The sequence below is a fragment of the Impatiens glandulifera genome, chromosome 5 (genome assembly GCF_907164915.1).
Source record: "Impatiens glandulifera chromosome 5, dImpGla2.1, whole genome shotgun sequence".
Taxonomy (NCBI): domain Eukaryota; kingdom Viridiplantae; phylum Streptophyta; class Magnoliopsida; order Ericales; family Balsaminaceae; genus Impatiens; species Impatiens glandulifera.
In genome coordinates this window covers 38,687,954-38,832,132 of record NC_061866.1, presented here as the reverse complement: position 1 = coordinate 38,832,132, position 144,179 = coordinate 38,687,954, and the positions used below count along the sequence as shown (strand labels likewise).

The following is a 144,179-nucleotide window of genomic DNA, read 5'->3' as shown; positions in this document are numbered from 1 at the left end:
GGATGTTGAATGAACAACTCACTTACTTTCACATTGTCGAGAGGTGACTAGTATCTGGAGTTTTTTGTGAAATATTAATGAGATTCATGGGTGATGCTCGAGTCTTTGGGTAGTTGTTAGAAAGTTTGGATTGATGCGGCTGATATGGTAGATCTACATATTTAGATTATCATCTTAATTATTTTTTGGTGGACTATCTGGTTGGAGAGACGTAGTCGTCCGATTCATATAATTCATAATGTTATTATTATGACACTTTTTGAGATTCGTTCTAGAAAGTTGGTCCGTCAGAAAATTAATCATTCCTTTTAGGACTTACGACCTAAATTTTTTTTATATTTTTTCATAGCATGCTTTGTTGTTGTGCTTAAACGATTTCTATCATTTTAATATACATGGACCTTTTAAAAAATATATATATAATTAATTGGCTAAAAAGTCTTATAGAATACTCGCAACGCGGTACCAAAAATGAGTTTTTCCGATTTAACCTCTGACGTCATCATGATAATCGTAAGACATTGATAATAATCCTAAATAATTTTTATATTTTATTATCATTAATTTTCACCCATCGTCAATTTATTGAAAAATATTTATCAAAGTATTCCTTCTCATCTTGAAGTGAAGATAATGATTGCGAAATTATGCTAACTTCGAACATCAATTTTACATGTGTTTCACGTACTCGTACCAACGAGAAGATGCTTATGTCACTCATCATGATAGATACAGACAATTAATATGTTCATCATATGCTTGATATTATTGTAATATTTTAATTATATAGATTCCAAATAAACTAAATATTATAATATTTATTATTGGTTATCGACTTGCGCATTTTCATTCATTTAGATATAGTTATATAAGTGTAAATAAGTATGAATAACTCGTTAGTCAACATAATGGTTAAAATTTGCAAGGATGTCGTATAAAAGTTGCATGTTCATCTATTTTCTCTCTTTAGAAAAAATCTAGAGAAGTTGAAAAAACATTCGTTATTGGCATCTCCGATGGTTTTTCTAGCATCGGAGGGTGTCATATCACCACTCAAATTTGAATAGGTGTTGTATTTTTGTTGATGCGACATCTTATTTAGCCAGATCGAATTTGTTATCCCAGATTTTTGTGATTCGAATAAATCTCCCAATCTTTGGTGGATCGTTTGTTGCTCAAATATATTTGTGATGCTTTATTGAGTCTGAGTCTGTGTCCCTCTCTTTTAGTAGAAAATGAAATTTGTTACCGAATCTAAAGTTGTTTTTTATTTTTCCAATAAAGAGTCACTTAATAAGATCTTTCTAACATATTAGAACCGAGCTCATTAAAAGAGTCATCTTTGGAATTATTGGCTACTGGGCACAACAGATAGTCATCCTAAAGAAAGTAATGACTGAACTCGATAGAATAATGATAGACTACATCTGAGGAACACAAGACAAAGGAGGAAAAAAAGTCAAATGGGAGGATGTTTGCACTCCCATAGAAGAAGGCGGACTATGAATAAAAGGTTGTGTTGAATGGAACAAAGCCCTCACCATCAAGAGCTTATGGGAGTTGGAGCAAAAAGCAGACTCCCTATGGGTTAAATGGGTGCATACAAGATTTATGAAAGAAGAGCAGAGTATCTAGACACGAAACATCAATGAAAGAATGACATGGTCATTGAAGAAAATTCTAAAAACAAGAAAAGATGCCTTTCAAATGGTGAAAACCACATTTCCAGCAGCACTTAGCTCCTTCCTCCTCAAATTCATAGGCTGTCACTGTTCTAGACTCAGCTGTGGCACTTTCTTTCTCCATTAGGTAATAAGGTGAGAAATGTAAAGCTCAAATAGTATAGGTCGGATGTTTCCGTGAGCAGTAAGCAGCAGATCTCCCCTTATTTTTAGAAAGCTGGTGGCCACGTTTGAATTCTTTTAAGGCAAGGTGCGGCCTGATTTGACATTGTTGTTTACTTTGATCCGGTCGAGGTGGTTTTCGTTTACCAGCACGTAGGTGGTATAAGTTCCTATGATCGAGTCTTTCTGGCCCCTCTTTTCTTAATGTATTAAAGAGGGCTTCTCTAACCGGTGAAAAGTTGGCTTGGTTCACCGTCTATCTTTGCTCTTAGGGCAATGGGATAGCAGTGCAGATGAATTGAATCAAGAGTCAACCACCACTTGTAATTTAATCAGTAAGCGCATATACTCTTGCTAGAGATTGGGATATTGTTCAATTATCCGGTGCTCTCTTTCCTCTTCTTTCCATATCCGTTGTTCGTCAATAAAAGACTGACAGAGAAATAAGCCAATTCATTTGGGACCCTGCAGATCCACTCTTTTTCCTATTCAAAGATCAGCCCTTTGTCTCTGTGTTTTCACATCGAGAATTATTTATAGATGAAGAGATGTCAAAGCGGCTTCTTACTTCCCAAACAGGTCCTCCTCCATCTCTATATAACCGCTGGTTTCTCAAGAATACGCAAGTAAAGCGCTTCAAATTGTTGATTAATCGCCAGAGATGGCTTAGAACCAATAGTTCATTATCTAATGGATCTTTCCGTTCTAATACTCTATCCGAGAATTCTCAGTATTTATCAAATCTCTTCCTATCTAACGGAAGGGAATTTGTGGGTTCAATGCTCAAATTTTTATGGAAATAATTATAAGAAATTTTAAAATGAGTAGTTCAGATAGAATCAAACTTTTGATTGATCCAGGCACTTGGGATCCTATGGATGAGGACATGGTCTCTTCCCATTTAATTTCATTCAGAGCGGAGGAGGAGCCTTATAAAGATCGTATCGATTCTTATCAAAAAAAGATGAGGTTGTTCAAAGAAGCATAGTATCGGCAATAGGTCTGAAAAAGTATCTAAAAATCTCAAATTTAGATATTTGTACCCTGTCGAAGTAAGGAACCCTGGCATATATGTTTGGAATAGATTCCATTTTGAGAGAGTTGAAAAAGCATTATCTCGTTGAAAGGTTCTATACATCTGCCCTTTCTCAACGCATTTCTTTAGACAAAGACTCCGTTTTTTCCTCTTTTCGGATGGTAAATATTTCTCAGAACATGGAGTGTGAATCAAATCCATGTTTGAATTGAAATTGAGATACTGATGCAAGTTCTTCCCTTCTGAATCAGATAGATTCATATCTGAAAGAGGTTGACAATAAGTTCTTTCAAAATTGACTATTTGTCCCTCTGTTAGGGGTGTTCCAGAAATGTCTGCGATCGAGTAAATAGCTCTACGAGGGGTATAAGATAAGTAGACCAAACAAGAATTTTAGGAAAAATATATTTTATATCTCTTTTCCCGTTTTCTAATTTGGAATAATGTAATCGTCTTTGTTATTACTCTAGATCATATAAAACATATTTGTATATTTTATTTATATTCGCTAAATAGATTATCTTGAAAGAGGAATGAATCCGTCCACTTACTCTCTTTCTAGAATGGTTTAAAAGAAAAGAAATATCCTCTCCGGGATTTTTTCTTCTTAAGAACCCGAAGGCTCGATATAATTGAGTCTTGGTGCAGCTCCTCGATTGACTACCGGGTGTTCACTAAAACTCAAAAAGAATGGAATCTGGATCCTCATCTCCTTCACTCTGTCTCTGCTTCATTGGAAGTAGACGACTTGTAGCTTGGGAATTATACAACCACCTCACCTCTCTTTCTTACCCGCCCTTATTAGTAGTAGGCAACCTTTCTTTCTCGCCCTTCTTCCAGCTTTTTTCAGAAAATAAAAAGGCTAATAGAGTTGCGCTTTCTTAGTACATTGCTTTTTATTAGAAACCTGTCGCAGTTACCGCCCCTATGTGAGAGAAGGGGGGTTCGCTACTACTAAAAAGGGCTAAAGGGCAAAGGCCTCCTATTCCTTGTACAAAAACCGATTTCATTGCCTTCCCCAAAAGGCTCGATAAGGCGGATCTGTGGGAAGACGTCGAAGCGGGTTTAAAACCAAGAAATCCCATCACATCAGCCCGGCAATAATAGGTCAATCAGGTTAATCCCTCTCGCCAAGACTAGTTGTTTTCATTATATTCAAAGAAGAAATACAATGAAACAGAGTTAGAAGAGAATACATCAATTCGATAAAATTATACATATATAAAAGGGTTAATATATGTCATTTACATCACTCAATAAAAAGAATATATAAAGGTTAAATAAAATTATAAATATAAATTAATAATTGTAAGTAATCTAATAATTAAAATCTTTATAAAGATGTTAAAAGATCAGTAAAATACAAATTTAAAGAAAATCTAAAATTTTACATGGAATAAAAATATTAAATATGTGAAATTTGAAGAGGTCAATAAAGAACGATGAATTTATACACGACTAACGTGTTATAAAATATTTAAACTGAATATCCTTAATTCTATAACAAATTTTATGTTTTATTAAAAAAAATATACCATATTATTTTATTTAAACGATATTAATTGAATGACAATTATAGTGATACATTTTATGCTTAATTTATTTTATTATTATAACTCAATTATAAGTTATAATATATAACATTTGTTAATTTACACATTATTCATATATTATTAATATTTTTTGTTATTATTTATTCAAAAACTTTATTTTCAAATAATTGATAAGTTAATTACATAATATTATAAAATAAAATGACATCTTAAATCAATATAAATTTAATCATAAATGTTTTTTATTTAAAAGTTTGAAGTGTCAATTTTGATCTTTAATTCATTATACTAAAACAGAATATATTGTGGGATTCACGCCCCAAGTATAATTTTTCAGCTTTCATGTCTACCAGCTGGAAACAGCTTTATCCGTTCCCTTAGGACTTGTTTGATGTTAGTTTTAATATATTTTTATTTTTTAAATAAATATTATTTTTTGAAAAATAAATTATTTAATTGTTGTTTGTTGATTTAACTATTATAATTTGTTTATTTTTTTTTCATTTAAAGTATAAGTAATTATTTTTTAATGGTTTAAAGATATTATGATTAATTTAATTTAAATAAAAGATTAGTTGTTATTTAAAGTTCGAATTTAGGTTATTTTCATTAAATATTGTTCGATTTATCAAAAAATTGTAACTATTTGAGACTTTTCCTAAATGGATAAAAAGTGTTATCTTATTTTAACGTTTAATTTTTAAATTAATTTGTCATATTTTTAATAAAATGATATTTAGAGATATTTTCAACCTACTTTTTTAAAATTGAGTATTGTCTTCTAGATCTATACATTATAATTTTTTTAAGTTGGTTTGTGTGGCTATAAAATATGTAATTTAAGGAAATATTTGAGAAATTTTGAATAAAGATAAATTTTGTATTTGTTTTTCAAATAATTTCACATAACAGTGTATACAATTTACCAATTTGAACATATTTATGTTTTAAATCGACAACTTTTTCGAGATATACACGTTAAAAATTGTCGAATACAGTTTGAATGTCTTAAAAAAAATATGTGATAATATATTGAAAAAATAACTATTATTTTATTTATACAAAGTAAATTAATTAAAAGAAATTAAAATTGTTATGATGAATATTTATTCGTCCGTGAAAAAATCTTAAATGACTAAATTAACCCTATAGACTCAAAATTCATATATTGCCTTTGTACCACTAGCTCCTCTTATTTTAATTTTATAAATTTAAATTTTAAATAAAAAACATTTTAATAATTCATCATAGACAAATCCAAAACAATTATGAAAAACCCAATATCAAACAAGCTCTTATTCTCTCTCTCTCTCATCACAAGTATTCATCTCTTGTCTTTATACCACTCAGCTCCTCTTATTTCCATTTTTTCATTTAAAAAAAAACAATTTATTATAATGACATGTTTGAATTGAAAAACTCAACATCTCTAAGTCTATATAAACCTCACTCATCTCTTTCTTCCAATCCACAATCTTTCTTACTATTATATAAGTTTGTCACTAATGGCCCAATTATGTTCATGGGTGGTGGCGGCGGCGGCGATAACAGTTGGGTTGTTGTTGATCGTTCCGGCCTTCGCCGGGAATTTCTCGGAAGATTTTGACATAACTTGGGGAGGAAAGAGAGCAAATATATTTGAAAGAGGTCAGCTTTTGTCTCTATCTCTAGACAAGATTTCTGGTTCTGGTTTCCGATCCAAAAAAGACTATTTGTTCGGAAGAGTCGACATGCAGCTAAAGCTTGTCGCCGGAAACTCCGCCGGAACTGTTACCACATACTATGTAAGTACTAAGTTCATGTTTGGTTTGCTTTTTTTTTATTCATAATAAAGAATTTAATTAGACTAGTAATGGTTTGGTTTGGTTTGGTTTGGTTTGGTTTGGTTTGGTTTGGTTTGGTTTGGTTTGGTTTGGGTTGGGTTGGGTTGGGTTGGGTTGGGTTGGGTTAGTATCTTACTTAGGGCCTGTTTGATTTTGCATTTATTTTTTAGGTAATAAATTAACGCAAAAAATTATAATCAAATATATTTTATGCTTAAACACAATTTTCTCTCTACCTCTCTACCTCTTTCTTTATAACGAATAAATTCATCAAACTTACCTTAGAAATGGATAGGGACATGGAATATTTTGAAAGTAACTTTAAAGTAGATTATAAGTCTTTCCATTGTCATATATATGTAGGTTAGTTTGATTCTACTTATTGTTTAGTTTTGTTTGATATTGTTTAATTAGTTATTTAAAAAAAAACTGTAAGACCTTGTTCTCGATAATAATTTAAAATAAAAGATATTTTTATATTTTGATTAATTAATTCAGTGATTGATAAACGAGAAAAGAATTAAGGAAGTAAAATAATATTTGATTATATTAAAATTGTTTAATAATTCAAACCAAATAAGACTCATGAAATTATTACCATTTAATTTAACTATATTATGCATGTGATCATTTTTAAAAATTTACATTAAATTCTATTTTGTTTTTTAGTTAATTATTCTTATCATGCTTACTTTTTTGCCTTTTTGTGCACATCTTTCTCGTGACAAATTTATAGTAAATAAAGATGAAATAACAAGTCATTGAACTTTTAAAAGTGGTCCACATAGGCTAGTGATTTATTTGATGAGACTTGTATCATTTAATTTAATTAATGTTTTGAAGAGTATATATAAGTGAATATTATTTGATCTTTAGATATAATTTATGAGTTAATAGTTTTCATCTTATTTTCTTTATGTTATACATGACTTTGGGAACCCGAAAAGAATATCAATTCTTAATTCAAATAAAACTCCAAAGTCACTACTCATATTTACTCTTATTGTGAAACTATAAGTTGAATTCGAATTCATTTATTTAAACAGTTATCATCGGAAGGGACGGCTCATGATGAGATAGACTTCGAGTTTTTAGGGAATTTGAGCGGACAACCATACATAGTCCACACTAACGTCTACACTCAAGGAAAAGGAAATCGAGAACAACAATTCTACTTATGGTTCGATCCCACGAAGAACTTTCACACCTACTCCATTGCATGGACACCAACCCAAATCATGTAAACTCAAACTTTCTTTTTTCTTTACTTTTTTTTCAAATGAAACTAAAATATAACAAAAATTATTCTATAGTTTTCTAGTGGACAACACTCCCATAAGAGTTTTCAGAAATGCGGAGTCAATTGGAGTCCCATTTCCGAAAAGCCAGCCAATGAAAGTGTACTCAAGTCTATGGAACGCCGACGATTGGGCTACTCAAGGTGGGTTGGTGAAGACTGATTGGACTAAATCGCCTTTCACAGCATACTACCGAAACTTCAACATCCAAACATGTTCCGGGTCGTGCTCTTCATTCTCGGGCGGGTCGGTCTCGAAAGGGGGATTATGGAAGAGCCAAGATTTGGATGCTTATGGGAGGAGAAGATTGAGATGGGTTCAAAAGAATTTCATGATATATGATTATTGTGCTGATTTCAAACGATTTCCTCAAGGATTTCCACTAGAGTGTAAGAGGAGTGGAAGGTTTTAGATCACAAATCAATCTATAATAAGTTAAAACTAATGTATGTTGTAATTAAATGTGTAAAATGATGCATAAGTGGGTAGTTATTTTCTTCATGTGGTTGTATTGTCATATGCATGTTGATAATAATAATTATTATTTTCTTTATCTTGTTTTATTAGTTCTATTATAAATGGTTTGATATAGATATTTTTTGAAATTTTTATTCAAAACTCAACCATTACACCATATATTTTCAATCTATATCAAAATTACTTAATTTATTATTCAAAATAAAAATATGGAATTGTAAAATTGAGGCTACTTATTGAGGTCAATTGAGATTTCAGATCTCTTCTTTTAAAACTTCACAATTTAACTTCTTATTAAAGTTATACTAAACAAGAAACGCACGTTGCTAACGTAACGTTGCTAACCTAACGGGTTGAAATTTTCAAAACCCTAAATTTACTAAAATTAATTAGTTAAATTAGTGACAAAAATCTTTTATTTATTAATAAATGATACATAGATAATAAATTAACGACATTTGAAATCATTAAAACAAAATCTCGTTTTGTATAATTTTAACAATAAAAAACTCTATAAGGTTGAAAAAGAAAAATCGAAAATTCCATTTAGCAACTATTGAGCCTCAATTTAACAATTTGATCAAAATCAATGTTCTAAATGGTAGTCGATAAGTATCCTACACCGCCCCGCCTATACATGAGACGGTCGGTTAATTATTTATAATTAATTAATTTATAATATATATATATATATATATATATATATATATATATATATATATATATATATATATTAATATTTGAAGCAAGAAGTTGAAAAAATTAAGTAATTTTCAATTCCAATTTAACCCCCACTATAAAACTTAAGTCAATAAGTTCTAAAAAGCCACTACTTTTGAACTAAGAAGTTGAGAATACTAAGTTATTTCTAAAAATACAAGAAAAAAAAGTGGTTGAAAATTTATTTATACTTATATAGTGAATATTTCAACCGCTTAGATACCCGAGGCGATAGTACCGCCTCGCCATCGCCTACCGCCATTTAAAACATTGGTCAAAATACATTTATTTATTTTTATAAATTTTAAATAAAAAAAACATTATGATAATTCAAAAAATTAAAAATTCAAATAACCTACAATTTCATTAAATAAGATTTTAAATATAAAAAAATCACTAAAAACCATTCAAACAAACCAACATCAAACTAGCTCTTAACTATATAAATATTGTTCAATAACATTATAAACTTGGCCAATGTATTATCATTTTTCAAGATCATAAAATGGTAAACTACGATTGTTACAATCGTACTAACATCTTAAACTAAAAATAAATAAATAATAATATTATAATCTTGGCCTCATACCAACATTTTTCTATGCTAAAACCGTTCAATTGACAAGAATGGTATATAATAAAAAATGTCATGCTCAATTCCCCAGAATCATATGTAACCAAAAATGCCCAATTTAATTCCCACTAAAAATGTCAGATTTAATCAGATTTATAAGGGTACATAGCAACTATAAAAGAAAGTAATAAGAAAAAAGAAAAAGAAAAACTTACTAAAACATATGATGCTAATGAAGTTTTATTAGGTATACAGGTTGAACTGCATGTGGCATATTTATTTTATTCCTTGTACACTTACAAAATTTATTCATCTTTATTTATCATCTAAACACTTTTTACATTTTATTTCTCATGTTTTTTTGCATGATAGGGAAAGTGGATGGATTCACTAGTAGTTAAGTTTCTGGTGCCGAAAAACCTGTTTCTTATTTACTCGTCATTCGGAAAAGCATCGAGAGCCTGCCTTATCTGAAGGCGTTCATCCTCGGTTAGATCCACATCATCATCGCTCGACAATCTTTTACGAAGCAATGCAGAAGTGCTGTTTGGCTCACTAACAGATACCTGTAGTACACAACAAATTAAACTAATTGAAAGGTTTGGGATGACTTATTTCGGTAAAAGACAGTTTTAACTTTTAACCACCCCACAGCAATTTATCAAATTAAGTCTCTATAAGGGTAAAACAACCTTAAAATTCCACATTTGATCAAATTCAGCATTTATTTTTCACACTTAACCAGTTTAACATTTAACATTCACTATTAACACTTAATTTTATGTTTTATCAAATGCCTAAAGAAACATGTATGAAGTAGATATTTGTTTTTAGATGAGAGTTTTTTTTTCACTGAGAAGACTAGCACTGTCCACCGCCATGACTCTCACTTCAATAAAGATGTTTTCGATGAAGAATGGAAAACCTTAAAATGTATTATCTTGAAACATTGAAGAACCTTACTTGGAGATAGTTGTTGACATTGCCATCTTTGTCCGCATTTGTTACAAGTTCAGATAAGTTGCACACCCATTCACCATCAATGATGTACTTGTATTCATACCTCCCTTCCTGAGAAGAATAAGAATAAGAATGAACAAAGATAGTTATATATTTAGCTTCATATGGGAGTGAGTCAGATGGGAGGAACTTACTAGCATGTATGAATGATAAGTTTAGTCAAGTTCAAGCTTCATCAAAGTAAAATTCCACTATTAAACATATAATGAAGAACACATTTTGCTGATAAAGGTTGTCACAGATGCTCAAATGTGACATTAAATTTTAAAATATGTAACATTGCACTAATTTTGTCATAAATTCTCTCATAGCAAGGAAGTATTTATATATATTTTGAATTTTGGAAGCTAACATGACCCACACAGTAATAACCCTTACTTCAACTTAAGGCGTTCTAAGTGAGAATCGAACTCGTGACATTTGCCACTTGAGCTAACCTAAGTGAGAATCCAACCTGTGATCTTTGGTCTCTTCTTAAGCATCGACTCTTGCCACTTAAGTTACCCTAGTGGGTATTCTCTCATAGTAAAGAACATTAATGTTTTTTTTTATAGCTTCTTCAATTAATTTTCCATCACCAATTTGGACACAAATATTGATCCTATCAGTTATCACGTTTTATCACCCGAAAAATCTACATTTGTTATGTTTGTCAAAAATCACAAACTAGAGAATAATCTGGACTTCTATACAAAAATAAAACAAAAGATCACACTATAATTTATATCAGAAAATATATGGATCCCAACCTCTTATACTACAAAACGAAAAAAAAAAGTTTCAGTTTTCACTTTGACGTTTTTCCATCGCAATCGTGAATGTGTCACGAATTGTACAAAAATATAATACCAGTATCCAAATAGGCTCTTGTGTTCTTCAAGACAGGAATCATGTACATATAGATGTCAAATACACCATATTGAGTTATATGGTTAGATCAATCAGATGGTTCAGACCAAGGAAGAGTACATACCGCTAACTCTCTCTTAAGAACCCATGATTTCTGTTTCTCATCAAATCTCAAAGGAATTCTCTGCAACGTGAAAGAACAAATTAATTGTTGGAAAATGCAATACCAGACAATCATAAATCACAAAGCATCAAAAGAAAATCGAAAACAAATTCTATATATTAGATTATAAAATGGAAAGTTTGTCTAAAAGATTTACCATTTTAGACTGTGCAAGAGAATATTAACTTATTATTATTTATTTAATTTTAGACCGAGTTTCTTTCTATGGAGGAGGCTCGCACAACAAATTAAAAACAAGACTTAATAAATTAGATTTCAAGTCTTGAGTTCCGATATTGTGACTCAAGTTTACTTACTTTGATTTACACTAGTTTTTTAGCTTTACCAAAAGGTCCTGAGTTTGATTTCAACTGGAAGCTTTGAGATGAAACGGGGTGTCATGGCGGTGGGGTGTCATGCTAGTTCTCCTTAATTAAAAAAAAAAACTAGTTTTTTAGCTTCACCCTAATGTTGGATCTATCCGTTAATAGGTCAAGCTATCAGTTGTTGGAAACTCAACACCTATTTGGCAGCATCTTCCTAATCAACTAGTAAGAGCATATGTTCCATAGATTATGATGTAACTATTGACAGTGACACATTTTATTGCTTTTCAGTAAGTTTTACACTTGTATTTGTTATATTTGCATAATTGTATAGGCATGCTTTGAAAAGTCATTGGAGATTTTCTATTGTAGAAAATATGGAACAATGTAATGAATCTCCTCAAAGGGAAGGTTTTGGATTACAGGAAATTTGATTACAGATTTGGTGTTAATTATGAGATATGACTTTATTTAAATTGATATGATTTGATTGTATTCATTATCTGAAATTTATGTAAAAAATGTAGAACCAAGAGTACCTGACCCCAGCCGATATCAAGTCCAGCAATTTCCACTGTTGAACAACCTTTACCTTGCCATGTTAAAGTGACAACTTGTTTTTTTAGCCCTGTAAGCTTTAAACAAGGAACAACTTAGTCCATCAGCTTGAAAGAAAAGAAGAAAGGTAAACAATCCAGTAGTGAAAGGATGTAATGTTGAATACTTTCTTTTTATGCTGGCTCTTGTATCAATATACTTTAGATAAAGTTCTACTACATTATTTGAGTTCTATTTACCCAGCTTCATGTATCAGATAACAATGAACAAAGAAAATTAATAGGACTTCCCAACTCAAAGATTGAATAATTCCTCCATTTAAGGGATTGAATCTGTTACTTTAGCCCTAAAAGTCAATCACACAATTTTAGCTTATTTACAGTTTAGTCACACTGAATTTTAACCTATTTAAAAGTCATTCACATTTGACACTAACTAATCAGAAGTTCCGTACTTTAAATAAATGGCATTCAAGGAGAAGGTAACTCACAATGTCAGCAGTGGCACTTTTAATAGAATCCAACTTTGGGAAGCATGATCGCTTGCTCTGCCAAGGAAAAGATGACAAACAATTTATAACACATTTGAACTACTTATCTTTATTACTCTTGTGATGAAATAGAAAAAGAGGTTCCTTCACAATCCATAAAATAAGAGGACAAGAACAACACAAAGGAATAAAATTACAAAAACTACTCCAATTTATGCATAGATAGTTATAAGAAGATCACTAAAATACAAAATTGAAATACCAGGAATTGGCTTAATTTTAGACTCAACGCCACAACGATTTCGTATATACATCATTCAATAGATATCAAGAATGGAAAAGAGAATAAATGTACCAGCAGCAAGCTGTGTGCCTCACTCAGCTTATATCCTTGGATCCAGAACATGTAAGCCAGCTATCATTTAGAAAAACGTTCACAAGAGCAAAATCAATAAATTTCCAAAATGATTAAACCAAGAGAAAGGAAAAACAGAAAAAAATGTACTAACTCTCTAGTCCAAAATTTTAATAGCATATACCATACTTTATGTGTTTCTGTTTAGTTTTATTTCTATATGTGATCAACATTCTTAATATACCTACAATGAAACGTAGATCTAACTATTTCATTTTTAATACGCAACAATGTTTTTTAGTAAAAAAATTATCCAGTACAAATTTAAAAAGTATATACCATAACTACTTTAAAACTGAAATGTATATAACTTATTTAGCATCTCTATCATATGGTCCTAGAACAGAGTTGAAAATGAAGCAAGCTAATCATACAATAACAAATGATATCTTTTTGTATTTTGAGTAGTTTTCACATTAGCTCATATCATCTACACAATCAAACATCAAAGTATTGTGGAAAATAATAAGTTTTCCAACACCAAATTGAACAAATATTACATTTTCAAATTATAATAGACATTAGACAGTGTGTGAGTGTTGTTGAATGAAAATATCATTAAAGAAATGCAGGAAACAATCCCCATAATGAATCCATAATCATTATTTCCTGGAACAGAGAAACAAAAAGAACATAAAAGACAGTTGTCAAGACTTGATTTTACTCATCAATTTGTTAACTCCTATAAACAAGGTGTCAAATGTGCAAATTATTTAGAGCAGTAGGAATCATCCAAAAGGGTATGGTTCAACTTCTTGTTTAAAGACCTAAACCAATTAAAGCTGAACAAATCATGATATTCCATCCTCTGCAAATTCTACATTAACTAAAGAATAAAAGACAATAGAATAATTATGTGACTTAATATGTACCGCAACTGCAGGAGCTCTTCCTAGACCAGCTGTGCAATGTATGTAAGCTATACCTCCATTTCGGTTGATGGCTTTATGTAACTTACTAACCACAGCTGGAAGCCGCATACGCAGATCAAAACCATCAAAGTCCCTGTAATATTAAGTCTATGTTACTACTAGATTTCTAGACATATGACTTGAATAATATATTTAGATAGATTCCTTCGAACAGAAGAAATAATAAAATAAGCCAATAGGAGGAATTTTCTGTTTGCTCCATCCTTAGTTTTCCAGTAAATATGTACTGAAGAGTAGATGTTATTATTGATAAACAAGATAGCTTCAGCTAGACTTACAAATAGTCATTTCCATTAGTTAACTGGTTGCTATATAAGGAATGAGAACTGAACTATAGTTTTATCCTGGCTAGGTATTAGGTTGGGCATTCTCTGTTTCACAAAAACTGGAAAGTGTTACTGTTCATTGTCAAAATTCTATGTCTCTGACCTTTTTGAAGAATTTTCTTTTGGTTGTCCAGTGTATTGTTTTTGTATGCACTTGCTTTTTGCATTGCATCTTTGCTTTTTTAATTGAGGGAGATCCATGTGGAAAATCACATGGAAATTTTTAATTTATTGAAGTTGTTCACAAAAAGATAATTATCATCCAAGACAATCAATGGAGAATATTAAGCAAGAGGATGGTTAGCAGATAATATAGGGAATATTCATTGGACTAAGGCATTTGTCAGACAATTCAAGAACTATAGGTAAAGAAATAAAAGTTCAACAACTTATAAAGGAATAATTGTGTGACGGACCTTATTTCAGCACGCAAGTGTTCAATGTCATCACATGATTTAGCATATTCACGTATAGCACCAATGTCAACACTAAAATATCTGAACCATCAGTGAAGGATTTAAACTAGAAAAAAAATTCTTGAAAAAGGTCATCTTGTATTAAAAGCATTTAAAAAGAGTTATGGATGCGAGATGCAAGCATTTTTACATGAATGGAAATAAATGATAAGTTGTTGGATACTCAAGATCTGAATCTTGTTGCAAGCAAAAGATAGTTTTCACTCCAATACTCCGAAGCTTATCAACATCTTCAGGTGTCTACAGATAAACAAACAATATTAATGTGTTTCAAAGGGAATAATTGACTAATTAACTCAAACTACACAATGAAAACAATCACCTGTAAGCATGAACCTACTATAAGGTCTGGTCGTATAAAGTTGTAATTCATGCCCAGCTCATGCCTATAGGTCAAGACTGCGTTCACCCAACATAAGCATTAAGCAAAGTCCAGCCAATAATTGGTTTGTAAACACTATATACCAAGCATCAAACTATATATGCATACAAAAGAGTGAGACTTTTCTTCTTCACACAAAGAAAAAAAATAGTAAGAAAATCACACACTTGCTTCAAGAAGATATTCTGTCAAAATTAGTAAGATGACAAACAAGCAGGTTTGCACACTTGAAGCACATGAATGCAGTAGTTTATCTTCTATGAGCTGAAATAAAGATATATATCCAAAGCAAAAGAGAGCTCAAGCCCTAAGAATATTGGCTCATTCTTCATTGAATCGTATAGACAATCTAGCAATAATGAAATTTGTATTCTACTTACTTTACTGAATCACATGAAATTTCCCCAACTCCTTATATGAAATGTATGAGTGGAGGAACAAAGAGAATTTTCTACTTAAATTGAATTAGAATTTTCAATAGATACAAATAGAAAAGAATTGAAAACATTCCTAGAAACAGAATTCTTCCACTTAAACAAACTTAGCATGTTAGGGGATTCTATCATGTATAGAATATCAAAACAAAAATCATTGAATTTCTACAATTATTATGATATCATACATTCTAACTTGCTTGGATCCCGTACATAAAAATACTTCAACGAGTAAACGACATACAATCAGAAACTACACACTCTGAAATATAATCAAACAATGAGAGTATAATAGGATAGGAAGATCAAAGCCAACCAGTTTACTCATTTTTTCCATGAATAAATACATAATATTCTTCAACATTACAAAAAGTCCTAGCCTATCCTGATAGCTAAAAGAACTTACCAGCTCCCATAGCTTCAGTCATGTTATTACTGTATACATCAGATTTTTCCTCCTCTACATCATTTTCATCTACATCTTTACTGGATGTAGAACTCGACAATGCCTAAATTAGGAAAGTAAGGATAAGTATTTAACTAAATTTCGAATCATATGCAGCAAATGTCATAAAAAAAATGATGAATAAACCTTGGTGCGAACGGTTTGATGGAAATCCATAGTACTCGTTCGAATCTTCTGCAAAAGAGAATGATTCTGAATCTCAAAAACATACAAATGTTCGATATGAAATGAGATAACTGGTAATTAATTAGTTTCGTAAAGACGCACCGAGAGAGGAAATGGCTGTAGTTTGGGATTACATAGTGACCTTTTCTTGGAGTCTTTGAAACTGGTGTGAACTGGTAGTGCAGGGGATCTGAAAATAAACAGGAATTGGAATATCAATAATGGTGCTGAACACAATAATTGATCGGATTGAATGCTTACGCGGGAAGATAACGAAGACAATTCATCTGGCGGAAAGAATTGAAAGTGTGAAATCAGCAAAGCGGAAGTGAGTGACGATTGAGAGAAATGGAGTGGTTGATATTACTTCTTGTTCTTGCTAAGATAGGTGCATTGGAAGCGGTGTTCATGTGATCTTCTTTAATGATTGAATGATTTTATTCATCTTATTTGAAAATAATATACTTCAACTTTGGATGGTCACATTTAAGGGTTTGGTTTCAAATTTTTTGAAATTGATTTTGGGTGAGTAAAGAATGTGTAATCTAAAAAGATATTTGTGAAATTTCAAAAGAAATATAATTGATATATTTTTTTTAGATAACTTTGGAATGACATAATTTTGTATATTATTTATCAATTTAAATGTATTTATACTTTAAACTAAATTTAATTTTTAAATTTGGTGCCCTCGAAGCTTAATATTCATACATATATTTTTATCGATTTAAATATAATAGTATTTGTAACATGAATTCTAGAAATAAAATATCATCAAAACAATATGTCATAAGTAAATACTAAAAATACAAAGAAGATTCAAACAAAATATAAAATTCATGTTCTGAACGAGTACATAGTCACTTGAATATTACTCGTCTCGCATTTTTTGAAGCGAAAGTATTGATCAAGTTTGCATAATCAACTTTCTTAATAATTTTTTTCTCGATAGATAACATAGCTAACTCATTTAGTCTTTTCTTGCGACATAGTTGATCGAAGATAAATTTTAATCAACTTCAATTTGGAAAAACTCATTTCCGCAGATGCAACAATAACGGATATAGTTAGCAAAACTCGATATGCGATATAAGAATTTGGATAACAACCGTCCACTGTTTTCAAATAATTCAGCACATCAATCGTTTTTTTTGCTTCTCCGGGTAATGAATGTCTTAACAACTTTAGTTTTAGAAATAAATCTGATCCATCAACATCGGAGTGTCCATCATGTGTTAAAGAATTTTGAAAATTGACACATGAGCTCAAGAGACCATCATCATCAATAGAATTCAACTTTTCCAAACTAAATAAAATCCAAAGGTTTCTTTGTACTTTTGAAATTGCTCAAAACGAGTTTGAAGTGAATAAAGAACTTGATCAATTATAAATAAGAAGTAATTAACTCGAAAAGATTCTTTATGAGATTGAGTTACCTCTTCACTGTTGATATCATCAAATTGTCTCTTTCTCTGAATGATACGTTTTTCTCGAAAAATATGTTCAATTCCCATTTCACTTGCAATATGTTCGGCTTCAACCAAGGCTTGATCAAATCCAGATTCTCTAAACTCTTGGAGAAAAGAAATAAGCCCCTTTAACTGTCCGATAGCAACATCAATATCCATTTTTTCTGATTGGAGAAACTTACTGACAATGTTAATCTCATATAATAACTTGTACCAAATTATCATTCCGGTTAGAAATTCAAAATTCTCAAGTTCAAATGATGTCAAGCCCTCAGCTTCACTCTTTATTTTTGAGTCATAAGAAGTGTTTGTCAAATCAATTAAAGCATCTCGTATTTTGAAGTCTGGTCTTTTATGGGCTTCACACTTTCAACATGGTTTTCTCATCGTGTTTGTGATAATGGCTTGACCGTAAGACCTTGTACATGATCTTTGAAGATTTTCCACCGCTTGGTAAAAGAAGAGAATAATGAATATATGCGTTGTATAACACCAAAAAAAGGACATCGCTTTAGGACAACAATTTACCATATCACATAGTGTGAGATTAAGACTGTGGCATCCACATAGAGTGTAAAAAGCTCTGGGATTAATTTCAAGTAATCTATTTTGTACACCCTTGTGCTTGCCTTTCATATTAGATCCATTGTCATATCCTTGACCTCTTATATCGTCAATCGCAAGTTCGAGATTGCTCAAAATATTTTTAAGCTCTATAAAAAGCCCAAGCCCAGAAGTTTCATTAACTTTCAAAAATCCAATCCAAAATTCTTCAACCACTATTGCATTTTTTGAATCATCCACACATCTAATTACAAGGGACATCTGTTCCTCGTGACTTGCATCTGGAGTGCAATCAAGTATCACAGTGAAATACTTTGTATGCTTATTTTTTTGCAACAATTAAACTTCTTACTTCAGCTGCCAACATCTGTATCAATTCATTTTGGATTTTGGGTCCAAGATAAGTGTAATGAATCTGTCGTTCTTGAACACGCCGAAGATGTTCCTCCATTATTGGATCAAATTCGGCAATCATTTCAATTAACTGCAAAAAGATTCCATTATTCTCAACATAAAGCTTTTCACAATCTCCTCGAAGTGCCAAGTTATTTTTCGCAATTCTTTGCACAACTGCAATTATTCTCTTCAATATTTGTTTCCAATGTTCTCTCTCTTTGTTAATTGCTACTTGCACACTTTCATCAATTGTCTTTTTCTTTTGAAGTATTATTTCTAATTCAATCCAACTAGTCATGCAATCAATATGATCTTTACTAGTTTCATGAAGATTGAGGCATCGGCTGATATTCTTACAATATTTGTATCATTCGTCAGCCAGATAACCAAGTTTCGCCATGGTTCTCTGAGTTTTGAATAACTTGCAACAAAAACAGAAGATCTTGTCCATAGAAATAGAGTACGCTAACCATCTTCTGTCACTTTTCTCACCATTTGTCAATTGTCTCTTATAATGTGATGGATTGAAATGTCTTCCAATGTTATCAAGAGGAAACAAAATATCATCATATCTTTTAGGACCTCTTTCAACCAAAAAGTCCCTAATATTTTGCATTTTGTCCCAATTTCCTGGATCATCAACATTTAAAGGAAACAAAATCTTTTGATTTATATCTCCATCAGTGTCACTTTTAGGCATACTTACATCGTTCTCATTTTCAGACTATTTTGGGTCTTAATTGCGAAGTTCATTCAATTCACCATGTTCCCGATCATTCAACTTATCATCGATGTCATTCTGGTTCACTTGCTCTACTATTTTATCGCTTGTGAAATACTTATTAAGGCTTCCTACTTGACTTTGAATTAAAGCATCTTCCTTTTGTTTTTTCTTTCTTTTTTCTGCCCCAGACAATTGTTTTCTTATAGGAGGCATGCTTGATAAAACTCTAAATGCTAATCTGTATTAAAAATTTATAGATTAACCAGCATTCTATGAATCTATGATTAACCACAATGTTGCACTTCCGCTATGCAATAATGCAAGATACAGATTGTGAATCCACCATTCCACCAGACAAGTCCTCAACAACAAAAAATAATCAAGTAAATCGAACTAAAATCTCACCGAAATCGGAGGAAGAACTCTAGTGGGCAGTGACGCAGTGCCGAGAAACAAGGCTGGAACGAGCGAAAAAGGCCCAAGAGCTTGGGGAAGGAGACGACCGAGTTTTCTGCTCCGATTCTAGCAAGCTAGAGGGTCGACGACGGGCTTGGGAGAAGTGTTTCCTTTTCTTTTTCCATAATGCTTGTTCTTATTTTATTTTTTTCCTTGATTTTGTTGATAAATGGGAAACGTGTGATTCTTTTCTCCAAATAATATAGTGTTTTTTATTTTTATTTTTTTGGATACAAATTAAGTTAGAGTTTATCATTGATAGGTTATCAATTATTATTTATGGGCTTTTTAAAAATAAGCCCATTAAGATATCATTATAATTTTATTTTTTTGAAGATTTTGGTATCCCAAAAATATTTGGGCATCCCAAAAATATTTGGGCATGAGGTAATTGTCTCACTTATTACACATCAGGTCCGGGCCTAATTTAAGAAGTAAGAGAATAATTGAAAATTTTAATTATTATTTTGTTTTCAAAAGTGTAATAATTAATTAACTTATCAAGATAGTCTAATGATAAGAGTTGGTTTAAGAGACCAACAGATCACATATTCGATTCCATCTGTAAATGTAAGCGTTTGAGTTGAAACGGGGTTATGGCTCAGGCATCAAATGTCATGTTCGTTCTCCTTAATTAAAAAAAAAGAAGTGCTTTAATTAGTTAAGAAAATAAAATAATATTTTAAAATAAAACATAAGTATTTATTTGTTTGTAAAAAACCCTTTTTGAATTATTAAAATTGTGAAATAGTGAACAAAATTGAAAAATTATTTTTTTTGAAAAAAATGTATGTACTTGTAAAATTAGCTTAGTTAGACGTATAAACTAATAAAAGTTCAATTAAACGTAAATACTATTAAAAATTGGCTAATCTAGCATCGATTAGTAACAATAATTAATTTTTTTTTTAAAAATTAATATTTATTAATTTAATATTCATTTTTTTTTCTCTTTTTTTATTAATTAATTCATTTATCTCTTTTTATTATTTTTTTTTCTATATATATATTTTTTATTAATTAATTAATTTATTTATCTCTGTTTACTATTTCTTTTTTTGTTATTTTATTATTTATTTTTTACTATTTTGCTTCCTACTATAAAAACATATATTATTTAATATCTTTTAAGGACTAATATCTTATTCATATCCAAGAAAACACAACAGAGTTTCTCTCAATGTGACTATTCTATGTTTTTTCAATCTAAAACGCTACCAAATCACTCTTTTACATTTGAATCTTGGTCCAACTTTCACGAAACGAAGAAAAGTCTCACTGGTCGTCAGAAAATAGTATATTCTTAAGGACGATTAGTATTATATTTTGTTTATTTTATAGTATTTAATTAATTATATAAATAAGAAATTAATAACAAGTATGAAAATATTAAAATAAAGTATCTTAATTCATTAAGAAAATAAAATAATATATTAAAAGTCAAACATAAGCATTTTTTAAAAAACTTGTTGAATTATTAAAATGGTGAAATAGTGAACAATATTTAAAGTTTTTTTTAAGTAATTCTCAAAATTGAATTATTTTTTATTTGAAAATGATTTAGGCAACGAATCCAACATGTCGTATCACTTACATTCCACATCGGATAGAAATAGAAATAGAAGATAAAATATAAAAAAATGCTGAAAAAAGATTTCCGCTGCAATTCATCTTTGTCCCCGTATTCCTCTTTCTCAACCCAAAAGAATTTCTCTCAAGGGTGACTCTTCTTTTTTATTTTTTCGATCAAAAACGCTATGAAATCACTCTCTTACCTTCGAGTCCTGGTCCAAATTTCGTGAAGCGAAGCAAAGCTCTTGTTGTCGTCGAAAAATAATATATTCTTATGGACGGAATCCTAATTTGTTCATAGTATTGTATTTTGCTTATTAGTAATAATAGGGAGAACAAAAATTTTGTAATTAAATATTATAACGAAAGTGTAGAAATTGTGTAAATGTGTATTTATCTCTCCTCACTTCATTAAAAATTTTTCGCTTTTCTCTTCATTTATATTGTTTTTCTTTTTATATCTATTAGTTTATAATTATATATTTATATATTTGAATTAATTAATTTATATATTTTTAAAAGTAATAATTGGAAAAATTAATATATATATATATATATATAAAAAGAATAAGAAGTTAAATATGAATATGATTAATTTTTTAATCTAATTAATTATTTTTTTTCATCTATTAATTAATTTTAATATGAATAATAATAAAGAGAATGAATAAATTAAATTAATAAAAATATATAAATGTACGTATATTTTTAAAATATATTAAATTATAAATATATATATATAATTTATTATATTATTATTTTTCTTCTTTAAATTTATATTCTTATTTCTTTTTTATTTTTTTTTATTTTTTTTCTTATAAGATATATATTAAAATTTTAATTTGTACATAATATTATAACTTTTTCTTTTATATTATAATATTTTACTAATTTGAATTTTATTTATTATTAATATTATTAGTTTGTATTTTGAGTTTAAAATAAAGAATTTATCTCTTTCAATTTCAAATTAAATGAATATTTATAATAATTCTATAATAAAAGTTAAAGAGACGAAATTATTAAATAATTTTTTTAAATAATAAAAAATTAAGAGAGAAATTATTAAATTTAGTGGGTGACATATACAATTTAAAATCAAAGAGAAAATTGATACGGTGACATGTGTAATGTCACGTCTCATTTTATGTCCCATGTGCTATCAATTTTCTAATCCCCTATCATTATTCATTACTCTTTGTTTATTCCATAGTATTTAAATAATTATATAAATAAAGAAATTAATAACAAGTATGAAAATAATTAAAAATAGAACAGAAAAGAAATGTCTTAATTAATTAAGAAAATAAAATAATATGTTAAAAGTAAAACATAAACATTTAATTGTTTGTAAAAATACCTTTTGAATTACTAAAATTGTGAAATAGTCAACAAAATTGTAAGTTTATTTTTTCTAAAGTAAATCTCACAATTGGATATTTTTTATATGAAAAATAATTTAGACAGTGAAGACAACGAATCCGAAGTGTCATCCGACTTGACATTCCACGTCGGATGGAAATAGAAAAAAATAAAAATGTTTTGCTTAAAAAGATTTATCGCTGCAATTCATCTCTGTCCCTGTATTCGGATGTGGCTCGAATTCATTGTCTCCGCTGCTTGTGTCGGTCGCTACCCCGTCATTATATATTATTGTACTATATCATATTGTATTCTAGCGATGAAAAAAAATATACTTTGGGGTAGGAAAATTGCAAGTATGCTAGCTAGCTATTAGCTAATACATACATACACACACAAAAAAAAGCTAATTTGTTTACCTAGTTTGTTTTGGCACTACATAATAACTTTAGGAGTCAACAAATGCTTGGTTGCTAACTTAACTTATGTCCTCCAAAGGTCAAGTCATTAACATTTTCTCCCCAATAAGTTTTTCATCTTAACTTTAATTTGCCACCCATATTTCATGTTAATTAAAAATTGAAATTGCTCTCCATAAGCAAATTAATTAATTAATTAATGAGACGCGCTCCAAGATATTACTTCATTACTAAACCTCTTTAATCCACTTCCCATATTAAGTTGTAATTATGCAACCAATCATTTTTCTGATCGGAATTATTTATATTTATATATTTAGTAATTATTTATTGTTGTTGACCGTGTCATAATTATTATTATTAGGAAACAATTCAAAAATAAAAATTCAAAATTCAAAATTCAAAACTATTAAACTTTACACCGAACATATCTATTAAACAAAATCTCCTTCCCCTGTTTGACCTTAAAAATTAACCTCCTAATTCATGTCCAAAAACTAATTAATTAACATTATATTTCTCAAATCAATATTAATAAATTATCTAGAATTATATTAATACTTACTAAGTATTAAAATGGAATGAAAGTATTTTATTTCTTAAAAGTCAAATCAATAAAAACCCATGATCTTAGCCCTTATTCGGATTTCAGGTTATTTAAATAATTGATTATGACTTTGAAATGAGTATTTTTTTTTAAAAGAAAATACTTAAAATGTATTAATATATAATAATAAATAAAAAATAATAATATAAAGTAAATAGTATTTTAATATTTTAGTTAATAATTAAGTAACGTGAAAAAAAAAAAGATAATATGATATATTTTAGTTATAATTATTCAAATAATCAAACCAGCCTTAATTAAAAAAAGAAAATAAGTAAAAGAGAAGAAAAAATCGATGATGGTAGCAATTTGCATGTTGAATTCATGATTGATTGATTCCATAATAAATAAATAAATAAAATGATGGATGATTACATTACACAATGTGACCTTATTTATGACTATGAGAATTAAATAAAAAGAGAAGAGATTTTAGAAGGTAATTTGAGGTGGGAGGAGAAAATTCAACTGGTTCTCTTTGATCAAAACCCTAATAGCCTTTTCACCAAGACCTTTGCCACATAAAATGGGAGTAGGCTCTTATTCCTTAATTGTATCCAACATTGGCCGAGTTGATCTACCACATTTGAACTTGTTCTCCAAACCATATACTCCTCCTCCACCGTCCAAGCTCAACCTTCTCCTCCTTTGCCGCTCCTCGCCGGACTCTATCGACCGAAAAGCACGATCAACTCCTCCATCCAAGCTCAACCTTCTCCTCCTCCCTCCTTCATCTCCATCACTAGATATCATGATCCTCCGCCTCCTCTGATCAGCAGCAGCAGCACCCACAAATAAGATGGTCAAATCCGCCGCCGTGACCCTAGACCGTCTTCTCTTCATGGGGTACATAGCGTAAATGTTTCCCAACTCTAATTCCTCGTCGGCACCCAGCGGTTCGAACCTCCCACCGATGGTTAACGAACGACCATTCACCAAGAAGAAATTGGGAGATTCAACCATTAGCTCCGCTGCAGTTACCACATCTACGAAATTTCTTATTTCTCCGCTGGGGAGAATTACCTTTGCCATCTTCATTCTCGGTCCCGACATGTAATTACTGCATGAAATATAGTTTCCCATGTTTTACTCTGTTGTTCTGCAGAGTAGAGAGATCGATCGATGATCCTTATTATTATTATAAGCTTTGCTTGAGCATATGAATATATTTATAAATAAATAAATGTACACTACAGACTACAACAGAGATCATCTAATCAAGGGTACGCGTCTTTAGACTACGAATTGGGCTGGACGGAACGTCCTTTCAATTTTTTTTTTTCAAATAACTACAATTCCTAAAATGGTTGTATTTTTTTCCTTTTCCTAGCAACATCTATTGTAATGTTTATGCTAATAAATATATAATTCTTATTCTTATCTACCTAGTTATATATATTTATATTCCTAAATAGGGAAGTGGTAAGTAGTGTCGCATCCCTAGTCATTGGGTCAAGGAGTGTCGCAAGATGAAGTGAGACCGTGAGCAGCAAATGCAAGTGAATCTCCTAGAAGTAAATTTCGAGGAAGATGAAGATCCGATGCTATTGATGGCACATATCTGTACCACAACATCAACCGACGACGACGTACAAGAGATATTTTTAAATGAAAAAAATGTTGTACCCAGGGATACCACTAATGGAATGTGGTACCTGAACACCGGAGCTAACTAGTAATCACATGACGAGTAACAAGAATGTGTTTACAATGCTTGACGAAACTGCAAAGGGTAAAGTACAGTTCAACTAGGGACGGATCTATGTAGTTTAGCCTACCCTGAAAAAAAAGAATTTTTTTTTACGGTTAAAATGTGACATTACCCCCTAATTTTTAAAAAAAATTCAATCGAATTTAATATTTTGTTTATTTAATTATTAAAAAAAATAATAAAACTTACCTTTATTTACTCGTTTTATCCAATTTTTATTTATTTATTTAAGCCCACCCCACCGTCCAATTTTGGGTTTGTCCTTAGGTTCAACGACGATTCAATGGTAAATATATGTGGAAAGGCATGGTGATGATTGAATGTGTCACTAGAGACCTTCAGATTCTATATCCCAAGTCTAAAGAGTAATCTCCTCTCACTTGGTCAACTTCACAAAAATGGCGGCAAGATCGTCATTGAAAATGGGATACTTTGCATCTTTCATCACTCACGCAAAATACTAGCTCGAGTTTAGCGAACACATAATCAACTTTACACGTTGAAACTGAATCTCGCAGCACTGGTAAGTCTATTGGCTCAAAAGGATGATATCAGGTGGTTGTTAATGTTGTTTTTGGCACAATTAGAATCTCACATTGAAAGATGATGGGAGTGAAAGAAGTTTCTTAGTATATAAAAGAAACTATATTCATAATTAGAATAAATCCCACATCGAAAGATGATGGGAGTTGGGGAAGTTTCTTAGTATATAAAAGAAACTCTCCCCTCTTTGGTTTATTGCACAAAATACTTGTATATCTTCTTCTTATTAATTGATAGCCTTAGTGCTCGGAGACATAGACAACATTTTGGCCGAACTCCGTTATCAAATTATGTTAGTGTGTTCTTTCGTTTGTTTTCTTCTTTTGTGTTTCTGTCAGGGTTTTCCCAACAAGTAGTATCAGAACTGAAGGTTCGTCCTTGGCATGAAGGCTGAGTCTTAAAAATGGGCATCAACTCCTTCATCATCCCAGACGAGGACTCTGATGTCGAATTTGAAGTTTGCGGTGAAAATCTTTGATGGAATTGGGCATTTTGGCATGTGGCAAAGTGAAGTTCTATATTGTCTTTTTCAGTAGGGTCTAGATGTTGCTATTGAGGTCGGAAAGACATATGGTATAGAAGAAAAAGAGTGGGTATCATTAATCAGTTGGCGTGCGGAACAATTCGATCATGCTTGTCTAGAGAGTAGAAGTATGCACATAAACTATGGCAAGCATTGAAAGATAAATTTCTGAAGAAGAGTGGTCAGAATAAGCTCCTTATGAAGAAACGGTTGTTCCGGTTTGATTACCAATCACGTACTACTATGATTGAACATATTACTAAGTTTAATCAATTAGTAGCAGATCTGTGAAACCTTGATGTTAAGTTTGAGGATGAAGATCTAGCTTTGATGTTGTTATCGCCCCTTCTTGATGAATTTGAACACTTAGAAACAACGTTACTTCATGGGAAGGGAAATGTTTCTTTTGATGTTGTAAGTTCTGCTTTATATAGTCATGAATTGAGAATGCATGACAAAAGAAAAAGAAAATAGGTACAGCAGATGAAGCATTGATGGTCAGAGGCGTCAGCAAAGCAAAGCAAATCAAAAGGATAAGAGGAAGATTCGAAAATAGAGTTGACAATGATGAATGTGTTTTCTGTCGTGAGAAAAGACATTGGAAGATTAACTGTCCAAAGTTGAAGAAGAAAAGGAAAGATTCTGAAGATGCAAATGTTGCAGAAAACAAAGGTGATGCATATTCAGAATACTCTTTATCAATGTCACACACAACATCACATCCCGACACGTGGATATTGAACTCAGCATGCACTTATCATATGACACCAGTTCGAAAGTGGTTATTTGACTTTAAAGAACTAGATGGTGGAGTTGTTTACATGGGAGATGCTAATACATGTAAAATAAAAGGGCTAGGTTCAATCAAGCTGAGAAATGATGACAGATCCACCAGAATTATCAGAGATGTTCAGTACATACCGAATATGAAAAAGAATATCATTTCTTTGAGGGTCTTGGAGTCAAAAGACCTAAATGTGAAATTGGAAAATGAAATTTTAAGATAATCTTTAGAGCGCTAATGATGTTGAAAGATACCAGGAAAAGTAATAATTTGTATTACTATCAAATAGTACAGTTAATGAGACAACATTTGTATCAACTTTCGGGAGCAATAACGAATTAGAGGCAACAAAGCTATGGCATATGCGATTGGGGCATGCTAGTGAGAAATTTATGCAAACTCTTGTCAAGCAAAGATTGTTGAAAGGTACAAAGTTTATAAATTAGATTTTTGTGAACATTGTATTCTGAGAAAACAAAGTCGTGTAAAATTTGTCACTACTATCCATAACACCAAGGGTATTTTGGACTATGTGCACTCAGATTTCTGGGGACCTACTAAGACCTCATTTCTTGGAGGTAGATATTATTTTGTTACTTTTGTTGATGATTTTTCCAGAAAAGTGTGGGTGTTTACTATGAAGAATAATGTGAAGTGTTTGAGATTTTTCTTAAATGGAAAACTCAAGTTGAAGACGAGACAAGAAGAAAGATCAAAGTTCTCTGGACTGATAATAGTGGAGAATACAAGAATGATCCATTCCAGAAGTTATGTCAAGAGTGTAGCATAGTTCGACACTTCACATTCAAAAAAACACCACAATAGAATAGAGTATCGGAACGTATAAACAAAACATTGGTGGAGAAAGTTCGATGTATGTTGTCTAATGCTGGGTTAGACAGGAAATTTTGGGAAAAAGTTGTGTCATACGCTCAACATTTAGTAAATTGTCTACCATCATCTGCACTTGGTGGCAAGACTCCATTAGAGGTATGGTCTGAGAAGCTTGCAACTGATTATGATTTTTTTGTATATTTTTGGTTCTACTGCATATTATCATGTAGTTGAATCAAAGTTAGATACACGAGAAAAGAAGACTATTTTTATGGGATTTAATACGGGAGTTGAAGAATATCGCCTTTAGTGTTTGGATGCAAAGAAAACCATTATCAGTAGAGATGTTACTTTTGACGATTATTCAATGTTGAATAAGGTAACACCAAACAAGATTGATTGTACTCCGCAACAGGTGGAGTTTGAGCAAATAAGGATAAACCCAACTATAAATGACTCTCCGACGACAGACGAAGAGTCAAATGAGGAAGATGTTCCGACCCAAGAACTTCCCAACAACGTGAATAAATTGCGGTGAACAGAACAAGACGAATTATTCAAAAACCAGGTCGATTTATTGACATGGAGGCCTATGAATTTCTAGTCGTAGATGATGTTCCATCCACTTTTTCAGATGTTAGTCGAAGTACTGAAAATGAAAAAAGGAGAGGTGTAATAGAAGATGAGATGCAATCTCTTCAGAAAATGAGACATGCAAGTTGACGCATCTACAAAAAGGGAAGAAGGCTATTGGTTGTAATTGGATCTTTTATAATAAAGAATAATTTCTCAAAAAATTTGATATTCACTACAAGGCAAAATTGGTAGCTAAAGACTACGCTTAGAAGAAAAGAGTTGATTATAATGAGGTATTTTTTCTATTGTTAAACACTCTTCCATTAGAATTTTGTTGGTCTTGGTAGCGCAAATGAATTTGGAGCTAGCTCAACCAGATGTGAAGACCGTAGTCCAACACGGTCATTTGAACGAGGAAATCTACATTTATCAACCAGATGGATTCAAAGTTACTGGTAAAGAAAATTGGGTTTGTAAGTTGAACAAATCATTTTACATGTTGAAGCAATCGCCGAGATAATGGTACAAGCGAATTGACAAGTTTATGATAGAGCAGAAATACACATGAATTAGATTCAATTCCTGTGTGTATTTGCACAAACTGCAAGATGAGTCTTATATCTATATACTCTTATACGTTAATGATATATTTATAACATTAAAGAGCCAATATGAAGTTGACAAATTGAAGGCTCAATTGGGTAAAGAGTTTGAGATGAAAGACATAGGAAAAACAAAATTTAAACATTGTTTAGATTTGATAAACACCTTCCGCGTTTGAGTCGGCGCTGAAGATATAGTCTTAGTGTTTGGAGATGTAGGCAACATTTTATCTGAACTCCATTATCAAATTCTATTAGTGTGTTTTTTCGTTTATTTATTGTTTTTGTGTTTCTATCAGGGTTTTTCCTAACAGTTGTGGCATGCACGCTTTGGTCATTTGCATTTTAGTTCTCATCGAAATCTCTCGCTCAAGGGGTTAGTACGCGATATTCCAAAAATTGAGCACGTAAAGTTTTGTGATGGTATTGCACTCGGAAAATAACACAGGACTCAATTTCCATAAATCACTACATATCGAGCACAACGCCCGCTAGAGTTAGTTCACATCGATCGGTGGCCCAATCACACCAGCAACCTGAGGTGGGAAATGATATTTTTTTCTTGTAGTCGATGACTTTAGTCGATATATGTGGTTTGAGGTGCTCAAAACGAAGGATGAAGCGTTGTGCTACTTAAAGAAGATCAAAGTGGCAAAAAAGGCAGAACGTGAGTGCAAATTGCTCATATTTCAACTCGACTAAGGAGGCGAGTTCAATTATGATGCATTCGTAGAATTTTGCGAGGAGAACAACATTAAGCACAACATTACGTCTTCTTACTCACCACAACAAAATGACGGCGTAGAGAGGCGTTTGCAGACAGTAGTAGAGATGGGACATTGTCTTATGAAGTAAATGAAATTACAGGGTATGTTCTGGGGAGAGGCGGTAAAGACAGCTATATATCTCCTAAATCACGCACCAACAAAGAGTGTTGAAGGCATGACACCTTACGAGGCTTGACACAAGAGGAAGCCTAACGTACACCATTTAAGGACTTTCACCTGCGTAGCACATGTGAAGAATCTCGATCCAACAATTCACAATCTCGCGGATCGCTCGACGTCAGGGGACTAGAGGACTATAAAGAGTGAGTGAAAGCCTATCGGGTGTATGTTCTAGTAGAGAAGTAGTTATACGTAACTAGAGATGTTGTTTTCGAGGAACATTGTGTTTGGAATTGGGAGATAGTTGATAGCACGTAGATAGAAACAACACCAACTATATTTATTGTGGTCTATCCCATAGAGACCCGTGTTTTTACGCCTGAATCTAGTGCACATGATCTAGATCCACAAATGTTTGTGCCTAGTCCGAGGCAAAACCAGTGGCCACACCGCCAACGCATGATGACACCCGCAACACTAACTCAGAACCTCGACGTTATCGACGGGTTTAAGACATCTACAATCCTATTAATGAGGTCATTAATATTGAAGTAAGTGGACTTTATTTTTTGGCAGTTGAGGAGCCTAAAAGCGTGGATGAGGCACCTGTCTATGTGTCTTGGAAGGATGCCATGGAGAAAGAGATAAAGTCAATTCTTGAGAACAAGACGTTAGATCTTGTGTCACTTCCAACTGGTCATCGAGCCATCGGGCTCAAATGGGTGTTCAAAGTTAAAAATGACTTTGACGACAACATCGTGAAGCACAAGGCGAGACTCGTCGCAAAAAGGATATGTGCAGCGCCATTGGGTGGATTTCGAGGAATTTTTTTACTCTAGTAGCAAGAATGGAAACAATACGTCTATTACTCGCACTTGTTGCACAAAGTAAGTGGCAAGTACACCACATAGACATGAAGTCAACATTCTTGAATGGTGATCTCATAGAGGAGGTTTATGTAGAACAACCAAACCCAAGAATGAACGTAAAGTTCTTAAACTGTAAAAGGCATTATACGAGCTCCGACAAGCACCACGAGCATGGTACTCAAAATTGGACGCCTCCCTTACTTCACTTACTTTTACAAGAAACCCGCTCAAGCATGCAGTCTATAGAAGAGGAGATGCTCAATCTTTCTTGTTGGTGAGTGTCTATGTGGATGACTTGATTATGATTGGCACAAGTGTATAAGACATCATCAAGTTCAAGACACATATGTAGAAAATGTTTAAAATGAGTGACCTCGGTCTTCTAAGTTACTATTTGGGGATTGAAGTATGTCAAAACGATGGTAAAATTACATTATGTCAAAAGGCATATGCTGCGAAGATTTTGGAGAAAGCCGACATGTGTGATTGTAACCCGTGTCACAATCCAATGGAGCATCGACTCTGTCTTAGCAAGTATAACGGGAGTACGGTTGTGGATGCAATAAGGTATCAGAGCGTAACCGAAAATATTCGCTACCTAGTAAACACGCGGCCTAATATTGCTCACGATGTGGGAATAGATAATCGATACATGGAGGCGTCAAGTTCTCAACATTAAGCTGCGATCAAGCAGACATTTTGATATGTACGAGGTACCCTGGGTTATGGGTGTTGTTGTAAGTCGGGAGGAGGTGAAACTATACATTAGTAAGCTACATCGATAGTGATCTCACTAGCGATGTTGACGACCTCAAAAGCACCTTCGGTATAGTTTTCTTTATTGGAAGCAGTATTTTGACTTGGATTTCGCATAAGTAGAAGATTGTTGTTTTATCTTCATACGAGGCTAAATACATCGCAGCGGCGACAGCGGCATGTCAATGTGTCTGGCTTAGTCGTCTTATTGACGAGCTAGAATTGGGTGTAAAGAATTGAAATTCAAATTATTGATTGATAACAAGTCGTCGCCCCTATCATTCATCGTATCGTATATATTATTGTACTATATCGTATCGCATTGTAGCGATGTAAACAAATAAAAATAATGTTCTTCGGGAAAGAAAGTTGCAAGTAATGCTACCGAGCTAGCTATTAGCTAATACATATACACACAATTAATTTATTATACCTAGTTTGTTTTGGCACTGTACAGTAACTTGAGGAGTCAAACAAATAGTTGGTTGCTAACTAACGTATGAGAAAATATTGTCTTGTATTTTTATCCAGATATATTTTTTCTTTTTTGAAAAAAATAAATAAAAACAAAAAACAAATAAGTGATGTATATATCCTTTATATCCTCCAAAGGTCAAGTCATTAACTTTAATTTATCACTCATATTTCATGTTTAATTAAAAATAGAATTGCTCTCCATAAGTAAATTAATTAATGAGACGCGCTGCAAGATATTACTTCATGACTAAACCTCTTTAATCCACTTCCCATATTAGGTTGTAATTATGCAACCAATCAATTTTTTGATTGGAATTATTTATATTTATATATTTAGTAATTATTTATTGTTGGTTGACTGTGTCATAATTATTATTATTAGGAAACAATTCAAAATACAAAACTATTAAACATCACACCAAACATATCTCCTTCCCCAAACAAGACCTTAAAAATTAACCTCCTAATTAAGGTCCAAAAACTAATTAATTAACATTCTGTTTTTCCAAAATCAATATTAATAAATTAGAATTATACTTACTAACAATAAAAAAAGTAATGAAAATATCTTATTTCTTAAAAGTCACATCAATCAAAACTCTATTATCTTAGGAACTTTGAATTTGAGATAACTCGGTTATTTAAATGATGAGGGATGATTTTAAGATAGGTATTTTTTTTTTTAAATGTTAAATGGTATTAATATATAATGATAAATATAAAATAATAAGTTAAAAAATAAGTTATTTTAATATTCTGATTAATAAATTAAATAATGAAATGGAAAAAAAAATAATGATATATATTTGGGTTATAATTATTCAAATAAACTCAATCATAAGAGCTTAATTAAAAGAAAATAAATGAAAGAGAAGATAAAATCAATGATGGTAACAATTTGCATGTTGAATTGTTGATTCCATATAATAAATAAATAAAATGATGGATGATTACATTACACAATGTGACCTTATTTATGATGATGAGAATTAAATAAAAAGAGAAGAGATTTTAGAAGGTAATTTGAGGTGGGAGGAGAAAATTCAACTGGTCCTCTATGACCAAAACCCTAATAGCCCTTTCACTAGGACTTTTGCCAGATAAAATGGGAGTAGGCTCTTATTCCTTAATTGTATCCAACATTGGCCTGGTTGATCTACCACATTTGAACTTGTTCTCCAAACCATATACTCCTCCTCCACTGTCCAAGCTTAACCTTCTCCTCCTTTGCCCCTCGTCGCCGGACTCCATCAACCGAAAAGCACGATCAACTCCTCCATCCAAGCTCAACCTCCTTCTCCTCCCTCCTTCATCTCCATCACTAGATATCATGGTCCTCCGCCTCCTCTGATCAGCAGCAGCACCCATAAATAAGATGGTCAAATCCGCCGCCGTGACTCTAGACCGTCTTCTCTTCATGGGGTACATGACATAAATGTTTCCCAACTCTAATTCCTCGTCTGCGCCCAACGGTTCGAACCTCCCACCGATTGTCAACGACCGACCATTCACCAAGAAGAAATTGGGAGATTCAACCATTAGCTCCGCTGCAGTTACCACATCTACGAAATTTCTCATTTCTCCGCTGGGGAGAATTACCTTTGCCATCTTCGTTCTCGGTCCCGACATGTAATTGCTGCATGAAATATAGTTTCCCATCTGAGTAGACAGATCGATCGATATGATCCTTATTATTATTATATGCTTTGCCTGAGCATATGAATCTATTTATAATTAACTAAAGAGAGATCATCTAATCACGGATACGCGTCTTTAGACTACGAATTGGGCGGGGCGGCCTTTCAATTTTTTTTAATTTATTTTTTCAAATGAATTATATTTCCTAAAAATGGTTGTATTTTTTTTCTTCTTTTGCTAGCAACATTTATTGTAAATATATAATTCTTATTCCTATTTACCTAGGTATATATATATATATATATTTATTTATATATAGATCAAGTTTTGTTTTCTTCTTTGTAATAGATCGGTAGACTACTAGTTGGCTATACAAATATCTAACCGTCACTCCCTTTTATTATTATTATTATTATTATTATTATTATTATTATTTTCAGTTCAACTAATTTTTTTTTTTCATATTAAAAATTGAAGTATCAAAATCTTAGTGAGTTCAGGACTCTTAATTATTACTAGAATTAGATATTATATATATATATATATATATATATATATATATATATATATATATATATATTATAAAATGATTTAGCAGACAAACACAATGATCGCATGCAACGAATCTGACGTGTTATGCCACATCGGATGGACAGAGAAAAAAAGTTTATTTCTCTAAAAAGTGTGTGTTTTCGAAAGATTTTTAAAAAATTATCGTCCTAAGAGCATCTTCAGCGCATGACCTGTGCCCGCATCGGACAGCGTGGAAAAGGGCAGGTCATTGTTTTTTTTTCATTTTTTGCATTGTAGATAAAAGGAAGAAGAGGGCAGTGCCCTCTATGTCGGTCATGCTCAACTCTAACATTTCATAATTATATAATATAATATACTCTATAATATAGAAATATTAATTATATATTTAATTATAATATTTTTTCTTATTATTTTTAAGTAACATTATAATAACATTAAATAAATATATATTCTAAAATTTTACTATATTATATAATATAGGAATATTAATTATATATTTAATTATAATAATATTATAATATATTTTAAATTATAATAATATTATAGTATATTATAATATTTTTTATTAATTATATTAACGCGTTTTATGGGTTTAAATTCTCAAATTTTCCTATAGAAATATTAATTATAATAGTATAAATTAGTTATTTATTTAAAATAGTATAAATAAAATTTACCTTTAAATTATTTAGATAAGAGGGCGGGCGGGCGGAAGCATTGGAGTTTTTTGCCCAAGTACAATATGTGCCCGCTTTCTGCTGAGGTGGAATATAGATTTAACAAAATAAGAGGGCAGAGGTCTTGTGCGCTGCTGATGCTCTAACTAGATCTTTTGAACGTATTTTTCTCTCTAAACGTGAAAGAGGTTCTCTCAATGTGATTATTCTTGCTAAATGTTTAATTTGTACTAGAACGCTAAATCAATCCCTAGTTTTCACCTTCAAGTCCCGATCTAACTTTCGCTAAAAGAAACAAAAGCTCTCGTTGTCGTCAGAAAAATGTATATTCTTATAATGAATCCCTAGTTTGTTCTTATTATTGTAGTTTTTTTTTATAGTATTAATTATATGAACAAGGAAATCGATAACATGTAAAAAATCAATGTTTTGTTTTTAATATGATCATGTTCACAAAAGTGGGAGATAACATGTCAACTACATGTTTTTAATATTGTAGTTCGTTTATATGAACAATTTGATTCTAGTTCATTTAGATAATTATTTAGAATACTTATTTAGTTGCTATAATTATTTAGAATGTTTAAATACGATTTAAAATGTTCCAATACGATATAATGCTTGAAATCTTAAATATATACAAGAAATACTACTTGAAATGACTGAAAACTGAAATAAATACAGAAAATACTATTTGTAATGCTTGAAAACTAAAATAGATGCAGTTAATTGTCATATAAAAACATTTACACATTTATATAAAATTATTTACACCTTAATGCTAAATCACTCCCTAGTTTTCACCTTTGAGCTCCGATCCAACTTTCGCTAAGAGAAACAATATTCTCGCAATCGTCGGAAAAATGTATGTTCTTAAGGATGAATCCCTAGCTTGTTTTTAGTATTGTAGTTTGTTGTTTCATAGTATTCATTATATGAATAAGGAAATCGATAAAATATATAAATTAATGTTTTTTTTTAATATAAACATGTTTTCAAAAGTGGGAGATAACAGTCAACTACATGTTTTAATATTGCAGTTTGTTTATATGAACATCACTAGTAGAAAAATAGGTATCAGTAAGGGTCAAAACCATTACTGAAAGTAAAAAAGACGGTTATGAATTTCAATAATGGCCCTATAAGTCGTTCCCATTCGTTACTAAAACGGTCGTTATCTATATATATAATGATGCTTAATTTTTAAAGTGTTCGGATTGCTCGGTCGAGAACTGTGGTTAATTTGGATATATATGTGAGAGTAAATAGATACTTGGGTCGGATTGTGGGTTGACCCGCCTATAAACTTAAAACGGTTAAAAATAATATTCAAAATGCTATAAGTATGGTTCGAACTTGCAACCTAACAAAATAAGTACAACTTTTTAACCGACTAGGATAATAAGACTTTATATTTTAATTTTAACACCAAATTTAATGAACGCGGTGGTTCATCAATAGTTTTTAATCAACCATAATTCTCTTTTGACTCTGCGCTATAGATTTCACTATTATTAGTGAGCAATAATTAAATAATTTTGTCGTATTTATAGATATAGGGGACATAATTCATATGGATATAGTAAGTCTCGCATTGACTACTTTAATGGTAGTCTTTACATTTTCCCTTTCACTCGTAGCATGAAGAAGAAGTGGACTTAAAGGTCAAACTAATTTAGTTGAGGAATCAAACTCTATCAATTGTTTTAGAGATCGTTCTGCAATATGAGAGTAAATGGATACTTGAATCGAATTGTGGGTTGACCCGTCCATAAATTTAAAACGTTTATAAATAAAATTAAAAATGCTATCATATTTTTACCGTAATATTTTTTTCACAATTTTTTATATTATTAATAGTGCAAATGCACGTAATACATGCTAGTTGATATAAAAATATCAGTAGTATTAGAGAATGCGTAAATAATTTTACATTAACGTATAAATAGTTTTACATTACAATTAGGTGAATATACTTCATTTCTCAAGCATTTCAAATAATATTTCCTATATATATATCAATTCTCAAGTATTTCAATTATTATTTATTAATTTATTTTAATTATACAATATTTCATTCAACATATAGTATACATCTGTCTCATCCCTCAACCATTATTTCTCACATATCAGTTCTTTATTTATTTTTAATCTTTCACTCAACATTATTTAACTTTCATTATCTCTCTTATCTTCAACATTTCATTTTCCTCTACTATTTTAAAAAAAAAAAAATCCATATTTTTCTTTTCTTTTCAGCTATGTTTTAGTGAATTGATTTTTTTTTTAAGAATTAGGCTATGTAGTAATGAATTGATTTATTTTATTTTTAAGAATCAGACTAAGGATTAGAATTAGTAGAGCTGTCATTAACCTGTGATATTATTTTTTACTTAATTCTGAATAAAATTAAGAAATACTTGGTGCTAATATGATCAATTAAATTTGAAATTTGAGGATATGAAATATATGATGATAATATAAAATGCATTAAAAGATGAATTCCCCTAAAATAATCAATTTAATTGTGTAATACATTTTTTAGAAAATATATTGTATATTATAAGTGATTTTTATTTTCATATATATAATATAACTGATTTTTATTTTCATATATATAATATAATTGATTTATATATATATATATATATTATTGTTAATAATTTTTTATTCTCATATAGTAATTATTATTTATATATTTTTTTAGTTAGAGAAAATACAAAAACAAATAAAGTAGTGGTAGAGGAATTTCATATGGGCAAACGAAAATATATTAAGGAAGGGGTACAATAAAAATAAAATAAGAATAAAGCTTCTGTTGTGCGACTTTTAAGACCCTTTGAAAGATTTTCACATATAGTTTTAACTGGCTGGGAATAGAAGAAATAGATGAAAAGAAGAAAATTAAAAATAATAAAGGAAAGTGAAATTTTAATAATCAAGAGTTAATAAAAAGTTAAATATGATGTTGAGTGTAAGGGTGGAAAAGATTAAAGATTGATGAGGGATGAGAGAAAATGTTAACGTAGGTTTGCATGAAATATGATATAATTAAAATAAATTAATAAATAATATTGTCATGTAAGTCAAGTGGCATGCCCCTGGGCTTAATTTTTATCGCAGTTATAGACTTCGATTAATTTAAATAAATTTAATACATTTAAAGTTCGTAAATATAAATAAAATATTTTCGATACATGTATATTTTGTTAGATTTTATAAATAAAATATAATAATACTTTATATAAACTTTAAATAACTATCAAACAAGGAATTTGAGATGAGAGACCAATTTAATTACTAGAAGCGAAAAATACATTTATCTTTCATTGTTCTTGATTGTCTTTGGGATGAATTTCGGTTGATGGATCTTCCAATCTATAGCACAACCCTTGACTTTACTTTGGGATTTCTCACTCTGTGAATCCTCTCTGTCGACGGGAAGACAAGAGAGATTTCTTTTCTACTAAATGCGGTAGCCATACTAATATCAATCGACAATTATTAAGTCCAATGAGCCTGATCCAGTGTAAATTGGGGACCATAATCATCTTTTTTAGATTTCAGTTATTTATAAATCAGTCCCTCATATATATTTAAATAACTCTTTGGTCTCTACGCATTTATTTCATAAACCTCCTTAATAGCGTATTTGATCACTTTAGCTTAGGTTTATTACATAATAGCTCAACACTATAAATATTGCATTAAAGGCCCAATAATTATTGAATTAATTATAAATTAATCCAACAATCTCCCACTGGGTCGAATATGCAAATCCACAATAGTGTAAGCTTATTGCTAGCTTGGATGGTTATTATAAACTTTAGGGTATCCCTTACAATCTGGTCCATTAACTATATTAATAAAGGATCATAACGGCTTTCGTTAGCATGATCGTAACTAAACCTTACATGGTCACATTACCAACGTAGCTAAATGACATAGATCAATTATGAATGCATAGCATGAAAATACATGAATGTGATCACCACGTGTCTATTTTCAACTGGTCCTCTTTATGAGATTAAAAAAAACTTTAAAATTTATTTGAGAGAATAAAATGAATATTTTAAAAGGGATAAATCTGATCAGTAAAATATCCAAAACTTTATTGATTGAAAAATGTAAAACTATACGTCTAGAACAAACAATAGAGTATAAAAATAAAATAAATACAAACTCCCACTAAACTGATATATCATTGAATAACTTAACACCCATGTGAGCAGTGTGCTCATGAAACGCTTTAGGTGTTAATGTCTTAGTTAGTGGGTCTGGTAACATGGAATTTGTACCTATGTGCTCTATTGAAAGTTGACCATTTTGAATTCTCTCCTTCACAACTAGAAACTTAATGTCAATATGCTTTGACTTGTACGAGCTTATGTTGTTATTGGAATACATACCTGTTGATTTATTGTCATAGTATAACTTTAGTGGTCGTTCAATACCCTTTATAACGCGCAGACCAATGACAAAATTTTGCAACCATGCTCTGTGATTTGATGTCTCGTAACATACAACGAACTTTGCCGCCATAGTGGATGACGCAACAAGTGTCTGTTTGACAATTTTTCATGAAATCAATCCACTGGCCAACATATATACATATCCAGATGTAGATTTCCTACTATTTGCGCATCCCACAAAATTAGAGTCGGAATATCCGATAATCTTCAAATCATCTGTTCTCTTATACGTGAGCATATAATCTTTTGTTCTATTTAGATATCTCATAACCCTTTTGGTTGCGCGCCAATGGTCCATCCTAAGGTTACTTAAATATCTACCTGATACTTCGACTATGAATGCAATATTCGGACACGTACATACTTGAGCATACATTAAACTCCCTACAGCCGAAGAGTAGGGAATTAACTCTATTTCCTTAATTTCTGAATTGTTCTTAGGGAATTGACTAAGACTGAATTTATAACCTTTAGCGACAGGGGTGTCGATCAACTTACTTTTAAGCATGAAAAATCTTTCAAATACTTTATCGATGTAGCTTCTTTGTGATAATCCAAGAACACCACGAGACCGATCTCGATGGATTTGGATCCCTAATACAAAAGAAGATTCACTTAGATCTGTCATTTGAAAATTCCTAGGTAGAAATTTCTTAGTGTCATGCAAAAATTCCTTATCATTTGTGGTTAACAAAATGTCATCGACATAAAGTATCAAAAAGATGAATTTACTCCCATTAAACTTATGATACACACAATCCTCGACAATGTTCATCTTAAAACCTAACGAGATAACCACTTCATGGAATTTATGGTAACATTGAAGAGAAGCCTGTTTAAGCCCATAAATGGATTTTGTCAATTTGCTAACCATTTTTTTAGAGTAATCCGACATGAAATTTTGTGCTTGCGTCATATAAATCGTTTCATCAATGTTGCCATTAAGAAACGATGTTTTGTTATCCATTTGATGTATCTTGTGTTACAAGTGTCATTATTTACACATTACCCTTCGAATTCCTTTTGGTTTTAAAAATTTATTTACAACTAATGGATTTCTTACCTTCAGGTAATGGGACAAGTTCTCAAATTGTATTGTCCTGCATTGACTTATACTCCTCATTCATTGTTTTTGATCCACTTTTGAGAATTGAAACAAATTATAGCTTGAGTGAAGGTGAGTGGATCATTCTCACTCATACCATAATTTTCCTCATGCTCTTGAAAAATACGATGAAATAATCCGATATTTCACTTTTTCTCTCTCTAGTGGACCTTCACAAATGCACGTGTTCTTGAACTTGAGGTTGTTGAGTTTCAACTATAGGAAGAATTACCTCTTCCTAAATAAGGGGGAGTTCGACATTGTTCATATGAGGATTCAGAATTGCTTCTTGAACAATGACATGTATGGAAACATGAACATCTCCAAGAGAAGTTAACTCGTTCGAAGACTGAGTCAAAGATTCGTCCTCCTCTAAACCAATGTCCCTTACATTATTTCTCTCCTTAAACTCTACAACCTCAAAAAATACCGCATTTCCCGTTTCAAAAAATTTCTTAAGTGTGGGATCGTAAAACTTATAGTCCCTTGATCGCTCAGATAACCAATAAAGTAGTTACTTATTGTCTTGGGGTCCAATTTATTTTCTAAAGGCCTATAAGACCTTGCCTCAGTTGAACAACCCCAAACATGTAAATGCTTTAAACTAGGCTTTCGCCTAATCCAAAGTTCATAATGTATTTTATTAGCTGCTTTAGTAGGTAACCTATTAAGAATATATGATGATGTTTTTAATATTTCTCCCTAGAGTAACTCTGGTTAGATTGACTAATTATACTCCTTACCATATCCTTAAGAGTTATATTTCATCTTTCAGATACATCGTTCATGCTAGGTGACCTAGGCGTGTACTGTGGGACGATACCGGATTTCTCTAGAAATTTAGCAAATGATCATGGACGCTGTTCACTTGAACCATCATATTTATCGTAGTATTCACCACCATTATTAGATCTGACGCATTTAATGCTTCGGTTGAGTTGTTTCTCAACTTCAGCCTTAAACAACTTAAAAACGTCCACTAATTGTGACTTTTCATGAATAAGATATATGTATCCAAATCTGGAATAGTCATCAATAAATGATATAAAATATTATTGTCCATTCCTAGAAGCCGAAGGAAATGTACCGAAAATATATGTATGAATCAATTCTAAAACTTCCGATGACCTATTGGCACCTAACCTTTTTGATTTAGTTTGTTTTCCCTTTACTAATTCAATACAGACATCAAAGTCTGTAAAATCAAGGAATTCAAAATTCTATTAGACACAAGTCTTTCAACTCTATTTCTAGAGATGTGACCTAACCTTATGTGTCATAATATTGCCGAATTTTCTTTATTAATTTTTCTTTTAATACCGCGTGATTCCACGTGTAGGGTTTCATTATAAGAAAAAATAGTTTCAAGTAAGTATAAGTAAGTATTTAACAAACTTGTACCAACAATATTTGAATTTAAAGATAAACTGAAATTTGAATTTCCAAATGAACAAAAATAACCTGATTTGTCCAAAACTGAAACAAAAATCAAATTGCGTCTAAAAGACGATATAACAAATGTATTTTTTTAATCCAAATAAAAATAAGTTTTTAACAATAATTTAAAATGCCCTATTGCCTCCTCGGGCACCGTTTTCTCGTCGCCCACATAGATTAATCTTTCAGCATCACTTGACAACCGATGGCTTAAGCAACCCTGCATAGAAACACTTATATGAATAGTAACCACAAAATCTACCCACAAAGTATTTCTAGGTACTGAAGGTAAATTAATCTCTGTACATACTACATTAAGAAATGTACCTTTAGTATCTTTCTTGGCAACCCAAACATGATACTTGTTACATTCTTTCTTCATGTGTCCCGCATTACCGCAAAAGTAACACTTTTTATCATGTACCTTGGATATGACTTGTTTCTTTTACTCGGGACCCTTAACAACTTCCTTATTCTTTCTCTTTAGGTATTAACCTTATTAACCTTCGGGGCAGTAACGATATGAGCACTTTTAGTCCTGTCTAGTTTTAACATTTCCTCCTCTTGTCTGTAATAAGAAATGAACTCGTTAAGAGACCATTTCTCCTTTTGACAATTATAGCTCACTTTAAACTGGTTATAGTGAGCTGGTAGCGAGAGGAGTATCAGATGCACAAGAAGATCTTCAGAAAGATCAAGCTTAAGTGCCTTTAGCCTTGAAACAATATGGGACATTTCCAAGATGTGATCTATTTTATTACCATTGTCTTTATACTTTAAGGAAATAAGGCGCGCTAAAATTGTGTCTGTTTCCACCTTATCATTCCTTACAAATCGTTTTTCGATTTCCGTAAGGAACACATTTGCATTGGTAATATCCTCATATACTGCACCCCTGAATGTCTCTGGAATATCGCGTTTTATGATCATATGACACATGCGATTTGACATTTCCCACTTCACATATGACACTAAAATATTGCATTAAAGCCCAATATGAATTAATTATAAATTAATCCAACACATTTGACACATCAAGCCAAGTTCATAAGCAAATATGGTATTATTCCCAAATAAAATTTTAAATGAGTTACTTCCTAGTTTTATCTGTCGTTGCCAATTTCTTCGTCAATTCAGTAAATTGAACAATTTATTTATGTGATTTCTAATTATCAAATAAGAGATAAACGTAAAGATTTAAAACAAATAAGAAATAAAATGTAAAGTTTGAAAAACTGAAATGAGAAATAAAATTGGGCTTCAGTAACATTTTCTTACTATTTTGACTTCACAAAACCAAAGTTTTGTAAACCATTTTCAAATATATTTGAAATTGAGCAAACGGAGAGCAACTAGAAGAGAAGAAATAAAAAGACGAGCAACGGAAGCGTCGAGAGCAAACGAAAAGACGCAGAATAGTAGAGAGAGAAAAAACATTTTCAATGAGCGGGAACACTTTTTTATTTCATTTTTTTCACCACCGTGGCATTGCATATGATTCTCTTTTTGTGCATCACCCTATTGGTTTTTTCGGCCAATCATATTACACCACGTTATTTCCTCTCTCAATCATTTCTCTCACAGTATTTAAGGAAACAACTTATTTCCTTTTGAATTTATGTACTATCAAATATTTGTTATTTAAATCAATATTTAAAAAAATTGAAAATAATTTTATAATTTACATAAAATAAATTAATAACAAATTTGAAAAAAAAAATTATTGGAGAAAATGAATAGATTCCAAATAGTATGGTCAATTTAGAATCATTTATCAAAATTCAAAATAACAAAATTGAACTTTATGATAGGAACCTGTTACAACTTAATTTGTAACTCAGGTTAGAGTTCTTGATCCCAAGGACCGAATGGGAAATCTTTGATCAAAGTACAACGGAAGAGTTATGAAAATGAGATTTCAAAATTATATGAGAAAAAGAATCAAATATGAGAAAAGAATATTGTTGGTATATACCTAACCGTCCAAGATAAATAGTCAAATTGGAGAATAACCTTTGTTGTTGCAATATCGTCAGGACCTGGTGTAGATATAAAAAAAAACTTCTTCCAGCTCCGATTATACACAAGGGTGTCATAAAAAATGCAGGACAAGTCCTTCCAAACCAGAACCACAGGGGTAACAAAAGAGTCATGGACAATCCAATTTATTTTGTAATTACTCTCCTGACTGGTGGTAAGCCTTCGGGTTTCTAGAATAGAGTGTTGAAGACTTCGAGCAGACACTAGAATTCCTCGAGAATCTCTTCTAATATCATGTAGTAAGTGAAACAATTTGGCATTCATGCTTACTCCTTATTTTCACCATGACAGCAACACTACATTTTTCTAATGGCTTCTCTAGTTGGTTGTCTTGTATCATGTTGATTTGTGCCTGAGGTATTCCATGGAAGACTGTGGTTCTCCCTTGCTTCTCATAAGAATGGTCAGTTTTTTGAAATTCCATGATGAAGGTCCTAAAGTAATCAGTTACTTGATGCCAAGCACACAATATCGTATTCGTCCATGGTAATCACCTTCATTTATGTTTCATAATCATTTTCATCCATTGACCATTTCAGGTCTTGGCAAATGGTAGAGCATAATATGTTGGAGTCATCTGCCACTCAAACCGACTGCACCTTGGTGGGCATACTATTGTGGCTAATTTTATTCATAATCCTGCTATTGATAAAGTTATGGGTGTTGCCTATATCAATCAGGATCACCACCGACAAGTTCCCGATCTTACCAATGATCTAAAGTGTTTGAAAATTTTTTAGAACCAGTCAATGCATGTAAAAAAATGACAGGTTCATCCCCTTCCCTAAGCTGCAAAGGAGGATCATCAAAAACTAGCTTTGGAGTGAGTTTTTGGGCATATGGTAAGATTTCTTGATGATTAGCCGAGACCATGAATAATTTTGATTTACACCTATGGTTGGGCTCCAACTTTTCTTTACAAGTGTAACATAGGCATTTCTTCCTCTAATTACAGCTGGATCTAATTGCTTCATGTAGCCCTAGTTTATGCTGGAAGAAGACGCATGAGAAGAATTCTTGAGGTCGGTAGTTCGATTGGTGCTTGGCCATACCGTGTTAACATTGGATGGTTTGAACAGTAGCGGCAGTTCAACGATGTACAAGTGTTCGTTGCTCATCAGGGACCTGTATGTTACTTCTTGGACATTGGCCATTGATATGGCTTCATTTAGGGACCCAAGAAATCGCAGTCTGATACACTTTGTATTCTCCTCCTTTAGACCGGACAGGTAGAAATCTATAACATATTCTTTCGGCATACTATGTAGTTTTTGATAAATTGACATGTATTGGAGATTATATTCTTGAACAGTACTGACCTGCTTCAGTTCATCAATTGTCTCATAGGGGTGTCATGTATGGAAAGACCGAACTGGAGCAAGAGGTCTCTCGTGAACACGTCCCATGTCATGGCTTCTCTATGATTACGATTCTGCAGATACGACTCATACCACATTCTTGTTTCATTAGTAAAGTGAATGGGGGCAATGTCCAGTTAGAGGCATCATTAGTCTTGTCGACCCTACAGAATTAATCAACAGATATGAGTCAGCCCTCCACATCGGTCCCATCAAATCGAGGGAAATGAACATTGGTGAGCCGGGTTGGGGGAACATAGTGTTGGCCATGGAAGGGCCTATTCGGGGGAGGATCGTGGTAAATAGCATCATCATAGGGTCTGGTGCAAGGATCTTGGTCATTGTTAGACCCACCACATTCAATGGCAGTCAATCTTTCTTTAGTGGCATTGAACATTCGATCCATATTATTGTTTAATTCCGTCATGTTCTTCTATAGGGCAGTATGCATGGAAGCTAATTGTTGGGTAAGGCTTTCGATTAGGGCTTTAAGAGAATCAATCTCTACTTGATGGCAGGTTTCTATCATTTTAGAATCGTCTAGCGCTGATACCAAGATGTTACGACTTAATCTGTAACTGGGTTAGAGTTCTTGATCTCAAAGACCGAGTGGGAAATTTTTGATCAAAGTGCAGCGGAAGAGTTATGAAAAAAAGATTTCAAGATTATAGGAGAAGATGAATCAAAGATGAGAAAAAATATTGTTGGTATTTACCTAACAATCCAAGACAATTAGCCAAATTGAAAAATACAATTGAGATTAAGAACTTTCACAAGTTCAAGTTTTTTTATATATTCATGTCACATTGAGGGGATGAGATCAACATTATATAATAGCTGATTCCCCCCCCCCCCAAATATTTAGTTACTTTTGTTACAGCAACTATTAAAGGACATAACAAAAATCAGTTTGATAAATAACAGAAAAGTGAATTAAATAGAATTTTAGAATTAGAAATAGAAATCCCACAACAATATCTAATCCAAATGCTCTATTGGACCTTGAAAGGTGTGGGACCGTAACAGAACCCTAATTAGTTCAAGTCTATGCTCATCAATTAGGCTCAAGGTAGTTCTTATAAAAAGTAGTTGTAAATGTTTGAAGTCCCTGGTGACTAACTTACATTCATTGATTGTACAAGGGCTTATCACATTAAGGTTTCATGTTTATTCTCAATGAAAGAATATAAATTGTGGTAGTTGATATGCAAAAAAAATGTACCATGATATCTTCAACCTCTTATGGATCTTAAGCCTCAGCAGCAGGGTCATGCTAAGTTGCTAACCACACCCAAGAATAAACGCAGGTCACGAAAAAAAAACACAAAAATTGTGCGACGTTCAAAGACCTCCCTCCCATTCCTGTGATCTGACATCCAATTACCATGAAATTTGTTCTATATATATAGAATATTGGAAAAAAGGCTATTTGAAATTGCCAACACTTTACTAACTTGCTTCAAATAAACATCAGCCAAAAAACTTCAATCACCAAAAATAACACCATTGTACAATATCACATGTATTTGCAACTTAAATGCAAAGGCATAAAGAGAGTATAAATATAAAAGATCAAAAAAAGTAATAATCTTAAGTGTTCGAGAGAAAGTAGAGACTACAACTAAAGAACAACCCTCGGCTCTCAGGCTTAAATTCAAAATTTTGACTTAACCTTAGGCGGCTAAAAAATGGGCATTAACGCTGCGTCTATAGCCCAAGCCATAACCAAGATGGATGGGGGCAATCACTGTAAATCAATTCTCCTGCAAAGCCTTCATCAAATACAATTTGCTGAAGCTCTGTCCAGCAGAACTGCACAAGTAGAAAATCAAATCATGAGAAATAAACAACACAGCAACATTCAAAATCAAGTCAAGTATATATCTAGATTAGATTATCAAAGTGGATGAAACATACCCCTGAATTTGGTTGCAATAGTTGGAGACTTGATTCGTAATAAGAAAAGTATCTAGACGCGATGGTTCAGGAATTGGCTTAAAAGTGGGGTTTGATGGATCTTCCTCAGGTAGCAGTTCTTCCCCGGCAGCTTTACGCGCCATATTCTCTAGCCTACAAAGTAAACATATAGAACTATCAGGGCTAGTATAATGATCAATAAAAACATGTAGATTGTGAAGGTTTAACTAAACGAACAACCCCTGGAAATAAACAGCAGGACGAGAATAGACACATTAAATAGCCTTCAAAATAATAACACATGAAGATGTCACATCTGTTTCGATATTTTTAGTGAATGAATGTTTACCAGTCCCATTTCATATGACAATATATGATTATTATCTTATCCCCACTTTATGTTATTTCACAAAAATAAAATAAGTTAATCTATAAGAGAATCTTATGTCAAATAAAAAGCAAAATTAAATAGAATAACAAACAAGAGAATACGAGTGTCACATGGTGACACAAGATGGGTTTATTTTCGAATCTCAACTTTTCAATCAACACTCACATATGTAAAAAATCAATAGTAACTATGTCACAAACTCAAACTAAAAGAAACCGGAATATACTCCATTTCAGGTTATTTCCAGGTTGAGCTACTCATACATTATTACTGACTTCCAAGTAGGATAAATAAGTATTCAAATGTTTTCTTAAGGAACAAAGACGCATAACACTACTATAATGGAAGTTTTACCTTCTCTTCTGAAGCCACTGTTGCTGCTGAGCTTGTTGGCGAGACAAATTTCTGTAGTAAAATTGGAACTGAGGAGACAAAGAAAGACTTGTTAAATGGAGGAACCAATGATACCAGGTAAACAAAATAATAATATAAAAATCCCAACCTTTTGCTGTTCCATGGACAAGTCATCCATGCACTCGATCAAGAACTCCACATTTCTTTCCATATATGGGTTTGTTGACAAATGCAACCTATCATAATCGCACTACTCTCCAACAAAAAAGAGGCTTGATATTAACTATTAACTAATGGAGAAAGAATCTCAAGCTACAGTAAGTTGTAATTTTACCTGGGTTACTGGTGTATCAGCTTCAAGCTCTGTCATAAAAGCACTGACTAGAGCAGAATTTGACACCTTAATCTGTTAAATACAAAAAGCAGCATAAGTAATCAAATAGAAATAAATAAGATGTACAACAATAATCAGAACACATGAATAATAATGTACAAATATCAATCAATGGACTGAAAAAATTGTAGCATGTAAAGAAGTTTATTCCCATCACAATAAAAAGCTCCCACAATGGACAAAATTTCATAAAGTAATGCAAAGGCTATGAGTTTATTTGAAAACTTGTGTTTTTCATGATCTTTATCACAATCACAATCTCATTGGCAAAACAACGAAGCTAAAATTGAAAGTATCTTTTTTCGTTTGTATAAGAATTTTTCTGGATAATGATCCAGATTATTTTCTGGATCATTATCAAATTATAATGCAATTTGGGTTGCTTCATTTGGCATACAAACTATAATCATTATCTAGTATTTGTTCTGTTTCATTTGGTATCAAGACTTTTTTATCAGATTTTATATGACATGAATTATGTTCTAGATCATTTTGATTTTAGACAAACATAACCAATGTAAAATTTTATTGATCATGATCAACATAGAAAAGGGGTATACAAAAACAGCCTACTAATACATATCTAAATGGGCCAATACTTTAGCAAGAAACTATAAAGTAGGTAGCAAATAATCCTAAATAACAAAAACTCATGCACTGGAAATGCAGTAGATAGCAAATGCTATGAATGTCCAAGGAAGAGCAGAACAAACATCAACACGAAACTTATGCAATTAAAAACATCACTTCAAATGCTAAAGACAAGAGCTAAAATGATGTATAAAAGAACAATCGCAAGGCAACAGAAACATACAGGTATCTCCTCAAAGATGTCTACCCATGATAAATTTTTCTCTCTCAATCTGTAGCAAAATAGAAAGTCGCAAGTTAGATCATAATTTTTTCATTATCACATAATGCAAGAAAGAAAAATCCCATACTTCTCTCCCGTAAAATTATTATTGCGGTAAAGATCCATAAAAGAATCTGAAAGCTTCAGCGCCTTGAGGGCCAGAACACCTTGGTTGGACTTTGAAGGATCATATATGATGCATACGCATCGTCGAATATTCTCCTATGGTCATTCATTGAAATAGATCAACCCAATTAGATGAACATATTGGAAGAAACCTCAAAATGAAAAACATTAAATTTTCAAAGAATAAAAAAATTAAAATCAAGTTCACAAGTTATGTTTGTGAAATTCCACAATTATGGACCAAATTTCCACTAAGCGCTACAGAAAACATATTTTGCTACAAAAAAACTATGCTACTTTATTCTCATTTTCATTCTGAATCAAGTTGTCATTTGTCAAACACTATTCCTGAATCTATTGCATATTATGGAAAATAAGAACTTCCACTAGGCATTATTGGACATATCAATTCAGTATTTTCATCTCAACATTCAGGAATAGTGTTTGACAACTTGATTCAGAAAGTGAATGTTCATGATAGGCCCAATACAAGTCACTGCAGCCAAATTACCCTACATAATAAAACCCCTGGGTGATAAACAATCTAATGATATTTTCAATACTATTCCAGCATTTTAAATTCCAACAAGGCACCTTTAACAAACAAATAAGCTTTAAACAGAAATTACAGTAAAACATCTTAAACATTTGAAGAAATTGAAGAGCACAGTTACCTGGTAATTCATAAATGTCTCAATGAGTTCAACAGTCTGGAAAGAACCCAATAAGGTGGACTGATACCTAAGAGATTCCAAATAAAGCGATATATCATTTCAACTACTTCAAAGCACATACATATACTATTCTTTTCAAAAAGTGAGAAGCCAAAAATATCAAAAACAAAATATTTATGAAGTATTAAACTACAGTAAACCCATTTGTATAGATCCCCAAAATCCAATCATACATTATAGAATACAGCGACCAAGTTAAATCATAAACTAATTAGCATAGAAATTTTGACTCACGGAGAGCAATTATATCAGAAATCAATATGAAATATTTTATCAAAATTAACACTCGATCCCATATCAATCAACCACAGCTGAAGGATTTTAGACCCTCTTAACAGAAACAAGAAATGCCAAATACAATGAAAGAAACTCAAGTATCCCTAATTCCTAATAGGAATAAAATATACTATTCCTAAAATTCCCTCATATCGGGTTTCCTTGGAATCAAAATTGTAATTATCATTTGCTGCTGCAGAATATATTCATTTTATTAATTCCATGGATTTGCAACACAAGTAACCATACTAGTTTCTCTCCCAGTTTTCATGGATTCTTTACAGTCTAATGATTATGATTCCAATCATCCTTATCGTATCATGTTTGTCACAATCTACGCTAACTTGATTGTTTATTCCTTTTGTCCTCTTTTCAGACAGAAAGAAAGAAAAATACCAAGTCACTAAAGCATGAAGAAGACACTGGATTTCTATATCCTCACATACTATTAGCAAAATAGGATTTCCATATTCCTAACCCACATCATCAATATAGTTGGAATGGTCCTTCAAACTAATTCCAGATTCTGCACTAAATTCAATCTATACTGATATGAACACTATATCAATCATGAGGATGATGAATGAATCAAAATAAGCCTCATATTACCTAAGATTGTATCCGGAAACTAGCAAAACAAAATAGACCTTAATATATAAGAAAAGTTAAGAACTGATTAACTCAGTTCCAAGCTTGTAAACAATGGGACAAAAACTGAGAACTGGCACATCACCCTTTTCATAGACTGTAGCACATATCTAGCCATGTATACGAGATGAACTGAAACTCACCACCCAACAGTGTTGTTATCAACATTAACCTCCCTCAAGCATCTCATCATCTCAAGCTGATAATTAGCTCCATCTGCTTCAATCTCCTCGTCTTCTTCACGGGTCTGATATTGACATTATTGGTACATAAGATTTTTTGTGATCAGAACACATGACCATGATAGAAGCAAAATAACAGAGAATAATATTTCCAGATGTCAAAAGTAAAACTAATACTATGTTTGATAACTGTACTTGATCTTAATCTGCACAGATAAAGTACTTTTCTAATAATAGTATTGAAGTAATCAAATATCATTTAAGTAGAACTAAAAATGAGTGTTGAGTTTAAAAGTTAATTCAACTTTACTCAATTTGTTGAACCATATCTAAGACAAAATCTAATACTTTATTTAATTCAGCACTTAATTTTCAATATTTGATTTTCAACATTCAATTTTCAGTTTTATGAAACAAACATCTAAGCAAAAACGAAAAATACATACCGGGAACGGAAAGCAGTTAGTAATTTCAAGAACACTCCCAACATCTAATCCAAGAAGTTGCCCGGTGACAAGAGCTGGTGAAAACTCCTTACAGTGCTTGATTATCTTCAAAATAGCCTACATTGTAGAAATTTGACATACAAATGAGTAGGCTTTGCCATTATTGAGGTACAAATAAATAAAAGATAATGTTAAGACAGAAAAGTGGCAGTACAGTAACAACAAACTGGCATCCACCGTATATAACCCAACTAACAAATTTGAAGCTAGTACAATATTTTGAAGCACTTTTAGAATACAATCACAAAAGCAGATTTCTTCCTTAAAATTATGCATTATGTACAAGATGAAACATTCCTTTGAAATTTTCCACTCCAAATTCACCCAATTGCATGAGTTACAAAATTCAATCATCCATAGCAAAAACAAAACAGATGTAGAAAAGAGTGAGTTACCAGTCCTTCCATCTGAACAACTCTCAAAGAGGAAACAACTTCTTCTGTCGAAGCCACTTGTAAAAAGGAGCGAGGAATTGCTGCCACAAATGCAATAGACAAAAAAAATTCAATCAAGGAATCAAAAAACAATGTTTCCAATCAAAGACGAGTAAATAGTACAGACATTGTGCATCAAGAGATAGAAATAGAAGAAAAACACACCGTTGGCCATGGTGTTAGTGAAGATTTCTTGGCCTCGGAGATAATTTATGGATTATCGCAGTTGCTCAAAGAGAAGATGCAAAACTATGGCTATTCGTTCTGCTGCTAAACCCTAGAACTAGAAGGAAGAGAGAGAGAGACGTAATTTTTTTTTTTAATTAATTAATTCACGAATTTCTTAAAATTGAATTTATTTAGAAAAACAAATAAAATTATTTATAATTTAGGATTTAGGTTAAATTGTTTTTATGTGTTTTCTGGTAATAGTTTCCGCTATTTCGTATTTATGATGTATATTTGTTATAAATTAAACTTTATACAGGTTAAATAAATAAATAAAATCTCTATTTGATTTGAGTTTAGACGGAAAAAAATAAATAAAAACAAAGACATTAATAAATTTATGAGTATATATCTAATTATTATTATTTTTTTCAAAATATTATCTTATCTAAATGAAGATAACTTAAAAAAATAAATAAAATAATAAAATAATTATTATAATAATAATATTTTATGGTTGATTTAAATTCAACTCAAAAGCTTATGAAAATCAAATACATTAAATTTAATCTCTTAAAAATTAATTTTATCATTTGAATTATTTTAATTAAATTTTTGGTTTTTTAATTTCACAAATTAGATTCCGTACATTTGTTCAGTTAAAAATAAAATAATAATTTTATCCTCAAATACTTATCGACTCATTTTCGTCAATCAAGCAACATATTCCTTATTAGTCAACCATCTATTTTTTACCGAGTTATATCGGTCAACCAACAATCTTATTTTTAACCCACTTACCAAGTCACTTTTCGAAAAAAAACAATATTATTCTCACCCTACCAACTTAGGTCCGTCAACCAACCAACATAGTTAGTTAAAAAGTTTAACTTATATGGTTAAAATGTATCACGTTTATCAAATTTGGTGTTGAATTTAAAATATAAAGTATTTTTAGTTTAGTGGTTAAAAGTTGTACTTGTTTTGTTATGTTAAAAGTTCAAATTATACATATAACATTTTTTATTTTATTTTTAACCGTTTAAAATTTATGGGCGGGTCAACTCAAATTCGACCTAAGTATCCATTACTCTCACATATATATTCAAATTAAGCACAGCTCTCGACTCGACAATCCGAACACTTTTTAAATTAAGCATTATTATATACATAAATAATGGGATAGATCTATTGTCTAAGCCAAAGATTATGGCAACCTATGGCCCATTTATAGTCGAACCTCTCCCATCAATAAGTATAAGATAGTAACTTTAGGAAATACTTTTGTAATGTTGAAAACTAATATGACCCCACGTTATTATATTCTTTTCAACTTAATGTGTTTTAAGTAAGAATCTAATCGGTTCTCTCATAAATAATTTTTATTACTTGAGATTAATAATGGCAATGTGGCGATTTAGAACGAAGAATGCATTACCATCCTTGCCCCGTTTTTTATTTCGAGAAATTTTTAATACCATCACCGCCCGTTCGGTTTCGTGGAATTCCCACGGGGCACTGTTTATAAAATATTTTTAAAAAATATATAAAATTATATAAAACGGATATTTTAATATAATATATATTATAATATATTGAAATTTTATATTATTATAAAATAATAAACTTAACTCTTATAAAATATAATGAATAAATAAATATATTAATAATTTTATATATTTAATTGTATACTGTTCGGGGCAGAATCGGAGTGAGATCGGAGCAAGTCGGGACGGGAGACACAAATACCATCCTCGCCCCACGAGCTAAGGAATCTTCAATGGATCATACTATTATTTACCATAAACTATTACTCTTCCAAGATAATTGAAAAGTAATTAACTTGTCCACTTATTAGACTAATTAAGACAACATTCAAGTAAAATCGTTAATGTTAATGTCATAGATTTACTGATATCACACCTAACCTAGTTAAATTAACGGTTTATAATTATAAACTCGTTAATTTAAAATAATACAGTAACTCTTTTATTTAACTTCTTTGAATTAAAGTAGTAGACAACAAACTTTTATGGAATTAACACATAATATCTCATAATTGTACATGTAACCTAACATACACAAATTCAAAAATAAAATAAAAATCATTGTAACTAAAATAATTCTAACTACTGATTACACTATTTTGTAACCAAATCTGCTGAGTTTATCAAATGTATCAAGTTTCTTATAAAAATAACAACAATTTATCAATTCAATAGAACATAAACAATGATTTGGGGCTCCTGTTTTCATGAATCCAAAATCGTCCGATCGCTCACAAAACCATCCATTCCAATTCCAATTTCTAACCCGCCCCACTAAATAAATTTCGCAAAATTGCTAATAAGAATTCTATCAAATGAAGACCATAACAATGGCATACACCCTTTGTATGCAATACAAAACCAAAATCCTAACTCCACTATGGTTCAAGATATTTATAACCCAATCTGGATTATGATAGTACAAACAAATAGAGAATGTAGGAAAAACAAAACGACGCCTTTTGCCATAAGAGACGTGACGAACAACAAGAACTGAACAGCACGAGCAGCAGTTGGAGTCCCTACTCCACAATTTGGTGGTCCTGACATCCATAGCCAGTCAAACCAGTGGACTCCAGCACACTCTATACAACAAATTCATACAAAACAGGGAAGAGAACTTTTCACGATGCAGCAGCAACCGAGGCAGATGCTTTCTCCAATTGTTCCTTTTCAAGTTCCACCCTTCTCTGTTCGGCATGTTGAGCAATGCCATTAGCAAGTGCTTGATATCGGAAATCAAGCCCCTGCATAAGATTCTGAAACCGCATCGGATCTGTGACTTGCAGAACTTGAGATTCAACAAGTTTTACAAAAAATAGAGGGTTAGTTAAGAACAATATAATAAATTGTTTTTAGCTAAAGGAGAATGTGAAAAAATGTGACTAACAGTCACCTTTAACAGACTCCACAAAGAAAATAAAGGGGTCAACGTCGTCTATTGGAGATTGCATTTCTTCGTCATCGCTGTAGTCGTCATCTGTGTCCTCGTCATCTTCATCAGCTGCTGGACGGTAAGCCTTTGCCTGTATGCAATAGCCCATTTGAGAAATCTCGTTTGGAAACATAAGTTAGTTGACACAAAATAAATTCATTGGCGGTTTCTCATTTGGATCTAGATTCAGACAAAAAAGTGCTTCTAACTGGGCTTATTTGAGTTACCAAGCAGACTTAGTCCAATACAATTCGGAAATTTATTGACGTTTTTTTATCTGAATCCAGATTCAGAACCAGAATCCAATTGTTTCCAAATGGGCCATATTGGAACAATAACTTCGCTTGATTGGGTAAAAGAGAAAAAAAAAACAATTATCATATTGATCTAATATTATACTCTATGTCCATCTATAGACAAAAGACAAGGCACACAATATGATTAAGATAAAAACTGTAACAATAACCTCCCGCATAATAGAAAATAAATATATACCCACACCAAGTGGTAACAGTTTTGAACTTAAGAGGTTAAGGAATATCTATAACTTTTAAAAGGATATATATAGCCCATCTCAAGCTGGCTAAGGAAATTGATACAGAAGCACATCCTAGGAAGAATAGTACTTAAAAACAACCAGATACTTTATAACATGTTTTCTGGACCATTAACTGAGTGAAAATATATAAACAATAAATCATATCAATGTTTTTTTATTCTAAAGAAATTGGTTGGAGGTGATCGGAGAAAAATATAAACATGATGTATATCTACAACAAATCAGCTACAGTCTTATCCAATGGGAGTGGCGGGGAGAAATAGAAAATTGATTATTTTGTTATACACTTTTCATGTTAATCATGTTCTAGAAAAACCTATATTTGTATGTTTGTCATAACTCACAGTTATCTAGGAAAGTAATATGGATCATTATCCAAAAAAATAATCTGATTATGATCCAGATTATAGTGTGATTTTCTTGCTTCATTTAGTATCAAGAAAAAATCTTATACCAAACGAAAACAAAACAATCACTTCCAATTATAACTTTGACAATTTTTTATTGGGATCGTGATTATGACAAAATACCAATTTTTAAATAGTCTCATTGTCAACTTGTTAAGACAATAATAACTCAAACCTGTTCAGCTAACTTTTGAAGTCTCGCGCTGTCAAATACTTCACCATCCTCTTCATCAAGTCCCATTTCTCTATCAGAGCCTTCACCACCATCTTCACCATCAGATTGTAATCCATCCATGTCATCATCATCCTCAACCTCATCCTCTGCCTCAGCTTCCTTTGCAGATTCTATCAATATTAAGAACAGATAAACATAAGGCCTTTTTTCATGAATCAGTTACACAATTTGTACATTCATTATGATTAGTAATTTGTCTATATAGGTAGGACTCAGTGCGATACCAGCAACATACTGACAAAATTATCTCTTTCAGCCCAAAAAAAAAGAGGAGATCAAGTCAAATCAGCAAGGAACAAAGAAATGAACCAACCTGCAACTTGTTCCTTATAGGCGACAAGAAGATCAAGAGTTGCTTTGAAAACACGGTCAAGAGCTTCCCCGGGCAACTGACCAGGAGGCAGCACAAGCAATGATGTCAAACCCAAGCAACAAACCTTCTTATCATTTTCTCTGCAAAGCCACCAAGAACGTATGTAAAACCAAGATGCTGGGCTGTTTGCTTACACTTTTTTTCATGTTGATCATGATCCAAAAGCTCTATATTTGTTATGATAATGATGTAGAAAAAAAAGTCAATACCAAATGAAACAAAAAGTTACACTATAAAAATACAATAATCTGGATCATGATCCAGGAAAATACTTCAACCAAACAAAAAAAAAATCACTTTCAGTTTAAACTTTGGCAATTTTCAATGGAATCGTGATTTTGACAAAATACCAGTTTCCAAATAGGCTCAATTAATGGTGCCTAAACATGTGCAATTCACATCAGGAGAGAAAGAGACTGAACCTTTTAAAATTAGCGAGAACACCACTCTTTTTAGTTTGCTGTAACATCAGGAACCAAAGGTTGAAGATGTCAGTAGCAACACTGAAGTTTTGCAGTATGTTAAGGGTCAAAGATGCATTGTAGTACAGAGCATCAGCAATCTGCCACAAGGTGAAAGAGATACAACAGCAATGTTAGATTTTATAGCAATAAAATAAAAAGTCACTTAATCCGTTTTTCCTTATCTGAAACAATGTTCTATGAAGAATTCCAAATTTCTCACACATATCAACAAAAAAATCCAGAAAGCAGAAATCACCACCAATTTAGATTTGTAAACCATGCTTAAAACTTGGATTGATCAAACTCTCCACATTCAGTCCACCACAGTTTTTCAACATCAATAATGGATCTCATAGACAAAAGTTCCAAAACTTTACATTAACTTTCAAAGCCAAAAAAGGCACCAAAAAAACAGAGAAAATATAACAGAGACAAAAACCAAAGGGCCAATATTTAGAATGCAAGAGGAAATAATATATCAAACTGACTAAAATTGAATAATTAAGAGTAGCTTCTTGTATGATCATATTAGACACAAAAAAAAACATTATTGCTTAATCATGTGTAGCACTTTTTAACAACACCACTCTTACCCAAATATAAAAATCCTCAAACAATCTCCTCAGTATTACTAAATCACCACTCTCACCATAATATACATATCTATATAAATAAATTTTTGGGCGAAGCAGTGTGTCCATGTTAAAAGTAAAGATCCTCTCCCACCTGTATAACTTCAATTGTATTGCATATATCCTTCTGTGGACTTTAACTCCTTATCACTATCATAAATTTGTTGCTTCTGATTACCAGAAAAATAAAAGTCTATGTCTAAGCATAAGCATAACAGGACATATCAGTACATGCCTCTACCACAAGCAGACAAAATGGAAAAGTTAGAACATGAGAATTAAGCCAACACTAATGTGTGTTTTGAAGAAATAATCAATTCAAGTCCACTCTTTGAAGGGGAAAAGGCGCTTTGCTCTTACCACTTCCAGTAAAAGACATTTCAAATATTGCTTCTCTGTTCTTTGCAGCCGCTCAACAATAATTTTAACATAAGGCTCAATCCATTGATCTACCTGCCCTCTACAGTTCTGAAATAAAACTTGAATGAGTTTTGGAGCAGGCTCAATATCACTATCTTCTAAATTTTTATCTCCCATAACCTGAAGATAAAAAAGTCCATTAAAACAAATAATCAGACAGAAAATATAAAAATAAGAAACAAGATGGTTTTTACTAAAGAAAATCCAAGAACAAAGAGAATTGAAATCCAATTCACAAAATCCCTATATTTTTCAGTAAAAACAAAAATCCCTAATTTGCAGAGTTAATTTGGCAAAGTATAAACTCCACAAAATGTAGTAACTTACCGATGAAATCATATTCCAAAGGCTTTGCTGATAGTCCGGATTCTTGCAGGTCAAAAAGTGTCCAGTACCTCTGGATATAAAGTTATCCAATGGAACCAATATATCTAGTCAAACAAAACAACCCAAAAAGTCAATTTGAAGAAAAAACCAAGCTAATACAGGAATGTTGGTCAGCAAAAATGGTATTATGAATTTCCTTGCAAGCTACTTCTCAATTTGGCAACAATCACAACATATCCAACAAAAGATAATTAAGGAAGTTGGGAACAGCCACCTAATCAAAATATGATGACCATAACAACTATTAGTCCACATGTGATGCTAAAAGGGTACCAACATCAAAGAATTTTTATTCTGTTTCTTTTGTGGGGGAGGGGGATTTTGTAGGGATAGCAATATGGGTAGCAAGAAGACACAGTTGCATGCCAATGTTCATAGCCAGGTTTTTAGGTTATCATCAGAAGAGTCAACTTAATACAGCCAGTAAAAGCAAATCACAACCACAAAAAACAGATGACAGAGTTGAATAGAAAGAAGAAACTTCAATATGCATACAAGTACAGAATCAGATATTGTGAGTAAAAACATACTTGGGAAGAAATCAATGGCCCAATCAGCCAATGCATCCATCATTAATGGCCACAAAGTCCACATGTCAATGGATATTGTAGGTGAGAAAAAGGTCATATATGACAAAATTTCCAAAACTTCTTCAAATACCTCTGCAACAACAATGTCATATTAGGAAAGAGTTACAATCAATCATCAAAAGATAACAACGTGACTACATCGTATAGGAACCCATTAATACAAGGAAACCATCAAATAGATGAGCTGGACAGCAAATACCAAAACAATCAATGTAGCCTACTTATTCAAAGTAATCATCTGTCAGTCAACCATGCAAATTGGGATCAAGCTACAAAAGAAGTGATGAGTCTATCAGATGATAACCATGTTTCCATATGGTATACCTAAATTTCAAAGTTCAATAGAAATCTATGACAATGTTACAGGGAAAGGTGCTAAAGAAACTCTCTTCAAAACCAGTCCAGGACTAAGCAGCCAAAGTTTGACCCACTCATACAAATGGGATTTTGCACAATCCATTTTCAGCTGAAAGAATGAGATAAGTAGAAGATGTTGCACATGATGCACTGAGATGTTTTAATAGTTTGAATTATATATGTATATATTCATTGTATCAAATGAACAATCATCTTTATGAATTATATGAAAAATTAAATTTGTGTTTAGCAAAATATTATTAGCTACTGAAGAAATGAATACACTACAGTTAAAGAAATGTACATATTGAGGATAGTACTACCTTGTCCATCAGTTGTCAACATTCTGTGGATAAGAGGAAGTAGAGTTGGCTCAACTTGAACAAATAGGTCAGGAAGTCTGCTCACTGATTCAAGTATTGTGCTAATTGCACGTAGACAGCCTACTGCAGCCAAAGCACCAGGGTCATCAGCTTCCTCATCTGCTTCTGCAGAGTTCATGCACTTCTGAAAGGCGGCAGCCTAGAGTGGTAGCAACACAAGTTTCAGAAAAGCAAGACAAAAGCAAAGAATATGTTGATCAGAGGCAAAGGAGCTCTGTTTTACCAGATTCTGGCATAATCCAAGAGCATATGGCGCCATCTCCTCTCCAAATTTATCCACAATGGTTTCAAGTGTAAAGACAAGATCCTCATTCTCCACTTCATTCATAAGCTTAAAGAACTCTGATAAATGAAGGAGAAAAAATAATTGTGAGTAGTCAACAATCCAACTAACAATTAATCAAATTTACTAACGAGAAAGCATAAAATAACATCACTAAAACCAATAAGCCACGTACCATCCAGTAACTGGGGAAGAATGGGACGAATCTCACCCAAATCTGCAGGATAAAATTTTCTAAGGCTATGAAATCATTACAGCCAACAAACCAACAAAATTATGACAACATTGCATAGAAGAAGTTACCTTTGCAAGCTTCAACAAATGACCGCAAAGCAAATACAGAATCAACACGAACTGGAAGTTCTGGGTCACGCATGCCAGCCACCACACTGTGCAATGCTAGTTGGAAAGTATTTGGGACGGAGAAATTAATATGAGCATATTGCCCTGCAACCCATGCAGCCTAATAATGAAAACAACATGAACAAAAGAGAAGAGATTAGACATAAGAATGTTTGAGAAGCTAGTGGTGGGAAGATACCTAATTATTAAAAATTGAACAGGATCCGCCAACATATAAAGAAACCCTCAGGCCTCAATGGGTAGAATTCAGATAATTTAACATATAAGTGAGCCCATATTCTAGATGGAAACAAGAATCTAAATGACACAAAATCACTGGTCTACACACCCTATCTTTCTTTTTCTAATTGATTTCAACCAAAACCTATCATTGCAACAAACCTCAACAACTCAACAGAGTATTTGGATTATAGACTTATCTGAATCGGCTTTGGGGAGAGTGGTAAGGTGTCAGACTATGAAACTCAGGCAATGTAAACCTCTCACAAATATATGGAAAATAAAAGGTTGAAGACACAATATGCTAAAACCTGACAACCTCAAGCTCATTGTTTCAAAGATATTGAAGATGGAGAAAAACAAAATGTTCCTAGTCAGAATAGAGAGTTGTAGCAATTTATCATCTTGAACAACTTTCCCAACACATTAAGTTTCCTCATATATAACATTATAAAAACACACCACATAGATGCAAGGGTTAATAGCAACTATTTCTGTTAAAGCAGCAGTTAAAGGTCAGAACGGTTAATTAGTGATTAATGAAGACCTGACAATGAAGGACTTCTTTTGAACGATGCCCTCCCAAGACTCCATAAGGGGCAAAAAGATAATGTGGAATTAATATGAAAGACAAATAAATGCAAAAAAAACAAAATAAAAAAACAGACCTTGGCTCTCAGATGACCAACAGGACTTTTGAATTCAGGAAAGACATGTTGAACTAACATGCGCTCCAATTCAGATTTGTAAGGTTCTGTTTGCTTCAGTTTATCACATAGTGTTCCTATAGCAAGAAGAGCACCGTCTTTCTGGCGATATGATTTATGTTCCACTGGTGCCTCTTCATATCTGCAATTCAAGGTGATAAACGCCAACCATGAATTAAACATCCATAGAAAAATATATTCCCCATCTTATTATGAGACCACTATCAACTAAATGACAGTTACTTTTATATGAATAAGTTAGAATTAATAGTATAGGGTAGGGACTAGGGAGTGACACTGGTGAAGATAATGGTAGACGGTAGAGTTGTAAATGTGGTGTTGGTACACATAAATAGGGCCAATTGTATCGGAATCAGAATCAGTAATGAAGGAAATGATAATTAAATCCCTTCTAGTTTTTCATCTCCCCAACTCTCTCATCCCCTTCTTCTAGGCGACCATTCTTGTAACTGTTAACCTAGTTCCATTTATGATATGTAACAGAATACATCATTCCATCACTTTTTGAAATATTTGATTACTTCCAATAAATTCTGTTGATCAATTCATTCATGCCTTAAAACCGTGCAAACACAAAATGTTCTCATGAATAGAACGGAGGGAATAGGAAACATGAAACATACCTCCTAAAGATCTCAACAATGAATAGAACAAACTTTTGAAGGTTCCCTTTATCACGCTTTCTTACTAACTCACTAACAAAATCCATGGCGGCAGTCCTAGGACTGTAAAGATCTTCAATTATATCTGGAGAATAGTAAACCAAAAGAATTATGCAAAGATAGATAAGTTTAAAAATATGAAGTTTACACTATAATAAGTTAATAACGAACCATATCCCTTCCTGACATATTCATGTGGGTCTTCTTCCCAAAGCTTTTCATCGGTGTCATTAAAACACATAAGTGGGAAAACAATCTCAAAAAGAACAATGTCAAGCTTTGGTTGCAGCAGATTGTACATACTAATCTTTGAGAGACTGCATAGAAATGGAACAAAAATGTAAACAGGCAACTATCAAATAACAAGCAAAACAATCAAGAAGGAAGAAAATTATGTCAAACAAATCATAGAAATATAAGAATCATGTTCAAGGGCCATAAATATATTATACTATACATATCTTCATCTCACAACCAAAAAAGAAGAAGACCACTCCATAAAAACCACAATCTGGCATGCTATAAAGAAAGTGTTTCAAGGCTTTATTATTAGGTCCATAAGCAACAGCAGAAAATCTTGAAAAAAGTAACTACTAAAATATTAACCAAAAATGGAACGCGTTATAGGGATTGTAGTGTTGGCTAACTCAGGTCAAAAGTCCAAGATGAGAGAAAGCAAAAGTTTCTATTTGACATGCTCTCTGTAATCTAAAAGAAGAGAAAGTTTGTCTAGAATTATATATGATTAGTCTAGAACTTATTTAGTCACTCCTCACTCCTGGAATATGCCCTTGATATCTAACATCAACAACATTATTATAAAGTTAGCAAAAAATAACACTATTTTGGAAAGCTAGAAAAGACATTCTAAATTTTATATCAACAGCAACAACAAATGATGCAGATATAATTATCATGTAATTAAATACAACAATACAACACAAACCTGTTGCTTAGGTATTGCAAGATAAGATTGGTAACTCTATCTGGCAGGTAGCCACCAGATCGAATCACATTCAACAAATTTAAATGCGATTCCAAGATTTTTCCAGCATAATTTTTGTGGAACATTAGGGCAAAAGCTCTGTTTCCTGGATTATGAACCTTCAAGTCCCCAAATCTATGCCACAAGAGAGAACATTAAAAACCCATCACCGCTATGGAACTATCGTACTAGTAAAATATTAATAAACAAACATAAATCTTACCTGGTATATAACCGATTCAAAATATGAACTGTCCACTTTTTTACCTTCCACCATCCCCAAGATTTTCTAAGCTCTGGGTCAGCAGGTTGACCTTCTTCTGGGACAGGCCTCTCCAATATAGTCAAGAAAAGAACCATCCAAGCATTGAATATGTTTGGATCAAACAATTGCTTTGGAATCTCCAGCTGAAAAGATAGACCAGGAGGGAGCTATAAACATATATGATCCCAAAAACTAAGCAAAAGAAAGCTTTATTGTACATCCAACAGATGAAAGGTTAATTAATTTCTAAAAGGCACTGTTTGCATCATATAATAAAATGTACCATTATTTGAGCACCATGGATTATGACTAACAATGATGGGAAATTATATAAATAGTCAAGCCTCTAACTTAGATATAGTCTTGGTTTCTTGTAAATAGAGAAAGTAAATAAAACTTATGTTGGTGTCTTGTCTTTCACAATCTTCTTTTTTTTTTCTTTCTATTTTTAGATTATGGAAGGATGTCAAATAATGCATCAAAGAAACATGGACATCTAATTGATCCGGTGTGTCACAATTCACATTCAATCCAATCTGTATCATATTGCTACATCTTCATTGCAATTTCCCTCCAACAAATTTGTCGCATTGTTATCTAGGTATAGTTTGATTTCATTTAAACACTACAATATTCCAAAACAGACTAATTTGAAACATTTTATAGATTGAATATTATTTTGAATAAAATAAAATATAAGGAACATTGCACATACATATACGCACGACCAGAATATTTTGCAGATCAGCTTGATCAGTTCAGCAATTTCCAGAGAAGGATTATTCAATTGAACAAGCCCGTTGAATATGTTGATTAGATGAGGAAAAGTCTCATCCACAACTTGAGAAACTGGTGTCCTCTCCTCGTCAGACTTAAACCTGCAAATTGCGACAAAGCATAAAATACCCAGTAATGAAGGTGTAAGGCATATCTTTTGTCCTAGAAGGCTCAGCAAGACAATCTCAGTAGGGATGAAATCTTGAAGATGATAGAAGTTAAAGAGTAAAGTTTCTACATAGATCTCTCTATAATGTGGAGACCAAAGAAATGTTCTCTATCATTACCTTAAAGATAACTTTTTGGTCAGAAGCTTCCAAATATATGCACTATGCAGGTTATTTCCAAATTTATATGTACACTAAGCAGTAGATGTATCATGTCCAGTACTGAAAATCCAGTACGAAATTATTATTATTTTTAAAAACAAATATTGGAGACACTAGTGCATATGTTCTATTTATATCTACCATGCAGCCATATTTATTGTACAAAATCTGGATTTAACAAAGGAACCGTATTATAGTCATTGTGCATGGAAACAACCACAAGCTTCCAGCCTATAGCTCGAACTGTTTGATAAAACAACATATTAAAACATGCTTAAAAGCAAGTTGGGGAAGCTTAGATGATAGTAAAGCCATAATAGGATTTGTATGGCTTTGCATAAAATGCAAAACCAGGTGCATGATTACCAGTATCTTGTCCATTTCTGTGTATTCTGCTCTCGTAAAAGATATACTTTCAGTTTAAAGAATACCAAGAAAAGGGTAGAACAACACTGCACACTAAAAAGAAGTATTTACCACTTTTCAAATAGAAGCATGCCAAACTCTTCCTAAATTCATTCACAATGCCTCACTTTATTAATTAGAGGAACTCCTATAATAATTTCACAAACAAAGAAGCATCATGGGTCATAGCTCTCAAATCACCCAAATGGATAATAAACTATTTGAACCTACTGACAATACACCCTAAATGAGTGACATTTGGTAGTTAGATCATATAAACGAAAAGAATACAGTAACTATTTAACCCAAGAAAAAAATGCTTAAAATAGGTACAAATGGCAATGTTCTATTTACTTAATTTAGCAAAGGACGTACTCATATTTCCTTGAAAGAATCCTTAAAACAAATAGAGCTCCATATATTTGCTGAGCCTGGTCCTGCAAATTGTGTTTCACCCACTGCAAAAGACTTGGCCATTGCTCTGGATAGTCTGCATGGATAATTGTCTTGAGGCATTCTCCTAATTGTACTCTGTCAAAAGTAAGGAAAAGAAGGCAAAAAAAAAACATAGAGGTTCATAAGAAATTATATAATAGATACATAAAGCTTCAAAAACTCAAAAAGGGTAATCAGGAAAGTCAGACAGAACTGAAATGATCAAATGTTTGCACCTTAGTAAGGGAGGCACTTGTGTAACAAATATAAGAATATTTTGTCTAACCAGATCTTTATCACTCGGCAATATTTGTGATTGTTCAGCTGTTACAAAAAAAAAATACAAAACTAAAATCTAAACATTGCAATAGATCAAGATGAACCCTTTTTTTTGTTGCTAAAAAAAGTCCTGCAATAGATCACAACAAATCTCATTCAGACAAAACATACTTGTGTCATTAGGTGACCAATTTTTTGAAATAAAGTTCTTGAAGTTGATACTGGCAACTTGTCGAACTCCCATATCATAATTCCCATCTACAACAATCTGCAACAGTCTCAACAAATGCTGGGGGGTATGTTGTAACTGCGTAAAACAGGGAAAAATGAGAATAATTTTATCACAAGTATGTTGATTTAATAAAAAACAAGAAAGGTCCTCACTCCTCAATCAAAATTATACATGTGAAGAATACCCATTAACATAAAAAGACAATGAAGAATTTAAATCGATACACAACAATCAATCAATCAATTTACATACTAGATACAAAAAACAAAATCATAGCAACTGAAATAAATATAAATACCTGATTGAGGCTTCCTTCAGCGGCTGTTCTCTCATCTGGATTGGGACTGAGTGCAGCTTGGAGAATAATAGACAGACTTTGAAGATCCATCTTTGCCTAAGCAGATTATGTGATGAGAAAATCGATAGATTGATTGATTGACACCCAAAGAAAGGCGATTGAAGCAAATAAACAAATGGGTTTGTTGTGGCAATAACAGATCTCTGGTCAGGTAAACGGGCAGGTGGAGTCGGAGAGATAGAAGAAGAAGAAGATGAAGACTGAATGAGGTATTTAAATGATTAAACAAAGCACTAGGGTTTTAGACAAGAGAGGTAAGTTGGTTTAACGATTCTGACTTATGTGTATTTCTTATTTCTTACCTTTGCCCACTTTCAAAAAATGCTTTTTTCCCATTTATGGATGAGAAAAAGGACAATATATTTTAGCTTCTTAATTAATTATATAAATATATAAAGTTTAATGTCATTATTTTAATCAATTAATTTATTATGTTCATCTAGTTTTATATATTGAAAAATATCTTGATTGGTTTATACAATTTTAATTAAAATGTATTTTTTTTATATTTTATAAATACTAGCATTTAGCCCGTGCATTTGCACGAGTAATAATATAAAAAAATCGTAAAAAAAAATTACGGATAACATTTTTAATTTTATTTTTAACCGTTTTAAGTTTATGAATGGGTCAACCCACAACCCACAATCCGACTCAAGTATCCATTTACTCAACATCATTATATATTAGTTACTTAAAAAGTTGAACTTATATTAATATTAAAACGTCCCGCGTTTATCAAATTTGGTGTTCAATTTAAAATATAAAGTCTTAGTAGCCTAGTTGGTTAAAGAGTTGTATTTATTTTGTTAGGTTGCAAGTTCGAAACATATCTCTAGTATTTTTAATTTTATTTTTAACCGTTTTAAATTTAAAGGCGGGTCAACCCACAATCCGACTCAAGTATCCAAATTAACCACAGCTCTCGACCCGGCAATCCAGACAGTTTAAAAATTAAGCATCATTATATATATATATATAAATAGATTAGTAAAATTATCTATATTTATAAAATAAAATAAAAATATAAAATTACAATCTCGATAAATAGACAGATAAGTCTAGGCTGGGTCGGTACCGTAATTTTTTTTATCTATACCGTACAACGTACCAAAATTTTCGGTATAGTAAAAATCATATATATCATACTATTATTTCAGTATACTAAAATCTAAAATCCGATAAGATACAAGTGATATACTGATTATATCGAATATTGACGGTATACCACGATTCTGGTATGGTATTGATATTATACACTTCCAATCTTCATTTTTGAATGATCAATTCTGCAAATATCGATCAAAACTTAAGTAATCATCCCCGAAATCCATGGAGGTGCTTTTGAAGGCATGGCAGGCTACAAGCTACACTATTCTCTACTACAAAATCATAGATCTTTCGTACCGAATAGTATTAAAGTTTAATTATATTTTAATTTAATTTTTAAAAATTATGTTTCTATAGTTAAATTTTTATATGTTTGAGAGAAATAATATATATACTTTTAGAGTTGTGTCTTAAATTTGTTTAGAAAATGAAATAAAATTATTAAAATTGGTTTATTTGTTGATTATAATTTTTTTTTAATTAAGGAGAATTAGCATAACACTCCACAGTCATCACCCTTGTATCAACTCAAAGGGCTTTTAAATGGAATTGAACTCGTGACATCTTGATCCCTTAAGTTGACTTTTACCACTGGACTACCTTTGTAGGTTTTGTTGATCACAGTTTAATTTTGCTAAAAAGTTCATAATGATTTTGAAAATCTAATTATTGAAATGAAAATTAAAACTTAATTATTTATAAGTATAATATATATTTATTTATAGTTATTCATAATTTCAGTATCAATATTATACCTTACAATTTTAAAACAAAATTTAAAAAAATTCAAGAAATACAAAATTATTATTTATACACTTTTAATATTATTGTTTTTGTTCGTTGAATTCCGAGATATATAGATTAAAATGTCATGATGTTAACTATTAATAAAATGAAGCAAACTTAATTATTTATAAGTATTATATATATTTATTTAATTTATAAATATTATTTTAATATTTCGGTATATACTCATGTACCAAAGTTTTAAAAATCTCATAATTTCAGTATCGGTATTACACCTTACAATTTTAAAACAAAATTTTAAAAAAAATACAAGAAATACAAAATTATTAATTATACGCTTTTAATATTATTGTTTTGTTCATTGAATTTCGAGATATATAGATTAAAATGTTATGATCTTAACTATTGATAAAACGAAGCAAAATCTTCAGGTTCAAATTAATTTTGCTTGTGTTGCATTAAGATGGATTGAAATTTGTATTTTTCTATAATACATATTTTACCAATTTAATACTAATTATCAAATCAATTTAGTGTGCCTTTGTCTCATTTGATAACATTTTTTTTAACAAGTAGAGCTGGAAGAACATGTTCTACCTTAATAGGTGAACTGGCAATTTGGTTTGAATTGTTATGACAAATAATATTAATAATATATACCATTTAATTGTTGACTTAATGATTCAATGCATGCCTATTTATTTTTTATTAGTATTAAATCATTTGTAATATTGTTTTTAAATCAAAATAATTAAATAAGCTTCAATTTTAAAGCATGTACTGTATTTAAATGAATGGAAGAACTGAGTCAGTTTTCTCATAGAGTGAGTCTTATCTCCATCTATTACTAGTTAGTAGTAATTTTGTTTTTATTTAAGATAAAAGTTGTGAAATTTTTTGATAAAACTTTTAAATACTTTTATTCAAAATTTTCTTACAAAAATGATAGTTTTCATTTTTAACAAAATATTTTTATTTTTTTTAACATCACAATCTCCAACTGCACACGTATATATATATTACAATAAAAATATGACATATTCATATGATTTTATAATTTATTTTAAATTTAATCATTTATTTATATTTTTAATTTAAAAAAAATGTCAAAATTAACTTTTATCCATTCTTAACTTTTATCCATTCGTTTTATCTAATTTTTTTTTTTTAAAACACACCATAAATTTCTTTCCGACCGACTCCAACACTAATTTAATTTCCGAATATAATATATATAATTTTCATCTTTCTCTATAACCCTAACATCAAATTGTTGTCTCATAATTTTATTTTATTTTTTCTAATATTTTCTCATATTCATCTTCAAATTATAAGTGAGCCATTGAATTTAAGTGACATATTTTTTTTTATTATTAGATCATGTATTCATGGTCGGAAGAAGGCCTCATACTAGGGTAGCCCCCATCCCATATAAAAATATTATGTCTATATTTTTATGATTGGACATTTGATCTAATATATTTTATGATTGTTACTTTGGATGCAAGGGGTTGAAATGCCCCTAACATGTTTTTCAATGACCTTTTTATGGATCAGATTAGGGCAACCTAGTCCTAGAGGCCAGCTCTGAATGCATCATATAATATTTATAGAATATAACTTGATTTTCTTAGCTTCCAAGTCTTTAAATCATGTGTCCTTCTTTGAATATTATTAATTTAAAACATGGTAACCAAACACACTTACAATAGAAAATTTAATTAAAATTGTTGTACAATAAGTTTATTTAAAATCTTAAACAATATTGATTTAATTTTGTGGAGTAACTCAAATGACAATGATAATTTTCAAGAGATCTAACGAGTTCGATTTGAAAGGATGACAATAGGGCGGATCGGGTCGGAGAATGCGTTTATCATTTCGGTCTCATTCTAATTTGGAGATTAGTTTTTACTACCATCCTCATTTCGTTCGGTTTCGAGAAATACTCGCGGGACCGTTATACCATATTCTCTAATAAAAAAAATTATTTAATAAAATTATATAAATGAATTTTTTAATATTATATATTATAATATATTAAAAAAATTATATTATTATAAAAAAATAAACATAAAACTCTTATATGAAGAATAAATTAATATATTTTGTTGATGTTATATATTTATTATTGTTCGGGGTATAATCGAAGTGAGATCGGGACGAGAAAAGCAAATACCATATTTGGTCAACTACTGATCAAACTGGATAAAAATCACAATTAACAGGACAATTCAAATCGAAAATTGCGATACTGATTATAATTTTCATCCATAAACCAATGTCATTACTACGGGAGGTTAGGATACTTCTAACATTAAAAATTAATAACAAATAAATACCATTATATAAAAATTATATATACAAAATTAGTTATATTAATTTATTTAAATAAATAATTATTTTAAAAAATTATAAATATAAATTCATTTTCTTCTCGTAAAATCAAAATTATATATAAATTCATAAAATTCTATAATTATAAAAGTTAGCTTAAATTAAGAGTTTCTTTATTAAACTCGTTAACCTCTTATAACATCATCGTAATTTAGAAAACATTACCACGACAGTGTTAATTTTTTTTTCACTTTTTATATGATTGAAATGTATACTCATGGACAACCTTCTCTATTTTGTTTGCTTGTGATTTTGATTTTAGATAAATTCTTCTTTTTTGTTTGTTTCTTATTTTTAGTCTTGAAAATAAACCAGCTATTAGGCTTAATATGAAATGTATAATATTTCTTTATATCCAGCAAATCAATTTCTTAAAATATCCAACACTTTCCATCTACAAATTCAGATATCACATAGAGAAATCGCAAATAATTAACTAAAACCAATTCAGATTTAAACTAACTTGATCAAACCAATTAATTAAACAAAAACCAATTCAGAAATATTAATTTCAAATAAGTTATCCACTTAAACTAGCTTCAATGGTCTATAGAGAAATTATATACATTTCATATTAAGACTTGAGAGCAAACACACAAAAATAAGAAACAAACAAAAAAGAAGAATTGATCTAAAATCTAAATCACATGGAACAAAATAGAGAAGGTTGTCCATGAGTATACATTTCAATCATATAATCAAATACAAAACTACTAATACAAAAAAAAAAAAAGTCCCCATGATTATTTTTTATTTAAATAACTTGGAAGGTAAGCAAATAAATTATAATATATATAAGATAACATTATCTCATTTTAAATTAATTCGAATATAAGATATGTTTTGAAAATGAGGATTGATACAGACAGTTGCCCAGCGACTGCTTATGTGGAAGAAAAAAAATTAAAAAATTTAAACGCATTTTTAACCAAGTAATGATAGGGGAGCGAAAAATTTGTAGCGAATGGGGGCAGCGAACGACGTGGAGCGATGATTAGATTGCTGACTAGGTATATATTTATTTTTATTTTTTATCTTCATTAATAATTTTCTCTCTCTTCTTATTACTTACATTTTCTCTCTCTATTTTAAATAAGACTGGTTAAATAAAACAAATTCAATTTTTATTATTAAAAAATAGTTAATAATTTATCTCTTTAATTTTTATTATTATAATTTTTTTTAAAATTATTATAAACACATTTTAATTATTTCAACTTGTGAAGAAATTGATTATAAAGGCTCGACAAAAGGTTTGATTTATTATGTTTTAGACAATTTTTTTTAGTATTAAAACATAATAAATCAAACCTCTTAATTCATCTTGTGAAGAAATAGATTATAAAGGCTCGATAAAAGGTTTGATTTATTATGTTTTAGACAATTATTTTTAGTATTAAATTAAATTGTTTTTATTTTAAATTATATATTATTTCTAATTTATCTTGTAGATATGAAGTTTTAGATGTTACTATGTTAACGATAGAAGACTCCTAAAAACTATTATTGCATAATAATTAAAGATAATTTATGGATTATATTATGTTGTTTGTTTTTGTAAAAGTAGATGTTATGTTACATTTTGAATCATGTTTTTTTAGTAAGTTTATTTTATTTATACTCTTTAAATTATGGAATTTATTAATATAAAATAGTAAATTAACTCAAGTAATATTTTTAATTAAATATAACAGAATTAACTATTATTTATTTTAATTTGAGTAATTTTTATTATGGATTTTAATTTTTCAAAAAATAAAAGAAAATTAATTATTGAGAGAGAAATAATTAAAATGTGTTTATAATAATTTTAAAAAAAATATAATAATAAAAATTTAAGAGATAAATTATTAACTATTTTTTAATAATAAAAATTGAATTTGTTTTATTGAACCAATCTTATTTAAAATAGAGAGAAAATGTAAGTAATAAGAAGAGAGAAAAAATTATTAATGAAGATAAAAGATAAAAATAAATATATACCTAGTTGTTCGCTGTCCCATTCGCTACAAATTTTTCGCTCCCCCTATCATTACTCTTTTTAACCTAAGTCATTCTCTTAAGAGTCATTTGTTGACATACTAAAAATTGTATACCATGAATATACAATATTTGTAAATCCATTCACAACATCATTCTCCTTTTTCACCATCAAAGCCCTGCTCCGCTTTCTCCACATGTTCTGTTTTCTCCGTCGCTCGCAAGCTCTATGCTCCGTTCCGTTTTCTCCGTCGCCCGCAAACTCCGTGCTCCGTTCCGTTTTCTTCGTCGCCCGCAAGCTCCGTGCTTCGTTCCATGCTTAAACTATTTAAAGCATCTGAAGCTCTGTTTTCTCCATCACAAACGTAAGCTTTATTTCATCGTCTGAAGCATCTAAAGCTACATTTTCAGCATCTGAAGTTACGTTTTCAGGCTCCATTCTTGTAAGGTCAAATAAGATATGTTTTCACCATCTGAAGCATTTAATTTTTTTTTTAAAATCTAGTGATTTGTTGTACAAAGACTAGAAAAAAAATAAACTTTGATTTAAAAAATTCTGGAAATATTTTTAAATTGTATTTGTGAGCTAGCTCTAAACGCTTCGTTGTCATGTTTTTAATAAAGCGTTGTCATGTTTTCAACGCTTCGTTGTCATATTCTTAACGAAACATTGTCATATTAGATTTTAAACTGAAACTATTTCTATTAAACTGAAGATTTTTTTTTTAAATCTAATGAATTTGTTGTACAAAGACTAAAAGAAAACATACAAATTTGATTTAATAAATTCTGAAAACGTTTTTAAATTGTTTTTGTAAGCTGATATGCATGTTATTTTCTCAACGCTCCGTTGTCTTGTTTTCAACGCTTTGTTGTCATGTTCTTAATGAAAAATTGTCATATCAGATTTTAAACTGAATTTATTTCTATTAAACTGATTTTTTTAAAATATAGTGATTTGTTGTACAATGACTAGAAGAAAACATACACATTTGATTTAATAAATTTTGGAAACGCTTTTAAATTGTTTTTGTAAGCTCATATGCATGTCATTTTCTCAACGCTTCGTTGTCATGTTCTCAACGAAGCGTTGTCATGTTTTCAACGCTTCATTGTCATATTCTTAACGAAGCGTTGTCATGTTAGATTTCAAACTAAAATTATTTCTATTAAACTGAAATTCTTTTTTTAAATCTAGTGATTTGTTGTACAAAAACTAGAAGAAAATATTTTGTGAAATTATTTTGTTTTAGGTAAATTTGGTGACAGCAACCGCAATAGTCTACAATTCAGTATCAATGCAGTAACAATTGAATGATTCAGTCTCGACTCAACTTTTCTTCACATCACTTTTGTCTTCTCAATTTCCCTTTTCCGAAGATAATACTTATGGGGACAACATTCAACGGAGATAGTAGTTGTGTTAATATCATGTAGTTAATATATTACTGTAGTCTTTCAAAAAGTTTTATATTACTAATTAAATTGATTTTATCATTATAAGTCTTCTGGTAAGTTATATAAATTATCAATATTCTAATAAGTTAGTAGTAAGATATCTTTCAATTACTTGTGTTAATATTACAAGTGTAATATATGTTGGATATTTATAACATGATGTAACCCCTATAAAAACCCTTATGTATTTATAGTTTTGCGGAAAAGCTCGAAGTTTGAGAATTTCAACATCGGTTTACGTGTTAGGAACTTTATTTTAAAATAAAACATTTATTTAAATGATTTCTGACAACTTTTGAAATTAATTAAAAATAATTCATTTTGGGGTTCAATTTTAATTAATCCGGGGATTTTCAATAATCAAATCCTTTTAAAATTAATTAAACATAATTAATTTAAAATATTATTTATTTTGAAACAGAGTCGCCAATTGATTTTTTGAAAATCAATAAGAGTTGACATACCTGTACAAACATATTGGCCAAAGTTTTTTAGTTCATAGTTTGGTGATACTCAAGAAAGGGATTTCACGCTTCATTCTCCGTACACGTTTTAAAACGGTCTCAACTTATAAAGTTGACTTTTGAAAATTGATTGTATAATCCGGTCCTAGTCATGATTCTAGGTTTTAATGTTATTTAAAATATTGAAATATTATTATTTAAATGTTGGTACCTATTGCTGATGATAATTAGGGAGGATTATACGTGAAGAACATCAGTCATTTTAAGGGTGTTTGGGTTTAGAAATAAACATCAAACATGTCTTGGTCAAAATATTTTATGTGGAAATATCCCAAAAATATTTTTAAATCATTTTCTAAAATTTTGAGATTTTTAGAAAATGGTTTGGTTCCAAAATTATAAAAATAATTTTGAGTGTTAAAAAGTGGAACCAAACAGGCCTTAGGACCGGAGTCCTAAGCCTTGGGTTTGTTTTTATGAGTTGGGGTCTAAAAACTCTCAGTTTGGGTGCTAAGGACTTTCAGTCATTGGCTGAGATTAACGGTATGGGTGTATAAACCCATCGGTCATGGGTTAACTATGTGCTAAGTTCATCGGTTTGGGTGTATTAACACACCGGTCTTGGGTTAGCTCTGGCTAAGTTCATCGGCCACAGGTTCAGGAATTCTCGCTCCTATGTCAAATCTCTTGGTCCTAGATTGGACCTCTCGGTCCTCGATAAAAATCTTCGATCGAATCTCTCGGTCCTAGCTCAAAAACATTGGTCGGACCTCTCGTTCCTAGCTCAAGAACAAAAGTCAGACCCCTTGGTCCTAGCTCTAGAACATCGGTCAAGCCTCTTGGTCCTAGCTCAAAAGCGTTTGTCGAACCCCTCGGTCTTGTTGAAATTCTCGGTCACAAGTCTCGATCCTATGTTCAAATTTCTCGGTCTTAGGTTTCGGTCTGGACCAAGTATCATTAGTCGGATTTCTCGGTCCTTGGCTAATAAGTCTAGGTCCTCAAGCACACCAAAATTCATTTGTTTTTAAATTCGATTTTTAGCTTGGATTCTTTGATCCAAAGGTTTAGGTAGATTCACAAAGTTCCTAGGAACATGTTGATCATCATCTCAAAGTACCAATCAACTTGGATGATGATCAAATCGTTCAAAAAAAGTTTGTGATAAAAAAATTAGATTTTTTATTTTAAGGTTGTTTTGAGGATAAACTAGCTATCCAATAGCGTCCTTATATCTCATATACTTGATTGGTACCAAAACAAGAACATTGGTTGTTCGTTTTGACCAAATCAAAAACTCAAAAATTTTAATTTTTTGAAATTTTAATTATGATAAAACATGATCGGGATTGATCAAACATGATCCAAAGAGTTGTCCAAAATTATTAGAATCATATTGGGATGTTTTCTAGGTTGTGATTCAAGAGAATTAACTCAATAACAACAAATAAGTTTTTTTAATTTTTAAAATTCAAATTTGGGTTTTTTTCTTTTAGGTTTATTGATTGTTTATGACCTATCTAGAAAGTTCATAAATGATCCTAAGATCAATATTCAACCATAAAATACCATAAACAACAAGCATACAAGCTTATGCAATTTAAATATAAAATTTCAAATTCAAACTATAAAAATGAATTAGAGGGTGATTGAAACATTACCAAGAATTAGAGTACACTCTTTGATCCTTAGGGAAGATTTTGGGATGTCCAGATCCAAACTTTAAGGCTTTAAATAGATTTTCAAAAAATCTAGAAGCTTTGAGCTACAATGATAGATTTTCTATAAACCGCAATTTGAATGTGGAGATTGGATTCCTTGGATTCGTAATGACTTAGGGGGTGTATTTATATCATCCTTGAGTCGGTGGAGGCTTCAAGCGGATCGAATCTACCAAATGTCATTAATGACATTTTGGATATTCTTGATCCCACTTGAAGATATATGGATGAATCACCCCTATGGAAGTAGTAAAAATGATCACCGAGGTAGAGTGATTATTTCAACTTTTGAATCAACCGAAAGGTAGATTATCGGTTGACAAAATCAAAGACGGATCTTCATCCTTATCCTCGCGGCGTCGCAATGAGAAAGACGATCGGAGGCTAAAACGGCGGCGTTTTGCGCGCGTTTGGCGTCCTGTTTGCGATCTGTCAAGGCGTTGTTGTGTTTGGGCGTTCTGTTAGCGATCTAGCTAACGGGCGTTAGCCGATCCGGTGCCTCGCGTGTGCGCGCTCCTTCTGTTACAACGGGCTACATGGGCACACCTGGGGCGTTAGATGGAGATCCGATGCTCATTCGATGACTCCGATCGCCACTATAACTTTATCTTTTGATTTCGGCTACACCTGATTACGAATTTTATTTTTATTTTAAAACCTTAAGTGTTTGTTTGAAATTGATTTTTCTTTCACCCTTTTGGTTTTAATTTTAATCTTTTTAAATACATAAAATATTAAAATAAATATGGTAAATATTTTACCAATTTTTTTATTTATTTATATTTTTAGGGTTAAATAAATAATTATGGGGATAAAATGGGTACCTCATTTCATCCTTAATTATTTATTTTAATCCCTGATTTTTTTCTAAAATTATTTTAAGATAAATGAGTACAATATTTATCCCAAATAATTTTTTATTATTTCTTTATTTTGACCATTTTCCTTAATTATTTAGGCTTTAATTATCACAATAATTAGTCTAATTAATTGGGTTTTGGCCATTGAGTTAATTATTTTGATTTTATTTATTCAAAAATAAATCAAAATAATTATTTTAATAAATTTGTGTGTAAATTTTTAGGTCTTACACATGACAATACTATATAAACAACATGACAACGATGTATTATAAACTTACCAACGATGTACAAATAACATGATAATGATGTAACTGTTAATATATGTTGTAAAGTGTAAATATATGTTGTAGTTAATATACTATTGTAGTCTTCTAGTAAATTATAATATATTATTATAGTTTTTCAATAAGTTATAATATATATACCGAATATGTTGGATATTTATAACATGACAACGGTGTATAAATAATATGACAACGCAGTTAATAAAATATGATAATACTATACAAAAATATGACAACGCTGTAAACGGTTAATAAATGTTGTAAAATGTTGATATATATGATTGTAGTCTTCCAGTAAGTTATAATATATTGAGCCTGAATGTTGAAAGACTACATTAATATATTAACTAAAGGAAGATGAACTAAGGACGACGAACTAAAGGAAGAATGAAGGAAGACGGGCTGAAAGCTGCTAGGGTTTGATCGGACGGCTGAAGCATAAAGAAGAAGGACGTAATGGAGAAAGGGGGAAGGCTTAGAGTTTGAAAAGAAAATGCGTTTTGTTTATTTTATTTTATACCTATCGCTCCACGTAGGCAGTCCTTGGGCAGGATAGCTGTCTATATATATTATGAATTATTAGTGTACATATATTTATTATCAAAATCAAAAGTCAAATAGAAAATCTTGAATTTAGGGTTATATTTCACTTCAAGATTATATTGAATTGTTACATCAATGAGAATTTGTATGCTTGTTATTAAATGAAATTAGTTCTAAATAAAAATAAAGAGGATAGTTTTCTTTTTAAAGTATATTTTAAATTTTAAATTATTTAATGTCCGATTTTTTTTATGACGGTGATATTAATATTGGTATAAATCATCAAACATTTTGAAGCTTTTTAATATATATATAGTGTAATTTAAATATCTTTTTAAAAATTTGAATATTTTTAAATAAGTTTTATCACATGTTACTATTTTTTTAATGATTAAATTCATTAATTAAAAATAAATTACTTTAATTTTTTAAAATTTAAATTTAAAATACAAAAATATATTTTTAAAAATTATTTTACACAAATTTTAATTAACTTATTTTTTTTTATCAATGATCTCCATCAGCTTACCCTCATTGAATGTTCAAAATCTTATCTTTGTACAAATACAAGATTATACTGTCACCTAGTCCATTGCAAACTTTCTGTTTTTTATTTTCTTGTAAAACCTTATCTTTATTAATTAATTTAATTTATTAAATTAATATATAAATTATTTTGTAGTTTGTCAAAACAATTTTGTTTATATTGAGAGGACAATCAAATTTGTTATTTTTAAGTTTGAGAGGGATGATCGGATTTATTTATTTATTTATTTTTGTTTATAAAATTAAACAATTTTTAATTTTGTATCATTATATTATTTTTAAACACATATAATATAATATTTTAACGCAAACCATTTAATTAGCAATATTCTAGTTTAATTAACAAAAAAAAAAATTAATCATTAAATGTATTACTGGATCATTTACTACTCAATAAATGTCTATTTGATGCAATTCTAACTAATTTGGAACTTTATATTTTTTAACTTTCACATTTAATAACTCATGACCGACATGGCACATTTTGAAAATTTGGATCCTCATTACAAGTTCACTGCGTATTTAACTGAAGATTATATATATATATATATATTTTTATATAAAATACTTAATTTTATTAGATTCAATAAGTTCAAAGAATTCTCTATATTAGTTATTAAATACTTACTTTTAACTCTTATTTACAATATTGGATAATTTATTTAATTAATAAATTTAACCATTAATTATATATATATATATATATATTATGTTTTAATTTTTCTATATATTATAAAAATGTTTAATTATAATGAAGTCAAATATTACAAAATTAAAAATTATTATTATATTTTTTATTGATATTTTAAAATTATTAATTAATCTAATAAATATAAAAAATTAAATTTATAAAATATAATAGATACTAGTAATATATATATATATATATTCAAATATAAAAAAATAAGTAAGTGTACTATATTTTAAATGATTCATAAATATTATTATTTTAATTTTTTATGTTATTATTACTAAATAAAAACTATAATTTATTTTATTAGTTATTAAGAGAACATATTATTTTTGAAATTTTTTATTAAATAAAACATATATAATAAAAAAACTTCAACAAAAAGTAAATTATATTAAAGAAAGAAAAATTGGGGTAGAAAAAGATAACAGAAAAGAAAAAAAATGACATGCATATTGAAGAATACATTCCCTCAATGTGAGGAAGGGTCATGTGGGCCAATGTCGGAATTATTAAGGAAAGGGGGCAGGTCGCTCGGGTCGGGCAAGCAATGTAAGGAGGATTGAAAGAGGAGTCCCTCCGAACGAATCTCCATCAACTTTTCAACCTCCATTAAGTTTTGGCTGACAACTCTAGCCAGATCCTCAAAACCCTCCATATTCAAATTTGATATTGTTCCTTGTGGGTTTATCATGTATTGAAACATGATATATTTCATTTTGTTAGGACGGTTCTCTTTTGGTAGTCTTTTTAGCTTTTCTTTCACCTTTTCGATTCTCTGCCTTGAGATGGTCTCTTGATTGACCTTTCGTTTTTCTTGATCAATCTTTGGAAAACTCAGGTACTTCGTAATAAGTTCGCACTTGATATATAGATGGCCATACATCAGGTTGCGAATCAAATTCACTGTAAATGACTGTACACCCTTCAACCCCGCACAAAGTAGTGAGTTCATCTAATTTCTTCACAATACCAACTTTTCTCTTTCTCTTTTTGTATGTAGTTTTTCTCACATGATGACATGAAGACCTCTAACACACCAATCAAAAATAAAAACAAATTCTTCCAAAATTAATTAACAAAAAAACAATCAACATCTAAATTAATCAACATCAAATGGTAAATGATATAAAGAAAACCAATATCATGGGGATCTCTTATCTTGAACACCAAATTAGAATCAACCACCATAGAAACATTTATATAAAGCACGAACTTACCTCTTCAATGCCAAGATTAACTAGGTGCGGAGCCCTAGATGCTAGGACCCATGACAAAGAGTGAATTTTCATCGACTCCTTAGTTCTTCTCCGCTTTGTGGAATGATATCGGTACGGTCCAACATAAAAAAGATAGATCGACTCTGCTTGTAGATCAATAAGCGAAAGCGAATGAGGCGGCAGCACCGACTAAACCCTAGGAAAATCTCTCTAATATATATAAAAAAAATATATGCAAACGCTTAACCAAATCTCATTCTCCAAAACAAAAAATTACGTGGCGCACTTTGGTTGGTCAATGTTACGCATGTGAGGTAGACTATCCTATTTTACTGATAAAAAAAATTAAAATAAATTTCTTATTAACTTCAAAATTTAAAATAATCAATTAAATGTCTCATTAGCAAATCATGTAAATTTTTTAATTTAAGAATAAGCACGAACTCTACTTCATATTAAAATGTTTTTAAGTAAGAGTTAAGCTCCTAATATTTATTCTCTTAAACAAATTTATAATATAGATTTTTTTTATTAATATAAAAAAAATGAAGCACTAAATATTTTAAAATAATTTAATAATTAAAAAAAAGTTTATACATAAATAATTATCTTAAATTATTTTTTTAATGTAGAAAATTAGCATCATCGTTCACACCCATGCATCCACTTCAATATAAGATTTATTAAGTGAGAATTAAATTGTGATTTTTGTTTTTTAAATCACTCTTAAAATTTTGAATTACCTTAGTGAATTAATTATCTAAAACAATTATGATAAAACATTTTAATTATATATTGTAACCCCAGAAATTTTTGTCTCGTTCAAAAAAATTATTTCGTAAACTTATTTTAAATAAAATATTATTTAAAAAAATACATTTTAAAATTAATTAAAAAAATAATTAATTTAAAGTTCAAATTTAAATATCTTTAAATTTAAAATCATCATATTAATATTTTTCATTAGAGTTTCATTTAGTTCAAAATTTGATTAAACTCGAAAAAAAAAATTTACGCTTAATCCTTTGTACACGTTTTAAAGACAATCTCTTCTTTATAAGATCTCGACTTTTAAAAATTGATTGTACAACACTTTATTTCAATATTCGAATAAGATACTTAACTAAAAAAATATTTTCAAATAAATTTATAAATGTTTTTTTGGTTCAAATCAAGATTCATAATCAAGCTACATCTCTTAAATCAATTTCTTACTATGTCACAAATTCACAATGCATAATACCAGTCTAAAAAACTTCCTCATGATGTAGTACAAGTCACAAATTCTCAATGCATAATGCCTAAGCCTGATATGACTTTCTTTTATTTACAAAAAAAAGATTATTTTGGAAAAGAAATCCAGATCAAATAAGCTGACATAAATTGGAACAAAAGGAGGGATTGAGAGACAAAATATACAACAAACATGGTTCATAAAATACTACAAAAGAAAGTGTTGATCTCTCATAATCTAAAAAACACACTTTAATCCATGGAGAAATGTAACTTACTCATTTCCCCATGTGGGTTAAGATCCTACTAATTAAAGCTTCTTTCTTTCCAGTCCCCGGAAGGTTGTGTGCTGCGAGATAGATCTTCAACTCTCCAACTGTTAAATGCTTCAACTGAAAAAGAACAAATATTGACAACAAAGGAGCATCATCTAGTATTTGATCTTAAAATGCCAGCAGGATCATCTATCATAAACAAATGCAGATTCTCTGTAACAAAATGCAATTCGTCTTTCCAGTTTATACCATACAGTTGTGTTATCTTAATGAAGCTTAAAGCAAGTATCTATAAATACCAATAGAACAGTTTTATAAAGTGTCTTTCAATTTTTATCTTGAAAGGCATTAAAAGAAATTGTCGAGTTAGAAGATTGAAACAAAATTGAAAATCATAGGCCTTGTATGATGTGGGTTACTTTAGATTATTTCCATATAACCAACTTTACAATCAACCATCACTTCTTCAATCACATGATTTAAATCATCAACCAAAATACCTTTCGCTTTATTTTATTTTTTAACTCTATTAACTATAAAAGGTAAGGTTATTATTGTCATTGTACCTTAAAAACCTAGTTATTTAGGTAGGATGATCAAATGGGGTTATTTCAAAATAACAGGTTGGTTATTTGGTTATTCAAATAACCCAAATCAAACAATGGCGCTTAGCTTTAAGGGGGGAAACTCGGTTTTAAATAAATAAATTAGAGTTATATGCTGAGAGATAAAATGAAAATCGTTGGGCACCTTTCCACTGTCTGCAAGGTCTTCCCAGTCATATTTTCCGGACTCCTTCATGGCATCTTCAGCTACTACCTTTCTTCTCTTGGAAACTCCTGTTTTCCCGCCAGTTTCAATTTCGTCGTCCCTTTCATCATAGTTTTCTCCAAATATAGAATGCTTAAATTCTTCCAAAGCACTAACTACTGCAGGCCTGATAAGCAATAGAGAAAAAAAGAAAGAAAAAGAGTACTGCTAAGATGAGAACTCTTATGACACAAGTATTGGATCAAAATCCACTTCTTATTGAAAATGTATGTTTTAAAAGTTTAATGTATGAAAGTTATGTAAAAGAAATTGACTATATATAAAAGACAATAATACATTTCCAGGATTTTAAAATCCAAACTACCTGGACATGCCTTCCTGATCAGGAACAGTTTCATCGTTGATATCAGGCATTTCATCTTCATCCAGAGCTAATGCCTGAAGCACTGCATAGTGTCTCTGCAAAGCTGCAAGAAGTTCCTCCAATGAATACAAGAAAGCAACAACCTAAAACTAAACATGAATTAATTTAATTTGAAAATGTCATAGGACACCATAACTACTGCTGGCCCTGCAAGGTTTGGATTTTCCATCTTACTTCGCAATTTTTAGTCTTTAGGTTTATTGTTGGGTAATTTAGAGATAAATACTTATTTTATTTCAATCTCTTTACAAAAGAAAAAAAATATAACCCAAGAGAATAAAATATTAACGATTGGATGCTTAGATTGATCTACAATAGCTTATACAAGAACATGGCAAATTACCCGGATTAGAAAATTGGCAAACTGTGAAATGTTTTAAGTCGATACGTCTCATCAAATTGACAGCCTTTTGTATTTGATCGTCATTAGCTTGAAGTGCGACAGCATCATGCGTTTCCAAAACGTTCTGCAAGTTCAATTAAAATTTAGAGGCCAAACACTATGAATCAATAGCAACTTGGAACACTCATCTTACCTCTTCAACTTGTCTAATATCATCAGAATATGGCAAATATATCATGTGCAATCCAGGAGGCTCAACCTGACCACCAGGAGTTATTATCTCATCCTGCATTAAGAAGAAATAAAAATGTTTCCAGTCAATAAATAGAAGATGGAAACACCAAATTGTTCAAAAAAAAAAGAAAGAAGCAGAGTCTGCGTGGGCAAAACATAACATTGTTTTCCAGTCAATAAATGAAAGAAGTAACTAAATACTATTGGCTTCACATTTGGCAACACTTTTGTATCTTAACCGATGAAAGATAGTTTGGTATGAAATGTGTGTATGACTGGGATACAACATAAATTGTCGGGTTAATATGAAATTTGTAGAGCTTGTGGATCTACCTTTCCAAGGTGAACATTTTACATATTTCTCTCCCCCTAAAAAAATTCTCCACTTAAACCTAGTTATGCATGTACCTAAAATCTATTTTCTCTCTTTCTCATTGCACAAAACTCATACAACTTTCCTATATATGTCAACTAATGTTGGTGCATGTTCATAAATATACATACTTACCTGTGCAACCAGGGCTACCAGTCGAGAATAAGCCGAACTCCCGTAAAATGCAACTGCATAACTGAAAGGAAGAACAAAAGGTAAGATCACTCCTTCCAAATTATATAACCAACAAAATGTGGTTTAAGAAGATTTTAAAAATTCTTTAATAAGGGAGTGTGGACAACAAGAGATGAATTAGCTAAATAAAACTAAATTAGGGAGTGCGGACAATAAGAGCTGAATTAGCTAAATATAACTAAATTAATTGGACTATTGGAATCCTAGGTTAGTGACTACGCTGGCAATTGGTGGAGGCAATGAAGAGAATAGAAGTTGTCGCGAGCAACGGGATAGTCAGAGAAATGTGTTTTCATACCATGTAGAAATTTAGTGAAGGAAAAGAGTTTAATGTATTTCATGAATAGTGAACTATGCCTTAAGTAGGCACATAAAAGGCTACTAAGGAAGGGATATTTAAATATTTTAATTGATTACTAATCAGTCATAATTAGCATAACTAATCATGGTAAAAAAATATAAATAGCCTACATTGATATTTTACATAATTAACATGAATTTTAATAAAAAGATCATCGATAAGCAAGCTTAAATACTATCTGGTCTTTGTGGGGGGTCGTGCTAGCCACCCCCGGGAAGAAACCCCATCACAAAAAAAAGATTAATAATAAGAAATAGTTTGGTCTTATTTTTAGTACCGTCTTTGACATTTAATTTAAGGCCACTTCTATGAAATAATGTAGATTCAACCTCTAATTTCATTCATTATAATTAACTGTTCAAAAATATCTATCATCCAAGTATAATTGAAAGGACAACTTCCCACGAATTTCATAATTTGGGAACACAATAACTGAAGATGAACACAGTTTTTTGTTACCCTTGATGTTTTGTGTAACCTAGGCTTGTTTGATGCGGTTTATTTAGATTTCCAAATAAACCAACCAACATCTCATCATCAATCACTTCTTCCATAAAAAAATCAAATCATCAATCAAAATATCCTTACTTTATTCTTTATAACATTTTTGAGATATTAAAATATAGGATATTTTGGCCAGTTATTCCAAATAAATCACTTTTTTCATCCAACAAGATTTTTTTTTGAAAAATTTGAAACAGATCAACAAGCCCAAAATGTATGTCTTGCTTCACCATATGTGTTTTTTTCAACTAAGATATCAAAGATTGGACAATAAACATTTTTTAGGCTAACCAATTCAAAAGTTTATGGTTAATAATTGCTCTTTGAATAGGTCAAGGGCATTTTGATCTATCTTTAATTAGCTCAAGGAAAAATATGCTATTCAAACTTATTGCAAATTGGTGGTTACAAAAGACGAACTTGTAAGTTGATCCTTCATGCACGTAGGCTAAGTACTTTGAGCCAGTTTTTCTCCTCTTAAACCATATACCATAAATGCTTCGGATTTGCAATATACATCATAGAAAAAGTTAAGCATAACAGCAACTGCAAATATTTGATTTTTTTTATGACAAAAGTCAAGTATATGATGACATTTATAAAAGAAGTGAACCAGCATATGGCAAATAAAAGGTACATATAATGAGAAAGAGCTCTAATAGGTGATCTCCAAAGCAACCGGGGATTAGTAAAACAGTCTACTAAATAAGATCAGTTCTGAAATGCCATTTAATACATTTTCTTAAGAACTCACCGATTAAACTTTAGCATTGATCGATGGAGAGCAATAAACATACTTGTATTTCCAATTACCTCCTGCATAAGATGAACAATGCAAGTGAGACCAGATCACAGAAGGTATTGCAAGCTAAGTTACAGGCACAAACTTGCATAAAGAGTCTTTGTGTTTGTATAAATGTCTAATAATTCGTAATTAAAATGATACTTTTGACCCATATTTAGAAGCTTCTGAATAGACTAGACATATCATTAAAGAGCTTGAAAGTTTAGGAACAATTAATTACACAGAAAACATTGGATAGTTCAAAATTAGGAAAATCACTGGTCTCTTCAAAATCTGTTGCTATTTATGGCATTCAATCACAACAAAAAAATATCTTTGAAGTGGAGGAAATCACAACTTACAAAGAATTTAGCTTTTAAAAACCAGGAAAAAGAGAGGAAAATTTTGAAAAATCTATGAAGCTCTGAAATATATCAGCAGTAAATTGAAAAACTTGCTTAAAAAGGGAAGGAAAACTACGAGAATAACCTCCTCGCTTGGAAAAAGGAAGGTTGATGGCCTTAGGTTGTGATAATCTTTCAAGCAACTCAATGGCTTGAATCCTACAAGACGAAGGTGGCCTGTTGAAACTCTCTTAATTTCTGAAAGCTCATCAGCTGTGAACTTAATATTCTCACTGGAGATGTAAGAGAACAGTGCAAGGTCAGAAATATGTTATGATTAAAGAAACTTAAAATATCCAGAAATTTAATTACTTCATAATTTATATTATAAATATTATCATACATCTAGTTGCTAGGTTGTGGTCCAACACAAATGATTCATACAACTAGCATGATCAGAACCCAAATTGTACATAGTAAAGCTTACATTGATAGTATCATCTGTACAGAATACTACTGAATTTAGAGATTAAATTCTTTTGCCACAGGAGAATAATGATAGACATCGAATTCAGTACATATTACTCATGTCCACATGTTAAAATTGTTTAAATGCAGGCATAAATATTAAATAGTAAAATTTTCAGTTAGAAAGTATTTGGTAAATGCAATTTATTGGAAAATGAGAAGAATTTCAAACTGAGTAGGTAGACTATAGTTTTGTCTTTGCATGAGAATTAGTTCAATATGATCAAGCCTTTCATTTAAATCGTTCAAAAGCTTGGAGGCATTTATCAGTTAGGCCAGGCCTAAAACAAAATCAGATCAGCTGTCTCATCAGATATTCCTAGAGGTGCTATGGCACTTAGTGTTACATAAGTCATTACTAACACACAGAAATAGGAATAACATCCATACTTCCTGTAAGCTTGAAAACGTTTTGCAGGCTCCACCAACGCACCAGTATCAGCACAAACAAATGACCTCTCAGTCTGCAAGAAGATTAGGACATAATAAATCAACCAAGTCAAAAGCTGCTAAGTGCTAATCATGTCAACTGTATCAAGAAAATGGTATGGAAGGGGAAATAATGAGGAAGAAGGGTTCTGTATCATTTCAACATGCAATATTGATCCTTCAATGTCTCGTCCTCTCTCATGTTACACCAAATTGTTTTTCATTGGATAACATCCTGATTGTCATAATAATGCATGGTACTATAGAGTCCATGCAAAACCATAACCCAAGAAATAGCTTATTTAACCCCCAGCAAATTCAAAAGGTATGTAATCTACAGCTCTATACTCAGCCCCATAATGAGAAAGAGATACTTTATTTTCTTCTTCATGGGCCAAGAAACTAGAAAGTCTCCAACATTTGAATATAATAAAAAATTATATTATGTTTTCTCAAAAAATGAAAAATCTATTTATGTATTTAAAAAACAAGGAGGTGCACTCTCCATGACTTTGGTACACAAGCTTATAATGTAGTCTTGGACTTCAGTCTTAGTCCATGAAAATTTCATCAACAAACCAGCAAGGACAACTATGCATAATGTTATTTTACTAGAAAAATAAATAGAGAATAAAATGAGCAAAAATAAATAAAAATAATCAAGATAGATAATTATCCTTGATTAAGTCAAAATAGGAAATACTTTGAGAATTCTGTTTGGGTTGGCTTTGGCTTTTTAATGTTGCAGTAGTAACTATAAGCCAATGTAAGTGCATGAGAATTTCATCAACAACTGGCAATTTTAACAATTCCTAATGATCCTAGCAAAAAAAAAAACAATTCCTAATGATCTTTTCCTACAAAAATAGATAATGATTAGAGATATTCATAATGTATGATGATGATCTTCCATAAAGTTGAAATAGGAAAAATCCTTAGAAAATTTATTATTGTGGAAATTCAATCAAAGCTTTAGATATTGTTATAGTTCCAAAACTACAAGACTGATTTATATGCTTTAATCTCCTGAGGAAGCAATATTGCATAGAATGGAAAGTAACATTGTTCCATGCAACAGTGCCTTAACACAAAGATACAAAGAATCAGAAGAGTAAGTAAAATGTGAATATGGTGAAATAAGCAGCAAAGATGATTATATAATACCTCTAAAGGAACATTGGTTACAGAATCAAGCCAGGTTATTCCTCCTGATTAAAACCAAGCTTTATAAATGGTCGTTACAAAGATGGGTTGAAATTTGACAACTTAAGGATCATGTGGAAATATCCAAGATTTAGACAATGAAACTGGAGACAGACCTGGAACAGATGGTCGAATCAGAGCATATGTATCTAGGGCCATGGATATCCCATTTCCAATTAAGAAATTGATCCTTTTAACTTTTCGCTTCCTGAACATACGCTTTCTTAGTTGCTCTTTGATGTCGTCAAATCTGTAAAATGTGGAAACCTCAACATATTTAATAAGCTAACAATTGTAACAACCAGGGAGAAAGTACATGAATGGCCTACGGCATAAATAATAGACAAGGGTCTGCCCTAAACTCTGCATTTACATGTTTATGGTCTCAAGTTTACAGTGCATGGTTCATGCTGATCTATTTGAAAACTGATGTTTTGCCACAATTGCGACCGCATTAGAAATCACCAAGTTAAACTCAGGCGTGACATATAGCTCTCACATCTATTAACATTAAAATTGCCTCATTTGAGACAACCATAACATTAAGTATTAAAATGAAAAGCTAAAAACTCAATAGGATGGATATTTACTTTTAATTCCAGAATATCATATGCTCCCAATATGTCTCTATTTGTTGGAGAATTGGAGTGCATCCTAACAATTCTTGAGAACTTCTTAACTATGTCTTTATAGAAGCTTTTCATTCCGCATAAATTATCATAATTGAAACTGTCCATAGAAGAACTGTTTATATTCTTTAAGCTAGGAAATGAAATGGCATAAATTGCCTACAGTGCACACCTCAAGGTTGCTGCCGGCAAAAATTGAGCAATGTCACCATCTTCCAGCCCAAGTAGTTCCTGAAAATTTAGCAGTTATAAACAGGCCAACATAATTACCATGGTGTTTCTGAAAAGTACTAAAGTTGAAGGAAGAACATACATTGTAAAAAAGCGAAACATTAAACTCCTCAGCAGTTGCACTTAAAGGAAGAAGTTCGATCAAGATGCCAAGATCTTGAGCATCCTGCAAAATAAAAAGGAAGAAGTTGACTAGTAATGGTCTCTCTAAGCTAAAACTTCCTACTGGAATATGATATAACTCGTGCAAAACATAATATTACCTTAGCACGTTGAAGTGTTGTCCTTATCATGTCAATCTTTGCAATTCCCTTCATACACCCAAATGGATCATCTTCATTTGTAAACAAGAGGATTCTTTTATCAGCTGTTTTTGCAGACCTGGATTTTGTTTTTAAATAATAAATGGATAGAAAAGAAGGATAACCTAAATATATACATAATTTGTAGGTAAGAAAAAAAATAAGGAAATATACCCTTTACGCAGCATTGCTTGTGCAACCCATAGAGCATTATAAAGTGAATTATCATGAGTTGCAGATAAAATACCATACTGGCTTCCTATTTGTTTAGCAAATGTCTCTGCAAAATGTTCCAGAAGCACCAACTGTTGTTTATGAGAACTAGAAAATACTTAAAAGAGTAGTGTGCACAAAAGAAAGAGGAAGAGATATGATGGAAGAAAAAAGAAAATGGCCTGAAGTTGGATTTCTATAACCAAAGGATAAGTTTCGGTCCAAGATTATGCTTCTGTACATGGTTTCTCCTAACCTATGCTATTTTTCTAAGACATGTACCACCAAAGAACTGCAAATAACTTAATTTTTATGATAATTCAAAGAATCGTAGTCTTCAGAGAAACGCTCACACAAATGCAGCATCTCTAACCACTCATAGTTGACACTAGAATTCTTCAGATAATTTGCTATAGTGTAATTTATCAATTTCTATTTCAGAAGAGGTCCTCCTTAAATATATAATTGGTTCAAGTTTGCAGATTTCAGCCCACTTCCAGGTGCTTTGAGCATCAGATACATGGTTTTGGCAGAGTGAAAATATGCTTCTAGCCTATTTGGTATCCTCAAAATCATCTGCTTTTACTTTACTGACTATTCTCAAAATCAAATTACTTCATATATACACATCCAAACTCAAATGCATAGACTAATTATCACCATAGAGATATCCCTCTCATTATCAAGTGCCTTTATTTTTAGTCTTTGGAAAGGAACTAATTGCCCTCTGTTCAATTCTTATCAAAAGAGAAACAAAAAATTATGACTTAATGAGATAAAATGACATGAAGTTAGAATTATAAAAAGAGATAAAGAAATCCATCAATCACAAAGATTGGTGGCTTTGTTATCGAATTACTAGCCTTGTTTGTTTGATGAAGGGTTATTTTGATTTATTCCAGATAACTCCTTATCCCACCATCAACCAAATCATTCAAGTTGTCAACAAAAATAATAATTACACTTACTTTATTTTTACAACATTTTAATTCTTATATTCAAATGATATTTTAGACATTAAACAAAATAATCCACTTTTTCATCAAACAAGGTTTTTCCAAAGAAACAGATCCCTGCATACTATTTATATAATATATACTGAACTAAACTGAAATTTTTTACCATGTCATCTAATGGAAATCCACTCATAAATTATTCATTAGCTTACTGTACATGGTGAATCATTTAACATGAATAGATATTCATCATCAAGATTACCTTCTACACAGTCAAAATCTTTAATAAGCTTAGCTGTTGGCCTATCAAGATCTTCTCTCTCAGGAACTTGAACCACAAATACTCCATTTAAGTCCTGAAGATTCTTTTTTTCTCTCTGCAAACAATGAAGTTGTTAGGCAATATAACAATAGCATATTCAAACCAAATGTCATCTAAATGCATTCAGTAAATACCAGGAAATTGGGACCAAATAGGCAACACCAACATTACTTTTTCTTTTTTTTTTAAAAAGGTCAACTTTTTATTGAAAAAAACACAAGAAGTGTTTTGAACATTACATAGAAGGGGGTAGAAGGATGGAGGAAAAATAAAAAGCAGAAAACAAATAGAAAGGTTTGGTGCCAATAAGATCAAAGAATTCTCATCCGCTACAAAACTCTCTTTTCCTACCAAAAACATGAAGCAAGAAACCCTTGACTCTTCCAATGCTGTAGTTTTTCCCTTCAAAATTTCTATGATTCCTCTCTTTCAAAATCGTCAACCACATGATAAGAGGGATAGGTTTCCAATCATCCCCGATACTATTATTCACTCCCAATGTAACCATTTGTCCCAAAAGTCCGCTAACTATGAGCATCATTACTTCAACTATGTGAAAAAGAAAAATTACTTGTGATTAACTAAAGAGCTAAGCATGGTAAAAAAGATGTGGTGATGGTGTAGAGAAAGGTTAAGGAGATGGTTTGTGTAACGTTGGTTGGGAGATGGAGTTAGTTATTTGTGTTTATGATATGAGCATTGCATGTGGTCAAGCATGCTGCTTAGAGTTCCTTGTAATGATTGTTCTTTACCGCTTGTATTCGTCTTTGCTTTTACTCGTGTTTTTGGTTACCTGCGCTTGTATATTTATATTCGCATTCCATGATATTTCAAAATATATAAGCATTAACTTTTCAAAAAAAATATATTGAAGGAGCAAAGCACCTCAGTCATAATTTTGTTTAATAAACTATGAATTTGGAACAAATTTTAAGAGAAGTGCATTAAAAATTATCACCGTGTTAAAGAAGCATATCGCGACTTCATCGTAAGAACTATTAATAATCTGAGTCTTCAGCGCCTGAGCAACACAATTAATAGCAACATGAAAATGAGTTTCTTCACTTTCATTTTCCTGCATATAGTGTGAAAGAAACATTCAATAACAGCAATCATGTACCTCAGTTGATATTTCAAAACAAGTTTTTTTCTTTCTTCATTTACATTGTTGTTCCAATGGATTGACTATTACAGTATCTTTGTGCATCTAAAATTCCTAAAGAATGACTAGAGACATGCTTAACACTTCCAACAAAAAACGCTAGAAGATTCATTTCACATTCCATATATGAATATTTTTACGCCTAAAGAGAGGGTTATCGGTTCCTAACCCTTATACAGGTGGTGCTGAACATTTTGGGAGAGGCGTCAATCAGATAAACCACAAGTTCTTTCTTTGCTTCCTTACCCTGTTTTTCAAATGTCAAAATGAAAAGGCATCAATACATGAATGGAGAAAGGAGAAAAGTTAGAGAAATGAACCTGAAAGAACTCATTGTCGGCCTCATCTTCATCGTCCCTGAAAATTTCATCTGGGTCCAACTCCATTTGGAATCAAATGTTGAATACTTGTTTCCCTTTTTCAGTCAGCAGTTTATATGCTTGCCTGAGAAGAATCCGGTGGGGGGAATGTCAAAGCTTCCAGTAGAAGAAAAACCACCGATAAACAAGTTCTCGGTTAAGGACTTGAAGTATATTTATATATTCATAACGGTATATGAAATTTTGTTTGTACTATAAATTAGCTTAAATTTAATCAAATATTAAAATGATAAAACTTGTGTTTTAGAAAATAGATAAGTTTAAAAAATAACCTAAAAGAAGTAAATGTGTAATACTGATTCTAGCCGATCATGAATTTGACTTAATGTTTTATAATACAATTTATTATATATATAATGATGCTTAATTTTTAAAGTGTCCGGAGTGTCGGGTCGAGAGCTGTGGTTAATTTGGATACTTGGGTCGGATTGTGGGTTGACCCGTTTTTAAATTTAAAACTGTTAAAAATAAAATTAAAAATGCTAGAATTATGTTTCGAACTTGCAACCTAACAAAAACAAGTACAACTTTTTAACCAGCTAGGCTACTAAGACTTTAAATTTTAAATTCAACACCAAATTTGATAAACGCGGGACGTTTTAATATTAATATAAGTTTAACTTTTTAACTAACTAATATATAATGATGTTGAGTAAATGGATACTTGAGTCGGATTTTGGGTCAAAATATATAATGATGTTGAGTAAATTGATACTTGGGTCGGATTGTGGGTTGACCTACCCATAAACTTAAAACTAGGGATGGCAATGGGGCGGTTCGGGGCGGGGAATGCAATTACCATCCCCGCACCGTTTTAATTTCGGGGATTTTTTTAATATCATCCCCGCCCCGTTCGGTTTTTTTCGGTTTCGGGGAATCCCGCGGTGCACCGTTAATAATTTTTATTTAAAAAAATAAATAAATATTATACAATAAAATTATATAAACCAATTTTTTAATATAATATATATTGTAATATATTAAAAATTTATGTTATTATAAAGAAATAATTCCAATACTCTTATAAAATATAATAAATAAATATATATATTAATGATTTAATATATTTAATTATGTTTATGGTATTCGGGGCAGAATCGGGGTGAAATCAGGACGGGCGGGTCGGGGGACACAAATACCATCCCCGCCCCATCCTCGTTCGGTTTCGGGGAAAAACCGTCCCAAACGGGGCAATTCGGTTCGGTTTTCGCGGGCCGGTTTTAAATTGTCATCATTACTTAAAACGGTTAAAAATAAAATTAAAAATGTTATCCGTAATTTTTTTCACGATTTTTTATATTATTGGGATAAATGCTAGTCTATATATATATAATGATGCTTAATTTTTAAGTGTCCGGATTACTGGGTCGAGAGCTGTGGTTAATTTGGATATATGTGAGAGTAAATGGATACTTGGGTCGGATTGTGGGTTGACCCGTCCATAAATTTAAAACGGTTAAAAAATAAATTAAAAATGTTATAGGTATGGTTTGAACTTGCAACCTAACAAAATAAGTACAACCTTTTAACCAACTAGGCTAATAACACTTCATATTTTAAATTCAACCCAAATTTTGATAAACGCGTGACATTTTAACAATATAAGTTCAACTTTTTAACTAACTAATCTATATATATATATAATGATGCTTAATTTTTAAAGTGTCCGGATTGTAGGGTCGAGAGATGTGGTTAATTTGGATATATGTGAGAGTAATGGATATTTGGGTCGGATTGTGGGTTGACCTGCCCATAAAATTTTTACCGTAATATTTTTTTCACGGTTTTTTATTTTATTACTCGTGCAAATGCACGGAATATAAGCTAGTTTCTTTAATAATTCTTCATTATCAGAATAGTTGACCTCACAAATATTGTTCAAAGTCAAAAATTTCATTTATGATCCACAAGATTGGACGAAGAGTCAACTATGGTCCCCGAAAATTGGGATGAAAAATTGGGATAAAGTGTTTATTTTTTAAAACACATAACTAATATTCAAGTGTATTTATCTTATTGTTAAAATATAAATTAATAAGCTTAATGTTATGTAAAATGAGTATGAGACTAAATATAGAATAAGGATAGGGGAGTTAAAAAAATTACATATAAAAAGTGATTTTGAAGGATGATTCTATTCCTAATATATTTTTGTTCTCAATGATAATTTTTCTATTTTTAAATATATATTTATATATTTTAAATAATAATAAATTATATAACATTTTAAAATATATATTATATTATACTTTTGAGTGTATTAATAAAAATAATGAATAAATTAAATAAAACATGATTGAAATAATTGTTCTGGAATATTAGTGTAAGAAGAAGATTGAAAATAAAAAATAAACAGATTTTATTTCTTTTAATTCCATAATGTTTTGTAATAATTGATTATTCTATTTAAAAATAATTTCAAACTGTCTATACAAACATTATATTAAAATTGTTTCAAAATAAATTAAGAGGGTGTTGTTTTGCATTTACTAGTAAAAGAAAAAGACAACTTTAATATTTTAAAGTAACAGATACTTCGTTTTATAATGCATATTAGGCATGTTCTATTTTTATATGGTTTGAATTATTTATTTAAATAATTCAACTTATTCACATATTATTTTATTATTTTTATTATTAATTACACTATTTAATTTATTACTCAAAATATTAAAATATTCTTTATTTTAAATATTTTAAATTATTATTTATTATTTTATTACTGTATTTCAATATTTTTAAATTAGTTATTAAAAATATTTTTATCTTCTCAAAATCATCACCAATTTATTTGTTTTCTCCTTCTATGTTATTATAATAATTCAAATTCGAACAAGGTCTTAAATTTTTTTTATTATGTTTTAGACATTTATTTTTAGTATTAAATTATATTTTGTTTCTAATTTGTTTTTTGATAGGAAGTTTGAGATATTAATGGGTTCTTTATGGATGGTTCATTGAAAAACTAATATTGAGTGATGGTTGTGAATTTTGTTTAGATTATACATTTTTGAACAAGAATATATGCTTTTGTATATTTCATTTCCACTATATATTTAGAATGTGCCTATTGACATAACATAATAAATGAATGAGTGAATAATTTTTAATTAAATATAATATAATTAATTATTATTTATTTAAATAAGAATTATTTTTATTATTGAAAAAAATTAATTTTTTAATAAATAAGAAAGAATAAATTATATTGCACAATGTAAGCACTAAAAATCTACACACAATTTATAATATTAAAATAATTATTTTGACTTATTTTTAAATAAATAAAGTCAAAATAATTAACCTTATGACTAAAAAAAATTAAAAAAATTAATTAGGCTTATTAATGTAATAATTAAAGTCTAATTAATTAAAGAAAATGGTTAAAATAATAAAAATAAAATTATTTAAGATAAATGTTGTACTCATTTATCTAAAAATAATTTTAGAAAAAATAAGGGACAAAAATAAATAATTTAGAATGAACTGTTATATCTATTTCATTTAAAATAATTATTTATTTAACCCTAAAAATATATTTTAAAAAATTAATAAAATATGTGTCATATTTATTTTAATATTTTGTGTATTTAAAAAATCAAGATTAAAATAAAAAAGGTGAAATAAAAATTAATTTCAAATAAATCATTCAGGATTGAATATATATATATATATAGATTCTATGTGGCCAAAACTAAAGGAATTAATTGCAGCGCACACCATGACAATTGGATGAGCAATGGATTTTTATCCAACGCACAGAAAAGAGTCGTGTAGTCGGCTGTAGTCAAAGTAACGCGCTCTCGGGCTATAGAGGAACTCCCAAATGCAACAGTGCATGGACGGAATGCCAACGGAACGCTCCAACGCACTCAAAACGACATTGTTTTGCGACGTCGTCTAGATAAGAATGAAGAATTGTGGATGATTTCTCCAACTTTGAATTTATCCGTTAGTCCACCATTTCGGCTCATTTAAAGCCCAAAATGATCACCCTATGATGGTGATTATTTCTACATATCAAAATAGGGATGACTCATCCCTATTCTGGCGACTTTAGCCAAGAACAGCCAAAAGCCATTAATGGCTTTTGGCCGATTCAGGCCACTAGAGGCCTCTACCGACTTAGATTAGTTATAAATAGCCCCCCTAAGTCGTTCCCAAACTAGAGAATCCAATCTCTCCTCTCAAATCACAATTTTACAAAAATCCGCCATTGAAGCTCAAAGTTTCTAGATTTTTCGAAAATCATTTTGAGGCATTAAAACTTGGATCTGTGCATCCATAAAGCTTCCCTAAAGATCAAGTATTGCTACACCACACTTCTAGCTTAGCGGCAACAAGATGTGAATATCTCTAGCCTCCTTGAGGTCTTGGGTTCGAGCCTGTTAGGCGACAAATTTTGCGTCTTGTTATATGGTTAAGTGTGTTTGCGGGCTATGTGTGTTTAACCCGCGGGGATTAGTCACACTCCATATGAGAGGCGGAACCCAACGTTCTAAAAAAAGGATCAAGAAATGTTCTACAATCCTTGGTAAGGTTTCAATCACCCTCTAATTCATATTTACAATTTGAAATTTTTATATTTTAAATTGCATAAGTTTGTATGCTTACTATTTATGATGTTTTATGGATGAAAACTGATCCTAAAATCATTTAGAAAATATCTGGATATGTTAGAACCGATCAATCTATATAAATAACAAAAACCCAAATTTGAATTTTCAAAATAAAAAAAGAACGGGTTTGCTGTTCTTGAGTTAATTATGTTGAATCGCGGCCCAGAAAACATCCCAATATGATTGTAATGACGTTGGGCAATTATTTAGATCATATTTGATTTATCCAGATCATTTTGATCAAAATCAAAAATTTCAAAATAAATTGAAATTTTTGAGTTTTTGAATTGGTCAAAACGAACAGGCAAAGTTTTTGTTTTGGTATCAATCAAGTATATGTAGTATAAGAAAACTATTGGATAGCTCCTTACACTTCAAAACAACTTTAAAATCAAAAACTCGATTTTTGATCACAAATTGTTTTGAACAAATTGATCATCATCTATCGATTGATACCTTGAGATGATGATCATCCGTCGATTGATACCTTGAGATGATGATCAACATGTTCCTGGGAGCATTGTTAAGCTACTCAATCTCTTAGATCAATGAATTCGAGCTAAAAAAATGAATTAAAAAATCTGCACTTGGTGTTATTGAGGACCGAGGCTCGTTCGTCTAGGACCAAGCTAAGAACTAAAAAAAATCAAACCTAGGATCGAGACCTAGAACCGATGTTATTGAGCTAGGACTAAGAGATCCGATCGAGGATTTTCACCCAGGACCGAAAGTTCTAACCTTGGGACCGAGAGTCTTAACCTTAGGACCGAGAGTCTTAACCTTATGACCAAGAGTCCTAACATTGGGACCGAGACTCCCTAACCTTAGGACCAAGAGTCATAAGCCTAAGACTGAGATTTGTAACCTTGGGACCAAGACTCCCTAACCTTAGGGCCGAGAGTCCTAAACCTAGGACTAAGAGTCCTAACCTAGGACCAAGAGTTCTAACCTTGGGACCGATACTCCCTAATCCTATGACCAATAGTTCTAACCTTGGGACCGAGACTCCGTAACCCTAGGATCGAGAGTTCTAACCCTAGGACCGAGAGATCTGACATTAGGACCAATAATCCCAAGTTTAGGACCAAGAGTTCCCGAACTTAGGATCGAGAAACTTAGCCCCGGGCTAACCCAAGATCGATAGGTTTATACACTTAGACCGGTAAGATCAACTAATGATCGAGAGTCCTTAACACCTCGATCGAGGGACTTTGGTCGTTAGATCGAAGATCCCAAGCCTTGACCGAGAGACTTTGGTCTTAAGGCTTATTTTGGTTCTACTTTTCAAATTCCAAAATTAGTTTTATAATTTTGGACTTCAAATCATTTTCTAAAAATTCTGAAAAATTAGAAAATGCATTTTAAATATTTTTGGGATATTTCCACAAAAATATTTCAACAAAGTCTTATTTGGTGTTTATTTCGAAACCCACGTGCCTTTAAAAATGACTAATATTACTCAAGTATTTCCTCCCTAGTTATCATCCGCAACAGGTACCCCATGCTATATGTATGTTTTGAACTTGCAACATAACAAAATAAGTACAACCCTTTAACCAACTATGATAATAAGACTTTATATTTTAAATTCAACACTAAATTTGATGAGTGTGAGACATTTTAACAATATAAGTTCAACTTTTAACTAACTAATATATGTATATATATATATATATATATAATGATGCTTAATTTTCAAAGTCTCTAGATTGCTAGGTCGAGAGCTGTGATTAATTTGGATATATATATGTGAGAGTAAATAGATACTTGGGTCGGATTGTGGGTTGACCCGCACATAAACTTCAAACGATTAAAAATAAAATTAAAAATGTTATATATATATGTTTCGAACTTGCAACCTAACAAAACAAATACAATCCTTTAACCAAGTGTCATTGACATGTGGTTTGTCGAAAGATAATATGTCGATATCAATTAAAAGTGGTTAAAAAATATGAATAAAATATTTGATTGACCAACGTGAAAGTGTAAGATCACGAGATGAGAGGTTCATTCGGAAAAATATGTAATGATATATGTGATAATATAAGTTGTTTTACTGAATTAAATAAAATGTGAAATGATAGTATTTTATTTTTTATTTTAATATATTATTCTTAATTTATTAAAAATTTTAAACATTGAATAAATATTATTATTAATTTTTTTATTTATATTTTTTTTCCGTAAAATTTTAAGTCAACTAAAATATTCATACATTAATATACCAAATTCGAGTTCTATTACTTATTTTGTTTTTTTTTTAAAAAAAAGCCGATTATTCGGTTTAAGAAGCGTGACACGTGCCTTTGGCGGCAAAATTAGAGAGTATATATTAAGAGTGATTGGCGCGCTGTCCTACCTAGGGTTCTTCTCTTTGGATCATATTCTTCACCATTTGCATTCACATTCACTGATGAGAAGATCTTCCTTAAATCCTTTCTGATATCAACAACTCAATCTCCTATCCTATGGAAGGTGTCTCTTCTCCCATCATTCGACCGATTAACAAGGGCGTAGTTCACAGAATCTGCTCAGGTCAGGTCATATTCGACCTATCATCTGCCGTTAAGGAGTTACTGGAGAACAGCCTCGATGCCGGCGCCACCAGCATTGAAGTTGCGCTGAAGGAATACGGTGAATTGAGTTTCCAGGTCATTGATAATGGTTGTGGAATTTCACCAGAAAATTTCAAGGTACTTTACCCTCATGCCTCGCTCTATCTTTTTCTTCTGTTCAACCTTTACCTTATTCCCACCGAACAAAATTCTGAGTCTTCTTTGTGGGTATGATTTGATTTACTATTTTGTACTTTGAATTGCCCAGACTCCATTTCAACATGACAAATCCAGCTTAGTCGAGTTTGGAAGGGATTTGAACGCCCTACAATGACAGTTCTTTACTGACTGACACAAAGGAAAATCATTTACCTTAAGCAGCTTAGAAGCTAGCATGATTCCATATGCTCTTTCAATTTGGTTTCGTATTTCAGTTGGATTTCATTAATCCAGAATTTAAAATAGTATGACGAAGTCTTCAATTGTGTTCTTAAAAAGATGTAATTAAATTATTGTAAGATTGTTGGGAGAATATTTTATTAGCAAGGAAAAAAAAGTTGAGCTTCATATCTCAAGTTTATTCAGTGAATATAAGGCAGTTATCATGTCTATTAAGCTTGGGTTTGGGTATATGCCCTAGATCATTAATTAGAGCTTTAATACCATGTAGAAGCACAAAAAAGGTTATTGATGTTAGATTTAATTATAATAAGGTTGATGTCTATATTAAAAGTCTTATAAGATGTCAGTCACAAAATATAAATGTAATTAGATCCCAATAATATATCTTATATCTAATATTCTGACACATCTATAAAGGGAGATAGCATCTGATACCTAATGAAAGAGTTCATTGACTTATTGATTAACCAATATATTGTGGTTTAAATATTTTGGAAGGTAGTTGAACTTATTAAGCTATAGAATGTCTCTTCTGGACAAATTTTAGAAACATCAATGGTTTTAAATAGTTTGAGTGATAAATGTTGTTAATAAACATGAACCCAAAGATGGAAAATAAAAGTTAAAACTGTTTTTGTTGTTGTTATCATGTTATTATTTGGATTTTTCTTGTGGTGTTCTCTCACAGTCTTGGGTACCAAAATAAACTGTAGTTTATTCAACCAAGAAAACATATTTTATACAATGCAGTTTTAGCATGTTATAGCTCATTTCCTTATTTGGGATATAATATTGTACATTGTTCCATATGTTGATGCTAGTACGTCTCTATTTCAACTATTGGTGTGTCTATTTGGAATTTTTTACTACTTCCTTGTGTGGTTTGGTTCAGCTCTCCTTATTGTAACACTTGTTTGTTCATGCCATTTGCAGGTTCTTGCACTCAAGCACCACACCTCAAAATTAACAGATTTTCCTGATCTTCAGTCATTGACCACTTTTGGCTTTAGGGGGGAGGCATTAAGTTCTCTTTGTGCTTTAGGAGATCTAACTGTTGAAACCAGAACAAGTAATGAGAATATTGCAACACACTTGACATTTGATCGCTCAGGTTTATTAACATCCGAGAAGAAGACAGCACGCCAGATAGGTACAACGGTAACGGTTCAGAAGTTGTTCTCCAATTTGCCCGTGCGGAGCAAGGAATTTCATCGCAACATCCGAAAGGAATATGGAAAGCTCGTTTCACTAATGAACGTAGGTTATCCTCTTACATGATTATGCTTTCTTGGATGTCAAACCATGAAAGACACAACAATAGTCCTTGTTTTTATTTCTGTGTGTGTAAACTATCACTGTTTTAACACATGAAAATAATCCAAGTCCTTTTTATCATATTAAAGAACCCCTCGTTATTAAGTGAATGCCTGCTTGCTTGATACAGTTTCAATATGTAGTTTACTCGCATGAAACATTGAGATTTGTGGTATTTTAGGAAGCAGCAATTGTTTAGGGTGATGATCAGTGAATATTGTGGCTTGTTTGTTATTAAGTCTTCTTCCCTCCTTTTCATACTCCGTTTCTATTTTTTTAATGATAAAATAATTTATTCTGTGAGTGGTACAAATTGATCTACTCGTTTTTGGTGATGTAGCTTATGGGATCATCTTGTAGTTCATTTGAGGGTGGGTTTGTGGTCCACAACAATGTGATAGGAGTATTAATTAAGACAATATCAATGGAAGTATTCCACTTTCTATTGTCATGATCACTTGTTAAAGTCATGGAGGAATATGTTTTTCATGTTGCAGTGGGTAACTGAATATTTGGCAACTATAGGAGGAACCGAGGAACATAAATCAGTTGAACCATTTTCCTGTTACCGTTATATTTTCATTTAATATGTTCTGTTTTCCTAATAGAGTTAAATGTGATCTGAATTGAAGCCGTCAATGCATCTTCTAGGGCATGTGATTGTGCAAAAGAATTGCAGTTGCTATGTGTCTCCAGCAGTAGTGGAAGCAATGCGTATGAATTTATTTGTGGCTATCACCTGAAAAATGTGGCCTGTCCTTGGAATATTTTCTTATTGCGGGAAATAAGAAAATTAAATTCAGTGATGGTGCACAATAGACGTGATCAAATTTACTCTCTAAGGCCTTGTTTAGGGAGAATTGGATTCTTCCCATAATCCACATTTCCCCAAAAATCACCTTTACTAAATGATGTTATTTTAATACTAATTTGATTATATGATACCAATAGTCTAATAACACTATATATATATATATATATATATATTATTTTTCAATATTATTTAATATTTTACAATAACTTTCAATCACAAATTACTTCATATATAATCAAGACACACTTCTGCAATCAAATGCTCCAAAACAAACAATCTCTAAGTGTGTTCAAAACTGGAGGAACTGACATTTTGTATTAATTTATTAAGAATGTTTTCTTCATTATTTATTTTTTACAGTGTAATTCCTGTTTTATCTTTTCCATTTTCTATTGTAAAGATGGTGAAATCTACTAGAACAAGAGACTGTTGACAAGGATGTAAATGATGGCAAGTCTATAATCAAAATTACCTTTGGGCCTTAACAAGGTTTTGACTTGTATAATTATGTCTTTTGTTCTTTTTGTGATAAGAAGAATTAGTTGAGGACAATGTCCCTGTAATTACTGTTCTGTTGAAAAATATTTACACGCCCCTAACTTATTAGTAACTATTTATTCATGTTTCAGGCATATGCTCTCATTGCAAAAGGAGTTCGTTTTGTTTGCACAAATGCAACTGGAAAAAATACAAGGTCCATGGTACTAAAAACACAAGGAAGTGGTTCTCTTAAGGACAACATCATAACAGTATTTGGGATGAGTACCTTCTCCAGCTTAGAACCTTTGAACATTTGCATCTCCGGTGACTGTAAGGTTGATGGTTTCATTTCCAAGTCTGGATATGGCTGTGGCCGAAATTTAGGGGATAGACAGTTCTTTTTTGTCAATGGTCGGCCAGTGGATATGCCTAAAGTCAGCAAGCTTGTGAATGAGATGTACAGAGTTGCAAATTCTAAACAGTATCCTATTGCAATTATGGATTTCATCATTCCCACTAGAACTTATGATGTAAATGTGACTCCTGATAAAAGAAAAGTATTTTTTTCGGATGAAGGTTCCATATTACACTCCCTGAGAGAAGCTTTAGATAAGATATATTCACCCTGCCAGTTGTCGTACTCTGTTAATTCATTTGAAGAGAAATTAAATAGAAAAAGCTCCAACCTACATTCACGCAGTGAGAAATGTAAGGAATCCGAGGAGCAACTTTCACCATTTAGTAGTGATATTAAGGAATCTGCGGACACAGAAGAGTTCCTTACTCTTGCTGAAGGTTGTGCTAAATTTACATGTCCTGTCCAGATTGTAGAAAATAGAGACCAGAGTCCAAAATGTGAAGAGTTTACTCTCAGACCCCACAACAGTATGACTGATGATTGCATTCTGTCAGACACTGATAAATCGCTAACACATGATCAGTCGCTAAGACAATCTTCAGCTTCTAAATTGATAGAGAAAGATGATTTACCTAGTCGCTCAAGTGTATTTCAGTCAACTCTTAACAAATTCATTAGTAACAATAAGAGGAAACTTGAAGATGCCAATACACCATTGTCTGAGATGCCTGTTTTAAGAAAGACACATATACTTGGTCAATCAACTAAAAGCACGTTGCAACATCCTGCGTCTACTACTAGTCATAGAATGGACGATTCTTCTGAACTTATGCAGATTGATGCTACATTTTCTAGATGTTTAGGAGACAGCATAATTTCCAGTGAAACAAATCTTCCCAACCATAGTAATGGTGACAAAGACAGTGTAAAATTTACTGAGGTAAGCATTTTGTGTTTTTATTAGATTTCATCGCTAAGTGCTCCAATGTGTAGAATCTATAAATTAAATGTAGATAAAATAGGGGATTTGAAAATTTATCTTTTATTTTGAATTTACAGGATTATATCCTATCTCTTTAATTGTGGGATTACAATTTAGGTGTGTATTAGAGGATATGTACTGTGTAAATTTATTTCACAATTTTAGGAATAATACCAGTCCTTTTCTCATCTCTTCAGTTGTAGAAACTCAGAAATCTAAAAATGGGAAAGGTTTCCTTTATTTATTTTTGTGGCCTGTAAATGACGTTTGCAAAATTCCAAACTCTGGTAAAGTTCATTTTAATGTTGGAAGAGAAAACTGTACATACTTGGAACTAGGGTTGTAAACGAATCGAATCGAAGCGAATATTACTGTATTCGATTCGTATTCGTGAAACTATTCGAATATTCGTATTCGAAATTTTTTCGAATAATTAATGTGATTCGTATTCGATTTGAAATTAATTTTCGTATTATTCGATCCGATTCGAGTATTCGATTCGATTTTTTTTAATGTGGGTTTTAAGTTTTCAACCGAAGAAATGTATATATATGTACTAGGGTTTTAGAATAAATAATATTTATAAAATTAAAATTAATAAAACGGTATATATATATATATATAATCGAATATTTAATCGAATATTAGCGAATACCGAATCGAATATCTTGATTTTGTATTCGTATTCGTTTATTAGTCGAATCGAATCGAATATTTTTATTCGAATTCGAATCACAAAATTACGAATACGAATATCAAAATTCGAATACGAATACCGAATCGAATCAAAAGTATTTGATTCATTTACAACCCTACTTGGAACTTATAACTAGCACCCATTTGTTTTATTGAAACTTGATTCTTATTTATATTGAGCTTTCTACACTAAGTCAAATGAATTCCTCTGTAGGAAGTAGAAAATCAACGGAAGTATTTACCTTGCCTAGACATGGTGCTAACAGATTCACCAGGTGAAATTGTCAGAAACATGTCTGAAGGGCTCACAGAAGCAGCCTCTCCAATACATCCCTTAATTTTATCTTCTAAGAGTCCGGTTTCAGCCACTAGTTCAAACATGTATACTACCTTGCAGTTCAATTATGAGAAGTTTAAGAAAACCTGGGATCATAGACGATTGAGGTTGCGTTCCAACAATTCTACATTGAAACAGTCAAAACTTAAGAGGTTAGTAGCCAATTACCGCTGCCTAGAACTCTTGCAAAATGTTGGAATTATGGTTTCTGCTGATTAATAGATTTTTTGTGTTGAAAGGTCTTTCAATGCTGCTACACTAGAGCTTTCTCAACCATTATTAAGTGGAGAATTGAAAGAACAGGTTTTAGCTGCAGCTACATGCGAACTAGAAAGGATGTTCAGGAAGGAGGACTTTGGCCAAATGAAGGTTGTCAATTTTATTAGTTCAGTTAGAAATATTTTGAAATCTGCATAATAAATGCTAAAACAAGCTCTTCTGCATAGGATGTTTGGATCGTCCAACTTTTTATGTTATTTTCTTGTCTGATATTATTATTTCCATACTAACCTTTTTATCTCACACAAGCTATCTTCAGTAGTAAATCTTTTTACTAACATTCTTTTAACTACATGTCACATGAGTTCAAGGCTTGTTTATCTCAGTGGTGGAGCGCAAGGCTCATGGCCACAAAGGTTTCATGTGTTCTAGTCTCCAGGACCATTTAGAAAATAAACTTCATGTCACATAAGTTATTTTCCACAACAATTTTTCCAAATTATCATGAACCGTACTTCGGAGTTCGGATGTGCCAAGCAGGCCTCAGTTACTTTCTTTGTTTCAGTTTAGTTGTCTTCTATTCAAAGCATCTTCGGCTATCCCTGATAAATTCTGTTTAGTGATTGATATTTTTTTTCTTAAATCATGTTTCATGATTGTGTTCTTAGGCCTTATTTGGGTAGAAATGCAATCTCTCCATAATCTACTTCTCCCATTTTTTTATCAAATGATGTCACTTTGATCCTAAATTTGATTTATTACTAAACTAGTAGTTCAATAACACTAGTTTATTTATTTTTCTTAAAGATAGTATTAAAAGTATTTTTCAATCACCATAACATTTCTGATTATGATTAAATCTATCTTTCTTTAAAAGAAACCACCTCTTAAGACTTCCTGTGTGAGATTTTTGAGTAGATGGGTGCTGTGTTCACAAAAACATATGTAGTATATGTTCTGTTTCAAAATTGTAAATGAGATAATTAGGGATATAACAGAAAGAATTGGAAGGCTATGACTGTTGGGGGGTCGTGCTAGCTTCCTAAATAAATAAAAAATTAGAGAGAATTGGGGTTGAGATGGTGTAGACTAACTTCCATTCTATATCATTTCATGCATAATTCCTACAGAAGACTATCGTCTATTTATACACACTATTTAATATGGATCGAAAGTAATAGAAGAACATTTGAGAGCAAGACCGGGTTCCCTCATCTGGACATCTTTGTTTGGGCTACTGGATTTATGTTCGTACAAGATGATAATGAGTTCGTTCCATTTTCATGACCTTGGTTGAGATTAGGACTAGGTCTTCCTACCACTCTGCAGGAGAAATATTGGATGTTCTCTAGGACCTCAGGGCTTATTAATTTAGCCTTTTCAATGTTTTGTCTCTGTTTCTGTTTGTTTTTGCCATTTTCTGCCATTTCTCTTTCTTGCAGTTTTTGTAACACTCTGGCTTTTATCGTTGTTGCTTAAACAAAGCCTTTTTTATTGATTTTTCTAACTGTTGTCCAACACAAAAAAATGGAAAAAGAAAGAAAAAAAGAATACAAATTGTATCCTTAACTAACTTGTGTACATTATTTATCTCCTAACTAATACTTAAGGGACTAGTTTGCATATTCTATCTTCAAGAACTATTTCCCTCTATTATACCTAACCCTAAGACTCGTTTATAATATCCTAATCAATTAGAAGAACCTCATGATTACCAATTTTCCCTTCATGTACATCTGTATATCTTATTATTCGATAAACAGTAAGATTGAGAGAACACATGCACTTTACTATTGAAGGGTCATTTAATGGCATTTTTCTTTTCATGTCCCAAAATATATGGCAACTTTCCATATATTCTACTGGTTTATCCAAAAAGTTAGTTTGTTGGCCATATCCTGATTCCATTTCAATCTCTATATGGTATCAAAGAGAATTGCTTGAAGCAAGGCAAATGGTATTGTATTATTTAGGACCCAAGATACTGAACTTTTAGCTGAAGTATAAAAAGCCTAAAGTTGGCTTGAGGGAGTAAATGAACATTAGTGAGTGGAGATTATTGTACACATATATGAATAACGAAGATGATAACAACCCTGGTTTCTCATCCTTTGGCAAATTAGACAAGAAACCTTGTGAAAAGAAAGAAACAAACCTAGGATAATTCTTATTGGAACAAAGTTGCTTTAAGGCTAGGTAATATCTCTCCAGTTTGTGGTGGTTTGGGCAACTAGGTTTGTAAATTTATGGTCTTGAGCTATCATTTGCTTGTATAAGACTTATTTTCATTTGTCAACAAAGTTATAAGCATTCCATTTTACTTTTGATAAAAATGATCAGTGTCTTGAATATTTAACTATCAGTTTGTAATGGAGCAATATTTTCCTTCACCGACAGGTTGATCTCATTGTAACTAACTTTATTCATTAGCGTTTGCCTGGTTTATCTCTCTTTCCATTTTGGTCCTACCATTTGCATAATGACAAATAGTGCTGCAAAATTCTAACTTCTGAGATTTCTTGTAGGTTATTGGACAATTCAACCTTGGTTTTATCATTGGAAAGTTAGGACAAGATCTCTTCATTGTGGATCAGGTATATATACCCCTTGTGCTAGAGAAATTTTGAACTTATCATTTTCCGTTTCTTCCTTCTTCCTGATAAAAAAGGGAATTAGGTCAATCTCTTTCATCTTTGTTTATGTTCAGCATGCTGCAGATGAGAAATACAATTATGAGCATTTATCTGGATCAACCATCTTTAATCAACAGCCTTTGCTCAGGTGAGTAAATATGTATTAGTAACTATTCTATATTGCACCTTTGTTGTTCATTATTGAGAAAAAGCTAACATCACAATCTCTGATTATTTTATCACAACTATTTAGTATCCATGCATCTTAATGACTGAACCAGATGGCTTATTTAGCAGGATGAGTCAGCTGCTTCTGCCTCTTTTTATGGCTTATCATATCTCCCTTTTTCTTGCCACAGCCATTCTCATTATCACTCTAACTATATATAACTATATATATATAAAGAGAGAGAGAGAGAGAGAGAGGGAGAATGGGTAGAGATAAAATGGGTGGGAGAGGCTGTTTAGGAATAAATCCATCTAAAATTGCTTTGTTCCACCCTGCATAGACACATACGAGGCCTCATTTAGAAACACCAATTTCCCAACTACGTGTGTTTTCATTTCTTTAATTTTGAAATCTCGTCTATGGATAAACATTCAATAGCTATTTCTTAAATTTGAGATTAAAACAAGTGTATTTTAACATCTGACTTTACCTTTGGTTGATCCTCATGAGATTCACACATCTCCAATTAAGTTAAATGCCTGCTTTCACAAAATTGATAGAATCATTATCTTTATAGGCATGCAATATACATTTGTAAACATATAGAACTCAGATTACAAAATCTGAACCTCCTTCTCAATTGGAAAATTTGTCTTATTCCATATTTTTTTTCAATCTCAAGATTGGTCTTTTATTGTGGATGATGACTGTATGCAAAACACTTGCACAAGAAGTGATTAATCTTGAAATAGAAAGATCAGAGAAATAGACATGTGAGAAATAAGCCAAGAGAGAGCATGGAATAGGGTGAGATGCATAGGATTTGAGAGAGAAGTCCAGGATGAACAAATGAGAGAGAAAATGTGTTTAACAAATTAAGCCACTGTAATAAAGAGGGCAAAATATAATTTTAATGGTAACGGATTAACTTTTTTCCTTTTCAACACTAAAATTTTCCATTATTAGATGCATCGCCCGAATTCATTAAGCTAGCAACACTCTTTTATTGGGATTTTCATATAATAAGTTGTTTTCCTATTATGTAGAACAGCAATAATTAAAAGTGAATCTCAACAAATGATGTCACTCAAGTAAAAATAGGAAGATGAACATTGGAAGAAGTAGGGTAAAGGGAGAAGCACTTAAAGTTGTAATATAAAGTTGTGGTATCATGTAAAATATTAAAGATAAATTCTATTATTTAGAATGTGTTTTACATAAAGCGGTCCCATCTTTCTGCTAACTTTACTTCATCAATACTTGGGCGACAGCCTAAATGAAGCACCAGGGTCTAGCGAGGTCTCTTTTCGAGCTGGGGCATCATTTAATTCTCGTAACGGGAATGAGTGCACCGCATGTTACTCCCTCGCCTCGGCGGAATCTGTCTTCTAAGTTAAAACATTTCCTAATAGTGATCATCTATTTATAGGATCCATAAGATTATGCGATATTATCCCAATCTCATTTATTTAGCAACAATATCTTCTATCCTTTTTTTTGAAACTAGGGTGTAATATCTGTACCTTATATTCCAACAATGAGAACATACAAAATAACTGTTAATATTTAGTTGCATTTACAAACCACCTTCAGTGACTGAAGAATAAGGCTTTATACATGACAATGTCCTCTATCTCACCATTTGTTTTTTGAAGAGCTCCCATTTATCTCGTAGGTTCTCAATATAGATGAAATATGATAAAAATGAAATTAAGTGCTGCTGCCTGAATACTGAAAATTGAGTATTAAATATTGAAAAAGGTAAACTTTTTTATTAAAAAGAACACAAGATGCGTTCATGGATTACACAAACAGGAATAAAATAACGAAAAGAACAGATTAGATTCCTATCAAATCGAAATAGTCTCATCCCGTTCAAACCACACTTTCTTGATTGATGCAAACGTGTGGACTAAGAAGTCTTTGACAATTTCTTTCCCATAGCTCTTCTTTAAATATTCTTCTATTACGGTCCTTCCATATTGTCCACCACATGATAAGAGAGATGAGCTTCCAATTGTCTCTATTGACCTTTGCATTTCTCCAGCCAATCCATTGCTCCCAAAAGTCAACAACACTGTGTGGCATAACCCAATGAAAGTTATGAGTCGAGGCAGCATGGATAGGAGACTATTGAAGTTCAGTTTGGAATCTCTAAACCGGCCGTGTTGCCAGCCCACGGCTGCTGCCGATCCGGTCTTGAGAATGTTCGCGAGAAGGGACCATATGTCTTTGGCGAGACCACAATGGAGGAGAATGTGGTTGATTGTCTCCTCGTTCTTTCCGCACAAGCAACACCTGTCGGCCACGTGGAATCCTTTCGTTTTAAGTCTTAATGAATTAATTTGACTTGACATTCCACACTTATTTTTTTAATTTACTTAATGAAGTGGTTTAAGTGATAAATTAAGATTGAATCACAGCCTAATTCAAAGTTCAATTTCATCTGTCATCATATTGGACCTATAAATAAATGCTTTAATGTTTTGAATATGCAGGCCATTGAACTTGGAGTTATCTCCCGAAGAAGAAATAATAGTTTCCATGCACATGGATACCTTCAGGTGTGGTTATCAAGCTATTTTTTAGCTGATTTATTTATTTGATCTCTCTTCCTTTATGGGTTCTATAAGTAGGATTTATTTCTCCCTACAGTACTAGCTGTAGGATTTATTTCTCCAGTTTTTCCTTTTTGTCTTCTTTCCAATATAAATTCTCATGACTAAACATATTGGCTAATGTGGATTCTGCTGTATGACTTTCCAGGAGAAATGGTTTTTCTCTGGAAGAGGATGCACATGCTCCACCTGGTCAACGTTTTAAATTAAAAGCAGTTCCGTTCAGCAAAAACATAACTTTTGGGGTTGCAGGTGATTCTTATTACAATCATCTTCGAATGGAAAAATATTAGGACTGTACTGTGTATTACATTCTATAAGGCATAAGCTGCTTTGAACGTCTCCTATTTGATGGCTTTCTAAATACATTGACAGGTTTCCAAAATTTTGATGTGTTGGTTTTTTGTTGTATCATCATGTTATTGGGTTTTGATCAAAGTCCTATAATGGAGATGTTGTTGAAAGGATGATGAGGCTGAAGCAAAAAAAAGGGGCATCTCTTTAATTTTGTTGGAGTCACTAAATAGGAAAGACTAAATAGATGAAAAACACTCTGATCAAGCAAGACCAATCATTTTGATGGAGTCGACTAATGGGTCATAACAAATTAGTATAGCTGCTGTCAGTTTAGTCATGCTAGACCGATGTTAATTGCTAACACTCAATATTTTTCGAAACAATCATTGTTTATGAATATCTGAGTAGCAATATAGCAGGATGTGATACTTGCAAAGTTGCTAAAAACTTTTAGGGAAGGTTCGTATGATCAAGGATGCATATATGATTTCAAGTGTTATGGGGGGTCATGGCAGTGATCTGATATGCTAGCTTCCTTCAGGGAAAAACGTCATAGTCCAAAAAGAACTCTTGGCCACATATTTATTTGACTATTTTTTATTTAAGTAATCTTGCCTCCATAGTAAACTATATATATATCAATTAATGGACTGATAATATATGAGACATCTAAATTATGGCCAAAAAGTTATTCTTTTTGAAGTTTCTATTACATTTCTCTATTGACTAAGAAACTTGTGGTTGCACAACTGGAAATAATTAAAACCTTAAGCCCGGAACATGCAGAGAATGGTTCCTAAAACTTGTAGCTAATGGACAATCTTCTTCTTACAGATGTGGAACAGCTGATTTCAATTCTTGCTGATAGTGGTGGGGAATGTGGTATCATTGGTAGTTTCAAAATGGACACTACTGAGTCAGTTTGTCCTCCAAGAGTCCGTGCTATGCTAGCATCACGTGCCTGTAGATCATCTGTTATGATAGGAGATGCTCTCGGAAGAAATGAGATGAAGAAGGTATTGCCTAAAGTACTTTTTAATCTATATTTTGCTTGTTTTCTTCTTGGATTGTTTTTCTAGGACATGAGATATCATCAAATTTGAATAAACTATTTGATTCAATTTAGCTAGATTTTATAACTACTAGAAGTGGTTTCTCAATTTCTGTAGAGTGATTTTTTTCCTTTATCTAGTGCCAACAGTTAGTATATGTTTATAAGTAGATAATTTCCATCCTTAATGTGCATGTCGTTTTGCCCTATTTGGAAACACTTATAATTTATGTTAAATTCTTGAATATCTTTTACTAAATTGTTTCCAAACATAATCTTATCCAAAATTTTTGTATCCAAGTGTTTTCAAATTGGTTGCACTATGTTTGATGGTCCTTATTAGTAATGGAATTACTCGTGGTTCTATTGTTTGTTAGCACAAGTGGAATCTTATGTTATGCTTAGAAAATGTTTTATTTTTATCATAGTTTGCGTTTAAGTGGCTAAAGATCGTCGGAGATGCTAAATATCCTCCCTTTCTAAGATTGAAGACCTTTTAAGAAGCTCTGAATTTGAAGTGTTTGTTCAAAGTTTGTGTTTAAGGTTATAGTTTTTGTTTTGTATGGTTAGATCCTGGAGCATTTGGCAGGGCTCAAGTCTCCTTGGAATTGTCCACATGGCAGGCCAACAATGCGTCACTTGATCGATTTAACTAAGGTACGAAAGGAGAGTAACTGAAAAATGTTGATCGGGAATTATCCAACCTGTTGAACTTGTGAATTATATTTATCTCATTCAACATGGCAATTAATTAATTAGAGCTCCTTAATGAAATCTATGGCGCCAGTTTCAGTTTAAGAGATTTCTTTTTTCTGTCATTTGTAAATACTAACTCACATTTATTCTTGTTGGTCTAAAATGTTGTAACAACCTTAATGAAACATGCAGCTGTTATCTGTTACTCTTCTAAGTGAATTCCTTTGCTACTAGAGTCCATAAAAAAGAGATGGGATCAGCTGTCTCACTAAGCTGTCCTTTGCTGTCTCAATAATCAAAACGGCATAATTTTAATTAATGAGAAAAATAAATAAATTATATTATTACATTTATCTTTATTAATTTTTATTAAGTTATCAGATTTCTCTCTCTACCTTTCTATCCCTCACTCGTATCAGCCTGACTTTAGATCAACAACTTTTCTTCCGTCCACCGATCGCCGTCTACAGTTCACTGAACTCCCAAACATCTGGTGACTGGACTGGCGACACTGTTCACTGAACTCCCAAGCGACTGGCGACACTGCTCATCCATCCATGCTTACCTTCTTCCCCGATTTGCTTATTATTTCATTCGAATGATCTGTTCAAGCTAAGGTTTGTCTTAAATTTGTTCCCTCACTCGTTGTTACATTCATTCAACAGAAGTTGATTTATTAGTAATCTAGGTTTGATAACATTTTTCTTAGCTCGGCTTCACATTAAATTAGGGTTTAGGGAAAACTTGTTTATTTGGAAGAACTGAATCTTTGGCGAAATGGGAAAATTTGAATGTGGCTGTATAAAATTTGAATTTGGTGGGATTCTGTATTCTCATATTTTGAGAATATTTGAAAATTTCCCATTGTGCCAAAGATTCAGTTCTTCTAAATAAACAAGTTTTCCCTAAATCCTAATTTAATGTGAAGCCGAGCTAAGAAAAATGCTGTCAAACCTAGATTACTAATAAATCAACTTCCGTTGAATGAATATAACAACGAGTGAGGGAACAAATTTAAGACAAACCTTAGCTTATACAGATAATTCGAATGAAATAATAAGTAAATCGGGAAAGAAGGTAAGCATGAATGGATGAGCAGTGTCGCCAGATGTTTGGGAGTGAAGTGAACTGTGGACGGCGGTCGGTGGATAGCGACGGTGGTCGGTGGACGAGGACGGCGATCTGATAGAGAATTTTGATAACTTTATAAAAATAAATGTAATAATATAATTTATTTATTTTTCTCATTAATTAAAACCGACGCCGTTTTAATTATTGAGACAGCAAATGGACAGGTCAGTGAGACAGCTGATCCCATTTATATAAACAATTATCATATTAAATAGCTTTTACATTAAAAATCTTCAAAGATAATTAATTTTTTCAGTAATACATAGTTACAGTAAAAAATTACAATCACAAAATTTATACATTAATAACACAAAATATGGATATAGATAAAACTCATGAAATAGACAAAAATAAGAATTCTTTCTATGGTTAATTTTACCATCATCGTATAAATTATATAGAGGTATAAACGGTAAAGAAGTATAAATAATATAGGATAATATAAGTTATATAAATTTTAAATTATATATAGTTTAAATAATTGAAATTGTATATAATTTATTATTATTATATGGGTTAGGTATATAGTATAAAAAGGTAGTATAAAAATAAACATATAATTTTACCCTTTTAATTAATTAAAGTAAACATATAAATTTAAAATTATTTGTATGCATTTAATTATTAGTATTCTCTTAATTTATTTACTATAACAAAATACTGTACTATTATTATTTAATATTATAATTATTATATTTAATAATTAATTTAATACTAATTATAATAAAATGTAAATTATATTTATTTAATTTAAATATTATTAACAATTTTAATAAAAACAATATATAATAAAGAATATTATTTATAATCAAATTAAATAATAATAATAATTATTAGAATTATTAGCTTAAGTGTATAGAAAGTACTAGTTCAAAAGAACCAACCAAATCATTCAAGGAATATTCACTTTTGGTAGGCTGAAAATTTTGGAAAAGTAATGTAGTTCAGATGGTAGAGTGCTTGCTTTGCATGCGAGAAGTACGAGGATCCAGTAGGGTCCTTGTTCACGACCATTCACTTCATTCTGAATGTTTTAGTGAGAATCAAATACTAGTTATTTAGTCCATTCAGAAGTAATTCATGACTTAATCTTCTTTGATGTGCATTTTCCTAGTTTTCATTTTACATGTGTTATGATTTTCACAAAGACATAATGAATGAGACTAAAATGTTGTAACTTAAATACTTGAAAATATAATTAATAAATATATTAAAATGGATCAAGATCAATACATGAGTTGTTCATGACCAAACTAGAAAATGAAACCACTCCATATCTAATTTGTAAGATTAGGTACATAGAAAGTACAATCTGGAAAATCCCAAGTAAGATACGAATGAATCCTAGGTCACAATATACTGATTGACAGTAAGTTCAAAATATGAGTTGTTGTGGTACATTCAGAGGTAATTTACGGTTCAATATTTTTTAATTTTACATTTTGCTTGTTTTCATTGATTACATATGTTATGACTTTCACGAACACATAATGAGGGTATCTCCAATAGGGTCCTTGTTCACGGCCATCCACTTCATTCTAAATGTTCTAGTGAGGATCAAATACGAGTTGTTTATATCCATTCAGAAGTAATTCATTGCTCAATCTTCTTTCATTTGCATTTTCCTAATTTTTTTATTACATGTGTTATGATTTTCACAAAGACATAATGAGTGAGACGAAAATTTTGTAACTTAATTACTTGAAAACATAATTAATAAATATATTAAAATGCATCAAGATCAATATGAGAGTTGTTAATGACCAAACTAGAAAATGACACCACTTCATATCTAATTTGTAAGAATAGGTACATAGAAAGTACAATATGATGAGTTCAAAATAACTGACCAAACTTATACTATATATACTTGATTGATACCAAAAACAAGAACATTGACTGCTTATTTGAACCAATTCAAGAACTCAAAAATTTCATTTATTTTGAAAAAAATGATTTTGACCAAACATGATCGGGATGAATCAAACAAGATTCAAACAATTTCCCAACATCATTATAATCACGTTGAGAAACTTTTAGGGTTGTGATTCAACCGAATTAACCCAAGAACAACAAACCCATTTTTTTTGAAATTCAAATTTGGGTTTTTATTATTTCGATCGATTGATCAGTTCTATATTATTCCAGACATTTTATAAATCATCTATGATGAATTCTCAACCATAAAACACCATAAACAACAAGCATACAAGTTATGTAATTTGAAATATAAAAATTTCAAATTCAAATTGTAAATATGAATTAGAGGTTGATTAGAAACTTACCAAGAATTGGAGAATACTCATTGATCCTTAGGGAAGGTTTCGGGATGCTCGGATCCAAGCTTTAGGGCCTTAAATAGAAAATTGAAAAATCCAAAGCTTTGAAGCTTTAACGGAGAATTTTTATTTTTTTTCGATTTAAGAGTTGTTTGTTGGTTCCTTAGCTTCAAAATGACTAGATGGGGGTATTTATACTCATCTTAAGTCGGTTGGGGAAGTCAAGTGGTTTGAATCAGTCAAAAGCCATTAATGGATTTTGACTGTTCTTGGCTTGTAGTCGTCGGAATAAGCAGTGACGAAGCCTACTCTTGTAGGGAGAATGATCACCATCATAGAGTAATCATTCTGGGCTTTGAATCAGCTCATTTGGTGGACCAATTATTGAGTTCCAAAAAGCCAATATCATCACGGGTCTTCATGCTTATTTTGACGGTGTCGCGATGAAGTAGGTGATCGGAGCCAAAAACAACGTCGTTTAATGGCGTCTTGGCGTTATGTCTTGACATCGTGACGTTTGAGTAGTCCGTTAACATTCCAACTAACGGTCGTTTGTTAATCTGATGCGACTTAGGCGCGCGTCTCTTCGGTTACAACGGGTTATGCGAAGCGCTCCAAGGCGCTAGATGAAAATCCAGCGCTCATCCGATGACCACGAATCCTACTGCATCGAATGCTCCGGGTTTCTGCTGCACTCGATCACTAATTTATTCTTTTATTAAAACCTTAAGGGATTATTTAAAATTGATTTTTCTTTCACCCTTTAGGTTTTTAATTTTGATATTTTCAAGTACACAAAATATTAAAATAAATATGGCAAATATTTTACCAATTTTTTAATTTTATTTTTAGGGTTAAATAAATAATTATTTTAAATGAAATGAGTACAATAATTCATTCTAAATTATATATTTTCCCCTTAATTTTTCTAAAATTATTTTTAGATAAATGAATACAATATTTTTATTATTTGACCATTTTTCTTAATTAATTAGGCTTTAATTATCACAATAATTAGTCAATTTCATTATTTTAATTGGTTTTTGGCCCTAGGGTTAATTACTTTAACTTTATTTATTCAAAAATAAGTCAAAATAAATATTTTCATTTTATAAATTGGAATGTAGATTTTTAGTACTTACAGAGTGCCCCTCTCGAATTGAGTTTGCATATAACAAACTTGATTTTTGAAAACGCTGATTTGAGTATGACATCTAACATTAAGTTATCTAGTTTAATTTATAATGAGGGAGTTAGGAACAATGGAACTTGTAGTGTGTTGCGGTTGGAGTGACCTGTTGATGATATATAACATTCGTTGAGGTGCTTACGAGCGTTGCTTTAGGAAATCATTTCCTTGGTGTTTATCCTAACAAGGATGATTCTTGAAATTCCCGTTTTACAGAATTTAACAAAGTACCCGTAAAACCTATAGGATAAAGGTGATCATAGGTATTGAAAGATCAATTCTTATTGTTAAGAATATCAACAGATTATTCATATTTAACCATGTATAAATGGCTAAGATTATGGAGGATGTTAACAAACTTTCTGTGAAACTCACACACAAGTGAGGTGGGAAATAATCATGTATAAATGACCGTGGTGCCATCGATAGATAGGCGTTTGTATCATTGGGAATTAGGAACGTAACATTTATTGGATAATGGGGTCGGAATATGACAGTATCAGAGAACCAGAACTTCATTAGAGCACCTACCGTGAGATAGGATTTTCGAACAAAGAACATGACTTCATTGGATTACCTTTCAGGAGATAGGATTTGAACATGATCATGTGCAAATGATCACTGCGCTTGTTGACAAACAAGGCTTAAATATTTATCAAACGATAGGGTTTGAGGGATACCTATTCAGATGATAGGGTTTGTGTAAGTACCTATAGAGTGATAGGATTTTGTGATAATTAGATGGTTGAGTTTAGGCAGGATCATGTAAAAATGATCATTGTGCATGCTAACAAACAAGGCTTGAATATTGTCGAGAGATAAACTTTTGAGGTACTTATTCGTGTGACAGAGTTTGATCAGGATCATGTGCAAATGATCGATGTGCTTGTTGACAAACAATGTTTAACTTCTGTGATTTGGGAGATGTACCTATTGAAGAATAGGGTTTTGACTAGATACATATCAAGAGATAGGGTTTGCTTGAGTACTTATGCGAGTGATAGGGTTTGGGATACCTATTCGAGCGATAGGGTTTTGTTTGAGGACCGATCGAGGGATAAGGTTTTATGATACATTTTTGATGACAGGGTTTGTGATACATATTCGATAGGGTTTTGTTTGAGGGCCTATCGAGTGATATGGTTTTTGTGAATACCTATCGAGTGATAGGGTTTGGAATACCTATTCGAGCGTTAGGATTTGGTTTGAGGACGAGTGATAGGGTTTCGTGTGGTTAGATCATGTACGAATGATCTATGGGCTTATGGATGGACAAGGCTTGGGACCTATCAAAAGATAGAGTTTGGTCGTATTAATATTGTGAGAGTGGATACCTATCGAGTGATAGAGTTTTAACGGAATCACATTCAAACGATGTCTTGACCTATTAACAAATAGGGTTGTTAGATGGAATCGTGTACGAACAATTGGCGCACCTATCAACAAATAGGGTTTCTAACGGAACCACATATAAATGATGTCTCGACCTATCGACATATATGATTTAGTCACGGAATTGTGTACTAACGATTGGCGCACCTATCAACAGATAAGGTTCAGTCATAAAGAGTCACAAAGTTGTGCACAAACAACATCTCGACCTATTGGCAAATAGGATTTAGGCTGGATCATTTACATATGATCTCAGGTCTTTGTCGAAAACAAGATTGTTAACGGATCATCTTACAAATAATCTCTCTACTTGCTAACAAACAAGGCTTGGAACGGAATCATATATGAAAAATTTCTCATACATATCCACATATAGGGTTTAAATACATAATAACAACTAGGGTTATTATCAGAATCGTATATAAACGATCTATCGCACCTATCAACATATATGATTTTGGTATAAAAATGATTTATCAATTGTTGAAGGGTTTAAGTATATGTTCCTCTTTATTGTATTTACGTATTGTATTTCTTACTACGTCTGAACATGTGATGACATACAAAATTATATATTAGTGAATAAATTTCCGTATATTCGCTCAACTATGCCATGATAGTAGTACAATAGTTTTTAAGTTCTTTTCCAACCATGGTTCCACATTTTCATATCAATTTAATTGCTTAAATAATAATATGAAAATTTTCAGTTACTTAACTTATTCATATTTAAAATTAATTTTACAGAAAAAGAATGCACCCAAGTTTCAGTTCTTCTTCCTCTTACAAAAGATCATGATGTCAGAAAAGTGAATATTACAGTAAAAAAAAGTCCAATAACCCACAAATTCCTCTTCCTCTTCCTCTTCCTCTTCCTCTTCCTCTTCCTCTTCCTCTTCCTCTTCCTCTTCCTCTTCCTCTTCCTCTTCCTCTTCCTCTTCCTCTTCCTCTTCCTTTTCCTCTTCCTCTTCCACTTCCACTTCCTCTTCCTCACTTTTATCACTTCTAGTGAACATAATTTTAATGATAATTTACATAATCTTTTCGAATCTCTGTGAGGTAAAACCTGATTTGTCTTCATGTTCAAAATCCTGCGTAAATAAACATCAATTATCACTCAAATGAACATTAGTGAACGAACTGGAATTATCATATGAATTATATGTTAAAATTGTTATTTTTTTCGTCTGATATATTAAGATATGCGAGGCCATACAAAGAACATGAAAGAGCAACATTCCAGCCTATTCCGCCACTTTGTGTGCGTTTAGGTACTTTCGATTGAAAAAAATGTACAAAAGTTTTGGGTAAACGACACAAAAAATATATACATAATAAGTCTGTTGGGTCAAATTAGTTTGACTAACGTTATTTTAACGATGTATTAGTAAAACTTTGATTAAGAATGAAGCTAAGTCGCCTAATTATTTTTGTGCAGGTGCATTAAAAATATGATAAATTAGACATGAACTGAAATAGGCTAATTAGACGTGTTGCTAGTTAGACGTACAATCTAACAGATACGTAGTTAGAAGTGTAGTTTAACAGATACGTAGTTAGACGTGCAGTCTAACAGATACGTAGTTAGACGTGTAGTCTAACAAATACGTAGTTAAACGTGCAGTCTAACTCCATTAGACTTGGTGGTCTAATGAGCACGTCTGATGCCTCGCTTCAAAAGTTGTTTGAAGTTAGCATACGTCTACCCACGATCAACTAGCTGTACGCTACTCCTGCTCCACTCATCCGTGCAGTCCAGTATGCCAGTTATTTGTATCCAATGAATGAACGCCACGTACGCGAATATTCCTCCCACTACTTGTTCAGTAAAGGACAATTTCAGAAGAATATCTGGTGCACTACCAGTTTGGTACGGCCACAATCCTTGTGCACATAGCCTACTGTACTCTTGTACTAGGGAAATTTGATAATATAACCCTAAAAAGACATGAATTTTGATTTTTAACCTCCTTAATAACTTTTTTGTTTTTTAACCTTTTTTTAATTTTTTTTCCAATTTTACCCTTAATAACCTTTTTACTTTTTACACTTTTTTTTTTCTTTTTTCTTTTCTTTTTCTTTTTTCTTTTCCTTCCTTTCCCTCTCTCCCCTCATTCACCGGTTGGTCCCCCCACCCACATGTCCCATTTCCCAAACTCCCACCCAATCACCTTTCTCTTCTCCCGTTTCCTTTCCACGGCGACCCCACCACCCTCCCTTCCCCCAACTGCCAGCCAACGAACTCTGAGGGAGACCCAACTGCCACCGCCGCCACCGCCAACGACACAGCTCCGCGACGATACCTAAGAACCAACTAAGACCCGCGACGAGACCAACCGACCAACATCTAAATGGGTACGTTCATTTTTATCATTCTCATTTCATTCACGTTGAAATGCTGTCAAAATGTTACGGTTAAAATGCTGGGAAATGCTACGTAAACGAAATGCTGTCAAAATCGTCCCCACGCCCCATGCCCTATGCTCAACCCCCACGCCCCACGCCCAATCTCCAACCCCCACGCCTAACCCCCACGCCCAACCCCCACGCCCCACGCCCACTCCCCACGCCCCACGCCCAAGACCCACGCCCACTCCCCACGCCCCACGCCCCACGCCCCACGCCCAAGTCTCATGCCCCACCCCCACGCCCAACCCCCAACCCCCATGCCCCACGCCCAAGTCTCACGCCCCTCGCCCAAGACCCACGCCCAACCCCCACGCCCCACGCCCACGCCCCACGCCCCCACGACCCACGCCTAATCCCCACGATCCATTTATTGTATGTTTTGTTTACTACACTAACATTTAAATTTCTATCAATTGCAGATTCCAATTTATATCTTAGCTGTTTTGTCATATATGATGGTGAGTGGATGAAAGATGATGAAGGTGTTAGTTCTTTTGAAGCAAATTCTTTAGTAGGTGTGCATCTATCCCAAAATACTACATATGAAGAATTAACTGAAACCGTGTATGATGCTATTCGTGTGGACAAAGTGATATATGATTTAGTGTTGAAAGTGAAGTATAATTGTCTTTTTAAAAGAGCTCCTCCTGCTGTTATCCGATGTGATAAAGATGTGATGTTCTATGTGCAACATATTTCGACTTCACACCAAGAGCAAAACACTCCTCTTTGTGTATCTTTACTAGAGAAGTCACAACCTTCACACCCAACGGATGAAATCCAAAGAGAGGAGGTTCCTGAATTTGAGCATGAAGATCCACTTCCCCAAAATGACATACACAATGCAGTAAATGAAGAACAACAAGTCCCATTTCTTCATCCGAGTGAATTGGTTGCTAGTACCCCCCCTTTTGAACCCAGGCCAGCCACTTCCCCTATGAGGAAAACATCCATCAATGTTGAGGAATCAATCCCGGTTGAAACACATGCTCAATTAACCCTTGAAAACGGATTGGAAGTGGGTACGTTTTATGAGAACAAAAAAGAACTTCAATTGAGGGTGCATAGATATGCGATGGCTAATCATTTTGAATTCAAAATCGAAAAGTCAACAAAAGTTCTTTGGTTTGTGAAATGTGTGAATGAGAATTGTAAGTGGAGGTTGCGTGCCGTGAAAGGGAAATTTCAAGAGATGTTTGAGATTCGAAAATTACTAAATGTACACACATGCTCAATTTTGACGAGGCAAGAGAATGTGAGGCAAGCACCATCATGGATAATTGCAGAGTGCATCAAACGTAAGTACATGGACCATCACCATGACCACATGCCTAAGAAAATAATGGAAGACATGCAGACAAATTATGAGTTTAAGCTGAAATATAATAAGGCTTGGAGGTCTAGGGAACAAGCCTTAATGGCAGTGCGAGGAACAATGGATGAATCATATGGAAAATTGCCATCATACCTGTTCATGTTGGCGAAGAATAACCCAGGTACCATAACTGACATTCAGACGAATGAGCATGGCCATTTCAGATATATGTTCATGTCCCTAGGCTGCTCAATTAGAGGTTTCAGGTATTGTCGTCCAGTATTGTGCGTCGATGCCAATTTTCTTAAACACAAGATTGGAGGTCAATTATTGATTGCGATTGAATTGGATGTGAATGAACAACTATTTCCCGTTGCTTTTGGCGTCGTTGATTCGGAGAATAATAACTCTTGGACATATTTCATGCAACAATTAAGAGTGGCAATTGGATTAGTCCTGGATCTCGTCTTCGTATCTAATAGACACCTAAGTATTGCCAATGCTTTGTCCGCTGTTTTTCCAGAAGCACATCACGCGGCATGCACATACCACATCAAAATGAATATTATGGCCAAATTCAAAACCGATAACTGCCACGATGAGTTTGATATGGCTTCACGCGCATATATAGTGCCAAAGTTTCATCAACATTTTGACAAGATCAAGACCAAGGACCCTCGTATTGCTGCCTATCTGGAAGAGATAGGAGTGGAGAGATGGAGTCATGCATTTTTTCCTTGTTTTCGATACAATCAAATGACAAGCAATTACGCTGAGAGCTTTAATAGTCAGTGCAGAAATGCTAGGAAATATCCCATATCAACATTGACTGAGTATTTACGAATCACATTACAAGAATGGTTTAATGATAGAAGAGAAAAAGTTTCTAACCACACAGAACATTTATCTCAATATTATGAAAAGTTCTTACGTGAACAAGCCGAGAAGGCCAGATTCTACAACGTTATTCCGCTTAACAGATTCGAGTTTCATGTGAATGACGGTCAACATGATTTTCAAGTTGATCTCCAAACTCGAACTTGTACTTGTAGGGTATTTGATCTATCTGGTCTTCCTTGTAAACATGCCCTTGCTGCTGCCCGTTCTCGGAAAACTATTCCATATGAGTACTGCTCAAGGTTAGAGAATTATTGTATTGTTTAATTCTAAGATTGAATTTATATAACTTAAATATTATTTTTTTTTCAGGTTTTTCACAACTGAAGCGTGGTGCATGGAATATGTAGATAAATGTTATCCAGTTTGTGATGAAGGTTCTTGGGATATTCCAGAAAATATCAAGGAACGAGTTTGTCTAAAACCCCCCATCAAAGTTAAGAAGGGTAGGCCAACAACAAAGCGTAGGCCATCACAAGGTGAGCCTCGTAAGGAACAGAGACGATGCAACTCATGTGGCAGTCGAGGCCATAACAGGGCAACATGCAAAGCAGTGATGCCTGCACCATCTACTTCAAGACAACAAGTGTCACAACCTTCACAACCGTCATAGTTGGCCCAACCTTCACAATCTTCATCTTTGCCACATTCTCTAGACAATATTTCTTTTGGTTAATTGTATCTTTTTGTTAAATTGTATGTTTTTGCACCAACTGAATCAGTGACTATTCCACATGATGTTTTATATATATATGTAGGTGGTATATGTGCAGGTGCCTTTTTTATATATGTGCATGTGCCTTTTTTTCTGTTATAACAGATCTGATGTGCAGGTGGGCGTGGGGAGTGGGCCTTGGGCGTGGGGCGTGGGCCTTTGGGCGTGGGGCGTGGGCCTTTGGGCGTGGGGCGTGGGCCTTTGGGTGTGGGGCGTAGGACTTTGGGCGTGGGGCGTGGGCCTTTGGGCGTGGGCCTTTGGGCGTGGGGGTTGGGCGTGGGGCATGAGACGTGGGGAGTGGGCGTGCGCCTTGGGCGTGGGGCGTGGGCTTTTGGGCATGGGGCGTGGGCCTTTGGGCGTGGGCCTTTGGGCGTGAGGCGTGGGCCTTTGGGCGTGGGACGTGGGGAGTGGGCGTGGGACTTGGGCGTAGGGCGTGGGCCTTTGGGCGTTGGGTGTGGGCCTTTGGGCGTGGGGGTTGGGCGTGGGGCGTGGGACGTGGGACGTGGGGAGTGGGCGTGGGCCTTGGGCGTTGGACTTTGGGCGTGGGGAGTGGGCGTGGTGGTTGGGCGTGGGGCGTGGGGGTTGAGCGTGGGGAGTGGGGGTTGGGCGTGGTGCGTGGGCCTTTGGGCGTTGGGCTTTACATATTATTACTTGAATTAATTTAAGGTTTTGTTATACATATTATTACTGGAAAATCAAAGTCATTTGAATCTAACAAAGACAACAATAATTAACTAATTTTAGAATGAAATTTGAAGCAAACAAATTAACTATTTATATTGAATTTAGATCAAAGGTCTACAATTTGATGGAATAACCTTACTGCCCATTTGTTTCTCCAAAAATTCATATTTTAGTGACCACATTTGATATATCCAATGAGGCAGTAAGGTATTCCAAATGCATAATAGTAAAAACCCCACAGTCCCCACTATTGGTTGTCTTTGGGACTATTGGGTGTGGTATTATGGAATATGGTATCGCATCCAATTTGATATGTGGAAACTTTTGTTTATCGCCCGTGGTGAACCCCTGTTCAAGCAAGTACGACACCATTACACACATTGGTTTCATGAAGTCGTCATATTCATCTTTTCGGAACATATTCTGTTCGCAGTCATATGCATATATGCACCAATCTTGTAGATGAATCTTGCACAGGACCCAGTGCTTCTGCTTTAGGTTCAAGGGTACATATATCATATCAACAATATTTCAAGGATTACTTCCTTCACCAAATACGTATTCCATGAGATCGTCGAATTCGTAGCCTGCAGGATTCGGGGTAAACATATCATAGCGATTATTCATCTTTTGAGAGAATTTGGAGTCAGCAATTGAGAAATTTCTTGGATATGTCTTAGGGTACTCCGCAACCCTTCGTTTCAGTAGATGACAGATTTCATCTATCTCCTGCGAAAAAAATTATTGATTAAGCAAAATTATTAGGCGTAGAACTAGGGGTTGGGCGTGGGGCGTGGGGGTTGTGCGTGAGGGCGTGGGGAGTGGGCGTAGGGGTTGTGCGTGGGGGTTGGGCGTGGGGCATGGGCCTTTGGGCGTGGGACGTGGGGAGTGGGCGTGGGCCTTGGACGTGGGGCGTGGGCCTTTGGGCGTTGGGCGTGGGGGTTGGGCGTGGGACGTGGGGAGTGGGTGTGGGCCTTGGGCGTGGGGCATGGGCCTTTGGGCGTGGGGCGTGGGCACGGGGAGTGGGCGTGGTGGTTGGGCGTGGGTAGTGGGCGTGGGGCGTGGGCCTTTGGGCGTGGGGCGTGGAGGTTGAGCGTGGGGAGTGGGGGTTGGGCGTGGTGCGTGGGCCTTTGGGCGTTGGGCTTTACATATTATTACTTGAATTAATTTAAGGTTTTGTTATACATATTATTACTGGAAAATCAAAGTCATTTGAATCTAACAAAGACAACAATAATTAACTAATTTTAGAATGAAATTTGAAGCAAACAAATTAACTATTTATATTGAATTTAGATCAAGGGTCTACAATTTGATGGAATAACCTTACTGCCCATTTGTTTCTCAAAAAATTCATATTTTAGTGACCACATTTGATATATCCAATGAGGCAGTAAGATATTCCAAATACATAATAGTAAAAACCCCACAGTCCCCACTTTTGGTTGTCTTTGGGACTATTGGGTTTGGTATTATGGAATATGGAATCGCATCTAATTTGATCTGTGGAAACCTTTGTTTATCGCCCGTGGTGAACACCTGTTCAAGCAAGTACGACACCATTACACACATTGGTTTCAAGAAGTCGTCATATTCATCCTTTCGGAACATATTCTGTTCGCAATCATATACATATATGCACCAATCTTGTAGATGAATCTTGCACAGGACCTAGTGCTTCTACTTTAGGTTCAAGGGTACATATATCATATCAACAATATTTCAAGGATTACTTCCTTCACCAAATACGTATTCCATGAGATCGTCGAATTTGTAGCCTGCAAGATTCGGGGTAAACATATCATAGCGATTATTCATCTTCTGAGAGAATTTGGAGTCAGCAATTGAGAATTTTCTTGGATATGTCTTAGGGTACTCCGCAACCCTTCGTTTCAGTAGATGACAAATTTCATCTATCTCCTGCGAAAAAAATTATTGATTAAGCAAAATTATTAGGCGTAGAACGAGGGGTTGGGAGTGGGGGTTGGGAGTGGGGGTTGGGCGTGAGGCGTGGGGGTTGGGCGTGGGGCGTGGGGAGTGGGCGTGGGGGTTGGGCGTGGGGCGTGGGGGTTTGGCGTGGGGCGTGAGGGTTGGGCGTGGGGCGTGGGCGTGGGGCGTGGGCCTTTGGGCGTTGGGCGTGGGCCTTTGGGCGTGGGGATTGGGCGTGGGGGTTGGGCGTTGGGCGTGGGGGTTGGGCGTTGGGCGTTGGGCGTGGGGGTTAGACGTTGGGCGTCGGGGTTGGGCGTGAGGCGTGGGGATTGGGCGTGGGGCGTGGGGGTTGTGCATGGGGCGTGGGGAGTGGGCATGGGGCGTGGGGAGTGGGCGTGGGGGTTGGGCGTGGGGGTTGGGCGTGGGGCTTACAAAAATAAAAAACAAAAATACTTACCGTATCGTGTAACCATTGTTGAGGCTTGAACAATCTGTTGAAACGAGAACGATCTGCAGAGCAAATCGTCAACTCCTTGAAACCCTTTGCATCACTCTTTAACCATTTCTTCAACTCCTTCATCTTTTCCTCGTCAATTCGTAACAAAGGATTAACCTTAACCGGATCATTTAGTTTAAACCCTTTCCCACCAGGGTCGGTGTATTCCCCCAATTGTTTCGACTTCTTCTTTCTCCGAAAACTTTTACCAACAAATTGTGATGGAGTCAATTGTTTCACCTCCTTCTCCTTCTCCTTCTGCTTATTCTTCTCCTCCTCAGTCTCCACAATCACCTCCTTCACAATCTCTTTTTCCACCTCCTCTTTCTTCTCCTTTGGAACATGGGGGAAAATCTTCTTCCTGCACAATCAAAAAATTAGATTAATATACATTGTGGAATTGGAATGTAGGGCGTGGGACTTGGTGCAATACCTTGTCATTCTTCTCAGCTTCCACCTCCAACTCTTTGTTCTCCTCATCCACATCCTTCAACTTGGGAGAGGATTGGGGCGTAGGGCGCGAATCATCATTCTGCACCTCCACCTCCTTCTCCTTCTCCACCTCCTTCTCCACCTCCACCTCCTTCTCCTTCTCCTTCTCCTTCTACACCTCCTTCTCCTTCTCCACCTCCTTCTCCACCTCCACCTCCTTCTCATTCTCCACCTCCTTCTCCTTCTCCTTCTCCTTCTCCTTCTCCTTCTCCTTCTCCTTCTCCTTCTCCTTCTCCTTCTCCTTCTCCTTCTCCTTCTCCTTCTCCTTCTCCTTCTCCTTCTCCTTCTCCTTCTCCTTCTCCTTCTCCTTCTCCACATCCACCTCCACCTCCACCTCCACCTCCACCTCCACCTCCACCTCCACCTCCACCTCCACCTCCTTCTCCTTGTTCTCCTCCACCTCCTTATTCTCCTCTACCTCCACCTCCTTCTCCTTGTTCTCCTCCACCTCCTTATTCTCCTCCTTCTCCTTGTTCTCCACCACCTCCTTCTCCTTCTCCACCTCCTTCTCCTTCTCCTTCTCCTTCTCCTTCTCCACCTCCACCTCCACCTCCACCTCCACCTCCACCTCCACCTCCACCTCCACCTCATTCTCCTTGTTCTCCTCCACCTCCACCTCCACCTCCACCTCCACCTCATTCTCCTTGTTCTCCTCCACCTCCTTATTCTCCTCTACCTCCACCTCCTTCTCCTTGTTCTCCTCCACCTCCTTATTCTCTTCCTTCTCCTTGTTCTCCACCACCTCCTTGTTCTCATGCACATCATCATTCTTCTCCTCTGGGCCATCAAAACTCAATTTGCGAGAGGTTTTTGGCGTGGGGCGCGAATCATCAATCTACACAATGAAAAAATCAGATTAATATATATACATTGTGGAACGTGGGGATTCGCACGTTCTGTACCATACCTTGTCATTCTCCTCAGTCTTCTCGTCATTCTCGTCATTCTCCTCAGTCTCCTCGTCCTCCTCCCTAGTCTCCTCGTCCTCCTCCTCAGTCTCCTCGTCCTCCTCCAAAGTCTCCTCGTCCTCCTCCAAAGTCTCCTCCTCCTTAGTCTCCTCGTCCTCGTACTCCTCCTCCTCATCGTTCTGCGTGAGGGGGTTGGGCGTGGGGCGTGGGGAGTAGGCGTGGGGGTTGGGCGTGAGGCGTGGGGGTTGGGCGTGGGGCGTGGGGGTTGGGGGTTGGGCGTTGGGCGTTGGGCGTGGGGAGTGGGCGTGGGGAGTGGGCGTGGGGGTTGGGCGTGAGGCGTGGGAATTGGGCGTGGGGCTTGGGGGTTGGGCGTGGGGGTTGGGCGTTGGGCGTGGGGCGTGGGGGTTGGGCGTGGGGCGTGGGGAGTGGGCGTGGGGCTTGGGCGTTAGGAGTGGAGCTTGGGCGTAGGGCGTGGGGCTTGAGCGTGGGGCGTGAGACTTAGGCGTGTGGGTGTGTACCTTTTTCGAGTTCCTCTTCTCAGCCTTCCTCTTCTTGGACAACTTATCAGCATTCATCTTCTTGGCCAACTCATCAACAATCTTCTTCTCGGACAAAATCGCCAGCCTCTCTCGCCTCTCCTTCCTCTCATTCATCTTTCTTGTAATCTCATCATCACCCTCCTTCGTCTCCTCCTCTCATTCTTCTTCATCTTCTCGTCATTCTTCCTCTTAGAGTTCATCAACTCATCATTCTTCCTCTTCGTCCTATTCTCATTATCAACATCATCATTCTTCCTCTTCGTCCTATTCTCAACAAGTGCAAGATCATTATTCTTCCTCTTTGTCGTCCTCTTCTCAGTATCAATTGCAGCAGTACCTGCCTCTTCTTTTTCTTCTCCTCCACCATTCTTTTATTCATTTCTTTTCCCCAATAATGTGATTATAAGTTGTTGATTCTCCTTCATGAGCTTGATTTCACTTTTAATCTCATTCACATCCTTTTTAATCTCATTCACAACATTTGTCAGCACATCAAGTTTGGCAGTTAAGTCTTGAGACACTCGATTTGGTGCACAAGATGTAGATTTGTCTTCAGTTGGAATAGGAGTCGTCGCAGAAGGGATTGAATGATAGGAGCTTTCTTGGCTAGTTTCATCACTAATTTCAGGGACCTTGGGACTAATATGTCTACTCTTCTTCGTCGGCGGTTTGAGAGTCCTTTCATGTTTTTCTTCTTCTTCAAAAACCTCAATCTTTCTCTTCCTCGTATCACATCCAAAGAATTCATCATAAATGTTGTCTATCATATCTTCATAGTCGTCCCCATAGTACATCCGCTTCTCCTCCGCAGACTCATGAATTTTTCTTCGAACAGTGCACTCCTAGATGGCTGTGGATACCTCAGGTCCGGTATAACTCCTAAAAGATTTATAGAGCACTATCCTTGGGCTTGTAAGATCATCTTCTAGTGTCTTTTCAGCAAAATTGGGGACGGATGTATCGATAAGCTCATAGGTCCACACTTGAATGCTAGTGCGAACCCATGTATAGTATAAGCGACATCACATATGCCTTTCTTGTTCCAGTTTTTCTTCTTCGAGAGATATAACCCACAGAGGTATTTGATATCTTTGTCAATACCCTGCAGGGTAGCTCTGAAGGACACCTTTCCCCATGAAAATTGGAGGAACATCTCCATGTCTTCCACCATGTGAAAGATTTTCAAACTTATCTTCCTCCTGTTATCAGATGCGAATAGATACTGGTAAATGAGAAATATGAACCCCATCTTCCATGAATCCTCCTTATCAGAGCATCCGACGAAAATGTCTTCAAGCTCTTTTAGTCTAACATCCTTTTTACCCTTAAAATATTTGAGGACAAGGGGTGGACATTCTTCAACCTCCTCCACCAACGGAAATCTGCCAAAGTTGAGGCCTGTCACCAATGCATAATCCTTCATGCCCCATCAGACCTCCTTACCTTTGACCAAGAACCTTATCTCCTTCGAATTTGAACTGACTTTTCTGATAAGCATCTGATGGAGTATGGTTCCTGAAAATAATAATGTCGGGGCTTGGAATATAGACTTGAATTGGGTCTGCAAAGCCCTATCCAAAAGATCATGGTGAGTAAACCTCTTCTTTATCTTTGCCATGTTGGGACCGGTGGATTTCCATGAAACACGGCCATTAAAATCATTGAAAATGGTTTCCTTTGGTGCCATCTGCAAAAACAGTCATTAAAATCATATACACAATGTTTGGTTGATCAAAAACAATAAAATCATATTAATAATTGCAGCCACGCAACACCCACAAGCCCCACGCCCAAGCCCCACGCCCCACGCTCAAGCCCCACGCCCCACGCCCAAGCCCCACTCCCAATGCCCAACCCCCACGCTCAAGCCCCACGCCCCACGCCCAAGCCCCATGCCCAACCCCCACTCCCAACGCCCAACCCCCACGCCCAGACCCCACGCTCCACGCCCAACCCCCACGCCCCACGCCCCACGCCCAAGCCCTACGCCCCACGCCCAAGATCCACGCCCAACCCCAACCCCCACGCCCAACCCCCATGCCCCACGCCCAATCCCTACGCCCCATGCCCAACCCCCACGCCTCACGCCCACCTTCCACGCCCCACGCTCAACCCCCACGCCCAATCCCTACGCCCCACGCCCAACCCCCACGCCAAGCCCTAAACCTAAACTTAAACCCTAAAACCCCAATGTTCACATGCAAAGCAAATATACCATTCTCAGCATTCATAATAAGCAAAACATGCAAAGCAAATATTCACAAACTATTCACAAACATTCTCAACATTTCAAACTATATCAGTCTCAGCATTCTCAGCATTCTCAGCATTTAAAACAATAAACCTAAACTAAACTAAGATTACCTAAACAATAAACCTAAACTAACCTCAGATCGTAGGGCTAGAATCGTCCGAGGTTTGGCGATCGTCGTTGGCTGGAAGTTCGGCTTGGCGATCGACGAAGAGGCTGGCTGGAAGGGTTGGGCTTCTTGGCGAACGTCGGTGGAGCTTGGCGTCGGAGAAACGGAAAGGAAAAGGAACCGGAAACGGAAGGGAAGAAGAAGGGTCTGAGGAGTGTAACGGTCGGGGGAAAGGGAAAGCGGGGGAAGAAGAAAAGAAAAGAAAAGAAAGAAAAAAAAGAAAAAGAAAAGAAAAAAGAAAAAAAAAGTAAAAAGGTTATTAAGGGTAAAATTGGAATTTTTTTTAAAAAAAAGGTTAAAAATCAAAAAGTTTATTATGGAGGTTAAAAATCAAAATTCATGTCTTTTTAGGGTTATATTATCAAATTTCCTCTTGTACTATGGAGGTTTTCCAATGGGCGTGTGCCACGTGTCCATCTAGAAGATTCGACTGTTGGTTTCCTGACTCTATATATAGATCCTCAAGGACAACGGTCGAGGTATGAGTGACAAGTTTTAACAAGTCTGTACAAGCCTTACAACGAGCTTACCAGCCTTACCTGCTATCAATCTCATACTCTTGCACTTACTGATCTGTACATCTTCAAGTTCAAGAGAGAATCAAAATATGTCTAGCTGAGAAATACTCTTAATCATATTGTAAGTTGAACAGAGCCTGTTCTGTTCAACAGTTAGCTAGCCAGTAAACTGTATTTGATTCAAAGAAGTTTAGTGAATCCTTCTGGTGGTTGGAAGAAGGGGTGACGTAAGAGGGTTTTGCTCCGAACATCCATAAACAACTTGCTGTGTCATTTACATTTTGTCTTTCCTTTCTCATTGGTTCATAGCTTCAAACGTGAGCAAACAGTTCCGCACTTAAATCTCTTCAAGTGTTTGCAAGGGTTTGTGAAAAATAGAAAGTGATATTAATCCCTAACTGGATTTCTATCAAACCGTTTTCCAGAAAGATAACGCATGTGTCCATATTCACGACTCTTCAATTCATTCGCAATCTGTTAGTGAGAATTAAAAATGATTTGTTTTAGTCCATTAAGAGGTAATTCATGGCTCAATATTTTTTGATTTTATATTTTGCTTTTGTTTGTTTTCATTAATTATATGTGTTATGACTTTCACGAACATATAATGAGGGTATCTCGAATAGGATTATTGTTCACGTCCATCCACTTCATTCTGAATGTTTTAGTGATAATCGAATACGAATTGTTTAGTCCATTCAAAGGTAATCCACAACTCATTCTTCATTGATTCCGTATATTCCTAGTTTTCATTATTATATGTGTTATTATTTTCACAAAGACATAATGAATGAGACTAAAATGTTGTAACTTAATTGCTTGAAAATATAATTAATAAATATATTAAAATGCATCAAAATCAATACTAGAGTTGTTCATGGACAAACTTGAAAATAAAACCACTTCATATGTAATTTGTAAGATTAGGTACATAAAAAGTTCTATATGATGAGTTCAAAAGAACCAACCAAACCATTCAATGAATATTCACTTTTGATAGGCTCAAAAGGATGGAGAAGGGGATGTAGCTCAGATGGTAGAGCGCTGACTTTGCATACGAGAGATATGAGGATTGATACCAAGCTTCTCCAACAGGTTTCGTATTCATGACCCTCCACTTTATTCTAATATTTTAGTGAGAATCAAATATGATTTATTTTAGTCTCTTTAGAGGTAATTCACGGCTCAATCTTTTTTGATTTTTCAATTTGCTTGTTTTCATTGATTATATGTGTTATTACTTTCGCGAACACATAATGAGGTATCTCCAATAGGGTTGTTGCTCACATCCATCAACTTAATTCTGAATATTTTATTGAGCATCAAATACAAGTTGTTTAGTCCATTCAGAGGTAATTCACGACTAAATCTACTTTGATTTTGTATTTTCCTAGTTTTCATTATTATATGTGATATGATTTTCACAAAGACATAATGAATGAGACTAAAATGTTGTAATTTATTACTTGAAAACATAATTATAAATATATTAAAATGCATCAAGATCAATAACAGTGTTGTTCATAAACAAACTAGAAATTGACACCACTTTGTATGTAATTTGTAAGATTGAGTAGATAGAAAGTACTATATAATTAGTTCAAAACAACCAACCAAAATATTCAAGGAATATTCACATTTTGTAGGCTCGAAATGATGGAGAAGGGGATGTAGCTTAGATGGTAGAGCATTCTCTTTGCATGCGAGAGGTACGAAGATTGATAACCCGCATCTCCAGTAGGGTTTGTATTCACGACCCTCCACTTCATTCTGAATGTCTTAATGAGAATCAAATACGAGTGTTTTTAGTCCATTCTGAGGTAATTCAAGGCTCAATATTTTTTATTTTTTATTTTGCTTATTTTCATTGATTACATGTGTTATGACTTTTACGAACACATAATGAGAGTATCTCTAATAGGGTCCTTGTTCACGACCATCCACTTCATTCTGAACGTTTTAGTGAGAAACGAATACGAGTTGTTTAGTCCATTTAGAGGTAATTCAAGACTCAATCTTCTTTGTTTTTTATTTTCATAGTTTTCATTATTATATGTGTTATGTTTTTCAAAAAGACATAATGAATGAGACTAAAATGTTATAACTTATTATTTGAAAACATAATTATAAATATATTAAAATACATCAAGATTAATAACAGTGTTGTTCATGAATAAAATAGAAATTGACACCACTTCATATGTAATTTATAAGATTAGGTAGATAGAAAGTACTATATGATGATAGAGAAAGGATCTAGATCAGATGTTAGAGCGCTCATTTTGCATGTGAGAGGTACTGGGGGATCGATACCCCACATCTCAATTAGGATCCTTGTTAATGACCCTCCACTACATTCTCTATGTGTTATTAAGAATCAAATATGAGTTGTTTTAGTCCCTTCGAAGGTAATTCATGGTTTTTTTTTTATTTTGCTTATTTTCTTTAATTACATGTGTTATGACTTTTACGAACACATAATGAGGGTATCTCTAATATGGTCATGGTTCACGACCATCCACTTCATTCTGAATATTTTAGTGGGAATCGAATACGAGTTGTTTAGTCCATTTAGAGGTAATTCAAGGCTCAATCTTCTTTGATTTTGCATTTTCCTACTTTTCATTATTATATGTGTTACAATTTTTAGAAAGACATAATGGATGAGACTAAAATGTTTTAACTTAATTATTTGAAAACATAATTAATAAATATATTAAAATGCATCAAGATCAATAAAAGAGTTATTCATGAACAAACTATAAAATGACACCACTTCATATGTGATTTTTAAGATTATGTACATAGAAAGTACTATATGATAATTTCAAAAGAATCAATAAAACCATTCAAGGAATATTCACTTTTTGTAGATTTAAAATGACATGTAAGGGGATGAAGCCGCAACATGCAATGCGAGATGTACGGGGATTGATACCCTGCATCTCAAGTAGGGTCTGTATTGACAACCCTCAACTTAATTTTTAATGTGTTAATGAGAATTAAATATGAGTTATTTTAGTCCATTTAGAGGTGATTCACAGTTCAATATTTTTGATTTTGCATTTTTCTTATTTTTATTGATTACACGTGTTATGACTTTTACGAGCACATAATGAGGGCATCTCTAATAAGGTCATTGTTCATGACCATCCAATTCATTCTGAATGTTTTAATGAAAACTGAATACGAGTTGTTTAGTCCATTCAGAGGTAATTCAAGGCTCAATCTTCTTTGATTTTGCATTTTCCTAGTTTTCATTATTATACGTGTTATGCTTTTGACAAAGAAATAATGAATGAGACTAAAGTAACTTAATTATTTGAAAACAAAATTAATAAATATATTAAAATGCATCAAGATCAATACTAGAGTTTTTTATGAACAAACTAGAAAATGACACCATTTCATATGTAATTTGTAAGATTAGATACATAGAAAGTATTATATGACAAGTTCAAAAGAACCAACCAAACCATTCAAGGAATACTCACTTTTGGTAGGCTCAAAATAATGGTTAAGGGGATGAAGCTAAGATGGTAAAGTGGTCGTTTAACATACGAGAGGTACGTGGATCGATATCCAGCATCTCTAATAGGGTCTGTGTTATGACCCCACTTCATTCTTAATGTGTTAGTGAGAATACTATTAGTTGTTATAGTCCATTTAGAGGTAGTTCACGGCTAAATATTTTTCAATTTTGTATTTTGATTATTTTCATTGATTATATATGTTATGACTTTCACGAACCCAATAGGGTCCTTATTCACGACCATCCACTTCATTTGAATGTTTTAGTGTGAATTGAATACAAGTTGCTTTAGATTTAATTCAAGGCTAAATCAACTTTGATTTTGCATTTACCTAGTTTTTATTATTATAAATATTATGATTTTCACAAAGACATAATGAAGAATAAAATGTTGTAACTTAATTACTTGAAAACTTAATGAATTAATATATTAAAATGCATCAAGATCAATAACAGAGTTGTTCATGAACAAACTAGAAAATGACACCACTTCATATGTAATTTCTAATATTAGATAGATAGAAAGTACTATATGACGAGTTCAAAATAATCAACCAAACCATTCAAGGATTATTCACTTTTCGTAGGCTCAAAATAATGGAGAAGGGAATATAGCTCAGATAGTAGAGCGCTTGCTTTGCATGCGAGAGGTACGGGGATAGATATCCCACATCTCCAGCAGGGTCTGTATTGACGACCCTCAATTTTATTTTTAATGTGTTAATGAGAATTAAATATGAGTTATTTTAGTCCGTTCAGAGGTGATTCACGGTTTAATATTTTTTAATTTTGCATTTTGCTTGTTTTCATTAATTATATTTGTTATGACTTTCACGAACACATAATGAGGGTATTTCCAATAGGATTCTTTTTCACGACCATCCACTTCATTCTTAATGTTTTAGTGAGAATCGAATACGAGTTGTTTAGTCCATTCAGAGGTAATTTAAGGCTTAAGGCTTAATCTTCTTTAATTTTGCATGTTCCTAGTTTTCATTATTATATGTGTTATGATTTTCAATGAGACTAAAATGTTTTAACTTAATTACTTGAAAACATAATTAATAAATATATTAAAATGTATCAAGATCAATACTAGAGTTGTTCATGAACAAACTAGAAAATGACACCACTTTATATGTAATTTGTAAGATTAGGTACATAGAAAGTATTATATGATGAGTTCAAAAGAACCAACCAAACCATTCAAGGAATATTCACTTTTGGTAGGCTTTGAATGATGGGTAAGGGGATGTAGCTCAGATGGTAGAGCGCTCGCTTAGCATGCGAGAGGTACGGGGATCGATACCCCGCATCTCCAATAAGGTTTTTTTTACGACCCCTCAATATTTTTTAATTTTTCATTTTGATGAGTGTATCTTCCAATATTGTCCTTGTTCACGACCCTACACTTCATTATGAATATTTTAGTGAGAATCAAATACGAGTTTTTTAGTCTGTTTAGAGGTAATTCAAGGCTTAATCTTCTTTGATTTTTCATGTTTCTAGTTTTCATTATTATATGTGTTATGATTTTCACAAGGACATAATGAATGAGACTAAATTTTTTAACTTAATTACTTGAAAACATAATTAATAAATATATTAAAATGCATCAAGATCAATACTAGATTTGTTAATGAACAAACTAGAAAATGAAACCACTTCATATGTAATTTGTAAGATTAGGTAGATAGAAAATACTATATGATGAGTTCCAAACAACCAACCAAACCATTCAATGAATATTCACTTTTGGTAGGTTAGGAATAATGTGTATGGGATGTAGCTTAGATGATAGAGCGCTTGCTTAGCATGCGAGATGTACGTGAATCGATACCCCGCATCTCCAATAGGGTTTTTTTCACGACCCTCCACTTCATTCTTAATGTGTTAGTGAGAATAAAATACAAGTTTTTTAGTCCATTTAGAGGTAACTCACATCTCAATATTTTTTTATTTTGCATTTTCCTTGTTTTCATTGATTATATATGTTATGACTTTCACGAACACATAATGAGGGTATCTCCAATATGGTCCTTGTTCACGACCATCCACTTCATTATGAATATTTTAGTGAGAATCAAATACGGGTTTTTTAGTCTGTTTAGAGGTAATTCAAGGCTTAATCTTCTTTGATTTTGCATGTTCCTAGTTTTCATTATTATATGTGTTATGATTTTCACAAAGACATAATAAATGAGACTAAATGATTTATCTTAATTACTTGAAAATATAATTAATAAATATATTAAAATGCATCAATATTAATACTAGAGTTGTTCATGAACAAACTAGAAAATGAAACCACTTCATATGTAATTTGTAAGATTAGGTAGATAGAAAATACTATATGATGAGTTCCATCCAACCAAACCATTCAAGGAATATTCACTTTTATTAGGCTCGAAACGACGGTTAAGAGGATGTAGCTCAGATGGTAGAGCGCAAGCGAGAGGTACGGGAATTGATACTCCGCATCTCCAATACGGTTTGTGTTCACGACCCTCCACTTCATTCTCAATGTGTTAGTGAGAATCAAATATGAGGTTTTTTTAGTCCATTTAGTAACTCACAGCTCAATCTGGTTTGATTTTGTATTTTGCTTGTTTTCATTGATTATATATGTTATGAATTTTATGAACATCTCCAATATGGTCCTTTTTCTCATGACCGTCCATTTCATTTTGAAGGTATCGGACTCGAATAGAGTCCTTCCTCAAATATTGATAGATAATTTTGACAGAAGTGCAATCTCATTAAAAATTGTTAACTTTGTTGGTTTCATAAAATATTGTTTTAGATAATGTTTTAAAATTACAATTGAAATCATTTTATATGTTATAATAAATAAATAAAATTGAATAAAACTTAATTGATTATAGAATAGTGGAGAGAAGAAGCATGAGAAGTAATGATTATAGCCTTCCATTTGAAGCATCCTCTCAACTTACAGAAAATGAATCTCTCCTTTTCTCTCTCTCTCCTTCAAAGAAACTCTTGTAGAAGAAGAAGAAAGAAAGCAAATTCAACAACTTTCAATCCGCCATGAAACCACATCCCAAGCTAATCATCCTATTTTATCTCTCATTAACAGCTAAAGAACCGTCGCCGTCACCGTCGCCGGACCTCAAAAAACCCGACTTTCCCGATCCCGAGCAGCCATTGTTACCCGAAACCCCAACCGCACCTCTCTCAAATCAGACATCATCTCCGCCGCCGCCGCCGTCAACAATCCCATCCATGAGAGCAAATGGGACGAATCCAATAATCCCAATTCTGCCTCAACCGGAAAAACCCACCAAGAAAGTAGCGATTGTGATATCAGTCGGAATCGTCATTTTAGGAATGCTATCAGCTTTCCTATTCTATCTCTTTAAGCACAAAACAAATTACCCAATCGATTCACAGAAGCTCGTCGGAAAAGGGGATGATAAGCCAGACGAAACAAGAATCGCACCGCCGGCGAATTTTCTATACATCGGAACAATGGAACCGGCGAATCATCGGTCACATACTGAAACAACTTTAACTATCGGTTCTCCTTATCGGAAACTTAATTCAAACCATCCCCGTTATAGACCAAGTCCCGAAATCCAGCCTTTACCTCCCCTGTCAATGCCGCCGGCGAATCAATTACCGGCTGTCGATCAAATGTCGTCGTCTGAAGATGATAACCGCGAAAAGACAGCTTTTTACACACAGAATGATTCTTCAACGAGTAACGATGAAGGGTCATATACTCCGGCGAGTAATAGTTGGACGAGTCATAGAGGTTTTCCTAATTCGAAAAAGAATTCATCAAAATCCCGTTTTTCTATTTCTTCGCCGGAGAAGGAAACCACGGCGACGAATCTACGGCGTCCTCCATTGCCGCAATTTCAGAACAGAGAACAAGTATTCTGGCATCATTCACGACGATTGGCGCCTAGACGACTTCCATTAGCGAGACGAGAGTTAGAAACAATGTTCCCGTCGTCATCAGTGGCTTCACGGAGCAGATCGGAACCTGATTCGGAGGTGGAGACGACGGCGAGTTCAGTCGGGGGAACGGATAATGGGATCAGTGTTTGTACATGTGATCGGGAGGAAGAAGATGAAGGACGAGGACCCAACCTGAAGCCGAGGAACTGAAAACAGAGTAGGCTTTGGGTTAATTTTGTGTATTTTCAGAAAAACAAATAATTAATTAATTAATTAATTACAGCAAATATAATCAATTTTAACTAAATCATTTTTCTCAAAACTAATATTTATTAGCAAGACTAGATTTTATGCCATAAAATACATTCAAATCGAAAAAAAAAATATGGAGAGTAATGTATTTTTGAATTTAGGTAGAAATTAAGTCGATTCGTTAATTAAAATTGTGTCCACTGTTTGCAATTTTTTTTTTTTTTGTAAGGTTTTGTGTTTGCTCTTTCTTACTCACTCATTTTGTTTTTTAGGGTTTTATATAAGTGAATTTGTGATTTAACTTCACTATTTCTTTGTATTTATGTCCTTTTTATTAATTTAAAATAGAGATACGACGTTAATAACGTTTGGTTATATGGAATTGAGTTCAAGTTATAAAAAAATATCAGTTTAAAAAACCATACAAATCTGATTCCTTTTAATATTATTGTATTCTACTTTCTATTTATTTTTCATTCCCTTCTACGTGACTTTCTAGAGCCCGTTTAAGTGACCCACGATCAAGTTCCTCTTTTTGGTATCAAGACTAAGAGCCCAGTCCAGGGGCTGAAGAGGACTAATAAGACTGAATAGACTGACCTGACCTTTCTTTTTTTCCTTGTCTCTTGTCTCCGTATCGTGGCTAACCCCAACTGCTAGTGATGGGGTGAACCTGTGGGAAAATGAGAAAGTAGGATGCTAACTAACCTCCTACTTGAATCCTTTTTAGTTGTGCATTTTTTCATATATCTTTCTTGGCTGGCCGGTGATTGGAGACAAGTATTTTCGTTTCTAGTTTTGGGGAATTAAGTCAATCGAATCGGTTTCAGGTCAATTAAGTTATGTTAAAATTAATATCGTTCAACCAACTAATATATCAATCCGAACCGACATGAATTTCTTCCTTACTTATTAGTAGTACATTCCTAAAATAATATTGAGTCAATTTAAAAAAAAATATATTATTTAGCCTATTAAAAAAACTGATTATTTTGTAATGGATTTATACAAACTTATCCAATTTGGAATAGAAAATGACCATTTTTTTGATTTGGTATAGATTATTTTGGAAATTAACATTCTAATTATCTTTTATAAATGATCTAGATTATAACTTTATTGGAATATAACAATTATTTTATGAATCATTATTTGTTATGATTTTTTAAATAAATGATTCAAATTATACTCTTATAACTATAGACATTATAATATATATATATATATATAATTTATTTAACTATATATATTATTATATGAAATATCTATAAAATAAACTATTCACCTGATTCAATCAACGAATTAAAATAAAATTTTGAATTATAGTTTAAATATTTTTTTACAGAATATAAAAGTCCTTTTTTTTTATTTTTTTTAGCAGTTTTAACCATTACAATAACAAAAAATCTTTAACAATTATTTTTTTCAAAATATATATAATAAAAAAAAACAACTATTGGACCCAACAAAGAAGGAAATAAATAATTAATCACTTAAAAAAACCTTTGTGGTAACGTCTAATTATTGATGTTTTTTCTATTAATTAGTTTGGATTGCTTGCAAGTTATGTTAATAACTAGAGTAAAGTTATGGACATGATAAATAATAAAACACATCAATTTTGAGTAGTTAATAATATTCTTTTTCAACTTAATGATACTTTTATCAAATAAAAATTAAAAAACATAATAATAATAATATTCTACATTATTACAAACACAATTTTATTTGGACTTCCACGTCGGCATTTATAAAAAAATAATATATTTTTTCTTTATTTTCCTGTCATTTTGTATTTCTCCGTCACTTTCACTCTCTTCTCTCTCGCGATTGCTTGTGCGACTTCGGCGTCTTCTTTTCCCCGTCCATTGCTTGTGCGATTTTGTCGTCTTTTTATTCTCCTTCTTTTTCAGTTTCATCGTTCGAAATGGTAAGTCTCCCTTCATTTCTATTGTTCGTTTCTAAACCTATTTCTCTTTGTTTCAATTATCTCCAACTGCATCCAATGAGTCAATTAAAAAGAGGCAAATGTAAAATCTCAAAATCTGCTCTTATTATGTGTCCCGAAATATTCATATTCAGGATGTTTTTGTTTAGCGATTAGGGTTTATCGAATAGGTTTTTGCAATTAGGCTTTATAGTTTAGTGATTGGGGTTTTGAGAATAACGTCCCGATCATGCACAATTTCGGGACAAAAACATCCCAAAAGTTTTTATTTTCGCAAAAAAATGTCCTAAAAGTTTTAATTTTCGGGATGTTTTCTCCCAAAAATGAAAACTTTCGGAACATTTTTGTCCCGAAAGATTTTATTTTTAAGACGTTTCTCCCGAAAGATTTTATTTTCGGGACGTTTCTCCCAAAAATAAAAACTTTCGAAACGTTTTTATTGTTTTAGAATTCTCTTTACTAACCTGCTAAGACTTTTTTTTAAGGCCAAGGGAATTTTGAGAATAAAAATCTTTGGGACGATCATGAGGCGGAACAAAAATTATATGCAGCTACTTAAGAAATATAATCAATATTTGTCAGAAAATGAGCAGCTAAAAAAGATTAAGATGATGAACGAGCATTATAAATAAGGAATGTTATCGATGAATTGTAACATTGCAAATAATTTTAAATTTTATAGATGAACATTTTACACAATTTGAGTTTTTGGATTATAAGTGTTTTATTTCAAAGAACACAATTTTATAAATGACCATCAAAATTAATAAATGATTTACTTCACTTTCGAGACAAAAATGTCCCGAAAGTGTCCATTTTCGGGATGTTTTCTCCCGAATTTTCATATTTTTTGGACAATTTTGTCCCGAATTTTTACATTTTTGGGACGATTTCTCCCGAACTTTCACATTTTGAGGAGTTTTCTCCCGCAAATGAAAATTTTCGAGACGTTTTCTCCCATACTTATCTTTTATTTTTCCCTTTATTTTCCCATTCATTCGTATTTCCCCGCCACTTTCACTCTCTTCTCTCTGGAGATTGCTTGTGCGACTTCGGTGTCTTCTTTTCCCCCGTCCATTGCTTGTGCGACTTCAGCGTCTTCTTCCTTCACTTCTTCTTCAGTGTCATCGTTTAAAATGGTAAATCTCTTTTTGTTTCTAAACCTATTTCTCTTCGCTTCAGTCTACTCCAACTGCATCCAATGAGTTTGTCAAAAAGAAGAAAATGTAAAATCCCAAAATCTGCTCTTATTATGTGTCCCAAAATATTCATATTTGGGATGTTTTTGTTTAGCGATTAGGGTTTATCGATTAGGTTTTTGCGATTAAGGTTTATGGTTTAGTGATTGGAGATTTGAGAATAATGTCCCGATCATGCACATTTTCAGGACAAAAACGTCTTGAAAGTTTTTATTTACGCGAAAAAATGTCCCATAAGTTTTAATTTTCGGGACATTTTCTCCCAAAAATAAAAACTTCCGGAACGTTTTTGTCCTAGAAGTTTTCATTTTCGAGACGTTTTCTCCCGAAAATGAAAACTTTCGAGGCGTTTTTATTGTCTTAGAATTCTCTTTACTAACTTGCTAAGACTTGTTTTTTGAAGGCCAAGGAAATGTTTGAGGGTCTAAGAATAAAACCTTTGCGACGATCATGAGGTCACGTCTGAACAAGAATTATATGCAGCTACTTAAGAAATATAGTCAGTATTTGCTAGGAGAAGAGTAACTGAAAATGATCAAGATGATGAACGAGCATTATAACTAATGAATGTTGTCGATGAATTGTAACATTGCAAATAATTTTAAATTTTATAGATGAGCATTTTACACAATTTGAGTTTTTGGATTATAAGTGTTTTATTTCAAAGAACACAATTTTATAAACGACCACCAAAATTAATAAATGATTTACTTCACTTTCGGGACAAAAATGCCCCGAAA

The 144,179-nt window shown here is 32.6% G+C and overlaps 9 protein-coding genes and 1 non-coding gene across 11 annotated transcripts; 3 read left to right on the top strand and 7 right to left on the bottom strand.

Annotated features, from left to right (window-relative positions):
• Positions 1–5,916: 5,916 nt before the first annotated feature.
• LOC124940735 (xyloglucan endotransglucosylase protein 1-like) lies at positions 5,917–8,107 on the top strand. Its single transcript, XM_047481272.1, has 3 exons — positions 5,917–6,217; positions 7,303–7,496; positions 7,570–8,107. The coding sequence occupies exons 1-3, from the start codon at positions 5,939–5,941 to the stop codon at positions 7,964–7,966; spliced, it is 870 nt and encodes a 289-aa protein (XP_047337228.1). The 5' UTR covers positions 5,917–5,938; the 3' UTR covers positions 7,967–8,107.
• A 1,442-nt stretch (positions 8,108–9,549) lies between these two features.
• Positions 9,550–16,765, bottom strand: LOC124940734 (phosphoglucan phosphatase DSP4, amyloplastic). 2 transcript variants are annotated; one of them, XM_047481270.1, is made up of 14 exons: positions 16,589–16,765; positions 16,430–16,517; positions 16,289–16,336; positions 16,103–16,205; positions 15,203–15,279; positions 15,044–15,120; positions 14,821–14,901; positions 14,019–14,151; positions 13,087–13,146; positions 12,732–12,788; positions 12,223–12,318; positions 11,319–11,378; positions 10,289–10,396; positions 9,550–9,891 (listed from the first exon to the last, which is right to left on the bottom strand). In XM_047481270.1, the coding sequence occupies exons 1-14, from the start codon at positions 16,612–16,614 to the stop codon at positions 9,757–9,759; spliced, it is 1,149 nt and encodes a 382-aa protein (XP_047337226.1). In that variant the 5' UTR covers positions 16,615–16,765; the 3' UTR covers positions 9,550–9,756. The 2 variants fall into 2 exon arrangements, with proteins under 2 accessions (XP_047337226.1, XP_047337227.1); XM_047481271.1 differs by having other exon boundaries at positions 16,289–16,333; positions 16,589–16,764.
• A 629-nt stretch (positions 16,766–17,394) lies between these two features.
• On the bottom strand, positions 17,395–19,054 carry LOC124939314. The gene is made up of 4 exons (XM_047479798.1): positions 18,706–19,054; positions 18,426–18,641; positions 17,764–17,960; positions 17,395–17,442 (listed from the first exon to the last, which is right to left on the bottom strand). Exons 1-4 carry the CDS (start codon positions 19,052–19,054, stop codon positions 17,395–17,397), a joined length of 810 nt encoding a protein of 269 aa, XP_047335754.1.
• A 5,382-nt stretch (positions 19,055–24,436) lies between these two features.
• Positions 24,437–24,928, bottom strand: LOC124939313. Its single transcript, XM_047479797.1, has one exon. The coding sequence runs from the start codon at positions 24,926–24,928 to the stop codon at positions 24,437–24,439; it is 492 nt and encodes a 163-aa protein (XP_047335753.1).
• An 8,649-nt stretch (positions 24,929–33,577) lies between these two features.
• LOC124939312 lies at positions 33,578–34,066 on the bottom strand. Its single transcript, XM_047479796.1, has one exon. It carries the CDS (start codon positions 34,064–34,066, stop codon positions 33,578–33,580), a length of 489 nt encoding a protein of 162 aa, XP_047335752.1.
• A 13,107-nt stretch (positions 34,067–47,173) lies between these two features.
• LOC124938169 (eukaryotic translation initiation factor 3 subunit H-like) lies at positions 47,174–52,849 on the bottom strand. The gene is made up of 12 exons (XM_047478558.1): positions 52,700–52,849; positions 52,496–52,575; positions 52,041–52,157; positions 51,556–51,659; positions 50,429–50,495; positions 49,717–49,850; positions 49,590–49,638; positions 48,716–48,787; positions 48,530–48,631; positions 48,382–48,449; positions 47,637–47,789; positions 47,174–47,531 (listed from the first exon to the last, which is right to left on the bottom strand). Exons 1-12 carry the CDS (start codon positions 52,707–52,709, stop codon positions 47,474–47,476), a joined length of 1,014 nt encoding a protein of 337 aa, XP_047334514.1. The 5' UTR covers positions 52,710–52,849; the 3' UTR covers positions 47,174–47,473.
• A 1,926-nt stretch (positions 52,850–54,775) lies between these two features.
• Positions 54,776–67,015, bottom strand: LOC124937663 (importin beta-like SAD2). Its single transcript, XM_047477963.1, has 22 exons — positions 66,752–67,015; positions 66,393–66,528; positions 66,179–66,266; positions 65,883–66,038; positions 64,712–64,874; positions 63,955–64,139; positions 63,693–63,866; positions 62,918–63,063; positions 62,708–62,831; positions 62,025–62,205; positions 61,078–61,237; positions 60,950–60,991; positions 60,715–60,833; positions 60,432–60,630; positions 59,692–59,823; positions 59,102–59,205; positions 58,715–58,894; positions 57,681–57,820; positions 57,199–57,338; positions 56,826–56,995; positions 55,646–55,775; positions 54,776–55,540 (listed from the first exon to the last, which is right to left on the bottom strand). Exons 1-22 carry the CDS (start codon positions 66,839–66,841, stop codon positions 55,374–55,376), a joined length of 3,126 nt encoding a protein of 1,041 aa, XP_047333919.1. The 5' UTR covers positions 66,842–67,015; the 3' UTR covers positions 54,776–55,373.
• A 15,179-nt stretch (positions 67,016–82,194) lies between these two features.
• LOC124939974 (ATP-dependent DNA helicase 2 subunit KU70) lies at positions 82,195–93,126 on the bottom strand. Its single transcript, XM_047480443.1, has 19 exons — positions 92,969–93,126; positions 92,818–92,895; positions 92,445–92,561; positions 91,427–91,541; positions 90,170–90,275; positions 89,957–90,074; positions 89,776–89,859; positions 89,635–89,693; positions 88,950–89,083; positions 88,795–88,838; positions 87,592–87,665; positions 86,819–86,966; positions 86,300–86,361; positions 84,621–84,681; positions 84,072–84,164; positions 83,879–84,002; positions 83,476–83,578; positions 83,091–83,277; positions 82,195–82,457 (listed from the first exon to the last, which is right to left on the bottom strand). The coding sequence occupies exons 1-19, from the start codon at positions 93,032–93,034 to the stop codon at positions 82,344–82,346; spliced, it is 1,887 nt and encodes a 628-aa protein (XP_047336399.1). The 5' UTR covers positions 93,035–93,126; the 3' UTR covers positions 82,195–82,343.
• A 6,888-nt stretch (positions 93,127–100,014) lies between these two features.
• LOC124938680 (DNA mismatch repair protein PMS1) lies at positions 100,015–113,373 on the top strand. The gene is made up of 11 exons (XM_047479165.1): positions 100,015–100,343; positions 101,541–101,864; positions 103,365–104,513; positions 105,466–105,740; positions 105,828–105,957; positions 108,333–108,401; positions 108,515–108,588; positions 111,108–111,173; positions 111,376–111,479; positions 112,359–112,540; positions 113,146–113,373. Exons 1-11 carry the CDS (start codon positions 100,119–100,121, stop codon positions 113,251–113,253), a joined length of 2,706 nt encoding a protein of 901 aa, XP_047335121.1. The 5' UTR covers positions 100,015–100,118; the 3' UTR covers positions 113,254–113,373.
• Positions 113,374–137,364: 23,991 nt separating this feature from the next.
• On the top strand, positions 137,365–137,437 carry TRNAA-AGC. Its single transcript has one exon. It is a non-coding gene; the product is annotated as a tRNA-Ala (tRNA).
• Positions 137,438–144,179: the final 6,742 nt, after the last annotated feature.

Excerpts from the sequence above, each read along its gene's own strand:
- LOC124940735 (XM_047481272.1), top strand. The coding sequence starts at position 5,939 with ATGGCCCAATTATGTTCATGGGTGGTGGCGGCGGCGGCGATAACAGTT. Across the intron at positions 6,218-7,302 it reads GAACTGTTACCACATACTAT|TTATCATCGGAAGGGACGGC; the intron begins GTAAGTACTAAG and ends TTATTTAAACAG. Across the intron at positions 7,497-7,569 it reads TGGACACCAACCCAAATCAT|TTTTCTAGTGGACAACACTC; the intron begins GTAAACTCAAAC and ends ATTATTCTATAG.
- LOC124940734 (XM_047481270.1), bottom strand. The coding sequence starts at position 16,614 with ATGAATTGTCTTCGTTATCTTCCCGC. Across the intron at positions 15,121-15,202 it reads TAGTAGGTTCATGCTTACAG|ACACCTGAAGATGTTGATAA; the intron begins GTGATTGTTTTC and ends GTTTATCTGTAG. Across the intron at positions 12,789-13,086 it reads AGGCACACAGCTTGCTGCTG|AGCAAGCGATCATGCTTCCC; the intron begins GTACATTTATTC and ends TTTCCTTGGCAG.
- LOC124939314 (XM_047479798.1), bottom strand. The coding sequence starts at position 19,054 with ATGACTAGTTGGATTGAATTAGAAATAATACTTCAAAAGAAAAAGACA. Across the intron at positions 17,961-18,425 it reads CAATGGATCTAATATGAAAG|AAAAAATGGATATTGATGTT; the intron begins GCAAGCACAAGG and ends TTCTCCAATCAG. Across the intron at positions 17,443-17,763 it reads ATGATATCAACAGTGAAGAG|TGGACGGTTGTTATCCAAAT; the intron begins GTAACTCAATCT and ends ATTTGAAAACAG.
- LOC124939313 (XM_047479797.1), bottom strand. The coding sequence starts at position 24,928 with ATGGCAAAGGTAATTCTCCCCAGCGGAGAAATAAGAAATTTCGTAGAT.
- LOC124939312 (XM_047479796.1), bottom strand. The coding sequence starts at position 34,066 with ATGGCAAAGGTAATTCTCCCCAGCGGAGAAATGAGAAATTTCGTAGAT.
- LOC124938169 (XM_047478558.1), bottom strand. Across the intron at positions 50,496-51,555 it reads GATAACAACACTGTTGGGTG|GTATCAGTCCACCTTATTGG; the intron begins GTGAGTTTCAGT and ends GGAATCTCTTAG. Across the intron at positions 47,532-47,636 it reads TATTGCAACCAAATTCAGGG|TTCTGCTGGACAGAGCTTCA; the intron begins GTATGTTTCATC and ends CTACTTGTGCAG.
- LOC124937663 (XM_047477963.1), bottom strand. The coding sequence starts at position 66,841 with ATGGATCTTCAAAGTCTGTCTATTATTCTCCAAGCTGCACTCAGTCCC. Across the intron at positions 66,039-66,178 it reads CAAGTGCCTCCCTTACTAAG|AGTACAATTAGGAGAATGCC; the intron begins GTGCAAACATTT and ends TACTTTTGACAG. Across the intron at positions 64,140-64,711 it reads TATTCTGGTCGTGCGTATAT|CTGGAGATTCCAAAGCAATT; the intron begins GTATGTGCAATG and ends CTATCTTTTCAG.
- LOC124939974 (XM_047480443.1), bottom strand. The coding sequence starts at position 93,034 with ATGGAGTTGGACCCAGATGAAATTTTCAGGGACGATGAAGATGAGGCC. Across the intron at positions 92,562-92,817 it reads TCAGCACCACCTGTATAAGG|GAAAATGAAAGTGAAGAAAC; the intron begins GTTAGGAACCGA and ends CACTATATGCAG. Across the intron at positions 86,362-86,818 it reads TCCTTTTTCCAAGCGAGGAG|GAGGTAATTGGAAATACAAG; the intron begins GTTATTCTCGTA and ends CATCTTATGCAG.
- LOC124938680 (XM_047479165.1), top strand. The coding sequence starts at position 100,119 with ATGGAAGGTGTCTCTTCTCCCATCATTCGACCGATTAACAAGGGCGTA. Across the intron at positions 104,514-105,465 it reads ACAGTGTAAAATTTACTGAG|GAAGTAGAAAATCAACGGAA; the intron begins GTAAGCATTTTG and ends ATTCCTCTGTAG. Across the intron at positions 105,958-108,332 it reads AGGACTTTGGCCAAATGAAG|GTTATTGGACAATTCAACCT; the intron begins GTTGTCAATTTT and ends GATTTCTTGTAG.